Here is a 121,896-nt window from a genome sequence, read left to right as displayed (position 1 = left end):
TTGTTTGTACGACTAATGTTCCATTGCAGTCACAGTACAGTTTAAAATATTAACACTTCATTATTTATTAATCAATATTCTTCTAATACTCATTAACTATAATGTTAAACAAACCTCTACTTTATTAAAGAGAAAAACCTTGTATTATTGGTATATATGGCCCCGTCTTCCACATATAATATATATTAGGAATCATATAATTCGTTCTTTTATTTTATGTGAGAAATGTTGTCATTGGCAATACGTAAAGGAAACGGATAAAAAACGCAAGAAAATATAGAAATAAATGGTCTATATGAGAAGCTTGGCGTCAACTAACTAGCTAGGGGTTAGAAATAACTAATAAATGAGAATAAAAAGTTGTATCTCGACTACAATTTATTATGTGATATAAACTTTTATCTCTAATTTTTACTAATTTTATTGTGAATAAATATATTATGAGCTTTTGGAATAATAACTCATACTATCCTCTTGTAGTTCTCTTGGATTTGTTTAATTAATGACATGATCTTATTTTTAGCATTTTTACTATGAAAAAAATGGACCGGAAACATTTGGAATAAATTAAGGATGACTAAATGAAACCCAAATAGAAGAGGCAACATCAAATTGTGAGTATTTAATCCTTCATATTCAAATAAATAAAAAAAATAATGCATATTTTAAGGTATATTGATTTCTTTGACAATAGGTGAAAGTCAGTTCATTAAATTAAATTGCATATTGAATTTATTGAATAGCACAAATAATATTTTTTATTTTTTTTTGTCACATTTTTACTACAAAATCAATCACAATTTTCATGTTAAATGTAATTAAAATCATTTTCATTTTTTATATTTAAAATTTATTTAAAGTTATTGTAATTGCCACAGTAATATTTATAAAAAAACAGTATTTTTAATAATAAAAGGGAAAATGATGATATATATTGTCTAAAAAAGTATTGTGGTCAAAACATTACAGATATTGCATTAATAGCCCATATTAAATATTTTAATTTTACAATTTAATATAATAATTATAGAAATTTTCTTATATAACATTAAATGTAGTTAATTAATGTTTGCATATTTGGTATGCAATTTTTTTAATTGGTCAAAAATTAAAATAAAACATATTAGGTAAAAAAACATTCTTTTCTAGAAATTAATCAAAAAAGTTATTATTTCAATTCACTTTTTACTTAATTTAAAAAAATAATTAGTTCACTTTTTTTTTTTTTTTTTTGATATATTTTAAAAAAATAATGATAAAAAAATATATCATGAATTATTGTTGTAATTTTAGTAAAAAAAGAAAAGAAAAGAAATAATAATGTTGTGAATTGACTTTATGAGAGATTCTGTAAATCCTAATCCTGAATTATCAACTTTTTATTAAAGAAAAGATAAACTTCTCCTTTCCCTTTCCTTTCTCTTTCTCTTTTCTTTCTCGTTAGATTATAACTAACAAACCAGACCGGACCCTCTCTTTCTTGTCCATCTTCTCTATCTCTCTCTCTCTCTCTCTGCAACAACAGTGAAAATACTCGCTCTCTCTCTCTCTGAAGAACAGCAGCAGAAAAGACTGAAAATCATCATTCTGCAATCTCCACCACCCTTCAACAGAAAAAGCAAACTAACCCAGATTCCTACACAGTCTCTCTCTCTCTGTTCTATCTTAAACAAGATAGTAAATGCAGACGACTTTAATCTATGAAAGCCTGACAACTGATATATAGCAGCTAGGTACTTTAATCTTAAAGAAGAAGGAAGAATTGCTGTGATAAAATGTTTGAAACCATCCGATATCTCTTCGGCTCCATCGGTCCAAGTGGTTACGGCTCCAAATCCACGGCGGAGCAAGTCACGGAAGCCTGCCCTGATCTCCGGTCCATCACTGCCATTATCACAGGTTAATTAATTAACTAAATCTGGAAAACAGATATATATATAGAATTAATTAATTACTAATCACGTGATGAATTGGAACTGATTCAGGTGCCACATCAGGGATCGGAACCGAGACAGCTCGGGTGCTGGCCATGCGAGGTGCCAGGCTCATCCTTCCGGCTCGGAGCCTCAAGAACGCCGAGGAAACCAAATCTCGCATCTTATCGGAATTCCCTGATTCTGAAATCATCGTTATGAAACTTGATCTTAGCTCTATTTCTTCCGTCCAGGACTTTGTTGCAGAGTTCATTTCTCTTGATTTGCCCCTTAACCTTCTCGTGTATGTAATACGTACAGTCGACATATCAATTCATCGATCAAAATATAATAATTGATTTTTTTTGGTTGGACTTGGACAGAAACAACGCTGGAAAATTCTGTTACAATTATGCCGTATCAGAAGATGCAATCGAGATGACTTTTGCAACAAACCATTTAGGTGATCCTATACCTTGTTCTTCCTCGATTAATAATATTAAGTCCAGCTGCATGCTTTATGGAAAATTGTTTTTCCGAATTTCAGGTCACTTTCTATTGACGAAACTTTTATTGAAGAAGATGGTTGAGACAGCGGAGGCCACAGGAACACAAGGACGTATAGTGAACCTCACATCGGGCATTCACAGTTGGTTTTCGGGCGATATGATTCATTATCTCACTTTGATAACCAAAAACAGAAGGTCAAATCTATATTAACTGCATTCAGATTTCAGACTCACCAAATTTCTCTCCATCTTTGCAGCCATTACGATCCAACTCGTGCATACGCTCTCTCGAAGCTAGCAAACGTCCTGCACACCAAGGAGCTTGCAAAGAGGCTTAAGGTAAAATAAAATAAAATGTGAAAACAGATTGAAAAGCAATATTATGATTTATCAAAACATCTTTGTTTCCATTAGGAAATGAAGGCCAACGTGACGGCAAATTGCGTCCATCCAGGCGTCGTGAAAACCAGGCTTAACAGAGAACGCGAAGGCAGCATCACAGATCTCGTATTCTTACTTGGTTCCAAGCTTTTCAAGACAATTCCACAGGTAAATCTAATGCATTTCGAATTAATTAGATATATAGAATCAATTAATAAATAATAATCTATTTATCATATCAGGGGGCGGCAACAACCTGCTACGTCGCGACTCACCCTAGGCTCGAAAGAGTGAGCGGCAAATATTTTATGGATTGCAACGAAGCTTCGCCGTCGACAAAACCTGCAACCAGAACGCCGGCGGAGTCCACGAGATTATGGTGCGTCTCTGAGGCCATGCTTGCCATGGACTCCAGCTGGATGGATGGATCCCATTAATGCCACCTCGGATTAATTAGTGTTAATTAAGAAATCGAGCGGGAAGATAAAATAATTCTAGATATATTACCAACAATTATCTATATAAACTTTTTTTTTTTTAATAAGCTAAATATCTATTAAGCTGGAATATATATAGTCATTGAATTATATTATTCCTTTGGAAATATCGATATATGGAGTAATTTTATGTCTTCTTTATTATATATAGTATGATTATTATTATTATTGCACTAAATGACTAGCTAGGAATATTTCAAATTTATTGGTGAAATTATTAATGGTCAGCTTTTAATAGGACCCGGCCTATTTTAACCAGACAAATTAAAAGGGGCACATTTAAACCTTTCTTTTGCATGTATGCCAAGTAGTAGCAAGCTATTAAAACCCAAGCCAATATATAATTCACTTTGTACTCGTATGACAGTACTATCAATTTTTAACACATTATTCATATTATCCGTCATTTTTCAATTCTCAATAATAAAATAAAAACTTTTGAAGGATATATTATTTTATTTGTACGGAAATCCTAAATAATTTGAGTGTTATGAATAACTATGCAATTAATTACTCATCTTGCATTATTGTATTATTTGATTTATGTAAAAGGAAACATATAATAGAGTTTGAAGAGCTAGCTTTTGTTACATCCATCGATCGATCTATCCTCTGAAATATGGGACTAAATAAGTCATTAATTAGCAAACAAAGTATTTTTCATTTGTAAGCAAACATATATGTAATGAATATATTAATTTAAAAGTTGTTAGTAAAAAAGTAATTGGAATGTGAATTACCCTAATGTTGTGTTTGGTATACAGGGTTGTCAGGTTAGAATTTTTATCAGAATTGGATTTAGATTAGAAATAGGTAGATTTGGTATTTTAATTATAATATTATGTTTGGTAAGAAATTAGAAATAAACCCAGTAATAATTTTCCAGTGTTTGGTACATATAAAAAATGGACTTGGACTTGTTGTTAGATTACCAAAATACCCTCCTTTTACTTTATCACTCCACCTTGTTCCAGCCTTAGTAAACATCCCGCCCAAAATATTGTGCCAGATTCACCGATTCACGGTGTGTTCCTTTCGCTCAGCTCAAGAAGGTCGTTCCTCTCCACGGTAAGTATTCGCTCAGGTGTGTTCCATTCACTCAGCTCAAAGAGGTCGTTCCTCTCCACGGTAAGTATTCGCTCAGCTCAGTTGTGGTTCTCTATACTTAATTTTTTCTCAGTTGTATGTTGGAACTGTTTAGGGTTTGTGAAAGCGATATCTACATGATGTATTATCAATTTTTCTTATAATTTTACAATTAGGGTTTAGGGAAAATCATGAGTTCACATGTGGAAAGTGTGAATGGGAAGGTTTCAACTAGAACAAAAAGATGTTGGTCCGATGAAGAGGACGCATTGCTTATCCAGATTCTTCTTGAATTACATAGCACTGGGAAGTACAAAGCAGATCGTGGATTCAAGCCTGGGCTATTTCAGGCAACCGAAAGAGAATTTGAACAAAGGATGCCCGGTTGTGGAATTCGAGCTGATCCCCATATTTACTCACGAATTAAAACATTGAAAACACATTTCGGCACAGTTTACGACATGTTGTACGGGTCAACAAGCGGATTTGGTTGGGATCCCATCCGAAAATGTGTTGTTGCTGATAAACATGTTTGGGACTCTTATCTGCAGGTACTCAAACACTTGTAATGTTGTTATGTTCTTCATTGATAACATTATACCTTTTATATGTTTAATGTGTAATTTGGAAATTGTGTAGAGTCATAAGAATGCCGCTCCATTTAAGGACAAATCATTTCGCTATTTCGATGAACTTGCAATCATTTTTGGAGTGGATCGTGCCAATGGGAATGGCGCTGTCGATTATGTCCGAGCTGAGGATGATGTCAATCGAGGGGATGAGCAGTTGGGCTGTAATCTTGAAGATGACTTTACTGACCATATTTCAACACCTGTTTCCCAGCCTACTACTGAAAGAAGCTCGCCAGAGGGAAGAAAACCTAGCCGCAAGCGAAAAGCTTCCAAAGATGTCGACTTGGTTGAGGTACTAAGGGACAACACAGCAACAATAGTGGCTGGCTTTGAGAATGCAACTGACAAGATTTGTAATGCAATTACCGACATTGAAGTGCGTAGGAAAAGGGGTTTGCTGAATGGTGAGCTTCTAAAGCTAGTTGGGTTGATATGTAGAGATCGCATGAAGGCATATCGTGTGATAGGTTGCAGCAAAGATCTAATTGAGCTCTTCTTTGGTCTACCTGAAGAGCATAGAGAGGAATGGGTTCACTCGCTCATCCATGATAGCATATGAAGCATCACTAATCACGTTTTTTTGTTATAAGCTTCACCTTTTGATTAATGCAAGAACACTAATGATATCTTACTAATCACATTATTTTGTTATAAGCTTAACCTTTTTGATTAATGCAAAAACACTAATGATATCTTTATATTTGTATTTTGACAATTGTAATACTACTGAAAGCTGAAAGATTTTTGCATGTTTATTGTTGTTTCTTGCATTAGCAAAGGTTCTATACAGTTGTTATTGTTGTTAGCAGAGAACATTTGGTTCTTTTAACCATTTATGACTGCCTTTCATATTAATATGCAGATTCAGATATTTCAGAGAGTGTTTCCAAATATATAACTATTTCTTACATGATCTAAGAGACTAAGACAATTTATAAACTTTGTCTATAACTTATACAGATGCATTGCACTGAAGATAACTTATACAGATGCATCTTTGTCTATAATTTACCAATCCAATGCATCTTTACTACAAACCTATAACTTATACAGATGCATTGCACTGAAGATAAAAAATATTACAAACCTGAACATTGTGTCAATAATAGAACTATATGAATTATATGAATTTGTCATATATTTGAAAACAAATATATAAAAAAGAAACATGGATAAGTGATAAAAAAACAGTAATATATACTTATAGAAACATTAACATATTGTTCTTCAAAATATTTTCCCGTCATAAGTGATATGAGAATTCTTAACTTCACTACACTATAATTACTCCGAAAATACCAACAAGAACTGGAGATTTACAAGTAGAATTGAGAATCACAATAGCCTAAAGGACTCTAGAAACAGAACCTCGTCTAGAAAGGCTTCTACTTTCCAATTTCAAACATTATCCATAGTGTGAACTTGCCCACTCATTATACATGTTATGCGCTAGGTGTTCTCGAAAGGAGGTCCATGCATCAGATGTTTCAACCCCGGTTATGCTTTCAGAAAACTCTACATTGGGTTGACTTCCGCTCGAATGAATGTCATCTCCCAACGGATCAACCAGCATGGTTTTCTTTATATGATTATGTAACAAACAACAAGCCAACACTATTTGTGTTTGGATTCCAATAGGATAGAAAGAAGGACTTCTAAGAATAGCCCATCGAGCTTTAAGCTGACCAAAACACCTTTCTATCACGTTTCTAGCTGATGAATGCTTCATATTGAAATATTCTTCGGCAGTAGTAGGCCGATGTCCATCCCTCCAATCATTCAAATGATATCTTTGTCCTCTATATGGTGCAAGAAAGCCCTCACCATTAGTGTATCCGGCATCAACAAGATAATACTGACCTAAAAGTATAATAATTCATCATTTTAGATAATGCAATTGCAATCACAATCACAAAAAAATTAATTACCTATAGAAACCTTTAGCCCATTTGGTCTCGAAATTGCATCACGCAAAACTCTACTATCAGCCGCAGATCCTTCCCAACCAGCCAGAACATAAATAAATTGCTCATCCGGTGAGCATGCTGCTAAAACATTTTGAGCAATCTCCCCCTTTCTGTTCCTGTATCTAAGTTTGTCTGTTGAGGATACCCTAACATTTATGTATGTCCCATCTATGGCTCCTAAACAATTCTATCAGATCACACACAAAAATCAAATTAGATTTATATAACTATTGACTGTATAAAGATAATGTAAGACTAAAATCTTTTAATTATACCTTAAACCATTTCCACCTTTCATCTGTGGAGTCAATGGGAATTGGTTCTGGTATCTTCAACAAATCCTTGTGCAGTCGCATAATAGAATTTAAAACACCTCGAAAATGTCTACTAATTGTTTCACCTGATCGTCGAAATCTAAACTTTATCACCCGATTTTTGACATGATGGGCTAGAATGTGTAGAAACATTGCAACTTGTTCATCAATCAACATGTGCTTTGTATCTCGCAACCTTCCTTTAACCTCAAGCATGGTGCATAATGTCTTAAAAGTATATCTATCCATTCTCAATTGCTCAATACAAGTTTCATCACTTTGGTATACTAATATATCCAAATGAGCCCGCCTAATGAGAAAATCATGAAAGTATCTTCTCTCTAGTGATAGATTACGAGTGTTCATGATGACAATCACATATTGATGTTCAAGAAATAGTAACAGCAAACGCAACATACGCAGCCAATGTTGTATTAACAGAACAGTTTCATTAGTTTCGTCGACTTCCATCTCAGTTACGTCTAATTGATTCATGCTTGCAACCAAAAAGTTTGAAGTAAAAAATCAATTGCAATTTCTTTGATATAGAAAGAGCTATCAATAATACCTCGTAGAAACTCTAGGGTTCGACGATTTGGTGGATTCAGCGGCTAGGGTTGAAGAACAAGTCGAACAAGTCTTCAGCGTTGTCTAAACTTGGGAGAAAATGAGGTCTGAAGGAGGGGCAACAATGGAAGACAATCTGGACGAACAAATTTTTTGAGATAGAAAGAGCTATCAATAATACCTTGCAACAACGCTAGGGTTCAACGATTTGTTGGATTCGGCGGCTAGGGTTAAAGAACAAATCGAACAAGTCTTCATCATTGTCTAAATTTGGGAGAAAATGAGATCTGGAGGAGGAGGGGCAACATTGTTCCTTATTCGTCACGAGAGAACTGACAAAGATTAGAAATAGAAATCCTTGGATTTGAAATAGGAAATGTATTTCAGGAAGAATAAGGAATTATTTTTCCAATAGGAAAACAACTCCAACTCTATGTTTAAACCAAACATGGAAAACTGTCAAATCAAATGAAAAATATTACCAACTCTATCAACTCAATGAAACCAAACACAACATAAAAGAATGGAAAATCCGGAGGTGATGGGCTGGCTGGCTGGCCGGCTAGCTGTTTGTGCATGGCGCCATGGAATGGAAGAGACACGCTTTTTTAAATCTTGACAGGCTTTAAATTAAATGTATAGCCAAACAACACTATTGTACTGCCACCATCAACTGTCTCAAGTCCAATCACCCACTTTTATTTTTCAGGCATCCTCCTCCTCCTTTTTATTTATTTGTCTATTAATCCTACAGTAGTGGTCCTCTATACATGTTCACATCCCTTTTCGCAATTCTCGTCTATAAGAAAAACAAAAATAATTTTATAAGACGTTACACTGATTAGTAATTAGTTACAATAAAAAAAAACCCTCTAATAATCTTCTTGATGGTGTTTGCAAAAACTAGACTGCATTATCTAAGTCCGAATGTGTATTTAATCATGGAGATTAATTGCACTTCAACCAAAAAAATAAAAATATTCAGTGGTAGAAAAAAACAATAATAATAAAAATTGATAAAATGTGGCCTGTCACCCGTGGGTTGTTGCTAATTAAACAAATGTTGATTTAAAAATAAAATAATATATATTAATGAACAAAGAACACACAATTTTGTAATTCATTAGGCCCATTTGATGGCACAAATTCAGTTAATGGGTTCGCATGTTACGGTCCAGCTAAACAGTTTATTTAACCCGACTTTTCTGACCGACCACAAGCGTAACTACCCGACCCGAGTCTCCAAGATGGATAACCGAGTCCGACCTAAGGTTGAGGAGGGTGGGTCTCTTCTCTGCAGCCAAACAACAAATAGGTACTGAATTTCGTCGCCTACTACTACTACTACTACTACATGTATGCCGGCGGCCCCTTCCGACGGTACAATAGAAACCCTAGGCAGAAATTAGGGTTCTCGAAGATGAAAAGAATGTCTTCTCGGATGGAAATGATGACTACAGAATGAATTTACTCTTCATTCTTGCAAAACCCCTCCCACAACATATCTCTAACGAAGTATCAACTAATGGCTTCTTCCATATCCGAATCACTTCCAAGATTCACTGCCGATGCCCTTCGCTACGCCGCTAAACAGTCGGAGAAATGCATCGTCATCCCCGTTCCCCTTCGTCGTGCTATCAAAAGATTCCTCCGCGGTCTGTTCTCTCTCTCTCTCTCTCTTTCCCTAATCTACATCTCTTTTCTCTTTGTTTTTATATGTGATTGAATGTTAATTTGCAGAACAAGAACAGCCTTACATGAAGAGAAAGGTATTGAGCTTGTCTCAGTCCTTTAACGATATCAAGGACGTTAACCTCCTGCTAACCACCTCCACTTCCAAAGAGCTCGTTGAAGACCCTTTAAAGTACTCAGGACAATCAAAGCGATGGAAGATTGAGAGCAACTATGGAGACATAGGTTTCAAGTACAGCGATGACCAGACTGCAGCTTATGTTGCCTCTCGTATGCCTGCCGTCTTCTCCGCTTGCTTCCGAGTTCTTATTGAGGTAAAACGTTTACACACAAGGAAATTGTGTGCATAATGGTTCCACTTGACGTTTATATTGAATTTGATACAGGTTTGTAGAAGATTACCTGATTTTACTCCAAAATCAGTATTGGATTTTGGTGGCGGTTCTGGTTCAGCTTTGTGGTAAGTTGCAGTTTCTATGTTTAGGGTTTTAGCTAGTAGAAAGATGCCATCTTTTTTCGCCTTATTTTGGCCTGCATATATTCCGAGATAGGGCAATGAGAGAAGTTTGGCCTCAATCTATAGAGAGATTTAATTTGATAGAACCTTCACAATCCATGCAACGTGCCGGTCAGAGCCTTCTAAAACGTGAGTATACATCGAAAACCCTTTTTTCATTTGTTTGAACCGTGTCCAGGAGAAGGCTTACGATTACTATATTTTTTTCTGTCCAAATAGATATGAAGAATTTGCCACACATTCAAAGCTATGCTACCCTTCAGGCGCTAAACATGAACGTTAGCAAGAGCGAAAGAGAGCATGATCTCGTGATCGCTGTAAGTTTCGTGATGTCCAATAATTTTGATATATTCAATTGAATCTTGTTTAGGCTAACTCCTGTTTATTTGCTCAAGTCCTATGTCCTTGGAGAGATACCCTCACTCAAAGACAGAATTACGATTGTTCGTCAGCTTTGGGATCATACTCGAGATGTTCTGGTAAAGTCTTGGACCCGAATGATTTTTCACTTTTCAAACTAGCAACTAACATTATTAGCAATGACTACGATCCTCAATTTTAAAATGATGTGAAGTGTGTAGACAATTTCATATTCTATTACACTTTTCCTTCGAATATGGGAGATTAAATTTACTAATTTGAATAACAGGTTCTGGTTGAACCTGGGACCCCCCAAGGATCCAGCATTATAGCTCAAATGAGATCTCATATTTTATGGATGGAGAAAAGAGTAAGTTTTGTGTGATCTTTTCTTTTTAGATTTTGAGATGCTTCTTAATTGAGGTTTAGTAATAATATTGAATTCTTTTTTGATGATTCAAATAGAAAAGTCGAAAATTACGAAAAGTATCTGATAAAGCTGGAAAGGACGATACAGATGCTTTGAATGGAGATTTAACTAAGACGATTGCGATTGAAAGTGGTGTTTGTTCTAAGGACTTGATGGCGACTCATGAAGGTTTAAAGAGTTTAATTGTGCCTCGAAAAAATGGAGCGTTTATTGTTGCACCCGTGAGTTCAATATTTTTTTGCGATGTTTGTTTGGTTTTGTATGTGATTTTGATGATGATTTTATCACAAAAATACTTTTCTGTGTTTTTAGTGTGGTCACGATGGGCAATGTCCTTTGCAAAAGAGTGGAAAATACTGTCATTTTGTTCAACGGTTGCAGAGAACAACTTCACAACGCGCTTATAAGGTTGCAATTTTCTCATTCTTAGACATTATTATTCATTGATCTTTACTTTGTTCTTATTTGTGATTTCTTTCTTGTAGAGGTCCAAAGGAGTTCCTTTACGTGGATTTGAGGATGAGAAATTTTCATTTGTTGTTTTCAGACGAGGACAAAGACCAACAAAGTAAGTGTTCCACGCCATCAAATTACATTTTTTTAATGAAAAATACTGTAAGGAGAAAACTATGTTTGTTTGTGTTATCTGGTCCATATGGATAGAAAGAAAACACATTTTTCTTTCCAAAGGGAATACGTTTCCAGATCTTATTTGGTTCAAAACCTAGCGGATTAAAGATGCTCTTGACGAAGGTTCTCATATCCCAACATGAATCACTTTATCATCATTCAAATCATAATACCAAATTATCAAAACACAAATATATTTTAGTCATTATCAACCCAAATAATCTACTTTTCAATTAAAAAGAATCCCTCTTAACCATTGTCTTAATCTCAGGGTATCTCTTTAACTCGTTGCTTCACATGTCATGACCTTTGTATTTTATTATGGTTTTAATGAAACATTTCTTTTCGCATTGGAAAACAGAGATCCTTGGCCACTGGATGGGATGAAGTTCGATACATTAAAAGAGCAACACGCCAAGAGAAATCCAGAGGATCTTGAAATTGACTATGGTGAGTGTTGTCATGATTTGATGATTGTTTGGTTGATTTTTCTTCTGTTTACTGAAATTTGTTTTTGCAGAGGATCAATTTGCCTCGGAAGATGAGGTTACAGAAGAAGGGAATCTAGTTCGGTACGAGTCAGATATGGCTGAGAAAGATGCGATTGTTGAGATTGGGTATAAGGATGGTTGTGGCGGTGAGGATGTGGAAGGAGAAAGAAAAGAGGAGGCTGATCTTGGGAGTGGTTGGGGGAGAATTATATTCTCCCCTCTCAGGAGGGGTAAAAGAGTCGAACTAGATATCTGCAGATCGACTAACAGGGAAGGTTCGGAGGGCTCGTTTGATCGGATCGTTCTAACCAAAAGCAAGAATCCGGCCCTTCATCATCAGGCTCGAAGATCCCTTTGGGGTGATTTGTGGCCTTTCTAATTTTTTTAACTTTATAGAAAATAAGTTATCAGTTTAATTGTCCTTCATGATACAAGTAAAGATACTCTTTTCTTCACAATTTAAGATGTTTTGTTATCACAAATATAATTCGTGTTTTCTTTAATTGAAACTGTTTTTTATGGGGATCAAATATTAAAAATCGCTTGAGTTATCAACCAAAGAAGAAACATACAGCAGGAGTGTTCTCATATGATAGTTTAATGGGGAGTCTGAATTTGAAAGCTGAAAATTTATCAAATTTTAGTGAAAATATTGTAAAGTTGATAACAAATAATTATATAACATTCGAAAGTTTTTTGCTAAATGTAGATTTTTTTTATTTTATAACTTACGGCATTGTGACAAATTCACCCTATCAACTAATGGAATGATAATTAGAGAGAGATCGTTTTGATTTTAATAATAATAATTCATAAGATTCCTTCCTTACATTGTGGTGTGAAAGCTTCTTCTACAATAGCTAAATTAAAACATTTCATCATGTACTTATTAACTGTTGTTAATTATTATTCATTATTTATGTACTCAAAATTGTTAATCAAGCCCATACTTACATTTAGAGAGGATCAGTCAGTTTTTTAAATACAATTTTACTCTCTTTAATCAGGGGATTGAATTTCTAAGATATTTTATTCGTATTTTAGATAAATAAATTCAGCCATATTAATTGTGGTTATATATTAAAAAAAATTAGATGGACTGAATAGGGTGGGTTACTTTATTGTTTTATCCTACTTTATAACTTACCAAAAATTTTAGTAAGCAAAAAATGCATACCTTTACATTTCGGTATACCTTAATTTCGGTATACAAAAAATTCATACATTTATTTTACCTTAATTTCGATATACCTTAATTTCGGTGTATTATAATTTGATATATAAAAAAAACATATTAATTTAAAAAAAAATCAATCTTATTGATAAAGTAAAGTTGACATATATTAAATAATATTTTAGTATAATTATATTTTGATATTATTTAAAAACTATATTTATTTTAATTTATAAATACTATTTTGATATTTTGGTATATCTCGATATAATAAATTTTTATAAATCTCGTAACTTTACCGTACGAATAATTTCGGTATCGGTAATCCTACCTTACATTTTTTTTTAGTATACTTTAAAAATTGATATTTTTGATATATTGCGGTACGATATTTTCGATATACTTTTAATAAAGATAAATTTTTTTTTTATCCGGAATGAACTATCGGTTTAATAATTTTGTAATATTTAATTGTGTACCTTTCAATAATTTATATTGAAGGTATTTATAAATTAATTAATTAATTAGAAAATAAAAAGCCTATTTCTATGTGAAGACTACGGCTGAAGAAACTTTATTTGGCAGTCGGCAACACCAACCAATGAACAATCAATAAATATTAATGATCTAATTTAAAATAAATATTTATTTTGTTTTTGTATAAACATATTTGAAATTATAATTTTTTGTGTGTGTGTGTGTGTGTTAGAAATGAGTTTAGAACTAGTTCGTTGGTTAATGATTTTTCTATCTAAAAACATAAACAGGTTCTCTCTTTGTCTTTTGAGTTTTGTCTACATTACTTTATCAGAAACAAACAAATCTCAACTAAGCTAGTTTGATATTAATAGATTATTTAATCATTTCAATATAATTTATTATAAAATAATTTATTTTATTAATTAAAATAATTTGATTTATCTTATATGAAATTTAAATAAATTTATTTGAAATAATTAAAGCAAGATTTAACAAACGGGTCTAAAGAAGAGAAGGGACCTACCTACTCACTCACTCATCCACTCACCCAAGAGAGAGAAACAAACTAACGTTAATTAATTAATTCTCTCTCCCACGCTTTTCTCGGAAACCTCGACGCTTGGATGGATGTTGGATTGTGGGACCCACGCTGGTGGATATCTGAGTAGCCATTACCGGCTTTTAAGCGGAAGGCGGGTCCCACCGTTCTCACGCCACCCTCTCTTTTTTAAGTCATTGTTTGACTTATAAACTTCAGTGCTTCAGAGGTCGGCACATTTATGCGCTCTCTATATATAGCCGCTTAACCTATAATCAAACTATCTCTTATTATTTAATAACATTACCTAATAATTCATGTACATTAAAAATAATAAAATATAAACATAATAATAACATTATATTATAAATGATACATATTATTATTTTAAACAGATTATCAAACTTATATTTCTCATCAACTTTTCAAAAATGAAAAAAAAAAACTTATAATAATAATATTATAAATTATACTAATAAAACGATTAAAATTGTTTAAGATTCAACTATTAAAAATAATAACCACATATATCTGTATACTTCAAATTTAGGTCTTCCAATAAACATATTTTAATATTTAAATTTAGAACAAGAAATCCGAGTGGTTAGTGGGCGTCGTAAAAGGACAAATCCACCACCACCGCATGAAAACATAGACCCAAAATTATTAAACTTGGGGGAGAGACATTTATTCTCTTTCTCTCTCTAGGAATGAATAGCTACTAGTGATTGATTACACATGATACGAGATAAGACTACTCATCCCAAACATTCCTCCCATTAATTAATTAATTAATTAAACCCACCCACTCACCAATCAATTATACACATTCTTCTTCTTCATTCTTCATTCTTCCTCCTTCTTCTTCATTTGTGTTTCTCTTCTTTGTCTTCTTCCATGAATACTCTTCAATGGCCACAGGTATAGATCATCTCTTTCTATCTACCAATATATTTTTTTTAATTTTATTTTTAATGATTTATATACAAAGCTTATATATATATACGATCAAGATCTGCACCACCCATTTCCTTATATCACTTGTACTAATTAAATGTTTCATCATATATATATATACTTTGTTTGTTCCATCTTCAAATACAAATCTGAACCCATTTTCAAAATAATAATAATAATAATAATAATTATGGCATACAGGAAAGGGTTGTTGAGGCTGCTGCAGCAGCGAGGACAATGGATGAAGAATTAGGTGAAAACACAAGAATTAATAATACTACATGTGGAAAGCCATCAATATCATCGTCTTTTAATGTAGTAGAAAAAGAAAGCAACAAATTGGTTGACGTTCAAGAATATCAGAAACAACAGGATATGAAGCATGGAATCAACTGTCGGAGGTGCAGCTCGACCAACACTAAATTCTGTTACTACAACAATTACAGCCTTTCTCAACCTAGATATTTCTGCAAAACCTGTAAGAGATACTGGACTGAAGGTGGATCCTTGAGAAATATTCCAGTTGGTGGAGTTTCCAGAAAGAACATGAAGAGATCTTCCCCCTCAAATTCAGACGTCTCCTCTAATTCTGATCATTCCTCTAATAATAATAATTCAATATCAACCTCCTGCAAGAAAATGCTTCTAATTGATCAATATCATCATCATGATACTTCTAATTACAATCATCATCATCATCAGCCTCCTCCTCCTCCTCCTGCTCATCATCATCATCATCATCAAAACCCTAATATTCTAATTAAGGAAGAAGAATTTATCAGGCATGACCTAAACCTGGGATTAATCCCATCTGAACAGAATAACGTGTTCAAGACTTTCACTGAGCTCATTCAAGTTCCTGATTTTGATAAGAACAACACTCTTTTTCAACAATATCCACCTCTCTTCATGCCAAACATTTCATCAAATAATTATCATCAACTTGGAAACTTTCATGATCAAGATCAGGAGGCGGAGGAGGAGGAGGAGGAGGAGGATGATAACAGGAGGAGGAGATCAGGTCCGGCGTTGTTGTTTCCATTCCAGGAGATCAAACAGCAGGTTGAAAGAAAAACTTCAGATTCAGGTGGGTATAATAGGATTAATAATGGAAGTGTTTTAGGTAGTGGATTATGGTGAATTTAGAAATGAAGAACCAACATGATCAAGTTCATTTTATTTACAAGGTTTTGTTTAATTTGTGATTTCATTTTCAACTTTTTATTTAATTGGTGTTTTGTTTTCCATGGGTGTATGCATGATGAATTGATTTTATGATTAATTAATTAATATTGTCTTAATTACAAGAGACCCATCATGATTTAATTTGTATAAGTATATATCCTGTCTCTTTTTAATTGTGTTAATTTGTAACACTTAGTAGTATATATAGATAGGTTCATTTCAATATCGATCCATTCAATTAAGCCATTTGCATGCAAACAATGTTATTTAATAATATCACTCTTTTTTGTCCTATAAATTAAAACCCAATGCAAACATCATCTAACCCATGATCAATATCTCCCCAAGGTTCCTCATGCTTTTACCAACCAAGCCCTATTAAGAAGTTCTATATATAGTTCATACTTCATATAGATCAAAACCAAACTTATTAGTGTTCTTCATACCAATCAAGTTACTTCAACTAACCTTTATTCATATATAGACTCTTTATCAAACAAAGTTACATGAGTTCCACCCACCAAAATTGCTCCACAACCAGAGTTTTTAAACATTATATTTATCAAAAAAAAAAAATCATGAAAGATTTTTTTAAATAACAAAAAATGACAAAGTGGGGAAATGTTAATATTGAATCTCTATACAAAGTTTATATGCAAATATTTTGGTGAAAAGAATTAGAAGCAAGAGTAAGAAAACTACCAATGTGATGATCCAGTAAAAAAAAGTCGATTTAAAAGAGACCAAAATGTCACAGACGTTTTAAATAGAAGCAGAGATGCATGAAATTCTCTTTAATTAAAAATAAATAAAAATAAGAAACTAATTAGCTATAAACCGAATTACTTATAGATAAATGGGGAATTGGAGAGGTTAGTATAAATAAATTTATGTTAGGACTTGGTATAGAGTAAGTTTGATTCAGCTTATTCAATTTATTCTCAAATATGATTAATAGGGTTCAGCTTATACTTAATTTATTCGTTACAATTTTTTCAGTTTGAGAAGAAATTAAGTATTATTACGTAAACGTTAAACACTCATCAAACACGCCCCTCTAAGTCCCGTAAATAAAAATAATAATTATTACTTATTAAACTTTGTTTGTATCCAAATATTTTAAAATTTATAATATACCGATAGTTAATTAGTGATTTTAATATATAATCGTGGACTTAATTTGGTGTTGTCAACAATTTTTATTTAATTTTGAAATGCGTTACATTTTGTTGACGAGTCTATTAATTGTAGATAAGAATTTGAAGAGAAATGTCTAAATTTACATGAAAGAAAATCATAATCATATTATCACATGCCTCCTCAGATAGCAATGACTGGTTTTGATATATATAGAATGGTGATGGAATTAAAACATTCTCACATACTAGCTAAGAGGAAATATATATATATACATCACTCCCATCGATCCCATGGATGACCGACCATTCTAAATTCCAATTAATTAAGCTACGATTCATGATTTGCTTTCTCATCTAAATTCCAACATTTTTTAGTTGTTCTCATAATCTCTACCTACCTACCTACTACTAACTAGGTCTACTACCCCCAATTAATACATTTTCTAATACACTAAAATTCCATACCTAGGGAGGGTCCTGTTTTAAATATTTGACATAATTGGACCCTTTTAAATTCAAAAAATCCAACCTAATTAATTAAAGACTCAATGATACATTGACATTGATAGAACGATTAAAAGACTTGATCATATGTAGTGTAATATTACTTCTTCTTCTTCTTGTTGGTATTTTAATTTTAATCAAAGTAAGATAATAATGTAAGTGAGGAGTCACGCGTAGAATCTGCAAGACCCTACACTTATATTAGTTGTTTGAAAATATAAAGAAAAAATGACAAAAATATGAAAGTCGATTTGACTTATAATTACAAATAATTAATTAATTAATTAATTAAATCCTCACCTTCTTCTTCTTCTTCTTCTTCATCAATGTGTTTTTTAGACAGTCTACCATCTCATCTCTATTTTCTTTCTTCCATGGATAATATTGAAAATCTATCTATCATCTTTTATGGAGAGGGAAAGACAAATTTCAGATCAAGACAAGATTAAGAATCATGGCCTCATCATCTTCAACTGTCCCATGTGCAGCAATTCAACCAACACAAAGTTTTTTTACTACAAAAACTACAGCCTCCTATATATTAATTATGCAACAACTGTCTGTCGACAAAAATACAAGGATCCTCCTCCTCCTTCTCCTTCACCAATAATAATCCCAAACAGCAGAAGAAGAAGAAGAAGAAGAAGATTCAAAACAGACACTACCTCCTCATCTCCTTCTCCATATCATCAACATCTTGAAGAGGTCAAGATCTTTAACCAAAATTATACCTGTACAACATTTTTCTTATTTTGGTTTAATGTCATTTGTTGTTCAAGCTTATAATGTTTTATATCTCAATTAGCTACTGCTGCTGCTTGTCTATTTTATTAATACCCGTAATCATTCTTATTATACAAAATTGAATACCATGATAGCGTATAAACAAACAGGTCTGGAATTTGACATGTTTGATACCAAAAAGAAAAATAGTGCAAATCAGCCAAACTAGTTTTTCATTGTCTAATTTACATAATATGATGAGAGGACAGAAAATTAGAGTTTTGGAACCTTCCAGAATTTAGTAACAAAACATCGCTGTAAAGAAACAAACAAACTGGTGAAGACGCCTTAGAGGATTTCTCTATATTAATCGTCGGTTGTCTCCATATTAGCTCCCTTGAGATGCAGGTGTTTTTCTCTCCTCTGAAAATCAGTCAAACCTTTACCACTTCCTGTCACACCTACCTTCCCGAAAGGATCTTCTGGTGACTTGAATATGCTATCCTTCTTCCTCCCCGAAAAGAAACCAATCTAAAAATAGATATATCACAACATTATTCATACAATTTTGCAATTTCAAACTTAACCACAAACTACTGACCTTCTTAGCCTGGCCCTTTGTTGTTTGGAATTGTTGCCATGCATTTTGTCTCTTGTTCTGAGAAACTTCAAGTTGTTCCTTCCGCACCTTTGATTTGAATGAATGAATCTTCTTACGCTTTGCAGCTTTCTGCAAATTCACTCTTTTTTATCACTCATCAACTCCATTATCAAAGACCATGTTTGAGATGATGATTAATTTCAATGATCCAATCAAGAATCTACTAATCAACCAAAATTACCCCTAACTACTTGGCTATTCAAGTAACCCTAGATCAAACAAGGCCTAAATGTGACTTAATAAAAATAACAATAATTTGTACTCACAACATCCTCAGGGTCATTAGGATCTATCTGAAGTTTTGCTGGTAAGCTTCGGGACTGGAATTCTACAGCATCACCAGCTTGGGCAATCTTACGCTTGAGAGCTTGTTTAGTTGCCTCAGCTTGCTTCTCAGCTTCCACTAATGCATCCACAATTCCTTCTTGAACCGCTCTTACATTGTCTGGATCAACCTGGAAGAATAATCAATTTAAGCAACATATCAAGCTTCAGCAGGAAAGGAAAAAACAACAAAGAAGCCACGTTGCATCATCTGACAGTATCCATAAATTATGTTTGTAATAAGCACATAGAGAGAATAGTTCATTAACTTTGGCATCTCCGCAAAAATAAATTAAATTTGAATTCCTCTTAGTCAAACTCAAAACTATACCTCTTCCTCATTGCCCCATCCATCATAGCGAACACGATAGCCATTCATAGTATGTTCCTCAACTGTTCCTTCGTACCTGAATGTTTAACTAGTCAAACACAGAAAAAGGGAAAAAAAAAACAAGGTGATGCCAAAGAAGATTTAAAATTGAAACTATAAGTACTGAAAGATCTTGAAGATTGAGCTGATATATGTACAATCATTTTAGCTGCATAAACATACCATTCACCATCTTCACTCCACACAGCTTGAACTTTTGTACCCACCGGAAACTTGTCTAGATGATGATCAAATGCGTTTGATGGTACCTGATTGGAGGAAATGATAGTGAGAGAACAATAAGCAATCAATCAATCTACAAGTGAATTGGTCTAGTACTTAAACCTTGAGTTTAAACAAAACAAATAGGTAGGGGAAAAAATGTGCAAGGCTGGGGAGAAGGGATAGACACATGGATTTAAATATTGCATATGTCACTTAGGGAATGTAAATACCGCTATTTTATTTTCAACATAATTGGAAGAGAAGAAGGTGAACATGGATTAAGACCTGGTTTGATGGAGATTACTTGGATTAACACCCAATAAATCAACATTCCATCATCAATGGACAATTAAATTACAAAAATACCCTAATTTATCCACATTTTTGTCAAATGAGATTTATTCCACGAAAGAGAAACAGATTATTTCAAAATAACCCCTGATGAAACAAGCCTAAATATGAAGATGAGTTTCAGTGAAATGAAAAGGTAAACATAATTAAGTATGAAATATAAGCAAACAACAAGAACAATTTCCAAAATAGAGAAATATAGCTAATAGCAGTATTTCATATATGATACACTTGAGCAGCATGTGCACAGAATATAGACCATGAGTGTTTTCAATGATAAAGTTAAATCTTGGCCATGTAAAATGTTGTGTTTAGCCAAGGTCAGTTCTTCAAGCAAGTAAAGGCATATCATTCTTTTATGAAAATATAGTATAACTCAACAAAAGAAAGCAATGGAGAAAATAGTGAGTATAAAAATGAAATGAGGGTTCACATTATCACTCGGTGCAGAACTGGAATCATCATAAGGAAAAGCAGCTCTACCACCCAATCCGGCACCTTCATTCTGCCTAGCAGTATCAAGAAGTTCTTCTGTCAAAGTTATCACCTACAAAACGAAGCATCAGACAAGCCCAAATAAGTACAACTGCAACATACCAATCAAAAACTAGTATACTCTGAATAACTTTTCAAATGCAGGATCTCATCATCGATTCAAATCAGAGAACAATGGAAGGTTGACCACCAAAAGACAAATGAAACCTGCACAGAAACCAAGATACGAGTGATGGACACCTTTGCATAATTTCCACCCTTGTAAGGTTTGTAAATTTCTCTAAGAAATTCCATTTCAGGTATATGTATTCTATCTCAACAACAAACCTCACCTTCTGAATCCGGATGACAGAAGCAATCCGCTCTAGTCATGGGCACTTATTTGATGTTGCTTGTTTTGAGAAAAAGAAAATTACTAGTGAGCAAAAGGAAAACCAGGGATGGGCAAAAATACTTGTATATGTTTCAAGGTCTAGATAATCACCTAAACAAGATATCAGATTCCTTTTAAGCATGAAGTGACTTCATCTTGGTAAAAGAAATCAATAAAAATCCATAGGGAAACCGCTAGAAGCTCAACCCTATAATCATCGTAAAATAGGAACTAAATGAAACTAAATAAGGGGCGGCATACAGAGAAGGAACCAATGAAGATGAATAAAAAAGGCTGCAGCAGAATTTCAAGTCACCTCAATAAGTTCCTTCTTCATGTCTTCATACTCAGAATTTCCAGGATCATCCTCCAACAGTGATTTTATCTGGTAAAAAACAAAGAATACACTGTTATTTAAAATGTAAAGGCCATGGAAGAAAGCTCTACAGAATACAGAGACTAATTACAAAAGGTAAAAGCACAAAAAGTGTGAACAATCAATCAATCAATCAATCATCCAAATGCGTAATACATTAATAAACCTTGTGAAAGACATACATTGAAGAGTATTATACAGTCTGCCTGAGCAAACTCTCAACTTCAGCTTGAAATATACAGGAAAATTAAGCAAAAGGATAAGTTACGTATGAAGCATTAACTGGGAACATCAAGGATTATCGTTTCACTAACTGCTTACAAGTCCTTACCTCAGTTGTATGAATTTGATTACGCCATTACGCTCGATGAAAGGGTGATACTATATGTTTACAGGACAAAGCTATTTTTTATCATTGGTACTCAGAAACCCTAGACGATGGTAAGTCAAATTGATGAGTGCAGACTAAATTAAGACAAAAACAGATCTAGGGTTCGTTCCACATGTTATATATGTGAATCTATTTGATCTAAGAACGTATGCATACATATATATATATATGTAATAGAGAGAGAGAGAGAGAGAGAAAGAGAGATTGCCTGCTGAAGTTGCTCCTTGTAAGTGGAGAGACTTGAAGCGAGTTCCTCTATACTTGGTTCTTCGCCTCCTTGCATGGTCGTGCTTACGAAATACTACAAATTCTTGAAACCAAGGGTTTTCGATTCAATTCGAATATCGCAAGCCCTAAAACGATGACGAGCGGTAATGAAGCAACCTTTCAGCAAGACTGCAACGAAGGAAGGAGGTGATCTTGTTTAAGTCTTGTTTGGCGTGGATTCTACACATAACTTATGGGTCCGGATCTAGTTTTATTGCATTATCGGATCCTGTCCTCACCGGAAAATTTCACGAATAATAACTCTTTTTAAAAATAACTTAAGTTCGATAAAGTTTGCAAAAATAACTCTTTTAACTAAAAAAAATAATAATACAAAAGTTTATAAATTTAATTATATTTTATCCATACAAAATATTTTGTGATGATTTAACATGAGAAAACAATAATATAAATTCGTTTGATATTTTACTAAACGAACATGATGCATAAATATAAATAAATAATAAAATTAATTATAGTGGTGGTGGGATGGGCCATGGCCCATGGCTATGTTGGCGAAGTGATCCACTATTTTTAACAATCAAATGTATACATAATACATTATTATATTAAATCATTACAAAATTAACCATATTTTATTTTATAAATACATTTTTTATTTAAACTGAAACGCTAATATGGATTTTATAATTATTTAAATTTATAAAAAATATACATTTTCTTTTCTTAAACAACTCACTTTCATGGCTATCTTTTCGTTTCATTTTTATTAATATATTATTAATTGTTGGCTGGAAATTCTCTTCTCATCTATCCATTTGCTTCTGAGCTGGATATGATCGACTTCAGGCCCACCAATACTAGACCTTTTAGAGGTAAAGCCTTGTTTGGTTTATGGTTATTTACATTATAGAGGTAATAAATATTTTATCTTTTTTACATTATCTATTTTTTTAAATATCTTCCTGTACACTCATTTATGATAAAAAAAAAAAATATTATGATATATTTTGTTTGAAATATCTCTTTGAAAACACTAATAGTGTTTAAGAAACTAATAGGTAATTACAAATTAAAAAATGAATGGAATTGTTACATGTCATTACAATTTTGTTAATTACAAAGAAAATATTATTAAAACCTTGTTTTTCTTTTTCAAAATTTCTTTACTTTTTATATAATTTTACTTAATCATTAATTAATTAAACTAAATAAAAATCTAATTATCCTACCATTTAATTTTATTAGGCAAAGTCTAAAAAAAACTCCTACAAAAACCAAGATCAAACAAGCTCTTAGATGTATTTTTGTTTTCAAATTATTAAATATTTATATGAAACTAAATTAAAAAATGATATAAACTATGCATTATTAGATATACTTTTGTTAATATGGATATTTTTTCTTAGTTTTATATTTTAGTTAATCTTGTAAAAACTAATCAATTTGTATAATTTATTTTAAAATATATTATTTTTTTATTTATTAACATTTTAAATTAAATTAAAAAATTAAAGATTGTAATTAATAATAATAAGGAAATAAAAATAAATTGTAATAATATTCTGTTTGTAATAATAACAATATTGTAACAATAACATTGTGTAGTTATAAAAAAATTAAATTAAACAAAAATAAATATATAAAGATATTTATAAAAAAAAAGTTAGTATAAAAATAAATATTTCAAATAAACTAGTGTAATAAAAAAACATAGGGAGATATTTGAAATAAAATATAATGTAAAATGAGAAATAAAAAAATATATATTATTTTTCTAATTATAATGATTTTTTATTTTATAAAAATAAAGAACATATCACATCAAATATGATTCGTAAGGCTATTAAGAATCTTAACAACCAAGTGAAAATAAAAAATAAAAAATTGGCCTTTATAGCTTTACTTTTAGAAACCACATTACTTTGAATGATTAAAAACTAGTATTAGTATTTAGTACACAAACTTTGAATGGGCTGTGAATTACATGGTCTTAAAATACTTTTTTTTTTTTTTAGGATTTAATTTTGACGTGATTATATCTTTTGGGGGAATAACTTCATTTATAAAATTGATTATTAATATTTTTCATTTTATTAATAAAATAATATTTATATGATAAATAGAAATACTTAATTTATGAACAGACATTATATATCCTTTTATTTAGGTGTTAGAAGTTAGCAAGTGTATTTGGGTGTTTTATTGAATGGCAGGCAGGCGCCTAATTGTACCTAACGAACTGTAATTTCGGCAACCCTTTTATTACATAGTAGGTATTAATTATATTTAGTTGTTTATCTAACTTTGAACATTTTTTATTTTTATTTTTTTACTAAATAAACTCGTCATCCATCTTATATATATATATAGAGAGAGAGAAGCGAGTGTATATATAAATCTGTGTTTATCTTTTTATTTATTTGTAGATTCCACCTCTTAAGCTCCGTTGAGACTTGAGCCACCACACCCCAATGTATCTATCTGTCGTCAATACCTAGGGAATCGATTTCTCTTTAAAATCTAATCTAATCTAATCTACTCTGGCTATTGTATCGCGGATTCATGGCGCCAATGAAGCTCAAGCAGGCATCCAACACCACTACTCAAACGCTTACCGGCACCGCCTCGCAGGATGCTAGGCTTCTCGTCCGTGAGACGCTGCGGATCAGCGCTAATCTCGCGTCAGCGGCTCCTTCATCTTCATCCGCTATGGTTGCGGCGGAGAGTATTGGATTGAGACCCGAGGCAGTGAATTTTGGTTTACTGGACGAACAATTTGTCGATTCCACCATGAGATTGATTTGCTACGAAGAGGTGGATGGACGCCGGTGGAAATACCTCGCCGATAACGGCGAGACAAAGAAACTGAGAAATGGATCATCAATTCGTACTGTCAGTTTGCAAACTCCCAAGGCCCCTGTTGATGTCAGTTAACGCTCGCTCACGTTTGTTTGCTAAATAAGTATCTAGTTTCTTTATGCATTGCTCTGATTCTTTCGCTTCCTGTCAACTGTGATTGCTTTTAGATCTAATGTCTTTGATCACGGAAACGAGTTTTTGCTCAATTAGACAATGAAATACATGTACCAGGAACTGCTGTCATTTGTAAGATCATACGTGGTACCAGAAGGTTTTCCAGAAAGCGTTACCTCGTCTTACGTGCCTTACATGACATGGAGGGCTCTCAAGGTACTCAAATTGGATGGATTATTATTCTCCTACTAAAATTTAGCATCTCTAATTTTATGCACCTGACGATGATTGTATCTGTTTGTGTTTCATATAGCATTTTTGTGGTGGTGCAATGGGTGTCTTCACAACACAAACCCTTCTGAGTTCACTTGGAGTCTCCAGAAACACTGCAGCTCCTGGGGCCGTTGCAATAAATTGGATTCTCAAGGTCTCAAATTACTATTTCTTTATTAAACTACTTGTTTGACTTTCTTGATTCTTTCTCCAGCCTTTCTTTAAGTTAAACTAAAAGGAGTGCTTTTATAGAACATGACTTGCAACTTAAATGCAGGGCTAGATTTGGTTATTGTTTTTGTTTATACCCAAATTACAACCACATTAGAACCATCCACCATTTAGGACTAATTGTGGACTTTGAATTGTTTAATTATATTTTTTTTATTTCTCAGTCTGTTTGTTTCATTGTTCTGCAAAGACATTGAACTTATGACTTGTTGCGAAATAGCACAAATGCTCATATAAAATGCTTCAGAATATGGTAAAGTGGTCTAAAACAAGATTTAATGAGGTCTGGCCGCCCATTTTGTAGATTTCAAGGGAACAATGGTCAAAGTAACCCTAGCACATCAACTCACAAAACTAAAATACCCTTGTCCCCATCCCCAATAAACCCTAGCTTCTCTCTATATATCAGACATATCTTCCATGCTCAGAAGGTAGTTTGATTTGATGATATTATTTTCTTCTCTTTCTGGTCTTGTTTGGTGATTAATGCAAAATGCTACATTCTTGCTTCCATGACAAGGACATGAAGTTTATGTATCTGCTACTAATCAACATTACCTGTGTATTGTGAAAATTCATCAATCTCTTCAGTCACTACATTCTTTCTGCAATAAATCCTAATAAGTTGAAATGAATAGTATGTTTATTGAATATCTCATAAAATGGAAAAGTTATTTCTCGTTCAAGTTTTATACAGTACCAACAGGAAGTATATTATGTACTTGGTCATTTTAATGAACTGTGACTTTTCTCTTAGGACGGTTCTGGTCGGGTTGGAAAAATGTTATTTGCTCGACAAGGGAAGAAATTTGATTGTGATCTTAAACAGGTCAGCTTGGTCTTGTATTCCTATTTTCTTCAATTGAATTATGTATGTTAATGCAAGTGTTTTACATGATTTTCAGCTTCGTTTTGCTGGAGATCTCCTAATGGAGTTGGGTGCCGGTGTAGAATTAGCAACTTCAGCTTTTCCACATCTTTTTTTGCCTTTAGCTTGTGCTGCTAATGTCGTGAAGGTTTAAATTCTCTCCACTTATTCATTCAGACTTGTTCACTCATTTTGTCAAGTTTCTTCATATAATAACTCATGTTGTACAATTGTATATTGGCATTCAATTGACATGCAGAATGTTGCTGCTGTGACTTCAACATCAACTAGGACTCCCATATACAAGGCATTTGCTAAAGGAGAAAACATTGGAGACGTCACTGCTAAGGGGGAGTGTGTAGGAAATATTGCTGACCTGGTATGTAAAAAGCACATGTATCAATAAATCTTATTTCCAGATGATAACCGTGTAAATTTGCTGTATGTTGGGTTGTTTAAAGAATTCCCTTAATAATTGAGTTATCTCTTAACACAAGTAGCTTTACAAGGTTGTAAAATACACTTAAGACATTTTGACCATGTAAACTATGAGAAAGACTCACATGCCTTGAATAGTAACTAGAATTTTAATTAAAAATTCAGTTCTAATTCAAATACTATTATGTTTGAAGGAATTTTTAAAATAGGAATACTTAATAAAAAAAATTATATTTATTCTTCCATTTTTCTAATTCCAATTCCCATCATCTAACTGCAACATTATATTTTTACCAAGTAAATATACTTCCAGTTCTTGAAGTATTACTATCATGAGATATCAATTGGTAGAATTGCTAACAATCTGAACCTCTTCTATTGAAGCTTGGCACAGGATTGAGCATTATGCTTTCAAGAAGAAATCCGTCTCTAGCAACCACTTTCACTCTCCTTTCCTGTGGATACATCTTCAGTTCATACCAAGAGGTTAGGTGAAAATATAATTCTTTCGCCCCATGTGGAAACACTTATTGTTTAAGTATCAGGAAGATACAACAACAAAAGTAAATTTATGAATCTATCAATAACTAAATTTATTAACATAAAAAATAAGTGATTCCAAATGGGGCCTTTATGTCCTGGAATTTGTTCTTCACTTTGTCAAGTCTCTCTTCTATGTTTCTAATTACTGTGCCTTGTGTTTTCCAGGTAAAATCAGTTGTATTACATACACTAAATGGTGCAAGATTAACCGTGGCAATAGATTCCTTTCTCAAGACAGGTTTGGACAAGTGTTGTGTATTTGTACCATAGAATGTTGTCATTTTCTTGTATTGTACATTTATCATGTTTTTTTACTGAGAATAGATTCATTCCTTATGTTTCAGGAAAGGTACCAACTTTGCAAGAGGGGAATACGATGGAAAACATATTCAGTTTCCCATGGTCAAGAGAAAGACCAATAGTCCTTGGTACAGTTTCATTTATGCAAAAAAACACTATATTCATTGATAGAATTGAATTTCAAGTTCCCTTAACTGTTTGTCAGGGCCAAGATTTAAAGAGGCATTCCAAGATCCAAGCTCATACATTGCAGTGAAACCTATATTTGAAGTAATGTTCTTGAAACTCTTTTTTCGGTCATATAAATTTGAACTCGGAGATATTTTCTCAAATTGGGCCTTGTTTGACCTAGGGTTATTTATAAAAAAAAATGCTTGGTGCGAAAGTAGATTATTTGTGTAAAATGATCAAAATAACCTTAGTATTTAATATTATAAAAAATAAAGTACATCAATGAAGGCCTTGACATTTTTATTTTTTCCTGCCATTTCGCAAAAGGAGGTATATTTCTTGTATTTTTCTGATTTTGGTTTAAATTGTGGGCCTCTTATCAGAAGGAAAGATACATAGTGACTTATAATCAATCAAAAGGTAACATCTATGCTTTGCTGAAGGATCAAGCAAAATCAGATGACGTCTTGAAGGCTGCATTTCATGTGAGACCTTCAATTTCTCGATCACATTGTTTGTCAAGCCATTTTAAAAAAAATTGTATTTTTCTCCAATTTGCAGGCTCATGTACTTCATTACATCATTCGTTCAGCAAGACAACTTAAATCTTCTTCGATAGTTGATCAAGAAAATAACAAGATATTTGCACCTTGTGCTGCTGATATTGAAGCCCATATTGCTGAATCTCATAAGTTGGTTACAGCTTTATACGGGCCTTTTAAGAGCAAAGCTACAGAACAGGTATGCAATATGATAAGATTTCCATCCTTCCAATTTATGTGAACACTTTTAGTGAAAAAATGCACATGACAGAATAAAATGAAATGGACTTCTGGACTGAACTAGACCTGATTAAAAATTTATAACTAGCAGCCAGCAGAGTTAGGCCTTCACTCACTTGATCAACGAATAATCAACTAAAATATCCTTTTATTTTTTTATAATTTTCAATTGATAGACTTGTCTTTCACCTGCAACTGAAAGGGCATATTGGGAACAAAAAACCCGATTACCTCATATCCCATATTAAACCTTTTTTTTTCTTTCTTTCCCTCAAACATCTTAGCTTACATAGATGATTGATTTATGTATGTATGTTATATCTTCTTCAGGGGTGGGTGATGTCTGAATCACTTCTTAATCCAGGACGAGCACGGATTATAGATGTGGTTAACTGAGGAGTTGGTCTTATTATCCCATTCTTCCCTTTATATATAAGATATGGGTTGTGCTTTTTGTAGCGACGGAATTTTCAAAATGGTTTGATTTTTATTTATCAAAAAGAAGTTGTATGTATTTATTTATCTCGAGTTTATTGAAAAGTTAAGGCGACTTGCAATTAGTATAGTATAATGAGCTTATCTGAAAACACATATGTATCTAGCTAGATATGTACCAGAAAATACATTTCTTCGGGTAAAAGGAGTTGTGGTCTGCTAGACACTTAAAATCACAAACGTTTCCCTTGAGGCTCTTGTATGAGGAGGAGGGGGGTTTGCTATTATATATTTTGCAAAGTGAGTCTAATTTCAAGTTTTCTATTTTATTTTAAAGGAAGACATTTCATTAAATATTTGTCCCTAAGATCATGAATGTTAACCTTAGTGAACAGTACAATAAACCAGAAGAATTAAGGATGAAACCATAAAAAAAGGAACAAATGTAAAATCAATAAGAAGCGTGATTCTATTTTAGTAGCTTCATGTATATACTTTTGTCATGCTACTGCTTTATTTGGTGCTATTTCAATATTTCTAATATCATGTACACACTGCCATATTTTTGTAAATTGACATTCTTGATGCATGTATTCAGGGTATTTTCACCTTGATTTGTTACATGTGGCTGATTATGACGTCGATTGCATTATTGGAATGTGGGGACCGAGCTTGATTCATATATTGGGGAAATAAAAGAATTCACTGCATATTGAGTTGATTCATATGTCTCAACTAAATCATATCATTGACTAAATCATATCATTGACCCGTGCCCCTAATAGACCCGGCCCTGCACACTATGACACAAAAATAATATAAGGAAAAATAAAAATGTCACAAAACATAAAGCAAAAACAAAAATAATTACCAATAAAAAAAAATCATAATACAAAACTAAATAAAGACGATACATCTTCCAACTCGAGTTTCGAAGAATCAAAATCTGATAAATAAATAAATAAATATATATATATATATATATATATTATTTTATTTTATTAAAAAGGAAGTAATTAAAAATTGAAAACTGGAATATATGGGGACACATGTTTATCACCATATTTATCAAGAAACTATGTTATCAATGGTGGTCCTTAACCATATCACTTAGACGTATGTACTTGTACAACTAACTCACTTAGACGTATGTACTAATAAAAGGTCATTTAAACATATGTACTATCAAAAATTGACTCATTTAGCCTCTTTTAATAACCATGGTTAACTTTTATTTTTAAATTTATATATTTATTAATTAAATATTAATATATTTTCTCTCTCTTTTTTTTATTAATTAAACTAGGTAATTTATTTTATTCTTAAATTTTTTATTATTTTAATATTAATTTCTCTTTTATATTTAATCTTTTTTTTATTAATTTTTATTTCTCATATTTCTTAAATTGTCATTTTTTTATAAAAATTTAACAACTTATTTATGAATTTTATGTTTTACTGTAATATATTTTTGAAGGGTTTTTTCTTATTTAGTTTAATATAAATAAAAATGAAATTAATAATTTTTTATTTAATTTTTATTCACGACTTATATTAATAGTAAAGGAATTATTTTATCTAATATTTGATTATTACTCTTTTAGTGTTTGATGAATGAGTTTTTATTATTATTCCATTCTTAATTTTTAATTAATTTATTTTTGTGTTAAAGGATTTTTATTGTTGAAAGAATTTTTATTGTTATATTCAATTATTGGAATCAAACAATTTTAAAATAATTAATAATTAATGTGAATATAAAAAAAAATATATAAAAAATAAGAAGAAATATAGAGTTAAAATAATTAATGATGAATCCCCATATATATATATATATATATAATATTAAAATTATTAATCAAAATACTCATATAAAAATTATAAAAAGATAAAAATAGAGGGTTCATTTATTAGTAATAAATGAAATAATAAATGAAAAGGAAAGAGAGAGAAAATATATTAATATTTAATTAATAAATATATAAATTTAAAAATAAAAGTTAACCCTAGTTATTAAAAGAGGTTAAATGAGTCAATTTTTGATAGTACGTACGTTTAAATGACATTTTATTAGTACATACGTTTAAGTGAGCTAGTTGAGCTAGTTGTACAAGTACATACGTCTAAGTGAACTTTTTTTCCTAAACTATTTGTTAATAGTATTAATTTTTTTTACTAGCTAGGATCCGATTCAGAGAGAATACAGAAACTGTAAATAAATTATGGAATTTCATATGACATGATTTAATTTGTTTCCTCTATTTACATGCCCACAATTTAATATAAAAAACACTTCTTTTTAAATAAAAAATGATTTGACACATTTATGTACATTAAAAAAAAGTATTAGAAAAAATATTCACGTCTTAATAAAAGTTAATATTTTTTAAAAGAATATATATATATATATATATATATTATTTTTCTTTATAATAAGTAATAACTGTCATTAGCTAAGCTTAATTAATTTTTATGGCCTCAAACTTAAAAGTAGTTGACAAAAGAGACCTAGGTTTTGATTATTTAGGTAACTAGCATTACAACTATAATTCAACATTTCAATATAGCATAGAACGAACATATATAGACTTTATATATATATATATATATAATTAATTAGATATGAACAATGGTGGAATATAATTTTTTGATTTTATTGACATTTAAATTTTTATGTTGTTTTATTTATTTATTTATTTATTTATTTTTTTATTTTTTTATTTTTTTATTTTTTTTTTAATGTTTGAACTCATCTTACTCTTTCTAATAAGAGTTCATTTTTTTTTTTAAAAATATTTAAAAATAAAATAAGTTTTACTAATTAGGAACCTACAAGATATTTATCATCAACATATATAATAGACCCGTAACCCGTTTAGCCTCCCTAGCAGTAGCCAACAAACTTGTTTGGGATTGGAAAAGAGTGGTTTTTTCTTTTATAAAAAGATATAAATTAATAATATTAATATATAATAATGATCCTAAACCCCTATAAAGATAAGGATTTATGTGCCCAATATTGTCTTTTTAAGTAGAAAGTGATAGTCCTAATTTCAGATGTAATCGAATTCGCGGTCACTTGGTCTCTTAAGTTGACTCTTACCACTGACTACAAATTTTCAAGTTATTAATTGACTATCCATCAAATTTCTAAATTATCTCCAACGATATCCTATTAGTTCGATTTCATGTTATTGAGGTCAGTTAGTTTTCTACATTCTACCAGCTCTATAATAATAGTACTACGTTGTTTGGCATGTATATTTATATTATGCTTGTTCATTACATGCAAAAAAGGCATTTACAATACTCTATTAGTAGAATATAGTTTCACATAAATTAGGATTAATAATTAATTGATAATAAAAAAGATAATATAGGAATAATTATCAGTTGCTAATTAATGAATAGAGGTAGGTTTGGGGTTAGTTTACAGCTATCAGCTTAGATGTGGTTTGGTTATAAAATAAGCTTACTTCCATATATATGTCCCTGAAAGAATTAAATTCTTATATAATTTTTAATTTGTTAACAAAATACAACTGTTAAAAGTCTTGAGATCAATTTAATTTGTTATAACAATATAATAATTAATTCAGATGATGTTAATTATAAATAATTCCAAATTAATGGATATTTGGGAATTCGGATGAATTAATAGATCGTGATATCATATGATCAACAAATTGTTCAGTTCTTTTATTTTATATTTATTATGCTCTCGTTTAATTCATATATAATATATAATAAGTCGATGTTTTTATATGTCTCTTATAAATTGGTCGTCTTCCCCCTGTGGGCGTCAATCATGGATTGACTTCTGCATGCTCATGACTAACAGTGTAGTGCCCATCTTTCTTTAGGCCCCATATATATAAATATATATATATATATATATATATATATATGCTCCAAATTTGTTTTTTTTTTATAAACTTTCCAGTTGTAACATTTTTTTATTTATTTCCAGTCTCAGTCTCGTGAAGATCATAAGAAATATCAGAAATAATGATTCACAAAACAAACCAATTAGTCAAGACACGATTTGTCACAAACTAGGTTAAAAAAAAAAAACATCAAATTCGTGTTCTTAATTGTACTCTCTTTTCATGTCACAGGAATAAACCTTGTAATTTTAAAATTATAAAATATATACATTAGCATAATTTAGGGAGATAGAAAAAGATACGTCTATATATATATTCTTATAATTTTTGTTCTTTTACAAACAATCCTTGGAAGTTGGAACACGACTCCATTAATGGATTAAGAAGAAATTAAAACCATTGTGAGCAAGTGTCACCAACAACTTATAATTAATATCCCACCTTTAACCTACACAATGAAGCTCGTCTAGTTTCTTACTTAACAATACATATCCTATATATTTCAACAATATAATTTAGAACGTACGTACCTCAATTATAATATATTTGAGTATATCATGACTATATATATATATATAGATGATTACAACATCTTAAATGGTAAGATATATAATTCTTTTGTATATCTTGATCGAATTCATAATAATCCATACATTTACTTGAAAGGGTATGCGTTGTAAACTTTGCTTTCATCGCCCCCCGCGACTGAATTCCATTCCCAAGTTTGCCTCTCGTGTGGCTTTAACAACATGTTTTGCTCCATTAATGATTGTGAATGAAGCTGCAACTCGTTGAATTGATGAGGAACCAAAGAGCTATAATCACGGTTTTGATTATTATATTGAAGTAGTACTGGATTAATGGAAGTTTGTTGTTGATTGGTAACAAGCCCTTGAAGATCGTCAAATGAATTGGATTGATGATGAGAGGATGACGTCATTGGAAAGTTATCGTTAGGCCTTGAGAAGATAGAAGGGGGGCAATATTGTTTTTTGAATGAATCGGTGGTTATCGGTGATGGCGCCCCGGTTGGGAGAGTTTGTTGCGGGACAATGATATTGAATAATTCGATGTTGTTCGTCTTTGTTGTCTTTTCATGTTGGGAACATGGCGATCTTTCAAAATCATGATCATAATTAGGTCTTGATGTCGACAATATTGTTGAGAGTTGGGTAGTAAGATTGTGTGGCATTAGTTTCTTCTCCAAATGAGTGGTTTTTGAAGAGGATGCCCTAGTAGGGAATGAGCGCGGAAGAGACGGGTGGTGGTCTTCTACTCCGGCTCTTTTATACACACGACAAAGTGAAATCTCAGTCTGCAAATTAATATGATAATTTTTTTATTTTTTTTCTTAATCAAGTCAAGTCAAGTGATCATATATATAGGCTTTAATGAATGAATGAATGAATGAAGATAAAAAGAAAGAAAAGGTAGGTAGGTAGGTAGGGGTACCTTTTGTAACTTTAGAGTCTCGTGGTGAGGTAAGCGGTATTCATTCATGATCCAACTTGATCGGATCCCTTTAGGAGCTTTGCCGGAGTAGAAAACTAGGGTTTTCTTCAAACCAATGGACCTAAAATTGTCAGTCTTGATAATTCTATCAGCTCCGGTTGCCTTCCAATAGCCAGATGTTGTGACTCGATTAGGCCTGTCCCCGTTTCTGTATTTTTTATCCCTTGGCACGTAAAAGTACCATTCTTTCTCCCCAATTGCGGCCAATCCTATTTATTATATATATATATATATATATAGAGGAAGATATATAGGTTCATTTTTTATGAATAAAATTAGAAAAAGAGAAGAAATTATAATTAGGTACGTACATACCAGGAAGCTCCCAAGGGTCATAGCGATAGAGATCGATGAAAGTGATAAGATCGAGATTGAAACGTTTGCCCTCCACCTTACGGCGAAGGTAAAACTCCACCAGTTCTTCCTCTGTCGGATGGAATCTGAATCCCGGCATCACTACCGACGACGACGACGTCGTTTCGACGTCCTCAATAATCCCACTCTCTATCTGCTGCCGCTTCGTCTCTTCATCTTCTTCTAATTCTCTACTCATCGGACGTACGTACCTAGCATCAACTGCCATGAATTCAAACTCGTCTTCTTCTCTCTCTAGAACTTAATTAATTTGAAGATTAAGAAGAAGCAAAGCCTTCCGTTCTTTATATATATGAGACTTCATGTGATGAAACAAATTAAGAAAATTTAACCGTGTTGTTGTAGCTACTGCAAGTGGTTAACAGTAAATTAAACAGACCGTACTACTACTAGTCTACTATTCCTACAGTTTTGTCTCTACTAGATGCTTGGGCCCTTTTTCTAACCCTAGTTTCTTTGTCCTTTCAATTCTCTTCTCAAAGCCTTGTTTGGTTCTATTATCTGAAAACTGAAAACGCATTCTTTCAACTGTATACATATATAACACCGTCCACAAATTTAGAGAGCTTCTTCCGTGAGAGTTAAAAAAAATGTTAGATTGATGGGTGATGAGCTGATTATTTTTTTATAGAAAATTTTTAATAAAATGTATTAATATATAATAATAAAATTAATAAAATGATAATTGAATTTAAAATATATAAAAAAAAAAAAACTCAACCAAACAAGACTATTGGTTAGTATCTAACCAAACAAAGTGTTCAGATAAATTTTTATTAGTGTATTTACAACTTATGAACGTTAGAAAATAAGTAATAAAGGGTATGTTTTCTAATTAAAATGTAATTCCAAGTATTTTAGGGTTTAGGGATCTACTGTACATTACATTAGGGTTAGAGGAGACAGAGAAGGGGAGATATTTATGCGCATGAGGTGAGAAAAGGACAGCTCTAAACTAGAGAGAGAGAGAGAGAACGGGGACAGGCCAAACGGCCCACACACCCTTGGCCCATTATTAAGTCTTAATGGTGGATTTGGAGCTTTCCTTATTTATTTTTTTCATTTATTTTACTAAAAATTGATCATTTTATTTTAATTTTAAATACTATTGCAATTATACGGGACTTACAACCTTTTTGTTAGACCTGTTAACGGAAGAGTGATAGAGAAAGGAAATTTGGTGAGGGAATGACTTGACATCACCTTCATTGGTTGGAAAATGTAAAAGTGGGAGGAAAGAGAGAAAATAGAGAATTCTCTCAACAAATTCCCTCACCAAATTCTCTCATCTAATCATTTCTCCCTGATAACGTCCCTATTTACAATAATATATTTCTCTTTAATTCAAGTTATTAATTATATAGGTCCTTATTTGTATGGGCCTTAAATTTCCCAAAAATTAGTTAATTATTAAATAAATAAATATTATGAATCAGTTAATATTTTTTTCTTTTAATTATATTATATTTATATATTATAATTTTATTAAAAATAAAAAAAGATAACATGGCCACAATTTTTTTAATTGTGCAACTAATTTAATAAAAAATTGAAATTAAATCTTTGGTCTTTAAAGTAATATTAATTTTATTGAGATGTTTGTAGCCATTCCATCTCAATATTGAGTTTGTTTGGTTTTGGTATATATATATATTTTAATATAAAAAAATAAGGTAAGTTATTTTGATTTCAATTATTAAAAAAATATATTTAAATTTAATAAAAATAAAATAATACTATTTTAGTTAATGAAATCAAGTTAGAATTATAATAATGTGATAGAATTTTTTTTTTAAAGAATTAGATAAAATTTTAAATAATTCCTAAAAACTAATATCAAACAAGCTCTAAAAAAATAATTGTCTTATAATTTAAAATAAAAATACATAATAAAAAACTAAGTAATATAATTATAATAGAACTAAACCCAATAATATTAAAATAATATCAAACAACTTTTTTATTAAAAAATATATAACTAAAATATTAAAGTACTTTATATTTTTAAAATTTTATTATTTTATATTAAAAAAATATTAATTAATTTTATTTTTATTTTATTATGAAAAAAAATTAATAAAAAAGAATTACAAAAATTAATATGATTGACTAAAAAAATCTATTTATTATTTTTCTTCCTCATAATTTTGTATTTTTAGACCATTAGTTCATGGCATGTTATTCTCTCCTCTTTTTGTTATTATTTATATTTGTAATGACATCTTGAGTCATGAAACCAAACAAGCCTTCCACACTTGAGTCATGAAATGGAGACACTTATGTGGTTAGAATCTGTTTAGCGGTCGTCAACTCTTTCCCTCTCTCGCATCTTCTGAAAGGTTTTTTTGACGTCATTAGCTCGGAGACCGTCAGTAACCGTATTTTACTATTGTCTGAAATTCATTACCATTTTAGTTGTAGTCGTTTGATTAGGTTATTTTGGATTTTTATTATTTTTCATAAAAGCATTTATTTGTTTGATAAAAAATATTGAATTTTTAATTAATTAAATTATTATAACCTTTTTATTTAAATGTTACAAAAAAAATTAAGAAATTTCAGTATTTTAATAAATAAACTTTTTATGATTTAATTAAAAATATAATAGGTAGGTTTTAACTTTAAATCTGGTTTAATTCATATTATATAAATAACTCTAAACAAATCAAACATTATTATATTTTATTTTATTTATATATTAATATCTTTTAAGTATTTTTATTAAAAAAATAAAAAATTATTACCTATTCAAAATCTCACCCATCATTAAATTTTTTTTTTTTTAATAATTCAATAACGTAATTAAAAAAGTAAGAATATAATAGGTGATTTGATAAAAAAAAAAAATCAACTTAAACCTTCTTTAATTTTAAGTTTATTAAGGGTTTTTAAAATTTTTAATAAAATAAATAAATTATTTAGAATTTATTGGAATAAATTATTTACATATTTTTTTATTATACTTATAATTTAAATTTAATAATAATAAAAAGCATTCTAATTAATAAATTAAATAATTTAATAGTTAAAATAATTATTACATAAAATCTACTTATTTCTTGATTTTTTTTCTATAATGAAATATCAACCTATCATTCCTATTATATTTAAATCACTTAATTAATTGATTAAAATGTTTTTATTTTTATAAAACTAAATTTAAAATTACAAAAATAATATTATTATAAATAAATTTAATAACTTACTTCTTATTGAACAAATTAAAATAATAATAATAATAATAATAATAAACCCTCATCATTAAACAAGCTCAAGGAATGTTTTATTTTTAACATAAAAAATATTAAAAAAAAAATCAAATGAATCGAACTCAAAATATTAGGACTTGTTTGGAATTAGTTATTATAAATGTTTTTAATTAGTTAAATTATTATAATTTTAAAAATTAAAATAATATAAATTACTTTAAAGGATTTGAATTAATAAATTAAAATAATATAGTAAATATATAAGTTGTGAAATGACCAAATAACTTATAAATAGTTAGGTATTATAATATTTTTGGAAAGAAAAAGGACAAGAAGGTCAGGGAGAGAGGACTATCAACGGCCCCTTAATAGACGTTACTGGGAGTGGGTCCCACTTTCTCACCGCCGATCATTAATTTGCATGTCAACTGTTGTTTTGACCTCTCTGACCACTTGACTGTCAGATTAATTTCTCTCCTCACATCATAATTACAAATTTTGTTTCACTAAAAAATACTTTTTTTTTTTTTTTTCGTTTAACTGTTAAATGACTATTTTAATATATATATATATATTTTTTATTGTGTCAAGCCTATACATATAAGATCTTTGATTTTTTTGAATTTTTTTTTTTGTATAAAAACTTTGTTTAATAAAAAAAAATATTATTTGAGTTTTTAATTAGTTTATTTATAAAATATTATATTTTATTTGAAATTTAAATTTAAATTTAATGAAACTAAAATAAAAATATTTGAGTATTTATGAGAAATTTGATAGTTAAATTGAAAGTGAGATGATATAAAATAATTATTCAAAATCCAAAAGAAAAAAAAACCTCAAATCAACATGAGGCTTAAGAGATGTCTAACAAGTTTATTTATTTTTTTTGAAATTTACTGATCACATGTATCTAATTAGTTAATTAATTTAAACCCTAAAATACTTATATTTTATTTTTTATAAAATTTAAAATATATAATAATTTAATTTATTAAACTTTCAAATTATAATTTTTATTTTATTTTATTAAAATTATCTAACAAAAAGTTCCAAAAATAACCAGCATCAAATAAGCTCGTACATATTTATGATTTTAATTAGTGAACATAATTAATTAGTGAACATAATTAAATTCGCCTAGGAACATTGAAGTAGTGAATTCAATGTAAAAATAATGTGTCAAAATTGTATTTATTTATTTTGGGTTTGGGCTAGTTTGATTTAGCTTATTCTCATCATATTGACGCCAACTTATTTTTAGGTATGTTTGATATGATCTCATTTTATTTAATCGTTAAGCTTGGGTATGTTTGATACAGCTTATACGCTCAATTTATTTATTTTTAATATTTATAATATATTATTTAATAATTAATATTATATATAGATATAATGTTATATATATTTATTAATTTAATTTTAAATATTAATAAATGATTTAAATTAAAAAATAATATATATTTGAAAATAAATTATATTAATATATTATTTTTTATAAATTTTTGTTAATATATAATTTAATTATTAATAAATGACTTAAATTAAAAAATAATCTATTTTAAAATAAATGATATGAATATATTGATTTTTATAAATATATAATTTTAAATATATTTAATATAAATATGATATAAAAAATATATAGATAGATATATATAAAAGTATTTAATAATATATTTTTTTATATTTTCACACTCCCCTCCTGCGTAATCTTTCAATTGTCAATTTTTTTCGTGCACTCTCACACTCTTAATATTATCATTCATTTTGGGATTTATCTCAACTGTAATCAGTATTTTAGATAATTAATTAAGGCTAGTTTGATTTCTAAAATTATAATTATAAATAAAAAATATTAAAGTGTATTTATATTTTATATTTTATTTCATTATTTTATATATCTTAAGAGAAAAAAAATAAAATGATTAGAAATAGATTAAATAAATGAGAGATAATGAATAAAATGATTAGAAATAAATGAAATAGATGAAAAATAATGAATAAAAAAATATTTAAAAATGTTGAGAGGGAGAAACGCTGAGATTATAATTTTAAACGCTGAAGAAGGAGGTAAAAAGAAAATTAAGTTTAAACGTAAAAATGTGTTTGATTGTAATTTTTTGCGTGAGTTTATTACGCAAAGTTACTGTAGCAGCTTATTACGCATACCTCTTACGCGGCTTATAAACGAGCCCTTTATTCTCAATGTAATATAACTTATGGTAGACTAAAGTTTATTTTACATTCTTCCATCACCAATTCACCGTGAGCTTATTAATGTTAATTAGTTTATTTTGGAGGTTTTACTTAATTTTAAAAATAAATATATATTTGATAAAAAAAATAAGTTAATTGAATTTTAATTGAATGAATTATTTTAATATTATTTTTGTATTTAAATTAAGTGAATAAAAAATAAGAATTAAATAACTAATAAATTAAAACATTAACGCAGTTATAAAATCCAAATAAAAAATGTTGAAATATATTATTATAATTTTTTAGTAGAGACAACATATAAATAGTAATGTATTTGTATTTTATATATATATATATAATAAGGAGAAATTTTATACGAAAGAAATATATTTTTTAATAAAAACATGTCATTTTAAGAGATATTGACATTGGAGTACAAAAATTGGCAGAGATAATGAAGAGTCAATAACATAAAATGATAGACTCTTCAAAACAAATTTATGGTTTGAGAGTGGGTTTAAAATAAAATTAATTAATTTAAAAAATAATCAGAAAATTTTGGAAAAAAAATAGACAAAGGTAAATTTTACTATTTTTTAATAATTAAATTAAAAACAATGAATTATAATAATTTCTTTAAAAAAAAATAATAATAAGTATTGTCAAATTTGAATATTAAAATAAAATAAAAAAAATCCGGATAGGCTTAGTCCACCCAACCCTACATAAATCAATATGGATGACATGAGCTGAAAAAAAATGTAAGGAGAGAACAATTTTTTTTAGAACAATTTTTTTTTTTTTAACAAATTAAATTTAACAAGTAATTCTCTTTTCCCAGTTATTCTTTCAAATTTCTATTCTAATTATTTTTTATTTTAAAATTATATATATTGGGTTGGACATAGGCCCATAAGCCTTGATTTGATTTAGATTATTTAAATAATCAATTGATATATTTAAATAATCTTGTTAAATTAAAATAGTTAATTAATTGATGAAAATTATTAAAAAAATATTAACATATAATAATAATTTTTTTTATTTAAGATGTTTTAGTATTTTTAACAATACAATAAGAAAACATGAGAAAGATGTGAGTTATTTATATAACTAAAATTCAATTGGGCCTAATCCAATTATTATTTTTGAATTGTGAACCTGAGACTATAATTTGAAGGTATACAATAATTGAATAAATAAAAAAAATGTTAATAAAAATAAATTTATTATTGTAGATTAATGAATTATATATCATTTATCACGATAAAAAGTACACAGCAATGCTGCTATTTATTTAATTATCAATTTTTTGCTTAAACATTTAAACATTTATTTTATTTTTTTAAAATCTATAACTAGTAAAAAAAAATTATATTTAAAATGTACAATTGTTTAAAACAAAATATAAAATAAAATTGCTAGCTATAATAAAAAAATTTATATGTAAGTAGTATATATTACATATTTGATGTTTTAAAAATTAGTTTTGAACTTTTTATATCAGAATTTTTTTTGTTTGAACAACTCTCTTAATTTTTGGTGTATTATTTACTGTTTGTATGGTTTGTATTCTTGTTTGTGTTAATTTCTCAAGTTAATATTCATCACTTTTTTAGTAACAAAGAAAATGAAGTTATCAGATTTTTTCATTTTTCTAATAAAGAGTCACTACATAAGATTTTTTTAGGCATAGGCCCTATACAAGTATTCTCTTATTATTTATACGAGTTACTCACTTTTTGACATAATATGTAGATAATAATTTATCACTTGACCTCCAACAACTTACCAACCCCTTGGTCAACGATAAAGTTAAATCAACTTATAATATTTGAACACCGTTTGATTGGCTTATTCGCTTTGCTCTACCATCACTCATCGTTACAAATCATTGAAGTCACCTTAAAAAAATTACAAGGTTGTTCGATCTTCCTAATTAGAATCTAATTATTGCAAATATGTCATATTATTCGGTATTATATCGTTCATAACGAAATAATATTATATTTTGATTTGATTTTGAAAAATGAAATTTATATAATTGAATTAACATTAAATTTGTTTGAAGATGCAAATAAACATATTTAAGTTAAAAAGATAAAATATATACTTTAAGAGTCGAAAGAAAATGAAAATGAAATAAATTTACTAACATTATTTGATTCAATATTAACTGTTTGATATTGTTCAAATTTTGTAATGACGGAATTAATTTAATTCTTAAAATAAAAATTAAAACTTAATTATTTATAATTTTATTAGTAATTATTTATTTAGTTATAAGTATTATATTTATATATATATATATATATATATATATATATTAATTTATAAATATTATTTCAGTATTTTAATATATACTAAAATACCGAAATTTTGAAAATCTTATCCCGCATAAAAAAAATATATATATATACATTGTAGTACAGTCCACATTACAAATATTGTTTGACTTAGATTTAATACATCAATTATATTTATTTTTGTTATATTTAAAAAATATAGCTAGTTAATAATAATTTATTAATAACATATTTTTTCTATATATTACTTAAAAAAAAAAAAACTTAGAGTCATAAGTAAGCCTTCTTAACTTTCTAAAGAAAATAAAAATAAAAATTATCATATATCAATATATATAATTAATAATAATTAAAATTTTAGATGAAAGTAATACTTTATACACATAGCAATTGACATTTTGTTTAAACGATCAATTTAATGAAAAATTGTTTGAGCACAACGATAAAAACATAATATAATAAAAATTAAGTATAAATTGAATAAAATATTAGAATAATTAATTGACTCAAATATTTTAATAAAGAACCATAAGAATTTTACACGAATTCATAAAATTTTCGAATCTAATATTCAATAAAATATTCACTTATTTTTATCTCTAATATGGTTGGTTCACGACCCATTTGAAAACATTTTTAAAATTAGTTTTTATATATGATTTCACATAAATACAAATACTAGATTAACAAAGACAATCATAATCATTTAATATATATATATTTAAACATAATCATGTATGTATATGTTAATAAATTGTTCATATTATTGCTAATTGATGGGAAATGAAATATTTAGACATTTCTTAATGTAATCTTAATTATTTGCATAATTCAACTTTATTTAAATTATTTAGAAAGACAATATTTAATAGGATAAGTGAGCTATTTTAGGAAATTGGTCATAATGATATTATTTATTATTTTAAAGTATTACAAATAATAAAGTAAATGTAATATAATATTTTATTTGAGTATTTGAATGAAATTATGATATATAATAATCGTCTCAAATAATATTTAAAATTGATTCTCAGAATCTATTTGATGAAGGTAATATTTAAAATTGATCATGGTATGTAATATACAGATAAATACTAATTTTTCATTTCACCACTATAATAAATAATACCTACCACTAAAAATTAAAAATCTACCTGGATTAAAATAATTTCTTTTAAAAACTCCCAACTCGAATTAAGTTTTTTTTTTCAATTTACTTATTTATTATTTAAAATATCTTATTAAACTATTAATTTAGATAAAATAATGTTTTAGAATATATTTTAATTATGAGTATATTAAAATTTTAATAATATTTGTTAATTCAAATTCAACTCCACGTCAACTTGTTTCTAAACAAATTAATATATTTTAATTTAGATATATGGATATTTAGAGAATTAATTTTATTTTCTAAAATGAAAATACCCTGTTAGTGTTAGAGTTCATGTATAAATTTAATCATTTTATTAGCTTAGTCGTAATAAGAGGTGAATACTCACTTTAAGGTCCTAAGTTTGGATTAGAGTCCTTCGGAGTTCGGACGATAAGTTCTGCGTCTGGTTAAATGGTTAAGTGTGTTTGCGGGTTGCATACTTAATTCGTTGTTTCATTTTTTTCCCCAAAAAAATATATAAATTTAAATTTTTATAATTACGTTTCTATTTAAATTAGAGTACTATAAATAATTTATATACTTTTGAATGGTGGGGATATAAGAAATTTTTATTATTATATAATAGTATATATCTTGTAGTGGTTATAATAAATTATATAACTGATTCCTTTCCTTATTCTCCCCTTTGCTCTCTCCCTAAAAAAATAATTATGTATGACTGCATTCGGGTTGAACTCTTTAATTTTAACCCAAAAAAATCTTTCAACATTGTCAATATTTTATTAATATATAATAAATTATATAAAAGCCCCCGGGCAGGTGGAGTTATACATGGCTCCGCCCCTGCACACAACAATCAAATAATAATAATACAATACAATGACTTCTTACCTCAAATTTCTCTATGCCCTTCCTCTTTTATTTGTATGCTCTCTGTTTATTCTTAACATTGTCTCCGGTGGAGGTGAAGATCTATTTGTTTTTCATCTTTACATTTGACTATATAAATATGATTAAACTTTGTATAACATAAATATAATCATTTTAACCCTGTTATTATGGAATTTTGATGGGAATTTTTAATTTAACTTGTATTTTCTACTTTTTTGTGATAAACACTTTCTTTTTCAAAATTCTTACAAATTGCTTTGTCAGGCTTCAACTTCCTTCTTTTAAGAACCTAACCGTCTACTATATATACTATTATAGTAAGTGGAAAATTTAGTTAAGATACCAATGTTTATTAAATTGTTATTCATCTCATAAAAGTTGCATGACAAGTATTTTCAATTCAATACACATCTAAATGTATTACATTGTGTATATACCAAGCAGGGGCGGACATAGCAAGGGGCTGAGGTGAGGTGGGCTTAAGCCCACCCTAACTCATTCATAATTTATATATATATATATATATATATATATATATATATATATATATATATATATATATATATATATATATATATATATATATATATATATATAGATAGATAGATAGATAGATAAGAGGAATGTGTATAAGAATGTAATTTGAAGTTCTTTTAAGCCTTGTTTGAGATAGAGAAAAAGAAAAGTTTAGATATATTTATTTTATTTTTGTTTGATTTGAATCATTATTTGAATTTTAATTATATTTTAGAAAAAAAGAGGTTAGATATATTAATTTTATTTTTGTTTGATTTGAATAATTATTTTGATTTTAATTATATTTTAGTATTTGTCAGATATATTTTTAATATTTTTATAATTTATGGTTACATTTTATCTTTCAATTTTTTTTTATTCAAATCATATTATATAATAAATAATTATTTTATTTAAATAATTAATATTAAAGTAGTATATTTCACTCTTTCAAAAATAATAATAATAATATTATTTATATAATACCTACTTTGATCTTTTTCTAAATTATATCTTATGAATTTTGTCAGTTATATATTATTTATTTATTAACTTATTTTTGTTCAATTATTTTATATTTTTTTATAAATTCGCCTTAATATTGACATTAATGAATTCGAGTTTCAATAAAAACATATATAATATATAATATATAAGAGAGTCTCTTAATAGAAATTAATTATTGTTGAAAATTTTATTATTATTATTTCCATGTTACAAATTGAATTTGAAATATTATATTATATTTAATTATATATAAATTTAATTAAAATTTTGTTTTATTAAATTTTTTTCAATATCATAATATATAATTTTTAATATTCTCTTATATATAAGAATTTTTCTCTTGGAGTGATCTATGCTATAATAAAAAGTAATATTTTGTTATAGTAGAAAATGGATATAGCTCATTCATCTTTTTTAATTTTTATTCATTATTTTCTTTTATAAATCTAATAAAAAGACTAAACTCATGTTTATTAAATCTGTAATTTTCTCATTATATTATTCAATCCCATTTTAAAAAAATTTTAACCCATTTTAATTTTTCTTCAAGCCCACCCTAACGATAATTCCTGGTCCATCTCTGGGACCAAGAAACATAACACTTTAAAAAAAATAAAATTAAAAAGGTAAACTTCAATATGTAAGATAATATTTTTTATGTTTGGGAGTTTAAATATATTTGATGCATATATTTAATGAAGCAATATTAAACATGAATTGATTTTATTTACTTGTATACATTATATATATACTCACTTTTTATTTATTTGATTTTATCACAAAAATGAACCAGCAAGTACAATGAATGGAGAAAATAAATCTACATTTATGCCAACCAGATTATACTAGTAAGTTCACCGTGTTACATGACAGAAGCAAATTGTTTATCATCATGCCCAAAAACATAATCCATCCATAACCATGTGCTACACTATATTAAGTACTATATTAAACAAAATAAGTATGTTTATTGTCAAACCATGATATAAAATGACAAACTTCACTTAATCCTGTTTTTTTTGACAAAATATTATATTGGTTAATTATATTATTTTTTCTAATTTCAGTGTCAAATGGTAATTTTAATTAACAAGACAAATTAATTTAAAATTAAATATATATGTTTGGATAGAATCTTGATAGAGTTATAATTTAATTCAGTATAAAAGAGAGAATAATTTAATTTGTAGATGTATGTATTTTATCATCCATCTACATTTACATATATTCTGTTAATAGGCTAAACATTAGGTATAGACAATCTCGACTTTTTATAGATGATAGTGGGAGATACTCTATTACAATACAAACAAATAATAAATACCACACTATTATCAAGGTTGTCAAGATAGATAAATTTTAAGTTTTCACATCCAATTTTAAACACCTCATCTAACCCATCAACACTTTAAAAGAAACGTTGAGCATACAATATTCAAAATTCATTTGTCAATAATGTAAGAATCCATTTGTGAATAATGCAAGAATCTATTATCCATCCAAACCAAATATTATCTCTAAACATAATGAGAGGATTGTTGCATTCACTTACCACATTATTTCTAAGATAATATATATATATATATATATATATAATTTTTTTTATCACTAATATTTTTTAATTTTCTCTCTTTATATTTATATATATATATATATAATATTATATTTTATCATTCATATATATTACACTTCATCATTATTTTTATATAAATTGTCTTATAAAAAATTGTTATATTTTTTTGATAAAATAAAAAGTTATATATAATTTATTTTAAAAATAAATATTTTAAAAACCGTTTATATCTGGTGCCACATTTTGGAAACTATATTATATAATATAATATAATATAATATAATATATTATTAAAATAAATTAAAAACATCTATAAAATGAAAAATCATCATATCAAAGAATGAAAATAAAACTTAGTTTTATTTTGTCTTTGGGTCAAACTGAGCATTATTATAAGTTGGGCTTCTTCTTGTCAGTAGTCGTGTTTAGGTCTCGGTGGCCCAGCTAGATAAATCAGAAAAGAAGCCCAAATACACTTACTTGTTCAATCAAACCCTTCATTTTGCTTCACGTCTCTCTGTCTGTCTGTTTAGACCAATGTTAGCCAGTAAAATCATCCGATCGCGTGGCGTCTATCGCTCAACGCATCTCTAACTCCTCCAAGCGGCGGCGGCGGCGGCGGATGATATGACTAATACCACCGTCTTCTTCTTCTTCTTCTTCTTCACACAGATTTAGCAGTCTAGTCGTGGATCGCGTCCTTCTCTGTATCATCAGAATATCTATCTCCGGAAATATGACACATCATCTTCAAATGCATATTCTTTTCCATTTATGATTTCTAGTTGCGATAACCTCGATTCATACAACCTGGTGGATAAAACCTGGAACCAACTCTCACCAGTATGAACAGAACCCACATCGCCGAACAATGATGAAGCGGGTGTGGTCTATATCAGAACTTGCACGACCAAAGCTCCTCCTCCGCCCTCAATGGTGGTGGAGGAGAAACCCCGAAACCCTAGACGACCCATTCTCCAAACTCCCAACTACAATCAATAATAAGACATCGACACGAGACCTCACAACTCCATCCATTTCGTGCTGGGATCAGTTTCCCGACATAATTCGCTTATTCTCTAACTCCAACAACACCGTTAGTGATGATCTCAACAACTCTATTACAGGATTAAGCCAGGATTTGATTGCCAAACACCTCCTTGAGGAAGAAGGCATTGAGAGGATACTGGAAGCACAAGGCCTCCCCTTGTTCAGTAAATACTCTCATCTATCTGCTTTCCTTGAACTACTAAAAAAGTTGAGTCCTCGTCCTCAAGTAGCCGTACAGGTATCATCCTCATCTCATATTGTCTCAATATTTATTCATAATTTTGATACTAAATAAACCTTTTTGTCAGGTTTTCAACTGGAGAAGAAAACAGGTAGACTGTAGCTTCCCAATGCTGGCAGAGGAGTATGCAAAAGCTATTGCATTCGCCGGTAAACTTAAAAACATTGATCTGGCACTTGAACTGTTCAATGAGGCTGGTAACAAGAACCTGAAGAGAATATCTACCTATAACGCTCTTATGGGTGTTTATATGCTAAACGGCTGTGCTGATAAATGTCACCAGGTTTTCCAAGATATAAAGAGAGACATTAATTGTTGCCCTTCAGTAGTCACATATAATATACTAATATCTGTATTTGGTCGTTCGTTGCTGGTAGATCACATGGAGGCAACTTTCGCTGAAATGCAGAGATTAAACATCTCTCCTACCTCGGTTACATACAATAATTTGATTGCCGGGTATCTTACTGCCTGGTTATGGGAAGACATGGAGAAAACCTACGAGTCTATGAAGGAAAGCTCAGTCAATCCAGATGACAACACATATTTGTTGCTTCTCCGGGGATATGCTCATTCGGGTAATTTGGAGAAGATGGAGAATATGTACGAGCTTGTAAGCAATGATGTCAACAAGCATTATCCTCAGTTAATAAGAGCTATGGTTTGTGCATACTGTAAGAGTTGTGATAAAAACAGAGTTCAAAAAGTTGAGGTCCTTTTGAGGTTCATTCCAGAAGGGGATTATAGACCTTGGTTGAATGTCTTATTGATTAGACTTTATGCACAAGAAGATATGTTTGAGGAAATGGAGAAGTCAATCAATGAGGCGTTTGATAATAACATTTCGGTTGGAACAGTTGATGTCATGCGATGTATAATCTCGAGTTATTTCAGAAGAGACAAGGTTGATAACCTTTCTTGTTTTGTAAAGCGAGCAGAGCGAGCCGGTTGGAGAATCTGCAGATCGCTTTATCATTGTAAGATGGTTATGTATGGCTCACAGAAGCGTCTAAAGGAGATGGAGAGAGTGTTGGATGAGTTAGAGGATTCTAATATTCATCTAACGAAAAAGACATTCTGGATATTGTATAATGCTTACAATTTCTCTGGTAAAACGCATAAACTTAAACAGGTTTTAGGATTGATGTGCAAGAATGGATATGATGTTCCTTTGGATGCATTTCCTTCTTAGACCATATTTGATTACTAAAAAATTTCTCTTGTATAGCCGCCATTCAGAAAACTGTTGACTGGTTTCGTTCATTCATTCACAGTAGGCTGAGAGAGCTCATCGACACTCTCGCTTATTTGGTAAGCTCTCCTCTCCTCTCCTCTCCTCTCCTCTTTCCTCGTATTCTAGGTTTTTGATTCTTTAATGTGTGAAACTACTTGCTGTTTTCCTATGAAAGTTGAAGATGGCTTAGAAGATTATGCACAATGATGTTGAATTAATTAAACACTGGATTGACCTATAAGAGCTTGTTTGATCTTAAATGTTATAAAAAATTAAGTAAGAGTATTTTAGTTAATGATATGATAAGGGGTTATTTAGATTAAATCCAAATAACTTTTCAACTCAAATAACATAATGTTTTGTCCTATAAGAGCTTATGATGTGTTTGTTGCTTGTGGATTTGTTTATGATTTGTCATTTGGTTTGTGTTTCCACTTCTGTTGTTGGGTGTTCCTTTTTCCTGTTGCTTCATTGTTACTTGCATTCATTTTCATGTATTGTAATTCACATGTCTTGAATATTTTAGTTTTTGATATGAATGTTTATGTTGTTGCAGAGAAATCGTGTTCCATTTTTCTAGTGAACCAAAGTAATAATGGTTAAGCTGTAAAATGGTATGATTTCTTAACTCTGAACAAGGAGGAGATTGAACAAGATAGGTCGTAAATACTTGGTTCAGCTCAAGAGATGTGGGTAGTTTATGTTATATATTGAGAAGTTCAAATGGTTCATCATCTTAAATTGTGAAGGAAGCCTGCTATTGATCGACAAAACCATAGTTCTCCATTGAAAATACTTTGTTGTACCATCATCATCATGCATGATCAAGACTTAACTACACAGTCGAAGCAGGCCCATTTGTGTTACATTTTGTAGAGTAACTACTTCATGCTTTAAATTGTTTCTTATTTGAATCCATCCCATTTTGTTGGATTCCTCCTTACCATCATCCAATAAAGGGGCAACCTGAGAAATTTTGCTACTTGTTTATCATTCCTTTCAATATTCGTTTTGGGAATTCTGATAAATTTTAGTTAATGGTTTGAATGAATGACTTTATAGAATCCACATAACACTTCATCTAGCAATTCCCCAATTCAAGATGTAGTTTTATTTGTGTTCGTCAAATATGCTAGTCTTCATTTTGTATTGCATGTATACTGAACATGTGCTCACTAACCCTAATCAAATCTAAGGGGTAAGAAAATCGACTAAACTGGACTGACTGTTTAAACCGAGTATCTCCCCAAACTGGTAAAATCAATCTGGTTTGCTGAACTGAGCTCTGTACTATTCGGTTAGTCTGTTTGGGCTATTTGGAACCATTGATTTACAATACCAAACACAATCTATCCATTTTATTACAAAACTTTCTAAACCCTAAAAAATCTTGGGTTTTGTTCTCGGAATTCATCTCAAGTTCACTGCTTTATTCTATTAGATTTTGGTTTGTGTCTGCTTCCCTACTACGGAGCTTTATTTTATGGTAGTGTGTGATTTCAGTATTTGTTTATGTTTGTTAGTTAGTAATGTAATAATTTGTTTGTTTGTTTATTTATTTATTTATTTATATACTGTGGCTATGGTTCAAAGAATTTGTACAAAAATTAGGTCTATGTTAATTAAAATTATATATTTTTAAAGTTAAATATAGAAAGAAAATAATAATAATAATAATAATAATTATATATATATATATATAAGAATAGTAAACCCATGAGCTCTCAAAGCAGGACCAGCAACAGCAGAGGTAGTGGATTCCTAGTTTTTGTCGTTATTTATGAAATGAGCATCATATAAGTATTATTAATTGAAGAATATTATAGAGGAATGCTGCCACTGTTCTTGACAGACATTTGACAGCTCTTAATACATACATTGCAATAATAAAGTTAATTTTAAATGCATTGCAATAATAATTAAGTGGAACCCTGAAATGGGTTTTATCCTTAAAAAAATAAACAATTAAGTGGCCCTCAAACTTTTGTTTGGATTAATCATTAATGCTAAGGTTATCAGTGGGGTTCAATGAAAGCATCTACTTTACATATAGTTTTAGTTATTTATATCAAAATTAATTATACAACATTAAAAGAGAATTGAGGACTCAAAATAAGATGTTAAAATAGATAAATTAACTATAAAATAAATAAATAAATCTATCCAAAAGATGAAAAAGAGATTATGGTCCACAAAATAGATGTTAGAAAGTACACATTTTATTTTCTTTATTCATTAGAAAACATTTAAGTACAATAATATTTTTATGAGGGGTATATGAATATGTTTGTATTCAATTTAGGGTCTCCCCGAAATTTAGGTGTCCTATGCGAAAAAAAATATATATATTTTTTATTATTTAACTTTTATGTTATATTGAACATATGATAATTTTATATTTAAATTAACAAAGATCATATAATTTAATTAGAATAAGTTTTTTATAAGGATAGTATTAAAATTATTATTATTATTATTTTTATGAAAAATAAGAGTTAAGAAAACGTTGAAAAAATAAATGAAAAGCAATAGTTGAGAACAAGGAACAAAATCCAAGAAAATACAAAAGAGTAAAATATTATTATTTAAACATTTATCAATAAATTGAAAATAAGTTAGAGATCTTAATTGAACAATGAAATAAATAGAAATGTAAAATTAACAAGAATAAGCAAGTATAGGGATTTGTTTATAAATAAATATATAACTTTTAGCAAATATAAAATATAAGATCTGAACATTGAATATTGCGAGTTGATTGCTGTCGAGGAGAAATAAGTCAAAAAAGCGGGCCCCACTCACTCACTCACTGCCGACACTCTCACTCTAGAAATTAATTTTGGTTTAAAAAACATTCTATTTGGTTGCATGTAAGAAGTTTTGAGCATTATTTGATCACATTAATAGTTCAGAAGCCAATTTGAAAAATTCCTACAAATTATTTAAGCCTTACAATTTTCCACTGTCGGTGGCTATCTTATCTAGCTACTAATTTTTCTTTCTCGAAACACGTGGAACAAATTATTAATAATTTTTGGGTGGAGTAAATAGTGGGCTTTCGAATCGAATATATATAGATAGCGGTTTTCTACTTTTTCTTAAATGACAGTAAATTAAATAAAAATGACTACTGTAAACCACCGACAAAACCAACCGTTACGTTAGGTGAGTGATGAGCTAGCTGGTTAGGTTATGAGCCGTTTTCAGTCTTGCTTAAATATTGAAGCAACACTAATTATTCATACAATTTCATCTTCTTTTTTTTTTAATTAAAATTTAAAACATTAAAAAAAAAAAATAGAGCATTAAGATTTTTTTTAATAATTAAATTACGCGGTGAATTGAATTTACAACTGTATATTTTATTAAAAGGAAATTTGAGAAATAATTTAGGATATATTTAATTAATTTAGTTAAGCTGTCAAAAGTAAATGATATATGATATTACTATATGTGGTTACAAAAAAATGGAAATTAATCCATCCATGAATAAGTCATAAAAGTTAAGTATTCTTCTATTCTTTTCATTTTATAGTTATTTACTATAAATTTTAACATTTTTTTTTTAAAAATAAACAAATAAATTAGTCTAATAAATCTATAAAAAGTAATAATAGAATTAAAAGTTGATTTTTGAAATTATAACAAATAAAATTAAGACCGAAACAAATCAGCAGTAAATTTAGGTAATTATTTATGAATATTGTAAGAACGATTCTCTCTCTCTCTATCCCTTTCTTTATTGGAATGAAATCCAGACCATACCAAACCAAACAATGCCGAAACAGATGAGTAATCAGCGTCGGCCACCAAATTGAATAAAAATAAAATATTGAGAAACAATAATAAACATATAAATAAAAGAAATAAATATAAAACTACCTATGCTGGGTGTTTTTGTTTGGAGCAATTGATCGATCAGTTGTTGCTTGACACAGTGTGCTCTCTCTCTCTCTCTCTCTCTCTCTCTCTTTCCAAGCAAAGCAAATTGAATTGAGAGAGAAAACAGGGCTCAATCCAATTCCAAGCAGCAGGAAGACGACTGAATCTCTTTCATCTTCAATTTCATTATTATTCGATCAAATCAAATCAAATCTATAACAGTGTCGGTGCTGCTTCTAGCTGTTGATTCCGATAAGATAAAAAAACATGTATGCCAGAGATCCATGGGGAGGATCGATGGAAATAAACACCGCCGATTCGGCCACGGACGATGATCGGAGCAGAAATCTGCAGGACTTCGATAGGGCGGCGTTATCGCGGCCTTTGGACGAGACGCAGCAGAGCTGGCTATTGGGTCCCGGTGAACAAAAGAAGAAGAAGAAGTACGTCGATCTTGGTTGCGTTATTGTCAGCCGTAAGATCTTCATCTGGACTCTCGGTTCCATCCTCGCCGCTGGCTTACTCGCCGGATTAATTATTCTCATTGTCAAGACTGTCCCTCGACATCACCCTGCCGCACCGCCTGAGGATAATTACACCATTGCTTTGCACAGGGCTCTTATGTTCTTCAACGCACAGAGATGTAAGGAATCTCAAATCTCTCTATCTCTTTATCTACTAATGCATATTCATTCGTTGATTCATTCATTCAGTTTTAATTTAATGTTTGTTGTTGTTTGTTGTTAGCTGGAAAATTGCCTAAACATAACAATGTCTCGTGGAGAGGAAACTCTTGCACCGATGATGGAGAGCCTGGATCCATGTTTAAAGATCTGGTTGGTGGCTACTACGATGCTGGAGATGCAATCAAGTTCAATTTCCCACAATCTTTTGCCATGACCATGTTGAGTTGGAGTGTAATCGAATACCGTTCTAAATATGAATCTGTCGGAGAAATCAACCACGTTAAGGACGTAATTAAATGGGGAACTGATTACCTTCTCAAGACATTTAATTCCTCAGCAGATACCATTACTCGTTTAGTTGCACAGGTAATAATTAAACTACTATCTTAACTTGTCCTTTTACTTTTAGAACTACTATCTTAACTTGTCCTTTTACAACCAAGCAAGCATTACTAAATTTGATTTGATCTGTGTGTTACGAGACAGGTTGGAGTTGGAGACACTTCAGAAGGTGCATCAAACCCTAACGATCACTATTGCTGGATGCGTCCAGAAGACATTGACTACGATCGACCTGTAACAGAATGCAGCACTTGCTCGGATCTAGCTGCAGAGATGGCGGCTGCTCTGGCCTCTGCTTCTATTGTATTCAAAGATAACAAGGCTTACTCTCAGAAACTGGTTCACGGTGCTAGGACCCTGTTCAAGTTTGCGAGGGATCAACGCGGTCGGTATAGTGCTGGCAGTGCCGAAGCTGCAGTCTTTTATAACTCTTCCAGCTATTGGGATGAGTATGTTTGGGGTGCCACATGGCTCTATTATGCAACTGGCAACACTACCTATCTTCAGCTTGCAACCGCTCCTGGTTTGGCTAAACATGCTGGTGCCTTCTGGGGTGGTCCATTTTATGGTGTTTTTAGCTGGGATAATAAGCTTGCCGGTTCTCAAGTAAAATACATTTCTTTTTTACTCGCAATTCATGTTATTGGTTCAAATTAATATTCATTTCTGAATTATTTGGTTAGGTGCTTTTGAGTCGATTGAGGCTGTTCCTGAGCCCGGGGTATCCATACGAAGAAATATTGAGCACGTTCCACAATCAAACGAGTATCGTCATGTGCTCTTATCTTCCATACTTCACAAGTTTTAATAGAACAAAAGGTTTGTCATCTTCTTCTTCTTCTTTTCATTGATTAGTTTATTATGTGTGGAGTATTGATTGATTGATTATAAAATTATTTGTGTGTGTGGAAATAATCATGTGCAGGTGGTTTGATACAATTAAACCATGGAGCACCTCAACCTCTTCAGTATGTGGTTAATGCAGCATTCTTGGCTACACTTTTCAGCGATTATCTGGATGCTGCCGATACCCCTGGATGGTACTGCGGTCCCAATTTCTATTCGACAGACGTCCTCCGTCAATTTGCTAAGACTCAGGTAAATTCGGTTATATTTGGTTTTACAATTACCACCGACGAAATCATGCATCTTGCTGTGTTAGATTTTATACCTACCCATATGATTGTTTTTTGGCAGATTGACTACATCCTAGGGAAGAATCCGAAAGGAATGAGTTATTTGGTCGGTTTTGGAAATCATTACCCTAGACATGTACACCACAGAGGGGCATCAATCCCTAAGAACAAGGTAAAGTACAACTGTAAAGGAGGATGGAAATGGAGGGACTCGTCCAAACCGAATCCAAACACGATCATTGGAGCCATGGTTGCAGGACCCGACAAACACGACGGTTTCCATGATGTCAGGACTAACTACAACTACACCGAGCCAACCCTGGCCGGAAATGCTGGTTTGGTTGCTTCTTTAGTGGCTCTTTCCGGTGAAAAAAGCGGCGGCATTGATAAGAACACAATATTCTCGGCTATACCACCCATGTTCCCCACTCCGCCTCCTCCTCCTGCTCCATGGAAACCATAGTTGTTGATTTTTTCATGGATTTTGATTTTTCTTATTGGTGGTGGCTTGATCATTTTGAGCAGGGAGGAGGAGAAGAAGAAGAAGAAGAAAAGAAAGAAGGGATGGCTAATGATCATTTCAATCAGTCTTTTGTCAAAGTGATCAAAATTTGATTTGGGGATTTGAATTCATCCTATATATTTTTTTTATAACCCCCCACCGAATCTGAATTGTAACAGAATGTGATATATATATATATAATAATAGTGTGTGAAAAACATGAAATGTGCTACTTAATTACTGTTTCATTTCTTCTTTAGGAGGTGTATAATGTCATTATTTGAAAACAACTTATTTTTGTTATTTAATCTGAGTTTATATGAGAAAATTATCATTTTCAAATAAAACCCATCATCATCTGACTTTGTGACTTGTAAATTTGAAGGTAAAACCAAGCTGAAGGTATCAAATCATTAATGTTTATAATTTTAAAATGCAGAAATTAAAAACAATATTTTAACCAAATGTCCTAATGAAATTTGAAGGTTGCGTAGGAGAGAAAACACTTATTACTTGATAGCGAGGAGCGCTTTGAGAAATAGCAAAAGCTGAGAATTGTTTAAAGACGAGGATTTGCTGAAATCTCATCGGGGAATGAGTGTTGGAAACAGAACTGAAGAAGAACGTGTTCTCTCGGAGAACAACTTAGCGGAAGTGTATCAATCCACGGTCGGTCGGTCGGTCGGTCGGTCGGTGTAAGTTTCTTTCTCAACTTTTTTATTTGCGATCCTTCTGCTGGCGGCTCTAACGTATATCTAGATTAGGTCTAGCATTTTACAGTTATTATAAAACTACATCAACCAGTCATACTCCCTTAGTCATTGGGTTCAATTTCAATTTTCAGTTATAATAGATTTCTTGCAAAACATCTAGCGTTTACTTAGTTACTTTCAGATAAGATCCTAACACTTGAATGAGACACACTTCAATCTCAAGAAGAAAGTAGTTTACACACGACAAACAAACTTGTGGGTTTGATACTTGAAGAATGTTGCTACTTAATTACGACAATTTTAAATCTCTCAAACCCTACTTAATTAATATTCTATAAATCACTAAGAATCAGTCATCAAATCACTGAAAATTACTGATTTTAACATCAAGCCTCATAATTATTATGCAATTCATGATCAATTGTGTTACTTCATTCATATTACAACTGAATTTCAAGTGAATCATGAACACATGTTGCTTCTACCTTCTAATTTGGATGGATGGGATGAAGTAAACACAATTGAACAGGTCAATTGCATAATTATGAAATGGATTCCATAATTATGAACTATATAGCACTAGAGTCACCTCATCCAAAGGGGATTCTTCAAGTATCCTTAAACTTATATCTCCATCTTTCATCTATAATCAAGCAACAAACATGCTTACTTACTTCCTTCTCCAATTCTTCCAGATCATATTGTGTGCATTGATAGGAAATAGTAATTGTTTGATAAAAGTAGCTTCGCATATTCTAGTCTGCACATAAAACTGAAACTGAGCTTTTTATATCAGATCCTGGTGTCTTGTGAAAGATGCCAGATCAAGCTAAGGAGTTGGGAAAAGACAATTTAAATGGCAGGAGTCTAGTGAAGGAAGGCAGTGAATACATCAGATTGGTTATACCAAATGACCCTAGGCTACCTCAGCCTGATTTGTTGCAACAGGAGACTGAAACAAGAAATGGGAAATTCATCTGGTGGTTGAAGGCTTTCTTCTGGTCCGTCTTTATTGTTATAGTTCTTCTTGCTTTTGTGAGGTGGGGAGTGCCATTTCTTTTTGAGAAGGTAATCTAAACAATTCGCTCTTATATTAGTTGATTTATGTTGTAGGTATCAGCCCATCAGAGTAGATGTGCGTTTTGGGGGTTGTGAAATGGCTCTCTCCTTAGTGGGGCTTGTTTGTTCTTTTTCTTGGAAAAAACTACTCTCGGATAAAAAAAAAAGAAAGTGGATTATTTGGGTCAAATCCACAAAATATCCTTAGTATTTTAAATATCATAGAGTATAAAATAAGGGTATTTTAGTTGATAATTTACATTATTTGATGGAGGGAGTGATTGATTGATTATGCAATCAACATCATTTGTTTACTTTATGAATTTCCCTTTATTTACTACTTGTTTGCAGGTCCTCCTTCCAATCATGCAATGGGAATCAACTGCGTTTGGTCATCCGGTTCTAGGCATTGTACTTGTAGCATCTTTGGCATTATTCCCTGTATTGTTAATTCCTTCCGGCCCTTCCATGTGGTTGGCTGGCATGATCTTCGGCTATGGTCTTGGTTTTGCCATAATCATGGCCGGAACAACCGTGGGGATGATCCTACCATATTGGATAGGATTAATTTTCAGAGACCGAATCCATGTAAGACAAGACAATATAGCTGCAACAGGATACCCATTTGGAAGCAGTTTTTGGATTTGGGTCTGGATTCGGTTCTACATGAGAAACTGTATCAATTTCAGAATGTGTGGCTAACTAACCTTATCTGGAACGCATTGAAATGAAATTATTCACAGAGTATGTGCGTCGTCTAGATTTGGATACATGCCAGACCAGATGATCCAGAAACTCTTTCCAAATGGGAATATTCAGTGAGTATAGTCAACTGATATTTTCTCATCTCTAACTGGTCTGTCCTACCTACAGCAATGGTTAAAAAGGTGGCCGGATAAAGCTGAAATGATCAGACTAGCTGCCGAAGGGAACTGGTCGCATCAATTCCAAGTGGTGGCGCTCTTTAGGATTTCGCCTTTTCCTTACACGATTTTCAACTACGCGATAGTGGTGACGACAATGAGATTCTGGCCTTATTTGTGTGGGTCTATAGCTGGAATGGTACCAGAGGCTTTCATTTACATCTACAGGTCACAGTTTCTTCTCTCTTGATTTTCATATATTTATGAATGAATGCTTTGCTTTGAGAGTGAAGAAGATGATTTTTAGTTTGATGTTTTCCTTCAGTGGCAGGCTAATAAGGACACTGGCAGATGTTCAATACGGTAAGCATAGGTTGACGCCAATTGAGATTACATATAATGTTATCTCGTTGATTGTTGCGGTTGTTTCCACCGCTGCGTTTACAGTGTACGCTAAAAAGACTCTAAACGGCCTTAAGAAAGGAGGAGAGTCATCATGCTGTTTAGAGAAGGAGAGCAACTGTGAGTTAGAGAAGCTTTCTGTTGAAAGACGACCTAAGCATCTCAGTTGCTCTCCATCTTACAAGGGTAGATGAAGAAGCTGAGTTAAACGATATTATCTCACATAGCTAGCTAGCTAGCTAACTGACTACGATGAATCCAACAAAGCATATGTATTATATTATATAATGATGTCTTACTTACACCAAGGAAGAAATAGAACATGTAGTGTCTTTCACTTTGAGTTTGTTTGTTAACTGGAAGAAGATTGTAGGAGCTGCATGTTTGTTGTTGTACGTAGTTGATCATAAAACTTTTATCTGGTTTATTATGATTCTACTTTGTTTGTTTGATGGATTCATTTATGTTGTAATTGACCATAAACTTTTATTTGGTTTATTATTATCTCCAAATTTGACAACAGAACTGCAAAGAAAAAGAAGGACATGTACTTAGAAAAATGATCAAAAAAAAAAAAAGTAATAGGAGAAATATGAAAAATATAACTTGAGCTCACTCACTGTTTTTAATAGAATACAAGTTAATTAATTATAAGAGAATAAATAAATAGAATATCTTTCAAGTTGTAATAATTAAACAATATTAGTCAAGATTAAAGCAAGCAAGCAAGCGTACACATATCTATTTACTATTTGAAGTACGCGGCCGCCGCTTGACGCCATTCCAATAGCTTCAAAAGGGCCCAACCAACCGCCGACAGCGTCCGGATTCCAGTCATCGTTTGACGTCGTCGCCGCCGCCGCCGCCGGAGCATTCTTCTCCTCCTCCTCCTCCTCCTCCTGTTGTTTCAATTTGCTAGGTATGCTATGGTATGGTATGGGAACTTCTCCCTCTTTCCTCCTTGTGTATGTAAACCTAATTAAGAATCGGTCCATCATTTGTTTCCGCTCAAAATCAACAGATATGAATCATAGGCCGCCGATAGTTCTACAACAACAACAACAACAACAACAAAAGTTAATTAAGTTCATTTGAGGTTCACAGAGATGAGATATATGATGATGATGATTTCACAGATTAATTAATTAGTAACTCTCTCTCAATAATAAGTAAGTAAGTAAGTAAGTAAACCCTAGCTAGTTCTATTTTTTGGATGAATCTGGAATTCAGGTGTAGCTAGCTACTTCTTATTTCATATAATTGTTGTTACTTTTCAAATTATTTGCTTATCTCTCGCTGATTCTAGGGTTTCTTTGGTGAACATTGCAAATTGAAGCATCTTAATTCATCATCAATCATCATCGTCATCAATGGCAGGAGCAGTATTTGCTCGATGTTTTCTTCTCTCCCAAAGATCCTCCTCCTCCTCATTCTACATCCTTCGCCAATTCTGTTTCTCTGCTTCACCACCTTCTTCTCTCAGAGCTGAGAATCAATTTAACATGTTAAGAAGAGCATTTAGCAGCAGCAGCAGCAGCAGCAGCAACCGCAACTCTAAACTAGTTAACTTCTCACCTTCAGATTCAGATTCAGATTCAGACTCAGATTCCGAAGACAACAAAAGCCCAACCACAAGAAGATCAAATAAAGAGATTGACAACAACACCAAACTGCCTCCACCTTACGACCCATTCAACAAGAAGAAGCCAGCATTCGTTGAGCCAGACGACCCAAAGAACTTGCCGGAAGTGTTCCACAAAATGAGCTCAGATGGACTATTCAACAACGCAGTCAAGATGTTCGACGCACTCTCAAAAGACGGATTAACCCACGAGGCACTAGAATTATTCTCGCAAATCAAAGACAAAGGCCACATGCCTGACGTCGTTTCCCACACTGCTGTTCTAGAGGCTTACGCCAACGCCGGCCAAGCCAAGGAAGCCAACCGTACGTACCTCAGAATGTTGGCTTCCGGCGTCTCGCCAAACGCTTACACTTACTCTGTTCTGATCAAAAGCTTAGCCGGTTCAGGTGAAACAAAGCTAATTAAAGAGGCAAAAAAATATGTGAAGGAAATGATTGAAAAGGGGATGAAGCCCAATGCTGGAACTTGCGTGGCTATGTTTGAGACGTTTTTGGAAGAGGAGAAGGTTGAGGAAGGAAGAGAGTTTTTGGAAGAGATCAAGGCTCAGGGATTCGAGCCCGATGAGAAGGCGGTTAGGGAAGTCTTGAGGGGAAAAAGGGGTCCGGTTCCGAAGAAAGTCATTGAGATCTTGTTCGCACGATAACAACCCTTTAAGGAGGAGAATTTGCAAAGTTGTTAAAATTTCAAATTCAAGTTTAAAAGACAGAAATTTTGAATAGTTGAACTTTACAACATATTAAATTGCTTAGAAGTTATATCCATATTATGATTTAAGTTGAGAAAAATTATATTTAAAACATTCATACATAATAAGTTATCCCTTGATCAGAGTATATGATGACACAATTTTAGTATACTTTTTTTTTCAATATGGAAACTTCAATGTGTTGAAGCAGCAACTTAACAGTGATGAGAATTACAATAATGTTACAAAAAAATTACAAATACAGAAACTTCATCTTTCAGTCAATGTTTACAAAGATACATATTTTTTAAAATTGTTACTATTATGTTAGTTTTTTTTAGTGTTAATTTTGTTTGATTAATATATTAAAATTAGTTTAAAATATGTAATTATTGGAGGTATAAAGTTGAATATTAAAAAAATATATTTATATATAGTAAATCCAATTCCCGGATAAGATCTTATATTATATATCCGAAGTGGGACTAAATTTAATTTATCTAAAAAAATCTATATAATCCAATCCGCGATCACATATAACAATAGTTTCTAAAATCTTGGATTTTAATTATAGGAATTCAAAGAATTGTGATTTTATAAATAAAATGAAGAAGGATAAGGAAGGAAAAGTAAGAAGCCGAAAAGGGAAGATGTGTCGATCCCAATCCTAATAAAAAAAATATTAAACAAATTGTAGAAAGAATAATCTAAAAAGAGTAGTCTTAGTTCCAACTAGCATTTATTCCGTCATTCTCGTTCGAGTAATAATATAAAAAATCGTGAAAAAAATATTACGGTAAAATTGTGATAGTATTTTTAATTTTATTTTTAATCGTTTTAAATTTATGAGCGGGTTAACCCACAATCCGACTCAAATATCCATTTACTCTCACGTTGCAGAACGATCTCTAAAACAATTGATACAGTTTGATTTCTGAACTCATTTCACCATACTACGAGTGAAAGGGAAAATGTAAGCACTACCATTAAAGTAGCTTAAACGAGACTTACTATATTCATATGAATTATGTCCCATTTCTCTATCGGAATTCTTCCATTATTGCTCACTAATAATAGTGAAATCTATAGCGCAGAGTCAAAAAAGAATTATGACCGATTAAAAAACTATTAATGAACCAATGGGTTCATCAAATTTGGTATTGATTTTAAAATGTAAAGCGTTATTAGCTTAGTTGGTTAAAGGCTTGTACTTGTTTTGTTAGGTTGCAAATTTGAACCATACTTATAGCATTTTTAATTTTATTTTTAACCGTTGTAAGTTTATGGGTGGGTCAACCCACAATCCAACTCAAATATCTATTTACTCTCACATATACATCCAAATTAACCACAACTTTTAACCCGACAATTCATACACTTTAAAAATTAAACATCATTATATATATATATTCCAAGTCATCACATGTTCTCATTCTAATGGCAAGAAACCACGAAGAGGCTGACTAAATAATAATTAAATTAATTAACAAATAGAACAAACTAAGTTATTAAGAATTCAGATCAGATATTCTAGTATAAGTATTTATAACTTTTTAAATAAAAATAAATGAAAAATTAACACTAACATCAAAATATCTTTTACAATTGAAAGAGAAGGGGTTTATTCATGATCCATCTGTACAACTTTTATATATATAAAAGGACAAATGTTGTGATTTATGTGGTGTTCCATTCCCTCCACAATAATAATTGCCCCAATTATGCAACCAAACCGATCTTTAACCCTTTTAATTTATGCTAGTTGACTGATGAAAATACTCTGGACTTTTGTTTCTTTCCAATTTATTATTTTGGTTAGAGTATATTTTAAGCATCTAACCATGATTACATATTAAGTTTTTAATATTATATTCTCCATTTTATTTTATTTTATTTTTTATTATCTCCATCTTTCAAGATAATCTTAAAACCCACTTTTTTAATTTTATTTACGAAATAGTCATCTATATAGCCATGGTAATTATAAATTGTTGAGATCCAGTCCAAATTGTTATATGCTACATATATAATATTTGATTGAGATAAACAAATTCATAATTTATTCTTAAAACACATAAATATGTAATTTTGTTGACTGTAATTCATTTACTTGAGAAAAGAAACATGAGTGAGTTTATATGAGCTTACTACTACATACAAAATTAAAATAAACGGTGACTGGAAAACCTAATTATAAAAACATTTTTGTCGAGTTCATACTAATTTGTAGTTTTAATAAGTCAAGATTTAAAAAGAAAAAGAAAAAGAAAAAGAAAAAGAAAAAGAAAAAGGATATAGAAGTAAAAAAAACAATTTAATGAAATCCTTATAAATAAATAGACATGAGGACACAATTAGTGTGTATAATTGTGATGCTCTTCTTCTTCTTCTTCCATCTGTTAATACTAATCCTAATTGAATTAAATCCCCATATGTCCATGGCGGCGGCGGCTGCTGCTGCTGCTGCAAATGGAGTTTCGATTCCTGTATTCAGACCAATAAGTAATACTACTAGTTCAGGAGGCGATTACGGGTGGCAGTGCGGAGGCGGCGGGGGAGGCGGTGGGGGGGTTTACAACCAATATCTGATGGAATTGGAAAAGCGGCGAGTATTCTTAAGGAGTTACAGGTTCTGCAGGAAGAAGAAGACAATGAAGGAGAGGATCCGAGGGTGGATGATTCGGGTGAAAAGAGTGATCTGGGTCGGCCTCCGATACGCTAGGAAGCTACTAAGGCGGCTGCTCTGTTTGAATCTCCGGCGCCGGTTTTCTCTAATTTGCAAAACCCAAACATGGAGGAGTCTGTAGAACATATTGTTGTTGTTTCATCATCAACAACAGCCATCCCATTTCTTTAATTCATCTTTATTTTGTGTATTATGTTATTATTAGTTTAATATCCAAATGCTACATGATGTGGGTTCTTTCGTTTAGTTATTTTTTCTGGGTCTCCCTCCCTTATGAACTATGGTATAATTTACAATTTTTTATTTATTTAATGGGGGGCTAAATAACTAATTAAAAAAAAAAACTCAATATCCAGTTATAAAAGTGAATATTGATAAATTGACTTTTCAAAATTTGAGTTAAGTTTATGAAAACTCTAACTACAACAAGAGTGAGTGATCAGCATTTTAGCCCCGAACGGGTCGGGTACGTCGGGTACCCGAAAGAACCGATCGGTTCGGATAATTTGTTTGCTTTTCGGTTTCGTGTAATTTCGGGTTGGAACCGATCGAGTTCCGGTGCTCGAAAAATAATTTTGTTTAGGTTTTCACTGTTCGGTTCTGCTATAACTTGTTTCGTTTCCATTGGACCATTTCTACCGGCGAGTTTCGGTTAACAATCAATACTCATTTAGCTAAAGCACCATTTATAAATTAAAGGAAAGAGAAATAGTATTACCGGACGAGAAAATAATGCAGGCAAAAACCGAAAATGTGAGAGAATAGGAGATGAGGAAGAAAGGTCGGTAGGGGAGAGAAAATGATATTTTTTTTAAATAATATTTTTTAAAATATTATATAATATATTACTGTTTGTTTTATTTGATTTAATGTAATATTTATAATTGTTTTTATTAAATTATTTTTTGAATTAATTTTTTAAATATATTATCGAATAATTTAAAATATTAAAATTTGGTTCAATTTCATCCAAATTACGTTTAAAACCTATTTTTTAAAATTTAAAAATATATTAAGGGTTAAAATTAGTTAAATAAGTAAAAAATAAATTGTTTTAAAAAATCGGGTCGGTTCGAGTCGAATATCCATATCCGAACTGATATTTCGAATAATTTAAATACCCATTTTTTTAGGTAGCATCGTCGTATGAATCAAATTATTTGCCCTAGTTTATCCTAGGGCCGATCTGCGAAACCCAAAAATTTACCATGACTAGATCAGCTAGTGGAAAATAAATTACCCCTAGTATTTATTAATCGTGAACATCGTAAACAACATAAATTAGTTGGAGAAATTTGACGAAATAACCCTCGTAATAGGGTTATTTCCAAATTTAGCATAGGCCAAATAATTTTTTCAAATTTAACCTTTTGCCCATGGGAAAAGACTCTTTTGCCCCTCAATTAAAAAATAACATTTTCTTTTTCCTTCCCTTTCCGTTTTCCCTCTCTCTCCTCTTTTCATATTTCCGAAACAAAGCAACCATCATCATCTTCTTCTTCTCCTCTCCCCCGACGACGAAGCTGAAGGAACCAACGAAACCACCATCATCATCTTCTTTTTCTTCTCCTCTCCCCCGACGACGAAGCCGAAAGAACCAACGAAGCAACTCAGAACGAAGCCACCACCATCATCTTCTTCTTCTCCTCTCCCCCGACGATGAAGCCGAAGTAACCAACGAAGCAACGAACGATCGAAGCCACATTGAAGGTGAGTTTTTCCCTTTTTCTATCGTTTACCTTCCATGCATGCTGAAATGTAAGAATGGTTTAGGGTTTATTGTTTAGGTTTAGGTTTATTGGCTGACTGAATCGTTTTGGTTTAAAATGCATATGTCGAAGGTTGTTGCAGGCTGTCGCAGGCGAATGCGCATCTGTCGCCTGTGACAGATGTCTTATTTGTTTTAAAGAAGTGATATTTGTTTTCATTAGTCTGACATAAGTTTTTTTTGCAGATGACACCAACCAAAAGCAAAACCAAATCTGTTATTGAGAACTTTTCTGGCTGTGTTTCATGGAAATCCACTTGTACTTGCTTGTTAACGACGAAAGAAAAGTTGGTTTGATTTTGTTGTCATTAAAACCTGACCAAATGATGCCAAATCCTCAGTTTAGCATAAACAATAACAATTTTATTTCCATTTTCTTAATGTCACCGCCACATTTTCAATTATGCTTGGATTGCATGTTCTTGAAACTTTTTTTTTTTTTTTTTTTGCTAGAACACGTCCTTTAAACTAGTACAGTAAATGCTTATGTTTATTTCAATCCAAAATTATATACCAAAACAATAACTTGCATTACAAATCCCTTTTCTTGATGAGACTATTGTTGGTTGCTCCTAATCATAGGAAAACGACTTGAATCCGGAGTTTAATCTAGATTTGGACTAAAACCTTGATAAATTTTATTATGAAACACTTATCTCCGTTCACTCATAAATAGAATATTTATGATGCTAGTAGAGCGATAATGCTACCAAGTCTTTGAAGTAAAAAAACACTGGAAAAAAAAAGATACAAGTGAAAGAAAAGTGACATTTTTCCATCCACAAACTAAAAGTACAAAATGTCACTACTTACATTCATTTCCCTAGCAGCCTATACCATCTCCCTCCAAATTACTATGGTGTCTTTCTTTTCCTCTTATCAAAATTCATTCTAAGACAGGTCATTTTCTGTACAAAACTCATAAACAGCTACCATAACTACCTACTAGATACAATCTCCTTTCACCCACAAAGCTTGCTTGATCCACATTCTGGAACAAACTGAATCCCAGTTTTTCTCACATATTGAGATGCCTACTAATTAGCATTATAGCATCCCAAACAACTATAAGAAGTCAAGTAATGAGCAGTTTCTCTATGATGGATCTCTAGATCAGTATCCTTCAACTGAGAAAGTATTTTAAGTGATCGGTATTGCAACCGAACATTCTCTCCACTATCTACAATCTTCAGCAAGTACCTGCAGTACAGAGAAAGAAGGTTTACAAACAATTTTCATGAAGACTCAGCCCAGGCTAGAATCAATAATTAAAGAGCAAATCTAAACATTTTCAACAAATGCCACAGAATGGATGACGATGGATATTAGTCCCGATTGTCGGAAACTGTTCACTAACAGAAAATTTGAAAATGATACATAATTGTCTACTCATTTATCATTTCCAGCAGAACTGCATTTTACATTAGAAAATACAGGTTAAATGATCTTCTTTGTACTACTACAAGCATGAGAATAAAAAGTTATTTTGCAAGCTACATAATTGCATCACGCATTTAAATTTACTCGCATCAAAACTCAACAACTACGCATCTGTCGCATTTGCCTGCGAGCGCATTCGCCTGCGACAGCCGCCTGCAACAACCTTCGACATATGCATTTTAAACCCAAAACGATTCAGTCAGCCAAAAAACCTAAACCTAAACCTAAACAATAAACCCTAAATCATTCTTACATTTCAGCATGCATGGAAGGTAAACGACAGAAAAAGGGAAAAACTCACCTTCAATGTTGCTTCGTTCGTTCGTTGCTTCGTTGGTTACTTCAGCTTCATCGTCGGGGGAGAGGAGAAGAAGAAGATGATGATGGCTTCGTTCTGAGTTGCTTCGTTGGTTCTTTTGACTTCGTCGTCGGGGGAGAGGAGAAGAAGAAGATGATGGTGGCTTCGTTTGTTCCTTCAGCTTCGTCGTCGGGGGAGAGGAGAAGAAGAAGATGATGATGGTTGTTTTGTTTCGGAAATATGAAAAGAGGAGAGAGAGGAAAAACGAAAAGAAAAGGAAAAAGAAAATGTTAGAGGGGCCAAAATGGTCTTTTCTCATGGGCAAAATGTTAAATTTAAAAAAATTATCCGGCTTACGCTAAATTTGGAAATAACCTGTTACGAGGTTATTTCGTCAAATTTCCCAATTAGTTGATATAATTATTATGTTTGTTTGTTTTTACAGCTGGACAAACGACGCTTATGTGGCGATTACGTGTCAGTTATAATTAAAAGTTTTATTTGTAATTCCCAAGTAATTATATATCAAAACCCTAACAATACCAAAAAAAAAATCATCAGCCTTCAGTCCTTCACTCCTCCTCCCGCTCTGCCTGCCGGCCGCCCTGCCGACCGACCGATCGATCGACGGCGTTGTTTCTCTCTGACCAGGTTGCTTTTCTTTTGAGTGTTATCATGAATAAACACTAATTAATCCTCTTCATCTTGATTTCGAATCCCCGAACCTGAATAAACAACCCTAGTCCTCCTCAGCGTTCAGACTGAAGAGTGTTTGTTACTGCTTCTGATTTCGCGATGAACTTGTCTTCCCTCTCTCGTATGCTGTTTCTGCGTTCTCAGCGTGCTGCTCATCAGAAGCTCTTCAGTTACCGCTCCTTTAGCTCGGCTCAAGTCAACAGGACAGACTCAACACCTTATCAAGACAGAAACGAGTCTTTGTACCGGAGAATCTCTCCAATTGGAGACTCTTCCGCTTCCATCACTCCCGTTCTTGAGCAATGGGTCCAAGAAGGAAGGGACGTCGACGAACATGCTCTTCGACGCATTATCAAAGAGCTAACCAGATACGGACGTTATAAGCACGCCCTTGAGGTATATTACAGAACAAGAATCACTTATTTTAGGGGTTTTACATGCATATATATATTTTAGAGATTTCGTTGCTGTTTTGTTCCAGCTATCTCACTGGATGAGCGACAGAAGATACTTCCCCCTCTCACATGTTGATATTGGCGGACGATTGAAACTAATCTACAGGGTTTCCGGCCTAGAACAAGCCGAAACTTATTTCAATAACATTCCAATCCAACTTAGAGGCTGGGTCGTTCTCATGGACATGCTCTACTGCTATTCCGAGGCTAAACAAATCACCAAGGCTGAGCTCCTCATGCCACTCCTACATCAAAATAACAAATTTCATAAACCTTCACCCTACAATATAATCATGGATCTCTATTCCAAGATGGCCAGTTGGGACAAACTCAAAGCTTGCCTCTTAAAAATGGAACAAGATGGCATCAAGTGGGACAAGTATACAGCAGGGATCCAGTTGGGTGCATATATCCAGGCATCCGATGTTGATGGGATCGAACATCTCATGAACAAGATAGAGTCCCATCCAGATATTGTTCCTGATTTCGCCACTTATTCCTTGGCAGCTCGAGGATTCATAAAACTAGGGCGTCTGGAGAAGGGTTTGGAATTAACAAAAAGAATCGAGGGTCTGGTGCGAAAAACTAAAAAAAGAACCGAAGCGTTTCATGAACTCCTCGGTCTATATTCTTCTGCAGGGGAAAGAGATCACGTGTACAGAATATGGAACTGGTATAAGACCTCGGAGACAGTTTACAATCGAGGATATATCCGCATGATGGATTCATTAATGAAGATGGATGACGTTGAAGGTGCTGAGAAAATTTTCGAGGAATGGGAATCTTCCAAGGAATTGACTTATGATTTCAGGATTCCTAACATTTTAATTCGTAGTTATTGCAAGAAAGGTCTTTTTGACAAGGCCGAATCTTTAATAGCAAAAGGAATTGAAAGTCAGGGTAATCCAACTTTTACCACATGGTATTCTCTGGCGGATGCATATCTTCAAGTTGATAGAGTTTCAAAAGCAGCGGATGCATTGAAGGAAGCGATTGCGCTTCATAACAGCTCTCATCTGAGCAAGGATACGCTGTCGACGTGTCTAGAGTATTTGGAAGGACGGGGAGATATGAGCAAAGCAGATTCGTTCATGGAAACTCTGAAAAATGAGGAAATTTTTTCCACAGTTGTCCGTGAAAGGATGCTTGATTATATTGGTCGCAAATTTTCAAATGAAGCCTGACATTATTGTTATAGTGTACGTAGATGTTTTTTTGGCTTAATTTGATTAAAAAAATTCAGGTGAATGTTCGAGCAGTCTCAATTAAGAAGGGGTTTCAAGTGAATTAAGCATTTGAGTTTTTGAATGAAAGAAAGCTGAAGGGGAAGCATCATTGAAGACAGATTTCCAGACATTAGGTCAAGAAGGCAAGTGACTACTACTAAGTGGAGCCTGAAATCCTTTTAACTAATTGAGAAAGGAATAGTTTTGGACTAATCCAACTGTTTTGTAGTTTTCCCTTAAAAGTATTGTTATTTGATAATCATCACTTTTGATATTTTTGTAGTAATAAATAAAGCAACAGTCATGAGAATTATTTAAAAGTGTCACAGCTCAGCATATTCCTATTTCTCCATGTGCAAACTACAAGTTAAATCTTCTCCCTGCACCTGCAGGCATTGAACTCTAGCCATACTCTACATGTATTTATTCATTTGGTGGAAGCTAGCTCATTTTTTATTTTTATTTTATTCTCGATCTAAAAGGCAGTGATGGTTCATATAAGATAGACAGGAGCACAATATCGAACAACTATGATTCATAACAAAAGTTGATTTTTTTTCTTGTTTTGTGTTCCTGCAAACATCTGAATAACCTTAATACTTTATAATTGTTTGGTTGTTCAAATTAATATTAAGAAGTGATAACTTCCAATCATGATTAGGTTAGATATATAATTAGAACAATAATAATGAGACACTTATAAAAAAAAATGAGAAGAAGTGCATGCATCCAATCCAATGATATGTTGATAAAAAAGATTGGGAAGTCATGTGATCTCTTCTTAATTTAGATTATAAGTAATTAATCAGCTGTTAATAGAGGACAAATTGGACCAATGATTACAATATCGATCCTTGACTACTCTATTGGATTTTCAAACTAATCTCTGTCAAAACCCACATTATTTAATAAATAACAATATTAATTAATTACTTGTATATATATATGACAAACATTCTCCAGCTTATTTATATATTAATTTAATCATAGTATATATAGCTAGACTTACTCAGAGCTTCGATTTCCCATCATTGCATTGCACATGCCAGACTGCAAATATTCCTTTTATTATTTATTCATCACTTGATTACAAGTGCAATGGACATTCATTCAAATCACACACTATTATCTTAAGCTGAAATTTAATCTACACTTATAAATGCTGTTAAAAGAGTAGGACAAATGCAACTAATTAATAGAGAAACAAGATGATCGATCCATTGGAAGACTGTGGAAATGGAGTTCTTCAAGATCTAGATTGGTCTAGTACTCTTGTTCTTAAAGTTAAGAAGACCCTCTATTATTCCTTTCCAATCAAATGTGTATGTGACGTATCAATTAGAATATTACAGATCAAATCATTGTTTGGGAAGAATTAATTATATACTAAATATAAAAATGACAATTTCCAAAAGGTAATATGGATTGTAGTAAAATTTCAAATATAGATAGATCCATTTATATATATATATATATATATATATATATATATATATATATATATATTTATAAAGGGTAGTAGTAGCCATGTGTTAAAAAGGAATCTAACTACAAGTGGCAAGTTATTTAACCCCCATTTCCCATGTACTATATATATAGATAGATAGATAGATATTCCATTTGAAGGAGTATTCCAAGTTCATAATTAATTCCTACTTACAATGTTGATGCAAATGAGTTCATTGGTGGGGCAAAGTGGGAATCGATACTCGAGGCTGATGAAATGCATTGATGATGATAAGGAGGAGGAGATGAAGTTGAAGCCAAGAAGAAGTAGTAGAAGAATTGTATATTGGACGTCGGGTAGGAGGAGGAGGAAGCAGCAGCAGGTGACGAAAGGGGTGCGGTTGGGTGGAACAAGGAAGAAGAAGAGGGTTCAAGTGCAATATTGGAGGAAGAGTTTCTCATTGCCTAAAAGGATTGCCCAGATTGTGAAGAGAATCATGATGATCAATTATAATAAGATTAATATGGAACAAATCATATCTCCTTCCAATATTGTCTTCTCTTGCCAATGGGGACTTCCAGTTCTTTCTCATAGATCATTCTGATTCATATCATTCTATATTGTAGTAATCTTCTTAAATTTATTGCTTCAAATTTCATTTTCAACACACCCCATACATGCCCAGTTACAAAAAGACATTTGGAAAAGAAAAAATTAAAAAGACGTCGCCTGAGAGATTCGAACTCTCGCGGGGAAACCCCATGTACTTAGCAGGCACACGCCTTAACCACTCGGCCAAAGCGACGATTTGATTGTTCTTTAACTTTTTATATTAATTACCTATAAAATCACGAAATGTATTTATTTTATTAATTATGATTTATGTTTATCTCATTAATTAATTAATTAATTAATTAGTTTCAATATGAGAATTATAATCGTACTTACACCTTATTATTATTAAATAATATAAATGTTTTTGTTTATTGTACATGCCATGGTTGAATTGGTTGAGAAAATTAGATTAGATTAATTAATTAATTTAATATTTTTATTATGAATTTGAGTCGGGGAGTAAAATTGTAATGTTAATTTAGAATATTCTTTATGTGTGAAATAATAAATAATTATTTATATTATCCTTGCTATAGAATAGAAGGATTATATGAATCTGTCTGTTACTTTTGGCACGAATATAATAAATGCAATAATAATAATAATAATAATATAATGTTTTTAATTGGGGGAAGTTTTAGAGAATAATAAATAAATAAATGTTTGTTGTATATTTTCCACGCTTGAAATTGAACACGCAAAATAAATCCTCCTCCGCCTTCGCACGAGCACGACAAATGACGCGTCTCCATCATTCAGAAATTGAGTTTAAAATCTACAACAATAGTTCTGAATTCATCCATTAGATCTTCGCCACGTGTCAATACTAATACGCTGTAATACACCTGTCGCTACACTCGATCATAGCCTCTCTCTTTCCTCTTCACACATCTCGCCAACCTCCGGCCCCGCCATTAACTGTGTGAGTGCCTAAATTCAGTTCTTCTCTTTCTCTTTCTCTCTCTCTCTCTATCTATCTATCTATCTATATTTCAGTCAAAGAGATCTCTTTTGTTATAAATTCGATAGAATAAATATATATATATATATATGAACAGTTTATGTCTTCTGATCCTCGAGTGGAAGGATTGGGACATGATGATGATAACAACGGAGGAAGCAGTGAGAAGAAGAAGAATAAGAATAAGAAGAACATTCGAAACATTAACTTTCCCAAACGAAGAAACAGCAAGTCCGATGATAGTGGAAATTCTTCTTCTTTTTCTTCGAAATCTGGTGGCCGCGGCGAAAGAAGAATAAGCAGGGATGTCGATGTCGTGGTGGGGTGTTTCTCGTGCCTCAAACCTAGGAAGAGTTCGGAATCCAACATTAAAATCGAGCGACAAACCAGCGATCCCAACAGCTCCGAGTTCACCAAGGAGATGCTTAGGGATTTGATCGAGAAAAACGACTTTTATTCAAAGGAATGCAATCCATATGCGCTTGATCATCAAATGTACCACTAGAATGAATTAAAGGTATAAATTACAGTAACTTGTCAAATTATTGGGGGATTCTCAATTCAATTTTTTATTGAAAATGCAAAATTAATATATATATACCAATTTTATTGATTCTATTTCTTTCTTTCTTATTATACCCTATCATCTTCTATCTTTCTTTCTGTTTTCGTTAATATGTTTGCCTTCATTTCTCATTATTAATCTTTAAGTTTGGTGGATTGTGTTCTTCTTTTATATATATATATATATATATATATATATATATATATGATGATGATGATGGCTGAAGATCGATCTTCTTTGCATCAACACTTCCCACAAAGTTATTGATTGACTCTTCAAACTGCAGGTTTTTGTTAGATTATGATTCAGTGTTTTTGGTTATATTGAAATCCATTTTGAATTTTATCTGGTGGTGGGAGCTCATCTCAGATCACAATTCACAACCATATATATGTATGCATTATGATAAGAATGAGAAATTAATTTTTGAATAAAAACAAATTAGGGATTAGTAAGATAATAGTTAAAAATCACACCCACACACATACACAAAACAATTAAATAAATCCCTTAATTAAATAATGTTTAGATCACCTGACTTATCTAGATAAAACTCCAAGAGAACATGTCAACCATTTAGATTTGAAAATAAATGGTGGATCAAAAAAAACTTTATACCGCGTGCACAATCATAGTGGGTGATTCAGTCATCGGTTAGTTTTTCGTCGAGTAATCTCTTTGTGAATTTAAGGAATCTGCGTAAACTTCTCAAAAGTTAATTGGAGGATCATGTTTTATTTTGTGCTAAAATCAATGATTTATGTAATAAAATTAATGTTATTGACGAGAATGAGGAGATCCGCTGAGGATGTTAGTTTTTGGATTCACATTGTTAGCAAGTTACTTGAAATCTCTATGAGTATTAACAAATTTTATAAGGGTTTGTTTAAAGAGTCATTTAATGTCATACATAAATTGAATGGTATAACTTGTGTTTCAATTAGTATAATGCAAAAAAAAATATTGGAGGCTCGTTTTACATTGGAAGAGGTTGAGGAGACCATTAAAGGGTGTGGAAATGATAAAACGTCAAGATGCGATGAGCTTACTTTTGTTTTATTAAGAAGGCGTGACATTTCCTATTAACTGGAATTATGGAATCAATTGATCATTTTGATCGATTTTCATAATTTGATAAGATGGAACTCTACTTTGATATTTCTCGTCCGTAAAATTCAAGAACTATTGATGTAAAAATTTTTAGGCCTATCAGTCTCGTTTTGTCATTCTATAAGATTGTTGCAAAATGTTTGGCCAACAGATTACGGTGTGTTAGAGACAGTCATATCTAGTAATCAGATGACATTTATCAAATATCATCAAATCGATCTATGATGTCGTATTAATAGCCAATGAGTGCATTGACTCAACTAATTCAAAAGGTGAAAAATGTGCTTTTGTCAAATTAGACATCAAAAAACTTATGATCGTGTCAATTGAGAGTTTTTATTTGATGCAATAAACAAAATGAGAATGGGTGCGAAATAGATTAATTGAATTAAATTTTTTCGTCTCTCGACGGTTAAGTTTTATGTCAATGTTAATGGAATTTCTTAGGGATTTTTCGAGAGCTCTAGAAGGATTAAACATGGTGATCCATTCTCTCTTTTTTTGTTCATCATTGTTATGGAAGCTCTCTTAAAAATGATGGTTTTCGTAGAAAACTCGGGACTTATCCGTGGAATGAGTTGTGGGTCAAGAAGATATTCTTTTGCCATATCACATTTGATTTTTGTCGATGACATACTTTGCATGGTTCATGATACTTATATGAATTGTAAACACATTCGATATATTTTATGGTTATTTTGTGCATGTTCCGGTCTTCGAGTTAATCTTAATAAGCCAAACACTTTTTTTTCAAATTCGATTTCGAATAGAAGATGAATAAGGTTGACAAATGTGTTGGGGTTCAGAATTAGTGATCTTCCGTCAACATATTTTGATATGCAATTAAGTGCCAAATTATGATTCAAGGTCTTTTGGGACCCGATTATCACTAAAATGAAAAATAAATTGTCTAAATAGAAAAGTAAAATAATATCGAAGGGTGTCGGTTAATCCTCATTAAGAGTGTGTTGTCATCTATGCTCACATATATGATGTCGTTATTCATTCAACTAAGAGTGTAGCGGTAAAAATGGAAAAAATAATGTGTAAATTTCTATGAGGATCTTCTAACTCATCGTTTTGTTATCTAGTTAGTTGGTATAAATTAAATATTTTAAAGATCAAGGAGGTCTAGATATTCGAAATCTTAATTTTTTAATAAAACTCTTATATCAAAATGGTGTAGTAGACTTGTAATGGAGCCGAATAGTCTTTGAGCGTCGATAATCAGATGTAATCATGTAAGTATGGTAATGATTGGTCTGGTTGGTTCACTAAGATGTCTAATTATCCAGCAGTATATTCATTGTGGGGAATAGTTCTTCGATTATATTTTGGGACGACATTGAGTGTAGTGTCAAAAATCTAACTACGACGTATCATGAACTTGCTTCCATTGTTATATGTATAAATGTCACAATTTATGATATGTTTCATCCTCGGTTTAGTGGTTTCTCTAGCCGAACTAGATATAGAAAAAGATTAAATATTATGGAGAATTCGTCACATAATAAATTTTATTTTGGTAGGACGCAAACAAGTGTCACCATCTGAACAACACATTACGCGTTGATAAAATATTGATAGTTTTCATGCGGGGGCATTGCTACAAATGTTCTCTAAGATGATTTCATATAATTTTTATTGAAAAAGACTTTAGGAGTCAATGATTTTATTCAAAATCTCGTTTTTTGGATGAAGCGTTATTAATGGTGAAATTATAACAGATAATATGTGCATGAAAAAATGTTGTATTATGACTAGTCGTATGTGTCAAGAAGAGGTTGAATCGGTAACTCGTTTACTTTTACATTGTCGAGGGTGACTAGTATTTAAAGTATTTTGTGAAGTATTACTTGGATTCATTAGGTGATGCCCGAGTCTTTACGTAATTGCTGAGAAGTTTGAATTGATGCATTGATATGACAAACATACCTACATATTTGAGTTATCATTCCAATTATTTTTGGTAGACTATCTAGTTGAAGAAAAATCGTCGAACTTTCAATGATCGTAGTCGTCCGATGCGTATCATTTATAATACTATTATTATGATGCTTTCTGAGTTTCGTTTAAAAAGCTAGTAAAGTCTGTCGGAGATTTAATCGTTTTTCTTAAAATATACGAGCTCGATAACTTATTAAGTATTATTTTTATTAATTTTTTATTTATTATTTTTATGTCATGTTTTTCATTTTTTTTTTCACCTGCACTACAAAGACCTTTAACAAAATTCATCTTTTTAAATTTATATTAATTTTTCTAAAAGTATACATTTATTGAAAATACAAACATAAAGAATGAGAGTAATTAAAAAAGAAAAGAAATATAATTTGATGTTTCCTCCTCCGGTCCCGCAAGTAGAACTTGAAATGCGGAAGCCCTCGACCTTAAAATTTCTTTATTTCTTTCTCTGAAGAACGACTGACGGCGTTGGCGTTGGCGTTGGCGGCGGCGGCTACTACTTCTGTGAGGTCTCTGTGCTTCGTGGACATCGTTTCTTTCTTATTAAGTTGACTTTGATATCTATTGCAATCCTGTGTGTCTCTATCGAGATAGACAACTGAATTAAGGAGCTTCGTGGACATGGCTGATATCGAGATGATTAAGTTATCCTACCCGGCCGACACACCGCCGCTTGCAATCATTTCTGCTGCCAAGATTGCGGGCATTCATTTATCCCAAGACCCAACTCTACCCGCTGGCTCTCCTCCCACCTTTCTCTTACAAAATGGGTGAGAATCACATACACTTTTCCTTTACATACATTAATGCATGCCTGTCTTACAGATCTGCTCTCTACCATTTCTATTACACGATTAATTCTCATAAATGACCAGTCATTTGCAGAAGTTCACATCTTTGCTAATCTTGATGTTTGGATAAAAAGGATTACTTATGTAGATTCAAGATGGTCTTCACTAGTAAACCTTCATTGAATTTATTGTTTTCTCAAGAATAAAACTTTGTTTTTTTCTTTCTAAAATGAGGGCTAGATGATCTATGAATGTACAAATTATGAGTGTAGATAGAGCTTTCTGCTGACTTTTGAGCTTTTATTGATACCTTCTCCAGTGCATTCTCTCTTGGAAATAATAGCTTTCAACATCTAGAATTAATGAATGATAATTGGATGTTAATCTGTTTTTTCACTGTAATTGATGGATCTTGTGCAGTCAAAACTTGCATGGGACCAATGTGCTTCTCCGATGTGTTGGTCGAGCAGCAAACTTTCCCAATTTCTATGACCGCGACATATATGAATCTTGCCAGGTATTTTTCATACTCTTTGTGTTGCTTACAGGCCGAATCTCCCACCGCCTGATGGTGAAAGGATGTCAAAGAATTAACAAAAACGAAAAATCAAGTACTGGAAGTTCTGGTTCGTCCAAGTAATGCTTTTGTATCTTCCTTTTCTTTGTTCTAGATTGACGAATGGCTCGACTACGCCCCTATTCTGGCATCAGGGTCTGAGTTTGAGGGGGCGTGCAGTTACATAGATGCTTACTTGTTCAAGCGTACTTTCATTGTTGGGCATAGTTTGTCAATTGCAGATATCTTAGTTTGGTCATACCTTGCAGGTAAATCATCAAAACATTGTACGACTGCTACTTGTTTCTTATGCTTGTTCATTTAGTGCCTACATAAACACTAAAATATTGATAGGTCTTGCTCGATGTAGGTTAAATGAGATTATTTTCAAATAACTCACTATCCAATGAACCAGCAACAATCTACTCATTGTTCAAATCATCAACCAAAATACCCTCTATTTTTTTTAAAGAATATTTCTTCACTACATATTTATACCCTTAATGTCTATTTACCAAAATAACGTGATTGCCAATAACCTACATCAAGCAAGGTTATTTGAAAAATAACCACATAGTTATTCAAATAACCCTAGATCAAACCAGGCCTTAAAAATGTTTGCGGGTGTATTTGCCCCTTTTAAAAAAGTTTATGCATAAATATGACCTTATTTTCCCATTGAATAGTTATTATCACATTTATAGCATCTAATCCCTTCAATATTTCGATCATGGTGTCATATTCTTTTCTCTGCAGGAACTGGGCTCAGATGGGAAAGCCTTAGAAAGTCAAAAAAGTTCCAAAATCTTGTCAGATGGTTCAACTCACTATCTGTGGAACATGGTGCCATCTTCAATGAAGTTACATCAGCTTATGCTGGTAAAAAAGGAGCAGGAAAATCCCTAGTGAAAGCGAAGGAACAATCTGAGGCTAATGACAAGATCAAAGCAGTTAGTCGGCCTACCTTTGAAGTGGACCTTCCAGGCGCCGAAGTTGGAAAAGTTCGTTTGCGTTTTGCACCTGAACCGAGTGGTTACCTTCATATTGGTCATTCAAAAGCGGCTTTGTTGAACCAGTATTTTGCTCAAAGGTATCAAGGGCAGGTGATTATACGGTTTGATGATACAAATCCTGCCAAAGAAAGCAATGAATTCGTGGAGAATCTTCTGATAGATATAGAAACCTTGGGAATCAAGTATGAAACTGTCACATACACATCTGATTACTTCCCACAGTTAATGGCCTTGGCTGAAAAGTTGATTCAAGAGGGTAAAGCTTATGTTGATGACACCCCACGTGAACAAATGCAAAAAGAAAGGATGGATGGCATTGACTCGAAATGCAGGAATAGTACTCCCGAAGAAAGTATGAAGTTGTGGAAAGAGATGATAGCGGCAACTGAAAGGGGTTTGCAGTGTTGTGTCCGGGGGAAGTTGGATATGCAAGATCCTAACAAGTCGCTTCGGGATCCTGTATATTATCGATGCAATCCTATTCCACACCACAGAATTGGTTCTAAATACAAGATATACCCTACATATGATTTTGCATGTCCATTTGTGGATGCTTTAGAAGGAATTACTCATGCTCTAAGATCTAGCGAGTATCATGATCGTAATGCACAGTATTACAGGATTCAAGGGGATATGGGTGTTCGGAAGGTTCAGATATATGAATTTAGCCGGCTTAATTTGGTCTATACCCTCCTTAGTAAGCGCAAACTCTTATGGTTTGTCCAAAATGGGAAGGTTGATTCTTGGGATGATCCTCGCTTTCCAACTGTTCAAGGAATTGTGCGTAGAGGCCTGAAAATTGAGGCATTGATTCAATTCATACTTGAACAAGTAAGAAATTTTAACTGTTTAATTCCTACAAGAATTACATGCTAAACCAAGAAAAATCATAATATTAGTTTTTGTTTTTCTGAAGTATTAATTATTATGACTGCGACTATTACTTGCTTTTATTTTATTTCCTTTGTTTTTTAAGAATTTGTTCTTTACCTTTGCATGCTTGTCGGATTTCTTTGTGGTTGAGAAACTTATAGTTTATGGTGATCCTTTTGTGGATTTTGGAGCTTTTTTATTTATGAAAGAGTGGATTATTTGAGTTATTTTGGTTAAATGACTAAGATATTCTTTGTATTTAATATTTTAAAATGTTATAAAAGTAAAACAAGTTTATTTTAGTTTATGATTTGATTGATGACCTTATTGATAAGGTGACAAAGGGGTTATTTGCTATGTACTTACACACCAACTTGAATATTTCGGGTTTATTGAGTTAGAGATGTAGATGAGAAGAAGAATGACCTAAGTCTTGAGATGAGAAAGCTAGATTCCAATATATTCATAGTCCATTTCATTCCTAACTTACTGCATGATACACCATCTCTATTATTTATACCTATTTTCCCTCCTGTACAAATTACATCATTACCCTTATAACTATTTACTACTATATCCTTAGAACATAACATATTTTCTTAAACACGGATTAATTTTTTTCAGGGAGCGTCAAAAAATCTGAATCTAATGGAATGGGATAAACTTTGGTCAATTAATAAGAGGATAATTGATCCTGTATGTCCCCGACACACTGCTGTAATTGACGAAGGACGGGTGTTGCTGACGCTATCTGACGGTCCAGAGAAACCCTTTGTCAGGATCATACCAAAGCATAAAAAATACGAAGGTGCAGGCGAGAAGGCTACCACTTACAGTAGGAGAATATGGCTGGACTATGCAGATGCAGAGTCCATTTCAGTCAATGAGGAAATCACCTTAATGGATTGGGGCAATGCAATTGTTAAGGAAATTAAGAAGGATGAGAGTGGGAAGGTTACAGAATTATTTGGCTCTTTGCACCTGGAAGGATCTGTCAAGACCACAAAATTGAAGCTCACCTGGCTCCCCGAAATTGACGATCTTGTAAATCTATCCTTGATGGACTTCGACTATCTAATTACCAAAAAGAAGGTATGTACTCTGTAACTCCATTTTCAATTGAGTAAACACAGAAATAATGTCTTTTTTTGTACATACTTTTGTCCAAAAAATATGCTACAAAAACAAAACAAAACAAAAAAATTGGTCAACTTTTTTCATCCACTTTCCACCTTAAAAACAAGTTTTATCTAATTTCATCATACTTTTCATACCAAATAAAATCACTTTCACTTTTTACTTAGTCAATCTTCAAAAGTGATTGTGACAAATTACCACTTCCTAGAAAGACTTGGTTGAAGTTAGGTTGCCATATTTACAGGTATGTTTACACAGAATTTTGCAGCAAATTTGTTGACTATAATTCCCTTTCCCTTATGTTGGAAAATAAAGCCTTGAGAGTATTTTGATAAATGTAACGAAAAAAGTTGTTGACTGGTAGGACATATTATACCTATATTAAAAAAAAAGGTATATTTTTGCTCTTGTTTTATTTTGTTAATAATCGTGTTTGCAGTTGGAAGAAGGAGAGGATTTCCTGGACGTTCTGAACCCTTGTACGAAGAAGGAAACTTTGGCTATTGGGGATTCAAACATGCGGAATTTGAAACGCGGAGATGTGCTGCAACTGGAGAGGAAAGGTTACTTTCGATGCGATGTGCCCTTCATCAGGCCATCAAAGCCAATTGTCCTATTTTCAATCCCCGATGGTAGACAGCAGACAGTGGTCAAACAGTAAGCAAGACATGCGTATGCATTCAATGTGAACTCTCCCACCTTTCCCATTTGACATAAAACAACTTGGAGAAAAAAGAAAAAAAAAGAAAAATCCTTGAATTTCTCTGTGGAAAACTAATGACATATTGGGTAGTTTGTTTGACCTGTGAATTGTTTTATGTTAAATCCTTGTTGTTTTGCTTTACATGTCCAACTATGACATAATAGTGTTTGTTTTTACACATTTGTAACCTTTTTGGCTGGAGGAGGAGACTGTTCTTTACTAATAATGCCTTCTTTCTACAATATGTTTGTTTAATCTCTTTTTAAGAAAAGACTTGTGTTTTAGTCATTTTCTACAATAAAAACATATATATATATATCAGATTGTCTTAATAATAATTACACAATAATTTATCTGCATGATTAGACAGACTCCAACCTTGACATTCATGATTCCCCTTCTTATAATAATAATTATTGCAACAAGAGTTGACTAGAGTTTTCTCGTAACGGTTAGTGTTTATATTTATTTAAACAATGTAATTAGGTGAAAATATGTATATGTATATACATTTAAGTTTTCTCAGTTATAAAACTATCCACAGCTGTATACATAAAATGTGTTTTTTTATTAAAGTATATCTGTTATATTTTTTTTTTTTATCTAGGACAGTACATAAAATATTTTCATTATGATTATAAGTCCAACTGCTAGCTCATTCTTGGCAATAAACCTATTAATTTCATGAGACAAGGATTCGGATATAAATAAACAAGAGTCTAGTTACAAATAAAATCTAAGTAGGGATGGGGGGGGTTTGAAATGATTTGTATATTATTATACAAAAGAAAAGGGGTGTTCTTATCTAGATTCTCTCTCTCTATATATATATAGTCCAATAAAAAGAGACTAAACAAATAAAACCCACAAACTAATACATGATTTTATATCCAGGGTTTGCTCAACCTACTGGTTGAATTTTGTCCTTTTTTTGGTTGTTAAAAGGTTCAGATGTACTTAAATAATGCATGCTGACCCCTAAACTAGTAAATGAGGCTCAATTTTATCCCTACTTCTAAATTAAATAATAATAATAAAAAAACTAACATCCGTTGACTAGCTAGTTTAATGTCACAAAAGACGCGGTTGAAATAATAGTCAAGAAAGAAAGGGAGTCATTCGGTCGTCATTAGGATGCTACACTAATTACTTTATCTAAATTCAAAGATTAGATGAATTTTTATTATTATTGAAACCGTTAAATTTCATTAGATAGATAAATAGATAGATCGGTCATACACGTTCACGTAGTTCCAAAATGAAAACAAGTACAAAATCAAAGTTTTCAAAAGAAAAAGAAAAAGAGACGGTACAAAATCATTCAATCAATCAATAATTTAATTATATGAATTATGAATACGATTAAACACAAAATTATCAAAGAAAGAAAGAATCATTCAATATATATATATATATATATGATGAACCCACCATACCATGAAATTTGTTTGATGATATTCTTAATTGTGTGTTTCAAAACAAGAATCAAACACTTGTATATATCATCGAAAATTCGGTTGCATATATACTCCCGATATTAAGATAGATTATTAAAAAGCACTGTCCTAACCTAATTCCAGTACTAGACTCAAAATGTTCCAATTTCAAACATGGCCAATTTGGTCCAATATTTAGAAAATGAGGGTCAATTTGTTATAATTAGTTTGATGTTTAGGGACCAAAATGATGAGATACTTAATTAGTCAGCCCCACATAGAATAAATAATAATAAAATAATGAAAAGCTCATAATCATATATTCATATAAAAACCCCCTCTCTCGGCCATAATTTCATTTCATTGATTGCAGTCTCTCTCTCTCTCTCAAGTCAAGTGACAGACAATTGAAGGTCCTCCTACTATATAGAAGAAGCATATATAATTAATGGAGACGACGAAGGTACGTAATCTCTCTCTCTCTCTTTCTGGGTATTTTTATTCATGATCGATCATCAGTTTATTAATTAATAATTAATGAATGAATGAATGAATGCAGAAAAAGACCGAATTGAGTGTAAAATATGTCGACAAGAAAACAAAAACACAAGTGTTCAAGGCAGTTGCAGCAATAGCAGGTATTATATTAATATAATTTGTTGGGTAATGGGTATAAATAAATAATTAAATGATCAAGTGCACTAGGGGTTGATGAAGTAAAGATAGAGCAACAAAAGGTGATCGTAATAGGAGAAGTTGATCCTGCAAAGTTATCAAGCGAGATCAAGAAAGTGGGTTTAAAAGAATCGTGCTTCGGCTACATCAAGGGCGGCAAGGAGCTTTACGTCGAGATTTTGACGGTGGGGAAGGCGCCGGATGAGAAGAAAGACGAAAAGCCGAAATGCAAAACTTGCTCTGAATTATGCTGCGAAAAATGTAAGAAATGTCACAACTCAAAGTGTAAAGACTGCATAAGATGCTGCTGCCCACAGTGTCAAAAATGTACTCCGGCGCCGGCCCCTTCTTGCTGCGGCGATCCTCCTCCTCCTCCGCCGCCGCCGCTAAATCCTTATTGTAACTACAAAGGTGGCGGCTACTACCCTCAACTCATTGAAGTTCCTCCTTATTATGATTATGGCGGCGGCGGCAATGGATGTTCTATTCTCTGAATTAATATATATTAAGCTGTTTGTTTGTTTTAATTCATTTCAGTTTCTTGCAAATTCAGCTGGTTATGTCATAATATCATTGAAGATTGCTCATTTTTAATTATCAATAATAATAATAATAATAATAAAGAATCGGACTTTACACTACTTAATTACTACTTACTACCCAAGACTAATTAATTTAATTAAGAGTTTATCATCATCGATCTATTTTAATATTGGTTTATCAATCTCACAACGACCACATTTACTAATAATCCCCCTACTCCTTTTTTCTTTTAACAAAATAACTAGCTAGAAATATCCTTGATTCACAAACTTATAAATGTTTCTAACTACCCACAACATGTTTTAATTTAATTTTGTTTTTGTTTTTCTTGACTCGTTTTTCTTTTCTTTTAGTTTCATTTTTTTTTATGAACTTAATTGTGACAGGTTAATTATATTTTGTATTGGTGAATAATATTAACCCATAATTTATATGTGATCAGAGAAAATTATGGAGCGCACAATTAATTGTACAACATTAATGTAAAAAGTCACAACTTATATCTTAATTTGTTCTTAGCTAGTCCAACAGTAGCATCGACTATGGATTATCGAAAAGTCACTTCCTTTTTCTTTTTTTATAAAGTAAAAAATAAAAAATAAAAATAAAAACTTTTGAATATAAATAGACAATTAAGATCTTGTAAAAGGACGTAATTAGGTTGATAGTTGATTGGTCTAAAGAACTCCTAATGGGCGCCGGCTAGCAACACTATATATATAATAATAATAATAATAATATATTGAGTTGATATTTTATAAGTCTAAAACAATTAATTCCACATCACCCTTTTTTTATGTATGACATAGAATATATAGGTACTGTTAAAACAGTAGAAAAGTTAATCATTGTCATTAAAATAAAGTAGTTAATTAAGTCCTCCTAATTGAGGTATTATGTTACGTACCTCATATATATACATATCTGGTTGGGTGAAAATTTGGTAACTAGATACTAGAGTAACATGAGTACACAATAACGTCTCAACTCAGACAGATACCTCTCTTCATCGATTTATTTTATTGTCAATAATTAAAAATTAAGGTTGACTTGGGTCGAGTCGGATTGAAAGTGTTCTTCTGTTGTGTAATCTTGTCGGATTGGTTTTAATTAAGTTGTTCTTAATAAATTAATTTGTAGGCCACTATTTGGGCATCCATGCATGAGTTTGTGCCCCTTAATTTGTAGGTTGGGTAGTTGTCTCAAATTAAGCTGACAGATCAAATATATAGGTCGATCTGTTTGTTCATCTGATGCACCAACTTTGCCTAGCAATTTCCCCTGCAGGTCTAATTACAAATGGATTACCTAATTACATTAATAAGGATAATTTAATTGTACTCTTTTTCTTTCTTACATTACTATTAGATAATATAATAATAATAATAATAAAAACAAATGAAAAGAAACACACAAATTTTAAATTAGGAACGCACACAAAATATATAAGACATATATCTTAATATCACATGTAGAGTTAATTGTCTATTTTTTCTGCCTTGTTGGGTTTTTGTTTTTTTGTCTTTTTTTTTTATTAATAATATTGAAAACGTTATAGTTTTTCTATATTAACCCACCTTATTTGCGATCTTCACATAACTTTGACTTATATATTAAAAAGAGTCTCACTTTTATAAATTATATATATATATATATTTATTGAATTATTATGGGCCATTTTATTATTAATTTGAAATGTCTATTAAAAGGCCCAGCTTGGAGAAAAAGGAAGAATTAAGGTGTTTTAATATATACTAACATCAGGCAATAGGTTTCAGTTCATTTACACTTAAAGTTTAACAAAATGCACAAGCAAGAGATACAAAAATATGTATACACATCATCATACATACATAAAAAAGCAAAGCAAAAGGGATCAAATTCAAAAAATCCAAGGCCAAACACGCTAATCAGCCATAATTTCTATGTTATTTTTTTATTTAATTTTTAAATGGTCTATATATTAAAAATGATAAAAAAAAATGGTTTAACCACAATAACAAAATATGACATGAAAAAAAAAAAACATTGTCCAATATGTTTCGGGAAAAAAAAATAACTTTCCAATTGATTTTACCGATTTTATCTAAGATAATCCTGCTGATGTTGGAACAAAAGTGTTAACTTTAAACAAGTTTAAACATTGTTTAAAACTGCTTAGAGTTGAAGTAACTTGAACTGTGGGTGGCTTCAAGCAATGATGCAAATCTGAGTTTTTTGATTCCACTAGAAGTTGAAGAATGATCAAACAACCCAAGGTGGAGATTGTTGATTTTGGGTTGAACCGGTGTGTGAGCTGTTTTTGGTCCGGTTTAATTAATTATAAAAACTGGGTCATTCATTTTATGTTGTGATATAAGAGGATAGGTGGTTAAATCTTTGGGTATTCTGTTTTTTCTTTTATTTAGTGAGATTACTTTTCTTGAGAGATTTTGGTGAAGAATTCTTGCAAAGAAAGGTATGTAAGAAAATGAAAGATAGTGTGTGAGTGATTGTAATCTGATACTTTTTCTCTATAGTGGAATCAAGTTCCAAGCTGAGCTTGACGGAGACGTAGGTCCGAAATGGGCTGAACTCCGATATCAAATCTTGTGTCTTCTTATTATTGGTCTTATTTTATGTTTGGACTTCTAGTTTAGATTGGAATATTATGTTGATCTTGGAAAGTATTTCTCAACAATTTTATATATTCTTTATTAATTAATTAATTAATTAATTAATTAATTAATTAATTAAATGATTGAACCTTCCTACCAAGTACGTACGTGTTTCTTATTACATTGAAACTTTCTATTTTTACAAACGTCATACATAATATATATATATAAGTAATATTTATAAAGCCACAATAACTAAAAGACAATTATCATCTTGCATCATATATAAATCACTAGTAGCTAGGCCCAAAGATAACCTCACCTGCAATATGTCACCAAATTCAAAATCTTCCGTTTTAACTGTATTATTACATATATATAGATAATATTTTTTTTACTATTAAACACACTCGTCGACGTTAACTATTCGAAAAAAGAGAATGTTTTAATATAAAATTATACGAGTTTACAATTAAAGAATAGTCAGAGATGAAAAGTTGCGTCAACATGATGTGCATTTTATCTTATATATATATATATATATATATATATATATATATATATATATATATATATATATATATATATATATATATATATATATATATATATATATATATATATATGATGATTGCAGGCTATTAATTCAGATTATCATTCTTAATGTAAGGGTCAGAGTCATATATTAATTGATTCTATTGATCATTTTGGTGGAAGGCCAAGGGGGCCGGAGCAATTAAGGAACAATTTACAGCTAGCCTTTAATTTTTTTATGTGACTTTTGAACAATTAATATATATCATTTCGATTTTTATGCTGGTTTGTATATATTTTTAAAAAATTGATTTATTTTTTTTAAACTATTAACTGAGTAATATTATTAATAAAAGAAAAGTGAAATAATGTTTGATTATATTTTAATTATTTATAAAATCAAACATCATAAACCATATTGTAAAAGAAAAACATTTTACTTAAGAAATGAAAAAGACATTCTAACTAGAAACTATTTGATTTGTTACAGTTTTTGCAAGTAAAAAAACGAAAAGAAAAAGAAAGTGGCTAATTAAGTTCTATATATATAAATGATGAACGTGAGAACATTTCCTGAAAATTAAATCATATATATATATATAGATAGATAGATAGGAAAAACCACAAACTAATGCAAATCCCATAAATTAATTAAAGAGAAGACTTTATCTTATAGTCAATTTCTTAATATATATATATAAATACAACTAGCTAGGCCTGCTTTAGACTCCATTGGTTGAGGATTAAGACGACCAGGTCTTATTTAAGTTCAGCCCTAATACATATATTTTTATTTTTATTTTCGAGGAAATTAATTAATATATGTTTAATCATAGCAAGAGTTGACCATTGATTAAGGTTTGGTATTAATTTATACAAGTGGGACAATATTCTAAAATATATACCACAAACCAATTCATGACTTTTCATATCTATAGCTATAGGCTTATTATAGCTATATATAGCTTGGTTTAATTAGCTTCTCTAATTATAAATTTATGATTTCTTGTATTAAATGTAATAAAGCACAAAAACAGTGAATTTTTTTCAAATCAACTACTACACAAATGCACTCAAATATTAAATGAGAAATATAAAAATAGACATATTTTAAAGAAAATACTACTTCTTAAGACCTAAGTCTCATAACCCCCAATTACCTGCAACTATATATGTAAATAAATAGAGCATATTCTTTCTCCATCCAAAAATCCAAATCCAAATCAAAATGCCTCATTAGAAGGGTGCTTTTTCCTTTTCATTTATTTTTATTTTTGGAAAGGATGCAAAAATTTCAAAAACAAATTTTTATTGAAGTAGAATTTTTCATAAACAATAAATCAAGAAGTATATCGGGAATAAGAAAAATAACATTACATAAAAGTTCATTGGAAAAGATGACTATCATTTTGAATCAAAAGTAGTAGTAAAAAACAATTAAAGACCAATAGAATAAATTTCATGAATTCAACACAAACCAAACATTGACACAACAAAACATTCTACTTATAATTAGTTTTTTTTTATATATATATAGTATTGATTAAACATGTTCCTAGATATAACTTTTGTTATTTGAGCTATTCTAGCTATTGACTTATTTGTGTATGTATCATTAAACTAGTATTAAAAGTTACAACTTTCCCAGTAAATGAAAATATTAAATTTGTGAGTTTATTTTACAAACACATATAGAATGAGTCCAAGAAAAACGTACATAGGGCACGTCATAGAGATGTTACAAATGATCAACTTGATTTAACAGGAAATTAATATTTGTAAATTAAGTAGTTTACTAACCTGCTCTTTAATTTGATGGGGTTTTTTTCTTAAATTTTATATTCTAGACAAGAAGCAACTGATGATGAAACAGGTCATACTTGCCCAATTTCTTAAATTAAATGATCAAGTTGCTCTAATTATGAAGCTCGGGTGCTAATTTATAGATTTAGCCATTTAGATGCCGCCTACTTAAACCTCATTACAAGTACAAGAGAATCTGTGCGTGTGTTTGAGAGAGAGAGAGAGAGAAAGAGAGAGTTTTGATTTTCGTGTAGTGAAAAATATACAACAAACAAACAATGGTGGCAAAGGTAATTAATTAATTAATTAATTAATTAATCTTGGCACTGTATTTTACTTTACAAATATCATTTTTGATAACATTTGTTGTTATATATTATATATTTTGAAATGCAGAAAAAAATAGAACTTAATGTAATGTTTCCGGATCAAAAAACAAGAACAGCTGCCTTCAAGGCCATTGCAGCCCTAGCAGGTACGAACGAACGTAGGCGTGTGCTTTTTATATATTAATTTGGAAAAGTTATTCTAAATTATTAATTAATTAATTAATATATATGAAAAAGAACAGGTGTGGATGAAGTGAAGATGGAGGATGCAAAAGTGACAGTGATCGGACAAGTTGATCCAGGCAAGTTATCTAGTGAAATAAAGAAGGTGGGCCTAGATGAAGGGTGTTTTGGGTACAACAAAGGGGGTAAAAATATATTTGTGGAAATAGCCACGGTTGGGAAACCGCCGGAGAAAGCCAAATGTATAACTTGCAACCAAGACTTTTGTCAGCAATGCTGCAAATGTCACAACCCTATCTGTAAAGATTGTTTCAAGTCTTCTTCCTGCCAAAACAGTAAGACTTGTTGTTCTACGTGTAATAACAACAACAACAACAACGACTGTAACAATTCTTCTTGCTGTCAAAACAGCCAGACTTGTTGTTGTTCTTCGTGCTCGTCGTCGTCCACGTGCCACCACCAACAACAACAACCACCTCATTACAGATCATCATATTCGTCGTTTGCTCAAGTTGTTGATTATCCAACATGTTATCACGATGGTTATGGAGGCGGCGGATGTTCCATTCTTTGAACTGGTTTTCCAAGATGCTTCTCAACGGGCATCTTCTAAGTCAATGTGATTGTGATCAATTGTGATGGTTGGTAATTCTAAAGGTTATTGACTTCAAAAAATAATAATAAATCAATTTGGACTATTTCTCCTTACTCCATATTATTGTTTTTTATATTTTATTGGATTTTTTTTATGTTATAATAAATATATAAACATAAACCGAAAACACCATAAATTTCAAATATCCTTCATGAAAGGAAGAAGGAAAGTAGTTATGAAAACGTCAAAGTGGATTTACCTCAAGAAAACCTCAAACTTAAAGCATGAGACAATTTGAAATATGTTAATGGAAATAAGAATGAATATTATCTTCTTTTTTAATTTATGAAGCTAACAAAACACCTCACACAATCATAAGCACACATCATTTTAAAACGTTTTTAATAAAAATCGAAATAAAGACTTTTGATCTCTTAGACAATATACTTATCAATTGAGTTACTATATAAATGCATGTTATAAAAAAAAAGGACTCCTTGAGATTAATTTGTATGAAATGAGTAATAATGAAAATAGTTTCATCTTTTATAAGAATGAATGGAAAAAAAAAAAAAAAAAAAACAGGTATCTTGAAAGAGCTTTATTTTTTCATGCACCATGAAATAAAATTCTCCATTTTCTGGATACCAAGATGTGGATGATAAAACAGAGAAGGAAGAAGAGATTGATTGGGAGAGCAGTTTAACCAGGGATTTTAACAAGACAAATCTATAAAAAAAAAACACAACCCTCACAGTCTTACACACACTGATGAGAAACTCCCACAATGTTGAAACATAAAGCTCAATACATTTAACTTCTACTATGGAAAAGGATTATCCAGTTTCCTAATAAGCTAATAAGAAAGCCTAGACTAGACTGCTAACCAAAATGTAGATTGCCATACTTGTTCACGCCAAGTAAGTGTTTGATCAAACTGTGTGGAACTAGTTTGATAAAATCACAACTGCCAAGAATAATTTGAGATTTGTCACACATTTATATCTCTACAGAATCCACACATTACCTTACCACCAATGGAGAAAGGATTCAAACAATACCTGATAAGGATGGTGTTCAATCCTCAAAAGCTTTTTTGGCAAGAGAACCACTACTTCTTCTTCTTAACCCCAACTTTAGATTTTTTATTACTGGATTGTTTCTCAGGTTTTACAGGTGTCTCCTGTGATCAAGAAAATCTACAGATGTGAGTACAGAGCAGCAGCAAATGACTTGGAAATATGGGATCTACACTTTATGGCCTGAATATTATTATTTGGAAACACTTGTAATTATTGTTAGTATCCGGATCAAAATAGTAAACAAGCAATAAATTTCTGAATCAGTCTCTAACTAAGTTTAGTTTCCCAACATAATCTCATCCAAATACGCTTATAGATACTCAAGTTTAGTTGATGCATACAAGACACTGAATAATGAAGAGAATACATAAAACAAATGATAACATAGGAACATGCCTTCCGCTTAATGGGAACTGAAGCAGTTGCAGTTGGTTTGAAGAATGATTCCATTCTGTAACAAGGGCACAGGGAAGCACAGTAAGTAAATAAAGGTGATAGAACACATAAGCGCTATGCGGAAGCCCAATTATTTAAGCAATCCATACCGGCCCTGAGACGACTTATTCTTTGCTGCCTTTATCTTTTCTATTGCCTGATATCAGAAGAAAGATATAATAAGAATACAGAATATCAGCATCTCTAAAAACTAAATTGCAATTTCTTAAGCAGACTAACCTTTGTAATTCTATCATTGTTGAACCCATTTTCATTGACCAGAAAAGTTATCAATCCCTAGCAATAACAAAACAGGCACCATTAACAACAGTTGCACATTAAAATAAAATCAAGAACAAATGAATCTTCATTTCATGCTCAAGTTAATACTTCCTCATCTGGAGGACTCCATTTAATCTCAGGTTCCTCATCACCCTTGAAAACCAGTGGTTCTTTGAAAAGGCGGCGGGCTTCCTCATAAGGCCAGTCTTCAGGTATAGTATACCTACACAGAACAAGGTTGAGAACTTTAAAGTGGAAAGGACATGAACGAAGCAAGATGAATGAGAAGAGTCCCCATTTATTAACAAACATTAACTTTTATTTTTGGGACCAGGATGTTTATTCCCTGAGGTAGGATAGCATAAAATCTCACAGCCATTACCCTCACTTCAATCAATGTGCTCTCAATGGAAATTGAATTTGAAACATCATCCTCTTAATTCAACACTCTTACCATGTGAGCTACCATGGGTAGGTCCCAGTTATTAACAAACATTAACTAACATAAACCTGACACAAGATTTTTGAGGTATTTTAAATGCAATAGAATTTCGATTCAACTTTATATGACTAAAGGAACATTGTGATGGTTCGTCCAAATTGAAAATAGATGAGCAACCAGGTAACAAATGAAATTGTTTCAAAATGAAGCACGCAATATAGAGAGAGACATCTAAAATACATCTTGTCATATAGATTTTCACGTTTCTAATTAGCATTATTTAGATCTTGGAAGAGGCTTGCATCAATCAACGAGCACCAAATGATCTATACATCAAGTACATGCAAGAATTAAGAAGGTTTGAAAGAAGAAAAAGATTACAACAATATGCATAAAACTAAGAAGCAACAATAACCTTTCTTTGTTAATGTTCTCTAGAATACTTTCAATAGAACCATGCTGACGGATAAGCTTCAAGGCAGTCTGTCCTCCAATACCTGAATCATACAAGCAATGTTGTTCTTTTTAAAATTTATACATCTCCATAAAATAACGTGTTATGTAGAACCTTAAAGCAGGAAGCATTTGAAATAGCAAGTGGAAAGAAACCCTACTCATAGTCGCTATTAATGATAGAGTAGTAGCTCTCATATATCAATAAGATGAAGAGTATCAGAGTTCATAAAGGTTTTAGTACATTCCATGACTATGAGTGCAGCTAAATCCGATATCTAAGATTAATGTTGAGGTAGTTAGTTTGGCAAAACATAACACAACAAAACCGTGAAAGTATTTATTCTAATTGTAGCAGGAGAAACAGAGTATATGCAAGTGCTTTTAAGAGCCTTTCTAATACCACCTTAGGAGGACAGAATTGAACAGCTTGCTTAGGAATAATACCACCTTGATACATCCTCTCTCTATCCCTGTTTTGTTCTTCTGGGCTTGCAAACATGCAAAAGTATTGTATTTTGACAGATACAATCATGCTCCACTAAATTCTTGTTTTTTCAATTTATCAACAGTCAATTACTAATATCCAAAAATTAAGCAAATAAATTTGGGCCTCTTATGAAAAAGGAAAAAAGGAAAAAAGGAAGAAGTTCAAATTTCAAACAGGGCACTAAATAAGCAAGCATGAAGAACACACTGCATCAGCTATCGCATCGAGAAATAAACAATATTGACTTTGTTCATATTACCACGAATGCTGTCACAGTAATCACAGCCACAAAGAATGCACAAGTCAATAAACTGGTCCATGGTTAAATTTAGCTCTTCCAGTACCTGAACAAAATATCATCAAACCATATACCACATCTTCTATAGAAACAAATACTATGTTCAATGTTATTAAGAACCTTTGCAACTTCAAATTCCATCACTGGGATTTTCTTAGAGCTAGGGTCCATTAAATGCCTGAGAAATATTGGAGCCCCAAAGGTTAATGAATCCATATCTTCTGAGGCCACAGCATATACCTAGTGCCCAAAAGCAAGGGTAAATAATAGGTTATTATGCCTCATTCATCACTATAATCATCAATTTTCAAGCTATGGAATTTCAATAAGAACTTCAAATTTTTCAAGGCTGCAAGTTCAGATCATACAAAAGGGTAGTGCGCATAATCATAATATCAGCATCGCTAAATTGGACTATTATTAACCTTTAAGAAGCAAACAATTACTATTACTTTGTAAAGAGATTACTACCTTTCCAGATTTGCAAAGTTCAGCACATTGTGCCTCTGCTTCTGATGGAGCCTAAAAATAGAATGAAGTATGTTATGTTAGCTTATTCTGTGAAATCTGCCTTTATTCATCATGTTTTTCACTAGAGAATTGACAAACAATTACTTGAACCTTTCAACTTATCACTCATGAATTATTACCTCAACAACAGGCACGCCCATAAGTTTCAGAAGTTTCTTACAGTCATCGTTGTGTTGCTTGGTTACCTGTAAAACCAAACAGCATCAAGTTCTGTATAATTAAACTTGCTCATGTGATACTTAAAGAATACAAGAGACATTTGTAGCCATAGTAAAAGCTTAAAAACATTTGGTACAAGAGCACTTTCGATTTGACCTTGTGGTTTGAACAGAGAGACAAAGAGTGAGAATAATTTAACAAAAGCACGGCATTGAAAATGTTCATCTATTGTGATGAAAAACCTAACTAAGAGTGTTCAATCAAACTGAAATTAAATATTAGATTAATCAAATTAAAGTACTGAATGAGTCAAGTATCTAAACAAAAATGTTGAATAAACCAAATGAAAATATCTGAATTTTAAGTATGTTGCATGTAAGTTAGATTTGATCAAATGTGGAACTAATATCGGAAAAATACTTAATGACTATTTTACCCTAACAAATGACATAAGTTGATTATTTTAAAGGTTAAAGTTGTCTTTTGGATGCTAAGTTAAGGCATTCACATCATACCAAGTTAAGCCAAATTTTATAGCATAATTTGTGTTGAATATAAATAACTAAGTGATTTTAAGTAACAGAACTTAATTAAATAATCATTTAGATTAAGCGATAAATTGTGTTATTGCTAAATTTAAGTGATAAGGCATCTATCTTATATGATTGGTACCTCATGCTTCCTTCTAAACTTGGTAGTAGAGATACAAATACTAGGTTATATGATGTTTAATATTCTGCCATAATGGAACCTTAAGTAGCATCCACATTTACTTGGGAGTTGAGAAAGAGGGCTTTGTTGTGCTATAGTATGTTCTAAATTTTTTTAGTGTGCCACATATATGGTATGAATTCCGAGCTTCCTGTTACTGATACGCATCAATCTGAATCGTTGAGTGACCTAACTTAAAGTTCTCCTCTGGACCTGTGAGAAGAGAAGGTTCGTGACTCGATCTCCTGTCTGTATAACCTTCTACAATACAGGCATTCAGCATAAGCCAGCATAGTACCTCACTTTTCTTGTGACTTATTTCCATTATATCACAAAAAGCAATAGAACGTGGAAGAGAATATACATGAAAATATGGGAAACAGTAAGTCGCAATAAGCTAATAAGAACAAATCTAGAAACTAAAAAAGAATATGATGGATCTCATGAAGTTTTATACTTGTGAAAGAGAACAAACAGTGAATCTATTGAATGAGTGTCTTGAAAGAATAGAAGAAAATATCAAAAGTAGGGAACCTACTTTAACTGTTCGTTTACTGAACTTCTCAACATCTTCCTTGTTGCCTGACTGTAAATCAACAAAAAATTAAAACAAATGAAAATATAATCAGCAGAAGTCCAAGAGAAAACCATGGAAGGAAGGAAGGAAGTTAAGATGGAAAATATTCTATAAGTGATGTTCTCGCTGCATGGCACTAAGCCGCTTACTTCTAAGGCCTCATTCAAGCCATCGGTAGCATCTGCTCTCTTTGAATAGCTGAATGAAAAAGCATAAGATTAAACTCATACCAGCAAACATTAAAGTACATATATATGCATTCAGTTACACCATTTGTGTTATCAAATTGTGGTATTAGACAATACCGTTTTGCAAGCTCTTGTTTTTTCATATCTGGTGGCTTCCCATCAAAAACATAGCTGTGACAGTCCAGGGAAAATTAGCAAGTGCTATATTTACAAACAAAATCAAAAAATATATTGAGTGCCCTCATGCATAAACATAGCAGAAGGCAGTGAAGAATTACACTGGCTTTAATCCAGATTCTAGAAGCCTAATTGTCCGATTGAACATTCCTTGCAGGTGACTAGAAATGAACAAAGAAAACATGATCAGCATAAATTTGGTTAAAACATTCTGGTTAGTTTGCGAGACTCAAGTCATATGTTGAGAAAAGATACGACTTGCCTGGTTACTTCGCCGGCCTCATTTGTAAGCATTTCAGCCCCGACTCGACCAACTACAATCTAAAGAAGCAAACACATTGCATGTAATATATCCGCATTTTAGAGATATATATATGACTATTAACATGTAAATGAGTAAAAAGTACCGACCAGAAACTGGTAAATACTCATACTGGCATCGATGGCAATTTTTCGGCCAAAATAGCTTTCAAATTTCTGCTCTTTCATGGACTTCGGGGCGTTATCCGCCAGGAGCTTCGTTAACCCCTAAGCAAAGGGAGGACAAGATGAGAGTGCGTGTCGTGTCGTGTCGGCAAACACATTATGAACAAATTCGTTTAGACTTACAAACGGAAAGCGGAAAACCTACCTTGATGCCCATCTGGAGAGAGAGAGAGAGAGAGAGTACAGATAGAGATAGAGAGAGAAAGAGAGATCAAAAAAATTGAAGCTTTCCGCGGGTAGGGTTCCAAAACCTTGCTCTGCTCATTCCCGCCTCTTCACTCAATGGAACTCATGTGCTGGGTCATGATCGTCTGTTTGCCAGTTTTCACTAATTTTCCTATGCTCATCAGATCAAGTGCCCACGTCACCATCATCAACGCTGGACCGGCTTAGTAACATTATTAATAAGAACCAAACAAATTAGTCCAAACCCTAATATTCAAATAAACTTTCGGGCCAAGACAAATCAACTGTGAACAAATAAATTATTCGATGATACATCTATCCAAAACAAGTCAATATAAGTATGTATTTTTTAATATTATTATTTTATTTTTTCAAAAATCAAAATAAAACATGTTATGGTAAAAAAAAAAAAATGCATAACCAAAATAAAACGTGTGTAGATAATAAGACATGTAATTTTTTACTTTATTAATTTTTAAAACGAGTGATCATAATAAAATATTAATTTTTATTTTCAGATTTTAAATTTTCTTTATAGTTATCTTGGAGGAATTGAGTACAACTTTTTTTAATTTATTTAGAAATTATTTTTTTTAAATATTTTATTGAGTTGTCGATTTAGATGTATACTTCAATTATGAATATATTAATAAACTTAATAATATTTGTTCCTTCAAACTCAACTCAACTCAACTCAACTCAACTCAAGTGTTTACAAATAGAAAGAATGAACAAGTTGATTTTTATCACCTTAAATGACACACTTACTTGCCATTAAAATACACTAGTATTAAACTACTTCTAGTGAGTAAAATAAAAATATCACTCCAACCAAATGAATGAATAAATAAATAAATAAAGTGTATTAATCCATGCGCACATTAGCCATGATGGGTGCATGTGAGGGGTGGATTGGTTTGTCATCTTTCGTGGTTGGCTTTTCAATCCATATATCATATATATATGCATGCTTTTCCAAGCTAAGCAATAAACGGGTTTAGGGCCCTTCATCGATCGCAAATAAATTATTAGTCTAACATTAATTAAATTAATTAACTATCAGTAGACCAAATCCTAGCCTAATTAATATTGGAAGACACCTAATTAATTAGCTACCATCAACAAGCTGATTAGCCCACATATTTATTCAGTTTGTCATCTTTTCATGACTTTCAAATAAACTAGCTAGTTATATTTATATAATTAGCTAGCTAGCTTGTCCATATTTATTTATTAATTTATTTATTGCTGCTCTCGATCTTTTTCAAATGAAAAATAAATATATTGCTGCAGCAGATTGCATTAATTAAGCACTCGAATGAATGATGCCGCATCTACAAACAGAGAAAGCAGTTAAAATGTACGTATATATAGACCATATAATAATATCCCCACATTGACATAGATGAAGATTGAAGACACCTAATTAGGGACTGACTATCACATAAACAATAACCCACAACCATGGTCTGTCAATTTATTTCACATTGGAAAAAGCAGTATTTATCAAGATATTAAATTGTTATGATATATATATATATATATATATATATATATATATATATATATATATATATATATATATATATATATATGGGTAAAAGCTATAAATAAATAAATAAATAAATAAAAGGTATTCTTTTTGGGCCTGCTATTGCATTGCAATTTGTTTAGAAGATTGAGGTAGGGCCTAAACATCCAATAATTTGAATCACATTCACATGCACACCCATTAATTAATAAACTCTTTATTATAACATGAATTTATTAAAACACAAATATTTATTCTATTGAAAGAAAGGGTAGTTTGTATTCTATTGCGCCTGCCTGCCTGCCTGCCTGCCTGCACGTGGGCACCTCCAAATTCATTTCAAAATCACATCCTCATGCATCAAATCCAATTTTAATTGAAGAGTATCATCCCCTTATGCCTTTCTAATGAATGGGACGAATGGACTAATAATCCTCATGAGAAATAGAGAAGATGACAGCCTATTAAGGAGTGCATATATATAAGCTAAATAAGAACATGAGTTGTTGTTAAAAATTGCTAGTGGAGCTGGCTTATTGAATAGCAAGATGCTCTCTGTACTATGAAATGAAAATGAAAACCAACCCAAAAGATCAGGCCTTTTTTCACATCCCCATTTTGGGGAAAGAAAAAAAATTCAAAAATAATATTTATTCCACACCATACCATTAATTAAAAAAGGGCGGCCCCCCATTCATCCTAGCTTCTTCCCCTGTTGTTGCTGGAAATGGTAAATTTTGGATTTGGATTTGGATTTGGATTAGCCGTCGTCGTCGTCGAGTCGTCGGTGTAACTGAAACAAATTAAGGATTTTTATCCATTAAAGGGTCCGTTGAAGGCGGGTCCCGCCGAGTTCTATGATAGATTCTCGCCTAATCCTTCCTATGAAATAGACTTAACTGCTGAATTTAAAACCATCTTGAATTTCTGACTGAAAAGGATGGTAAGGAAAGTGATGGGGGTTACGGGGGTAGAATATATAAAAGAAATTCCAATAAATTAAAAAAAAAAAAAAAGAACATGCCATAAATATAATAGTCACCATCCATCGAATCGATCTTATGGGAATTTTGAAACAAACTTTACAAAGAATTATTAATTTACGGCCTTATTCTGTCCCAGAAAAATGATCCTCTTTAGCAGTTTAGTTTATGAAGAATAGATGACAACACAGTATTGACTAGGGGAGGAGGAGGAGGAGGAGGCCTATGTACAGAGAGAGAGAGAGAGAGAGAGAGAGTACGGAATAGACGTCTGTCTAATTGAATTGCCCATAATTAGCAGTTGCCGGAAGTCTCTGGAATTGCTGCTTGCTGCTGTATATGTCAATGGCTTGCAAGGGTGGTGGTGGTGGTGATAACTGATGATGATCATGATTCGAAATCCAGGCGTTGTTGTTGTTGTTTGAGGTTCCTCCTGTCATGAATTGCACTTGTGCTTGATCAGAATCTTGGGTTTGAAGGGCTTGAATGTATTCAGACCATGATTTGATATCTTCGTTTGCTTGAATCTGATGATCAGCTTCTTTTATCTCCGGTTTAATATTGCAATGATCAATTGTGGAGTGCCATGAGAATGGGTTAATTTGCTGATCAAAGAAAGTAGAAGAAGAAGAAGAAGAAGAGGTAATTATTTGAGAAGGATGGGGAGGGTTATCGAAAGGAAGATGATCAGTACTCTTTTCCCTGATTGTTGAAAGAATGGTGGTGCTCGGATTGGAATTGAAAATGGAATTAGGATTGAATTGATCTGGGTATAAGGGATGATGATGGGTTTCGTAGTTAATTAGTTGATGGAAAGAGAAGTAGCCTGCTGCTGCTGCTGCTTCTGTTGATGTAGTGGCGGCCGCGGCGGAGGAGGAGGTGGTGGTGGTTTCATGTACTGTGGAAACAAATCTGTCAATGAAGAACTCATGATGAGTTGGTTGAGGAGGAATGGCGCTGCTGTTAGTTTCCGTGAATCGGTAGGAGTTGGCGGCGGTTGAAGGAGGAAGAGGCTTGTTATTGTCGGTTGAGGTTGTTGTTGTTGTTGTTGTTGTTGGGGGATGATTATTCTGAAGCACCTCGGAGAGAGGTTTGTGAGTGCTTGGATCAATCCCTTTTTGCTTGAGCTTCTTCTTAATGGAGGAATTCCAGAGATTCTTGATCTCGTTATCTGTTCTTCCGGGTAACTGAGCTGCAATCTGAGACCACCTGTGAAAGAAGAAAAAGGATAATGATGCCATTGTATTGTATTGTTATGAGAAAAAAAAAGAAGGAATAAAAACCTGTTTCCGAGGACTGCATGGAGCTCAATGATGAGATTCTCTTCTTGAGAAGAGAATGTGCCTCTCTTCAGGTCCGGTCTCAAATAGTTAATCCATCTCAATCGGCAGCTCTTTCCACATCTTTGAAGACCTATATATATATAATTAATTAATTAATTAATTAAAACAAGTAATTTGAAATTGAAATTGAAATTGAAATGATGATGATGATGTGTACGTGTACCTGCAAGTTTAGGAACAGAGCTCCAGCAGCCATGGCCGTAACTGGTGATGTGTTTGATAAGCTTCTCGTCTTCTTCGGGAGACCATAATCCTTTTCTAAGCTTCTGCTTATAGCAGCATGAATGTCTCCCCATGTTATCAAATATTATTATTATTATTATGTATCTCTCTCTAAAACAAACAAACAGAGAAAGATTTGGGGGAAATGAAATGGCAGGATGAGTCTGCTCTGCTGCTGCTTCTTGTAGGGAATCAAATTAATAGGAGCATTAACAATAAATAAATAATAAGAGGAAGATGTCACGCTCAAGAGCTGATTTCAAGATTGCCATTTTTTCGGATTATTATTTTACAAAAACTGTAATTAATTAATTAATTAATTAATTAATTACTAAAGAGAAAATTGTTTTATTTATTTGTTTCTGAAATTAGATGGAGAGGCCCACCCTGCCCTGCCCTGCCCAGTCCAGGAGCCCATGTATATATCTTCAATTACATGGGGGGTTCTTCTTCTTCTTCTCATAAGTCTCATCAAACGGTTCAGAGGATTAATGACATTGACCACCGGTGGTGGGACTCCTAACATTTATAATCAATTGGACTTTTACAACTTATTTTATTATTCCATTTTAATTAACTGGATAAGATAGTATTTAATTATACATACATACATACATATATGTCAAATTAAATTAAATTAAATTAAATTTGCACTATTCCAATATATGTTAGTTTAAGGGCCTAGAGAGGCACAAAAATGTTGTTTTTTTTGTTAATATATGTCTCAGTCAAATTTTAATCAAAATATTTTAATAATTAAATATGAGATCTTAAGGAGCAATAAACTCTTAATTTCAAGTCTTTGAATAACATTTACAATAACTATTGAACATATGCTGTTCAATCAATTAAAGAGCTGTTGTCTGTTATTTAAAAGAATATATTAAAATTTGTTTAAAAGATAAAATGTTATTTATTTATATTCCTAATTTTCTAAACTAAAATAATAATAATAATAATAATAAAGTAGCTTTGTTGGATTTTAAAATTAGAAGGACATTATTTTTTTTTGGGGGGGAGGGGAGGCTTTAAAAGTAAAAAGTAAGTAAAGGAAATGAAAGAAAAGTAAAGTAAAGTAAAGTGATGCGAAGATTCCAAAACCAAAATGAAAGAGATGAGGAATTAGGACAAGTGTTCCTGTGCACAGAGAAGAAACACCCATATATGATTGGTTACAAATTAATTAATTAAATTATTAACTGCAAAGACTTCTTTAATTAATTTAATATTAATTACAACCCGAAACCCTCAAAATATTCTGTGACTCTCTGTCCTTGTTCATTTTAAATTTAATTTGTTTTCTTGTTGCTGTGCTGTGCTGTTTATATATATGTTCTGGGCAATAACAATGGCGGCAGCTTTAATTAGAGAGAACTAGCTTAGCAAGGTTTTTTCTTCTTCATCATCTTCTTCTACTACAAATTATACATACATACATACATACATATTTGTTTATATATAAATATTATATATATATATAGCTGTCTGGTTTATCTTCTTTATATATATCCCAATGATCAAGTACGTATGATTGATCTCATGATTGGCTTGAAAGACATTGTCAGAAGCATCTTTAATTATTTTCTTAATTTATTTATTTCCACTTAATAAATAAAATATTTATATACAAAAATTCTATCTACCAACTCCACAGATCATTTATCTTCTTCTAAGAAACAATATCATGTCGGAGGTTTTTTATTTTATTTTATTTTATTTTATTTTTGAAGAAATACCCTTTTATTTGTTTTTCCTTATATATTTTCTATATAGCACTACTACTTCTTACGGCTTCATTAAATTTAAATAATCACATCTCCATAAACTACAAGATAGAAAATCAATGGGAAAATATATGATAACATAATTGCTTAGGATTGTTTATAGAATTTTTTTTATTTTGTTTTGTGTTGTAAAATAGTGGAGGGTATATACTTGAGAGAAATATATATATATGATCATAGGCAATAATTTTATATCAAAATGCAACTTGAATATATATATATATTTTATTATAACTAAAGAAGCATGGAAGTAATTCAAAATAAGATATTCTTATAGAGATTTGATATCAATTAACAATAGATTTAGCATTATTGACAACAAAAAAAAAGGAGAGGTTTTTACATGTAATATGGCTTATTGTTGTCTAAATTCAATGGAATTAGGATTGAGGGATGATAAATAATCTAATGAAGTAGTTGTCAAAATTTCAAAGATGTATATTAATTAATATTTAAATTTGAGAATAAGGACAGATTAGGATGACATTAATAATTTGGATAGACTCTAAACTAATTGAGGCCCTTTTTAAGGACATAACTTGTTTAAACAGGATATTATTTATTAATATTTAATTTATGATCAAGTAGTTGCTAATTAATTATTATGATCGGTGGAAAAGTCATATCACTTATGGGAGAGACGTGCATGGTTTTCAGATTGATTAAGTTAATAATTAACTGTGTAATTAGGTGTGCATTACCATAATTATTACATTACTTTTTTTTTTCTCAAAGAATTATCAATTCTAGAATTAACTTATGTATAGTGTATATTAATATATATATTAATGTATTAATTAATTTGCTGACATTTATATATAGTATACATGATCACGTACAAACTTAAACTTGGTATGAAGAATTGACTCTGTAGGACTTTGGCATTTCTATAGGGCGTGCCACCCCACTTTGATTGGGTGATGAGACATATTATTTTGTGGTATATAAGTTAGACAAGTTATATTTGAACTCTCACGCTGAGAAATCAAAGTCAATATCATATAGGTTTGATTGTGGGCTCTAATTTGCACGAGATGTTTGTAATTTTATTTATTTTCAATAACTCACAATTAATTAAATTAAGAAAATAAGAAAAAAGTTTAATTAAATTTGAAATATAATTAAGAAAATAAGAAAAAGTTTAATTAAATTTGAAATACTATAATTAATCAGAGCAACTTAAAATGAAGAACCCTTAAATAATAAGGAAGAATGGGTCCAACGGGCGGGCAACGAGAGATTCCTGCAAATAATATCATGGCAACTCGTGAGCTTTATTTATCTTTCTTTATTAATTGGAGCTAAATGAGCTGGTGTTATATATTGGTTCAAGTCAACTCCATATAGATAGAGCAAAAATAATAATAGATAATATTTATACATATTATATATAAATTTATACTTGAGTATTATATATAGACAGTTTAGTTACGTCTCTTTCCCATTAATTCTTTTATGATCTAACTTATTATAATCCATCACTTTTGATATTGTTTTTTTTTCAGTAATTTTTATTTTGATCTAAAGCTATTTTGAGACATCTTACTCTCTCAATTGGAAATATATAATATTAATAATTTTATTTATTGAGATTTCATTCTTTGTAAATATGTTTGTAGATGATTTTATCCCGTTATATTTATTATTGTAATTTTTTTTATTGTTTAAATGGTTCTTATTTATATATTATTTAAAAAAAAAAATTATTTATTTATTTTGAGCAATATTTTAGATCCTTTTCATTTATACATTTGAGCTTTGTACAATTTGTTTAAATAATTTTATTTGGTTTTATGAGTTATTGATTAAAAATGTTAAAAGGATATTGATTCTTAATGAGAAAATATTTGTTATTAATATTATTTTTAAATATAGATAATATTTTAATTGATAATTAAATTGGTTGATGAATAAATAAATATAATAATATGTTGAGTCTTGTAGCAATTTATAGTTTAAATTTTATTGTATATTGTTTGGTTTTGTGGTATTTATTATTGATAACCTTAACTTATAAAAATAAATAAATAACTAATAATCCTATAATTTAATCATATGACTGGATGGACTTTAGAAAAAAAAAAAAAAAAAGGACAGAAGCTTTGTCTTGTATACTTTTGTCGGTTTTACATTGCATAATTAACATTTCATATTCAAATTAATTAGCCCACGCTTTTACAAGTCTGACAAGAAGATTCCCTCGACTCAAATTATTTAATCAACTTTAATTACTTGTGCGTTTTTTTTTGTTATATAAATAAAACGGGTTCATGCAATAATTAATATAATAAAAGATCTAATTCAAATTATGTAAGTTTTCATTAAAATTAAGAAAAATTAATATTTAATATTCTATTTAAAATTATGATCTCCGTTAGTACTTAAATATTGGGCTCAAACCCAACTCAATAAAATATATATTTTTACCATAAATGAAATTAGGTGATATATTATTTAATTTTACATATTTTTTATTTAAATTTAATTCACTATTTATTTATCTAATTTAAAAAATAAAAATAAAATTCACACTGGTCTACATATTTCATCAATATTTTTCGTTTTATTTTTAAGTCAACCCAAAAACGATGTATAATATTCTCTACTATTAGCCTACAACTATAATATTCAAACACAATTAATTATTACAAAATCAAATAGTTTACTTTTGCAATACCCATCAATAAATAAATTTAAATGATAAATGAAAAATTGAAACTCACATCCTTATAAGTTTTAGAAAAGTATTTAAATATTTGGACGAGTTGAGACATTAATATTTTTATGCATCTTTTGTCATTAACTTTGCTCTTCCTTTTTGTTCTGCACAGTAGTTAGTGGTTATCGGCTCCCATAATTTCACCAAAATTATGATTTCTCTTGTTTTCATTAATCGCATTTGATAAAAAAAAATATATATATATTATTTGGGTTTTAGTTAGTTTAATTGGTAAAATATTAATTTATATTTAAATTTAATAATAATAATAATAATAATAATAAAATAAAGGTATTTTAGTTAATAAAATAAGTGATTTAATAGTTAGAATGATAGTAATGTGATTGGAGATAATTTTTTTTTAAAAAAATTGACTTACATTTAAAAAAAAAAAGAAAATCTTAAAAAACTAATTATATAAAACGGGGTGTTAGAGAAATGTTGATTATAATGAAAAGGTGCTGGGCTGGATTATAATTGCATAAAATGAAAAGGTGGTGGGGGCTTTTTGACTAATTATATATATATATATATATATATATATTTGAATGTTTATAAGAAATTAAAGAAAAATTATGAAACCACTTTATGTCGGTTCATGATCAATATTAATATATTGATCATAGATTAGGGCCTAGCTATTCCTATCAAGTTCAAGGAACTGTCTTGACATTTGACAAGGAATATATATATAATGTAATCATCTAATACACAATAATCCCAACCCTAAGGGGTTTGCCGCCCCTTCCATTATTATTATTATTATTATTTAAAATATGATTCTATATAATTATAATCATTAAATAAATAAAGGCAAGGATATATGCATCCCCATGACTAAAAGAAACTTACTATAATTAATTAATTACTTCCAATTGTCTAGGATAAAATGTCTCAATGTTGGGTCTAACAAAGGGTGCGTAGTCATTTGTGCCACATGAAAGAAATTAAGAGGAACCAAATCCTGATCACATTATTCATTAATTTTCAAGCCTTCAAATCTTTTTATTAATTTGTGGAACTCATTGATCAATATATATAATTCATCAGGGAGCTAGTAATTATGTCTAACTCTTTGAGGGACTTTTTGGAATTAATTAAAACAGACCTCTCTACAATTACATGTATATATAGAAGAGAATTAAGTCATATATATATATATATATATTTATATATATATAACTAATATAATTAAGGCTTTTGCTTTATTTATTCAAACATGATAACATATATATATATATATATATATATATAGGTTTAGTGTATTAATTAATTTTCATGAGATATATTTGAGAGTGGAAATGATTTCAAGCATACACAGTTTTCACCAATATCCCTATAGCTAGCTAGCTATTTTAAACTCTAGAGCTCATGATTAAAGTCATGAGAAAATATATGAAACCATGTGCTTTTGCTTAATTAATAATAAGATTTTACATATATATAATCTATTATAAGCCTCTATAGCTGAGTACTGACATTAATTGATGTGATATTAGTGAAGCAAAACTCATGAAGATAAGGTTAATATTAATAGTTTCCTTAAAAATATTAAGCATGAGATAATATAATCAAATGGTCATTTGAAATCAATGGAGACATAATTTATATGTCCTTGATCGAACAAGTGAACAGGTCATTCACTAATGAAGTCTCTTTTAATTAAATTAAATTAAATGGGCAACTAATTAATTAATTGACAATAAATTACGGCACGCCTTTTTTTGGTAATTTTGTACTTGTGATTGAATCTTAATTAAAGATACTGTCAAATCCTTTTCATACACAAATTAATAAAAATAAAATTATACTCATATATTATATATTACGTTTGAAAAAATTGTATTGAAATCTTTAATTTGTTTAACAAAATATCCTTAAAAAAAAAAAAAAAAAGATATTTGTCGAGAACACATTATATATATTCAAAATCATCGTCGATCTATCCGGACGAGGATAAAGCGTCGACACATCTAATTCCTTGTGTTAACTTTCGATGAGTAGAATTATAAACTTTAATAAACACCTTATAGATATATCTATTCATATATACCGTATATTTACGGAAGATTAACGTGATACTAGATAAAAAAAAAAAAAGAAAGAAATATTTATAGGAACATTGCACATTGTTTGTGGGGAACACTGAAATTGATAAGTGTTCAATATTAAGGTGAGGGTCCATGAGATGACCTTAATACATGTCATTTAATTGGGCCATTAACACAAGTAGGAAACATAATCACATGGATATCTCATGAGAATTAGTTAAATCACAGAGCTAAATTGATTACTTATCTTTAGTCTTGTCAAGTTGATGACAGATTATGACACAAGCACCATACTTTCACTAATTAATTGCACTTAATTAATTTGTTACTCCATTTAGAAACTTAGAGATCTCTTAATCAATGATTAGCACTTGGAATTAATCAAAACACCTAATTATATATATTTAATTAATCACAAGGATAAATTAATAATATATATATATATTTAAACCATCAAAATCAACTCTTCTATCTTGCACCGAATTTTATTTTCAATTTTTGTTTTAAGTACATGTATAATAGAGCCAATATTTGCGAAATCTCAATATTGCATCCAAAATATATTCTATGGAAATAGCTAGTTCTTTAAACAAAGACATTTTAATGGATGAGAATTCAATTAATTAATGACTATTCTATTAGCTGACCGGCCTTTTCATAAATATTAGTTAATGCTTAGTCACTTTTGCACTTTAAGAACAAATATTGAATTGGTTTCAACTTATAAAAAAAAAAAGAATCTCAAGGAGGAATCTTTTTTACTATTCCTAAAGCCATGTCGACCCTCTCATTCTTCTAAGTTCTAACATAAATATTTTGAAAAAGTGAAAAACACTAACTAAAGGACCCATCTCGAGTACACGACATACACTTAGAGAATAAGTGATTGTATCATCGATCTTTAATTTTACACGTGGTCTCGATCGACATCCTAGCTATATAAAGAGAAAAAAAATCATACACGGAGATTAACTATGGATGGATAAGTTTAATGACATAATTATTATATATGTTTTAATTTTCATACCATAAACTCAAAAGTAATTAATGTGTAGTAAATAATTTTATTGAAAAAAACCCTAATTAATATTATGTATGCATGAGCCAGCTAGGTGTTAACCCATGCATTAATAAAAAATAAAGAATGGCTTAATTAATCAAGATTAATAAGGTGGTGTACGTAATCAATGTTTGAAAGGTTAATTAATTAATTAGTAGAGGTTTAGAGTAGGAAATTTCAGGTATGCCTGGATGAAATTCTTATAATGTTAATTTGTCCCCCCTATGTATAGTGAATAATAATAATAATGACATATTTCTTTATAGAAAGATATATAAATGATGAAAGGGGGTTTAATTGCATAATTAATTAATTAATTTGTAAGCATATATATATATATATGATCTGATTAGCTAGCTAGGCCGGGAGTTATATATATATATATATATATATATATATATATATATATATATATATATATATATATATATAGTTTTGCTTTGCTTATGAGTTATGATCGATCGATCGATCATCCAATATTTCCAATAGGTTACATTTTGATGGCTGTGGGGACTCTTTGTTTTCCTTTTTGTCATCTCAGTCACTGTTTCTACTATGCTATGTGTCGACTTCCCATTGGTCCCGAATATATATATATATATATATATATATATATATATATATATGGAGAGACAATTAATTAATTAATTAATTACTAATGGAGATGCGGAATTAGCTAGCTAGACCTTAATTAATTAAAGGGTTTCGGTCATCCCACATGAATTCATATTATTGATTTTTTAAGTATTTCATCTTTTGTTTAATTGACAAATTAATTAATATTATTTAAGCAAGCCCATGCACTCCTTATTTTTTTTATTTCAAATACCCATTTAATTTCATACATAGATGGACATTCGACCGCCATAGAAATTATGCATTAACTTCCTCCAGGAGACTTAATAAAATGTTTCAATCTCTATATTAATTGTGGCCGCATTCCTTGGGCTTTATTTCCTGTCAGGAATATATATAAATAAACGAGAAGGTAAAAAAAAGATATTAAACAGGTCAAGTGGTTAACCATGTATTAAATGTGTTAAATACGTAATAAAAAAAAACATTCAAATAAGTTAAAAACATGTTAATTAGGTTAACAAATATTAAAAGAGTTAAAAAAATGGTGAATAAAATTTAATAAGATGAAAAGTAAATTTTATTTAGGTTAAACTCATTCTAGAGTCAATCTATTTTAGTGAATAATACTAATTGAAAGAGGATAAATTTAAATTTGGTTGGATATAATGTTTTAGATTTGATTTAAAAAATAAATACTTTACAAAAATAAAATAAAAATATATTTTCATAAAATAATTAGTTGTAATAAACCATGATTTTTTTTTTCTTTCTAAAATAACTTTTTTTAACCAAGAAAATAAAGTAGTGTAATTAGTTAGGAATTCAAATTTGATTAATAAAGAATAATAATAATCAATAATATATTTTAAAAAAGATAAGTCTAAATTAAAAAAAAATGTAAGAAATATTTTTCAACATTTTTAAAGAAAAATATTTTTTAAATTATAAAATAAAATAAAAGTTTTAATAATTGGATTTGAGATAATATTATATAAATTTCTTTAAAAACGTTTATCATAAAATATTTTCATGTGTGTAGGTTTATTAGAACTTTGACTAATAAAGAATAATAGGCTAAAAAATATTTAAAATAATATGAATTTATATTAAATAAAAAATAAAAGTTTTAATATTTAAATATGATGGGTATATTTCATAATACTAATACGATATTTATGAGATTCTCAATAATTTATTAAGTGCTGTATTTTTTTTTATTTTTCATGTCAATGTTTTTTTATTATGCTTAAAACATTTTTTATTTTATTTTTAATATACACCTACCTTTTAAATAAAAACATAAATAATTGAATATGATATAATATAAATTTCTTTCAAATCAGTTTTTATAAAATATTTTCTACAGTTAATTAGGAATTTAGATTTGGTTAATAAAGAATAATAAATAAATAAAATAAGTAAATTTTGCAAAATTATTTTTTAAGATTTTAAAAGAAAAGTATTTTTAAAAGATAAAAATAAAATAAACACTTTAATAATTGATTTTGAGATAATATATAAATTTCTTCTTATAAAATATATTCAAGTGTTTATAGAACATATTACTAAAAAATATTATTTTTATTACATAATTTAATAAATAAAAAACAAAATCATGCATTTGCAAAATTGTCTTATAAGTACTTAAAAATAATTCAAATTAAGTTAATTAACCTATCCTTAGTTACTATATAACTTATTTGACGTTATTAACATTATTATGTATGTATCACTTCTTATAAAATCTTAGTGTTTATAGTTGTATAATTAATAAGCAAAAACATACTAAGAAATATATTAGTGTTGTAGTTGAGATATTTTTAAAAAGAAATAAATAAAAACTAATTTAACGTCTTAAGAAAATAAAAAAAATAATGTCATGTTTTTGATAATTATGAAGCAAAACCCAAATATATATATATATATATATATATATATATATATATATATATATATATATATATATATATATATATATATATATATATATATATATATATATATATATAATGATGCTTAATTTTTAAAGTGTCCGGATTGTCGGGTCGAGAGCCGTGGTTAATTTGAATATTTATGTGAGAGTAAATGGATACTTGGGTCGGATTGTGGGTTGACCCGCTCATAAACTTAAAACGGTTAAAAATAAATTTAAAAATGTTATTTGTGGGTTTTGAACTTCCAATATAACAAAACAAGTACAACCTTTAACCAAATGTGATTGAGATGTGGTTTGTCGATAGATAATAGACCGATATCATTTGAAAGTGGTTAAAGAAATATAAATCAAATATTTAATTGGCCAAAGTGTGAGGTCACGATGCTAATTATTAAAAAATATGAATCAAATATTTGATTGACAAAGTGAAAGTGTAAAGTCACGAAATGAGAGATTCATTCAGAAAAAATATGTGATGAAACATGTGAGAAAATAAGTTGTTTTATCGAAGTGAATAAAATGTGAAATGAGAGCGTTATATTTTTTATTTTAATAATTTTAAACATTGAATAAATATTATTATAATTTATTTTATTTTTATCTTTATCCGTGTGCAACCAAAATTTTCCTAGTTTATTATTATTACACTTTCCTGTGTAGAAATCTGGGGAGGTAATGAATAATCAATAGACGAAATTGTAGGTAGGCTAAGATTATTACACAAATACTAATCAACTTATGATTTGCATGGTACCCTAATTAATGATATTATATATGGGATTAATTAGTACAATACTACAATGTTATTTCCATTAATTACATAGATGAGATTTTGCTTAGTTGAATACCACTGCATCCTAAGCAATAAAAATGTTATAATTTAAAAATTACTATATCACTCCTTTTCTGGTCCTTCAATTAATTCATTGTCTAAAATACTAAAATAACTTTTATTTATTATTTATTATTTTATAATTATATTTTAATACTAATTAAATAATTTCATTATCTAAAATACTAAAATAACTTTTATTTATTATTTATTATTTTATAATTATATTTTAATACTAATTAAATAATTTTTTTAATAAAATCTCCAATCCGAACAAACACTTTAATCTCAAGACAACTGAATATCACTTCAATGTAGAAGAAATATGTGGTTACTTTTATAGTTGAGATCCTAAAAATCATTTAATTTATAAAAGTATAATTGGTAATATACTAATATCTAATTGAAACAAGATAGAGTTATTCAAGCAGCAGGACTGAAAGATTAGGAAAATAAGTATGGAGTTAAGTAAATGATAAGATAAATAATACCCGTTATTTGTTTCTCAATTAGATTCTTACAATCAAATTTATACAAAACAAATCACTCAATTATCACAAAAGAAATTAATGGTCTGATGGGAATAATTAAGTAGGAGGCAATACATATAGTTATAGAAGTATCTGCCAAGAACAGAAAAAATAGCTATTTTTTTATGTTACTTGTTCATATCCAAGTACTTAGGATTTAGATTTGAATATACATACGTTATTATGATTATTCAGTTTTCATTATAACATATATAACAGATTTAAAGATGTTGTGCACATCTGTGCTTCGGTTTTCGTCAGGTTGGCTCAATCTGCGGCTGCTGCTTCAAGCTCATTGTTGATGATCATGTCGACTTCCCACCCCAACATCGGCCGTTGGATCTTTCTTATGCGCCAAAGCTGATAGTTCCGAACCACCACCACCAACACCGTTAGTAATAATTACCTGATCATGATATTATTCAACCAAAACGTTAGTTACATATCATGATGACAATAGGGAACAATGAAAATACAAGACCTCAAAGGATTGAGAATCTAAACTATTATTTAACACTGAAAAAAAAACCTAAAAAGTATATATATAATCATTCTCAAACTCTCAAGGGCAACATGTGGCCAATCAAGGTCAAATTTGTTGTTCCAGATTTTGTTGGAAATTTTGTTTTCCAATATGTACCACCTTCACAAAAATGGCTCATTTTATAGTATGAGTCAAAATTAATAAAGAAAGAAAATGCAAAGTAAACTTATTTTTATAAAGTGGTACAAAGTAGAACACAAAATCATAAGACACTGCTTCGAAGAAGGGTAAGATGGTCATTTTGCATTATTTCTATCAGCAACTTATGAACTATAATCTCAAATAATCCCAAACTCAAACAACCCCCAAGGTTGCTAGATTAAGTAGGTTCCTGAATTTATTTATTTATAGAAGATTGTGTAAAAAACAATGAGGATCCAATTTCATAATGAAACAACTTGGAAGGACATAGGAAGTAAATATACAAAATTCAAGTTATTAACATTAAGTAATAGAATTTAAATATAAACATGATTACGGGTATTAGTAGTACAAATTACCTGATTAGACGAAGGAGAATTAGAAACATCCAGGGGAACCGTCAATGGGGTTGATGAACCAGGTCCTGCAACTGTAGGCATCCCTAGAGGTGGAGGACATGGTCCTGACATAGGGTGATGTCCTTGACTGGGCGGATGGCCAAACATTTGAAAACCGTTAGTAGCTGTTGAAAAGGACGATGGGCGTGCAAAGGGGAAATGTGCAGCTCCTTGCATGAAAGGGTATTGTTGGTGGTGGTGTTGTCCAAATCCCATTCCCATTCCCATTGGCGAGAAATGAGTACCATGGAAGGGTTGCATCCCTGCCGGAAACATCATTTGTGGCATGTATAACCCCGCTCCCATAGACATAATCTGCATGTAGAGAGGATTGAAATTTCTGTGTTTACATGAAATTCTCAAGAAGAGGGGTTCAAGTCTTCACACCCAAATCATTTACAAAAAGGAAGAATGTTAGAGACAAAACTAGTAGCCAGGTTTTGCACCTGAACTTGAAGTTGAAGAGTCTTTAGGTACTCGATTGCTTCGTCGAGCATAGAAGCTTTGTCCACCTTAAACAAAAACAAAACCATAGTTTATGCTCAGCTTAGTTGTTTAAGAGCTTGTTTCAGGTAGTAGTTTTTTTCTTAAGTAAAAACATTTTTGTAAATAAAAATAATTTACCCTTTTAATAAAAAAGTAGATTATTTGGATTAAAATGACTAAAAATATAGTCTTTAATGCTTCATATGTTATGAAAAAAAAGTATTTTAGTCAACAATTTGAATGATTTTAATTAATAAAGTGGTTGATGATGAGATAAGATGTTTAAATAACTTGTTAAGTTAAAGTTATGGAAAGTGAGTTATTGAAGTGTATGGAAGGAAAAATTATTGGTACAATCGTCTCAAACTCAAAGGATTAATGTTACACATGTTCACTTCAATCCAAAATAATAGAACTTGTACAGGATGAGAATTTTCCGATCTTATTTAAAATTCTTATGTTGTTTTCTTATTTCTTGTTATGTTTTTTCCTTTCACCCTTATAAGGCTTTAATGCATCTTGCGCTCTTTATTATAAAAGTTGACATTTAAAAAAAATGAGTGTATTTTTGTTTATAAGTTAATTGAAAGGAATGTGATTGAATAGTTAAAGTTTTTTTTATTATTAAAAATGATACATATATAATGAAAAATTATTAGAGTTCTTAGACATGCATAAAAGGAGAGAAAATTACAAAAAAAAACACAAAACATTGAAATATGAACAAAAACATAATCATGTCAACCCACAAAAATTATTGGATATCAAGGGTTATTTGGATTTAAATCATCAGGAAAATCAGTAACTAAAATATTAAAACACATTTACTTAATTTCTTTTTAATAGTTAAAATCATTTAACAAACCTTAAATGATCTAGTTTTTCATGAATCAAACAAGGTAAGATTCTAAATAACTGAAACAAATTTTGTTTTTGAAAATGAGAATTTCATAAAAACAAAATTGTAACCAATTGAACATCATATTCTTAAATTTGAGGAAAACAACTATCTTCAAAGATTGATTGAAAAATAATTCTTCTAATAAAAAAATGAAAGCAAATCACCTTATTACAATTAGGTATGAGTTCTTGCAAAGCACGCATCTTTTCGTTTATCCGATCTCTGCGTCTCTGTTCACAAAACAACCAATATAGGTGGTTCAAAAAATTGACAACAAAAAGAAAAAAGTGCATCATTTGTGCTCACCCTTTCGGATAAATTATGAACCTCGGCTGCTCGGCTTCGTTTGGAACCCATACATCCTCCTCCTCCTCTAGCAGGAGCTCCTTTTCGAACACCAACCGATTCTTCCTCCACATCCTGCACCAATCAACAATTAATGTATCAATCAAAGCTGCGTTTTAATTATCTAACATTAGGATTGCTTGCTAACATACATCACTTCGACCCTCCTCCGATTCATCAGTTTCGTGACGCTTTCTCTTCAAATTGGGCATTGAATTGTTAGAAGCTCGTTCTGCACTACTAACAGAACAAACAGAAGAAGCAGCAACTGTTGGCTCAACAGTTTTCTCAATATCTTGCACGCCTTTAGAAACGCCTGCTTCAAATGCTCGACCTGAATGCTTGTCGTTTTTAGCCACGACTTCCTGAAGAACCGCCTCAGACAGGTTAGTTTGGCCACCCAATATTACAGATTCTTTTCCCTTCCCAACGGAGTCTCCAACAATATTTTCGATATTGGCTCGGCCAACTGCTCCAGGTCTTGCAAAATGGGAGAAGTTAAAGAAACCAAAGTTATTCTGAACCTTCACATTACCGTTAGATAATCCCCCAACTGAATCTTGATCACGAAAGGAATCCCTGGAGGAGGTCTGGCCTTGATGAAACGAAATCCTAGGGGGGTCGTTACTCTTATTAACAGACACAAAACTATTATGGTTGAGGGCGAGTTCATTACCCGTTACACCAGATATCTCGGGCAATAAGTCATCGATAGGATAATTCAACCAAGGTACCATGTCTTCTTCTTCTTCTTCTTCTGTTTCGACCAGAACAGGAGGAGCAGACGTCTGGAAATCATTGAGAAATCCGAACTTCCCCAACTTTGATGTTCCTACTATACTAGAGCTGTTGGAATTGGGGATGTTCTTCCTGCCTCTACTGGATTGACCTTGAAATAAAACATGGCCATTGTCCCATACTATTTCTACTAACTCACTGTTAGGTCTGCATCATCATCATCATCATCATCCAAATCAACAAATCAAACAAACAAATTCATAACAATTAACTAAACAGAAGAAGATGAAAGAAACTTAACGCATAAGACAAATCAGCTTTGTGTTTGGAAGAAGACTCTAGATTCCCATTGGAGGCCATTCCATAAAACTCAGGCAAATGCATGATGAGAAACACTTCTTCTTCTTCTTCTTCTTCTTCTTTAATGTTCTACTTTTACGTACAGAGCTTCCTTCAAACTGACAAAAACATTGAAGATCAACAGCATAATAGTTAAAAAGAAAGAAAGAAAGAACCCACAACAAATTTTCAGACATCAAAGAATGAGCTTGAGCTCACGCGGACAAATAAATAATTGTGCTGACTGAGTGAGTGTGAAGATCAGTAGTAGTGTATTATTAAATTGCAATTTCAATGATTAGAGATAAAACCCAATTAATTGATTAATTAATTAGCTAGTCATCGAAACAAACCCTTAAATTGTTAATGAAACAAACTCTATCACTTTCTCCTCATAAAGGGAATAAAATAAAGAATACCCACCCAACCCAACACAACCATGTGATGAAACGCACATATGATTTGATTAATTAATCAGTAATCTGCTGCGACTACTTAAGTTTATTCTAATCAAATTGAAAAGAAGACAATTATATAAAGAAGATTGTATAAACCCACCAAAATTAAGATCAGCTCCACTTAAAAAGTCCACATCTAAAAACACAAGATTTCTCAAGCTTGAAAGAGTCCATGTTCTTGAGCAACCGACATTTTGCTAACCCATATACGTTTTCATAGCTCCCCGCTCGCCTCCTCACCGGGTGTCTTCAAAGAGAAAAAGGAAATACACCGCAGTCCCAGCCCAGCTCAGCTGGTAGTACAGCCTACAGAGAGAGAGAGAATCGAAGAAGACGACGTGTCACGTACAGAAGAAGAAGAAAGAAAACATCGTGATTCTCTCTTACTCTCTCTCTCTCTCTCTTAAGTCCCGCATCCATAAGAGACACGCTCAAAATCCTTGGGAACCATAGTTAATAGTTTCCTTAACTAGAGTTACCCTTCCTATTTTCTTTAGTGCTTCATTTTTTATTTTTAGCATTTTTTTCTTTTACTCCTTGCCCCATTTTTTTTTATATAAATTTAATTAAATATTTTTTCTAATTTTAGAAAGATAATTAACAACATGATACATTTAAATTTCTCCCACTTTAACTACTTTAATAAATTCTTAATTTAATTAATGATAAAAGCTTATTAAATCATTATAGATCAAAGATGCACAAATTAAAGTTTATGTATCCTTAATGATAAAACCATCTTCATAATTTATTAATATTTTCTTATAAATTCTTTTTATTTGTTCAAACCAAAACATATCATTATAAACAGTTTTGATGCATTATATTAAATTCAATCTCTTATTATTTGTGATGTTTAATATCAATTTCAAATTTTAATTTACTTGAGAAAAAATAATAGGTAATTTTTTAAATTTTATTATAAATTATATCATTGTTAATTAATTAATATAGTAAATACAAATAATTACAATAAAATTATTAAAAAAAAATACACAAAGAAATCAAAAGTAAAAAATGAAATTTATTTTAAAAAAATAAGAGAAAATTAATAAATTAGAGGCTAGAGGGATAAAAAAGTGTGAATGAAAAAAATAAACTATAAGAGATATTGAAATAAAATTTTATTTTAAATATAAAATATGTTTAATTAATTCTATTTATTATTATTATATATATATGTTTGACAGTTTACTTTAAAATATTTTTAATAAAATTTAAATTTGAGACATAATATTATCAAGGATTTGTTTGTTTGAGAAAAATGTTTTTTTGAGTTTTACTTGAGTTTTATCCTAAAAACTCTTGTTTGGTAAAAACTAGGAAAATATTGGTTTTTAAAATTTGAAAATTAATTTATTTTTTTAACTTTAGAGGATATAGTGTAGGTGAAAGAACGGTAATTTAGAGAGAGAATAAAATTAGAGAGTAATTTTGATATTTAAATGATTAAATTATTTGATTTGATGGTTGATAAGATTTTTGAATTTTAAGATAAAAACGAGATTTTATTTTAAAAACTCTTTCATTCTCATAGCTCTTTGTAAATATCAGCTAATTAGTATTGTAAGATGACTTCTCCTCTCATGATATTTATTTTACTCATTTTAGCAAGTTCTTAGTGCAAAGTAAAACATACGAAATACCCAGTTTTCATACACACATGTACGGATGTTACATGATAATAATTAGTTATAATTCTGTACCCTATCCAACAAATTTGTTTACAACTGATCTTTTCATCCAAATAATAATAAAAATAATATATTTATTTTGTAATTACCAACCATTTTGTCATCAAATATATTTTGTTACTTAATAGATTTATATATACGAAATTTTAATATAGGAAGCTAATAACAATATTATTAAAACGTTTTTTAATCATTAGAAAATAATAATAAAAAATATATATATACTAATTCTTATTACTTTGACAAAGAACATTTGAATAACTCAGTAAACCATTTAATTGCTAAATTGGGAGAATTTAGTAATATAAAAGTTTATATACACTTTTTTGTTTAATTTCTATGTAAGTTTTTGTTAGTAAATTTTTTTATTTCATTTAACTCTCATAACATTACATGTTTTAGTCTTTATGCTTGAATTACAATATTTTTTCTTCATTGTATGCATTATTTATTTTTTAGTTTATACAATTATGTGAGAATATATATAATATATATATTCTGTAATAAGAAATGAGAGTAGTTGATATGTAAGGATAATGTGCATATATATATATATATATTATATTAGCTTGACATTGTTTGTCCATGTTCCATGCACTTGGATATGAGCATATATATATATTGATATTATATATTCTTAATTAAACTATGTTATCCAATTCCATCGGTCGGATTACAACATTTATGGACATGATATTGATGTATACCTGTCTTTATATATGACCCCTCTCTCTTCGTGTATGCCTTTTCGGAGCATTACTACTAATTCCATCTCTTTATTTAGTTAACAATGAGAAAATCAATTTAAATTTAATAAAATTGACAAAAATATATATGTTTGCAATATTCAAGATATGATGATAATGATTGATGATATATAATATAGAAGCTAGCTAGCTAGCTAATCATGATTATGCACGGAGACTAAACAACCAACTAATTATGCTGTTCTTTCAAAATTAACTGTAATTAACTTTTTCTTAAACATTAAATAAATGAGGTGACTTCTAATACTTGTTACAATCTTTTTTTTTTTTTTTTTTTTAAGAACTTACAAACTTTATGACTTAATAGATAAACTTTTTTTCATTTGTTGTTTTGTCGTTTTTTCTTATACAATTTTTATCATTTTAAATACATAAATCTTTTTTAAAATAAAAATAAAAGCTAGTTATAACAGTTTATAAAATTATTATTACTTTACCTTTTATTTTCTTGTAGTTTAAATGAATTTTAAAATAAATATTATTTCTTGTTTGTTTCACAGTTTTATAGATTTGATCAGAATTTGCTAACTAATTTGATCGTAAATTTGAGGCCATGGAGAGCATAAATGAATTTGTTGGACTGAAAGGCATGTTATGTATAAGAGAGAGGAAACATGTAAAATTAATGATTTTTGTTTGATTGGTATTAAATTCAAACTAAATTTATCTTATCTTTAATCCAAATCATTTTACTAATTAATACGGATCAAATATGGTTTGGACCATAATTTTTTTTTTTTTTATATATATTTATAGGTGTCTTGAAAATTTTCAATAATTTTAAATAAATAAATTATTCAAATTCAATCCAAATTAAACTCGGTCCGAATTTAATCTAAACCGAAATAGTTAATCAAATTTTGTAATTCAATTCGGTTCGGATTAGTCCGTAAAATGCTCGGTTTAAAAAAATATAATTACTTAATTTATTTTATTATTTAATGTTTAATTATAAAAATAAAATAGTATGAAATTATTAATGTTATAATTAACTTTGTTTATATATTTTCAATCTAAAATAAAAAAAAAAAATCTTATTTACTAAATAATGCATAAATAAATAAAATAATATATTATATTGATGTGAAATGTAATTCAAAGAAAAACGAATTAAAAAATATATTTTTATTTAGATAGTTTAGATAATCTTAATTCAATTCGAGAATATCTAATTCAAATTAATATTTTAAATTCGAATTGGATTGGATTTCGAATTAATCTATATATTCTTATTCGAGCTTCATCTTAGGGATATGATAACGGTTTTGTGTATAAGATAAGATTTTTTTAAAATGTTTTCTTATGATTTTTGTTTTCTCATGAACACTCTTTTTCTTTGGACTCAAAATAAGGTTCATTATTTTATTTCGGACTTATTATTATTACAAATTTGTTAAATTTCTCTAAATATTTTAAACTCTTTGCGTTTCGAGGTGACTTGAACTCTTGACCCTGAAGATAAGAGTTCTGATTTTGGTTACTATAAATGTTTTTATATTTAGAGTTTAACTATTCTATAAATACATAATTATCGCTATGTTTTTTTTATTATAATTTATTAGTCTTAGTTTTGGTGTTTTTTAAGACTATAGACTTAAAAAATATTAATTTGTTATATAATACTTTTTGTTTTAAATATTTTGATCATTATACTTATCCAGTTTATTATTTGTTTTTCTTACCAAGTAATCAAATTTATATAGAAGTATCAAATAATTTGTTGGTCCAACAAAATATTGTTAATTTGTTAGGTTCCTAATGAATTTGATCATTTTGGTGTAATTTTTTTTTTTTATTTTAATTTATAAACCGTTGAGACAAATTGATATCATATTATAGTTTAGTTTTATTAACTCACTCTTATATATTATTTATTGAATAAATGCATGATATATTTGTATAAATATAATTTTAAAATATTTAATGTGTATTTTGAAACTAAAACAAAGAGAGAACTCCATACTATATTAATATTAACACAAATAA

General features: G+C 30.6%; 15 protein-coding genes and 1 non-coding gene across 23 annotated transcripts; 10 read left to right on the top strand and 6 right to left on the bottom strand.

Annotated features, from left to right (window-relative positions):
* Positions 1-1,537: 1,537 nt before the first annotated feature.
* LOC124931732 (short-chain dehydrogenase TIC 32 B, chloroplastic-like) lies at positions 1,538-3,289 on the top strand. The gene is made up of 7 exons (XM_047472279.1): positions 1,538-1,899; positions 1,986-2,217; positions 2,297-2,376; positions 2,461-2,617; positions 2,680-2,761; positions 2,837-2,971; positions 3,046-3,289. Exons 1-7 carry the CDS (start codon positions 1,776-1,778, stop codon positions 3,238-3,240), a joined length of 1,005 nt encoding a protein of 334 aa, XP_047328235.1. The 5' UTR covers positions 1,538-1,775; the 3' UTR covers positions 3,241-3,289.
* Positions 3,290-9,164: 5,875 nt separating this feature from the next.
* On the top strand, positions 9,165-12,408 carry LOC124928961 (probable S-adenosyl-L-methionine-dependent RNA methyltransferase RSM22, mitochondrial). The gene is made up of 12 exons (XM_047469216.1): positions 9,165-9,521; positions 9,607-9,872; positions 9,945-10,018; positions 10,110-10,204; positions 10,295-10,392; positions 10,471-10,554; positions 10,725-10,805; positions 10,901-11,086; positions 11,178-11,273; positions 11,351-11,433; positions 11,857-11,945; positions 12,016-12,408. The coding sequence occupies exons 1-12, from the start codon at positions 9,392-9,394 to the stop codon at positions 12,363-12,365; spliced, it is 1,632 nt and encodes a 543-aa protein (XP_047325172.1). The 5' UTR covers positions 9,165-9,391; the 3' UTR covers positions 12,366-12,408.
* A 2,435-nt stretch (positions 12,409-14,843) lies between these two features.
* Positions 14,844-16,461, top strand: LOC124928962 (dof zinc finger protein DOF3.7-like). The gene is made up of 2 exons (XM_047469217.1): positions 14,844-15,099; positions 15,337-16,461. Exons 1-2 carry the CDS (start codon positions 15,076-15,078, stop codon positions 16,273-16,275), a joined length of 963 nt encoding a protein of 320 aa, XP_047325173.1. The 5' UTR covers positions 14,844-15,075; the 3' UTR covers positions 16,276-16,461.
* Positions 16,462-18,757: 2,296 nt separating this feature from the next.
* LOC124928963 (survival of motor neuron-related-splicing factor 30) lies at positions 18,758-22,672 on the bottom strand. Its single transcript, XM_047469218.1, has 8 exons — positions 22,461-22,672; positions 21,802-21,870; positions 21,051-21,164; positions 20,225-20,310; positions 20,003-20,078; positions 19,614-19,802; positions 19,288-19,416; positions 18,758-19,217 (listed from the first exon to the last, which is right to left on the bottom strand). The coding sequence occupies exons 1-8, from the start codon at positions 22,533-22,535 to the stop codon at positions 19,053-19,055; spliced, it is 903 nt and encodes a 300-aa protein (XP_047325174.1). The 5' UTR covers positions 22,536-22,672; the 3' UTR covers positions 18,758-19,052.
* Positions 22,673-24,911: 2,239 nt separating this feature from the next.
* Positions 24,912-29,807, top strand: LOC124932336 (protein root UVB sensitive 6-like). The gene is made up of 13 exons (XM_047472957.1): positions 24,912-25,408; positions 25,574-25,672; positions 25,770-25,883; positions 26,718-26,789; positions 26,866-26,976; positions 27,088-27,207; positions 27,651-27,752; positions 27,975-28,047; positions 28,154-28,237; positions 28,315-28,379; positions 28,664-28,765; positions 28,842-29,021; positions 29,393-29,807. Exons 1-13 carry the CDS (start codon positions 25,046-25,048, stop codon positions 29,456-29,458), a joined length of 1,551 nt encoding a protein of 516 aa, XP_047328913.1. The 5' UTR covers positions 24,912-25,045; the 3' UTR covers positions 29,459-29,807.
* Positions 29,808-33,679: 3,872 nt separating this feature from the next.
* On the bottom strand, positions 33,680-35,532 carry LOC124932243 (NAC domain-containing protein 35-like). The gene is made up of 3 exons (XM_047472861.1): positions 35,212-35,532; positions 34,837-35,105; positions 33,680-34,699 (listed from the first exon to the last, which is right to left on the bottom strand). Exons 1-3 carry the CDS (start codon positions 35,477-35,479, stop codon positions 34,040-34,042), a joined length of 1,197 nt encoding a protein of 398 aa, XP_047328817.1. The 5' UTR covers positions 35,480-35,532; the 3' UTR covers positions 33,680-34,039.
* A 12,578-nt stretch (positions 35,533-48,110) lies between these two features.
* LOC124932058 (pentatricopeptide repeat-containing protein At2g30780-like) lies at positions 48,111-51,099 on the top strand. Its single transcript, XM_047472661.1, has 3 exons — positions 48,111-48,880; positions 48,951-50,194; positions 50,674-51,099. The coding sequence occupies exons 1-2, from the start codon at positions 48,464-48,466 to the stop codon at positions 50,073-50,075; spliced, it is 1,542 nt and encodes a 513-aa protein (XP_047328617.1). The 5' UTR covers positions 48,111-48,463; the 3' UTR covers positions 50,076-50,194; positions 50,674-51,099.
* Positions 51,100-54,015: 2,916 nt separating this feature from the next.
* LOC124928926 (endoglucanase 25-like) lies at positions 54,016-56,955 on the top strand. Its single transcript, XM_047469180.1, has 6 exons — positions 54,016-54,642; positions 54,747-55,051; positions 55,172-55,633; positions 55,711-55,846; positions 55,953-56,125; positions 56,225-56,955. The coding sequence occupies exons 1-6, from the start codon at positions 54,267-54,269 to the stop codon at positions 56,624-56,626; spliced, it is 1,854 nt and encodes a 617-aa protein (XP_047325136.1). The 5' UTR covers positions 54,016-54,266; the 3' UTR covers positions 56,627-56,955.
* Positions 56,956-57,163: 208 nt separating this feature from the next.
* LOC124932500 (TVP38/TMEM64 family membrane protein YdjX-like) lies at positions 57,164-60,198 on the top strand. 5 transcript variants are annotated; one of them, XM_047473146.1, is made up of 6 exons: positions 57,164-57,356; positions 58,175-58,446; positions 58,789-59,025; positions 59,311-59,528; positions 59,632-59,663; positions 59,748-60,198. In XM_047473146.1, the coding sequence occupies exons 2-6, from the start codon at positions 58,195-58,197 to the stop codon at positions 59,894-59,896; spliced, it is 888 nt and encodes a 295-aa protein (XP_047329102.1). In that variant the 5' UTR covers positions 57,164-57,356; positions 58,175-58,194; the 3' UTR covers positions 59,897-60,198. The 5 variants fall into 5 exon arrangements, with proteins under 5 accessions (XP_047329102.1, XP_047329101.1, XP_047329100.1 ...); XM_047473145.1 differs by having other exon boundaries at positions 59,626-59,663; XM_047473144.1 differs by having other exon boundaries at positions 59,632-60,198.
* Positions 60,199-60,674: 476 nt separating this feature from the next.
* On the top strand, positions 60,675-62,173 carry LOC124931090 (pentatricopeptide repeat-containing protein At4g38150-like). 3 transcript variants are annotated; one of them, XM_047471481.1, is made up of 2 exons: positions 60,675-60,871; positions 61,039-62,173. In XM_047471481.1, exon 2 carries the CDS (start codon positions 61,073-61,075, stop codon positions 61,988-61,990), a length of 918 nt encoding a protein of 305 aa, XP_047327437.1. In that variant the 5' UTR covers positions 60,675-60,871; positions 61,039-61,072; the 3' UTR covers positions 61,991-62,173. The 3 variants fall into 3 exon arrangements, with proteins under 3 accessions (XP_047327437.1, XP_047327435.1, XP_047327436.1); XM_047471479.1 differs by having other exon boundaries at positions 60,676-60,871; positions 61,009-62,173; XM_047471480.1 differs by having other exon boundaries at positions 60,676-60,875; positions 61,009-62,173.
* A 6,635-nt stretch (positions 62,174-68,808) lies between these two features.
* LOC124929514 (pentatricopeptide repeat-containing protein At2g20710, mitochondrial-like) lies at positions 68,809-70,947 on the top strand. The gene is made up of 2 exons (XM_047469894.1): positions 68,809-69,316; positions 69,402-70,947. The coding sequence occupies exons 1-2, from the start codon at positions 69,020-69,022 to the stop codon at positions 70,557-70,559; spliced, it is 1,455 nt and encodes a 484-aa protein (XP_047325850.1). The 5' UTR covers positions 68,809-69,019; the 3' UTR covers positions 70,560-70,947.
* Positions 70,948-72,771: 1,824 nt separating this feature from the next.
* On the bottom strand, positions 72,772-72,853 carry TRNAS-GCU. Its single transcript has one exon. It is a non-coding gene; the product is annotated as a tRNA-Ser (tRNA).
* Positions 72,854-77,666: 4,813 nt separating this feature from the next.
* LOC124929113 (glutamate--tRNA ligase, cytoplasmic-like) lies at positions 77,667-82,606 on the top strand. The gene is made up of 6 exons (XM_047469388.1): positions 77,667-78,034; positions 78,476-78,572; positions 78,727-78,880; positions 79,368-80,455; positions 81,122-81,589; positions 82,074-82,606. Exons 1-6 carry the CDS (start codon positions 77,886-77,888, stop codon positions 82,293-82,295), a joined length of 2,178 nt encoding a protein of 725 aa, XP_047325344.1. The 5' UTR covers positions 77,667-77,885; the 3' UTR covers positions 82,296-82,606.
* A 9,164-nt stretch (positions 82,607-91,770) lies between these two features.
* Positions 91,771-97,696, bottom strand: LOC124932126 (flap endonuclease 1). The gene is made up of 18 exons (XM_047472731.1): positions 97,489-97,696; positions 97,269-97,385; positions 97,120-97,178; positions 96,959-97,018; positions 96,798-96,851; positions 96,642-96,690; positions 96,454-96,501; positions 95,165-95,230; positions 94,986-95,036; positions 94,635-94,754; positions 94,476-94,560; positions 93,689-93,770; positions 92,940-93,054; positions 92,790-92,846; positions 92,660-92,706; positions 92,511-92,565; positions 92,094-92,215; positions 91,771-91,999 (listed from the first exon to the last, which is right to left on the bottom strand). Exons 1-17 carry the CDS (start codon positions 97,498-97,500, stop codon positions 92,144-92,146), a joined length of 1,149 nt encoding a protein of 382 aa, XP_047328687.1. The 5' UTR covers positions 97,501-97,696; the 3' UTR covers positions 91,771-91,999; positions 92,094-92,143.
* Positions 97,697-100,318: 2,622 nt separating this feature from the next.
* On the bottom strand, positions 100,319-101,682 carry LOC124928743 (transcription factor MYB61-like). Its single transcript, XM_047468991.1, has 3 exons — positions 101,550-101,682; positions 101,327-101,456; positions 100,319-101,252 (listed from the first exon to the last, which is right to left on the bottom strand). The coding sequence occupies exons 1-3, from the start codon at positions 101,680-101,682 to the stop codon at positions 100,319-100,321; spliced, it is 1,197 nt and encodes a 398-aa protein (XP_047324947.1).
* An 11,507-nt stretch (positions 101,683-113,189) lies between these two features.
* On the bottom strand, positions 113,190-117,877 carry LOC124932721 (transcription factor PIF3-like). 2 transcript variants are annotated; one of them, XM_047473389.1, is made up of 8 exons: positions 117,550-117,877; positions 116,954-117,110; positions 116,067-116,850; positions 115,876-115,989; positions 115,734-115,799; positions 114,629-114,694; positions 114,144-114,497; positions 113,190-113,505 (listed from the first exon to the last, which is right to left on the bottom strand). In XM_047473389.1, exons 2-8 carry the CDS (start codon positions 117,034-117,036, stop codon positions 113,392-113,394), a joined length of 1,581 nt encoding a protein of 526 aa, XP_047329345.1. In that variant the 5' UTR covers positions 117,037-117,110; positions 117,550-117,877; the 3' UTR covers positions 113,190-113,391. The 2 variants fall into 2 exon arrangements, with proteins under 2 accessions (XP_047329345.1, XP_047329344.1); XM_047473388.1 differs by having other exon boundaries at positions 116,067-116,859; positions 117,550-117,876.
* Positions 117,878-121,896: the final 4,019 nt, after the last annotated feature.

Source organism: Impatiens glandulifera, chromosome 3 (assembly GCF_907164915.1).
Source record: "Impatiens glandulifera chromosome 3, dImpGla2.1, whole genome shotgun sequence".
Taxonomy (NCBI): Eukaryota; Viridiplantae; Streptophyta; class Magnoliopsida; order Ericales; family Balsaminaceae; genus Impatiens; species Impatiens glandulifera.
The sequence above is the reverse complement of the archived record's forward strand: the minus strand, read 5'-3'. Positions and strand labels throughout refer to the sequence as shown.

Excerpts from the sequence above, each read along its gene's own strand:
- LOC124932058 (XM_047472661.1), top strand. The coding sequence starts at position 48,464 with ATGATGAAGCGGGTGTGGTCTATATCAGAACTTGCACGACCAAAGCTC. Across the intron at positions 48,881-48,950 it reads GTCCTCAAGTAGCCGTACAG|GTTTTCAACTGGAGAAGAAA; the intron begins GTATCATCCTCA and ends CCTTTTTGTCAG.
- LOC124929113 (XM_047469388.1), top strand. The coding sequence starts at position 77,886 with ATGGCTGATATCGAGATGATTAAGTTATCCTACCCGGCCGACACACCG. Across the intron at positions 78,573-78,726 it reads ACATATATGAATCTTGCCAG|ATTGACGAATGGCTCGACTA; the intron begins GTATTTTTCATA and ends TCTTTGTTCTAG. Across the intron at positions 81,590-82,073 it reads ATCTAATTACCAAAAAGAAG|TTGGAAGAAGGAGAGGATTT; the intron begins GTATGTACTCTG and ends TCGTGTTTGCAG.
- LOC124931090 (XM_047471481.1), top strand. The coding sequence starts at position 61,073 with ATGGCAGGAGCAGTATTTGCTCGATGTTTTCTTCTCTCCCAAAGATCC.
- LOC124929514 (XM_047469894.1), top strand. The coding sequence starts at position 69,020 with ATGAACTTGTCTTCCCTCTCTCGTATGCTGTTTCTGCGTTCTCAGCGT. Across the intron at positions 69,317-69,401 it reads GTTATAAGCACGCCCTTGAG|CTATCTCACTGGATGAGCGA; the intron begins GTATATTACAGA and ends GTTTTGTTCCAG.
- LOC124932243 (XM_047472861.1), bottom strand. The coding sequence starts at position 35,479 with ATGGCAGTTGATGCTAGGTACGTACGTCCGATGAGTAGAGAATTAGAA. Across the intron at positions 35,106-35,211 it reads TGACCCTTGGGAGCTTCCTG|GATTGGCCGCAATTGGGGAG; the intron begins GTATGTACGTAC and ends TATAATAAATAG. Across the intron at positions 34,700-34,836 it reads AGACTCTAAAGTTACAAAAG|ACTGAGATTTCACTTTGTCG; the intron begins GTACCCCTACCT and ends ATTAATTTGCAG.
- LOC124932126 (XM_047472731.1), bottom strand. Across the intron at positions 92,566-92,659 it reads AATAAGTCGTCTCAGGGCCG|AATGGAATCATTCTTCAAAC; the intron begins GTATGGATTGCT and ends CCCTTGTTACAG. Across the intron at positions 92,216-92,510 it reads CAGTTCCCATTAAGCGGAAG|GAGACACCTGTAAAACCTGA; the intron begins GCATGTTCCTAT and ends TCTTGATCACAG.
- LOC124928962 (XM_047469217.1), top strand. The coding sequence starts at position 15,076 with ATGAATACTCTTCAATGGCCACAG. Across the intron at positions 15,100-15,336 it reads ATACTCTTCAATGGCCACAG|GAAAGGGTTGTTGAGGCTGC; the intron begins GTATAGATCATC and ends TATGGCATACAG.
- LOC124928963 (XM_047469218.1), bottom strand. The coding sequence starts at position 22,535 with ATGCAAGGAGGCGAAGAACCAAGTATAGAGGAACTCGCTTCAAGTCTC. Across the intron at positions 21,871-22,460 it reads ACAAGGAGCAACTTCAGCAG|ATAAAATCACTGTTGGAGGA; the intron begins GCAATCTCTCTT and ends GTTTTTTACCAG. Across the intron at positions 20,311-21,050 it reads GTTCTGCACCGAGTGATAAT|GTACCATCAAACGCATTTGA; the intron begins GTGAACCCTCAT and ends TCCTCCAATCAG.
- LOC124928926 (XM_047469180.1), top strand. The coding sequence starts at position 54,267 with ATGTATGCCAGAGATCCATGGGGAGGATCGATGGAAATAAACACCGCC. Across the intron at positions 54,643-54,746 it reads GTTCTTCAACGCACAGAGAT|CTGGAAAATTGCCTAAACAT; the intron begins GTAAGGAATCTC and ends GTTTGTTGTTAG. Across the intron at positions 55,634-55,710 it reads ATAAGCTTGCCGGTTCTCAA|GTGCTTTTGAGTCGATTGAG; the intron begins GTAAAATACATT and ends TTATTTGGTTAG.
- LOC124928961 (XM_047469216.1), top strand. The coding sequence starts at position 9,392 with ATGGCTTCTTCCATATCCGAATCACTTCCAAGATTCACTGCCGATGCC. Across the intron at positions 10,019-10,109 it reads GGTTCTGGTTCAGCTTTGTG|GGCAATGAGAGAAGTTTGGC; the intron begins GTAAGTTGCAGT and ends ATTCCGAGATAG. Across the intron at positions 10,555-10,724 it reads ATCATACTCGAGATGTTCTG|GTTCTGGTTGAACCTGGGAC; the intron begins GTAAAGTCTTGG and ends TTTGAATAACAG.
- LOC124932500 (XM_047473142.1), top strand. The coding sequence starts at position 58,195 with ATGCCAGATCAAGCTAAGGAGTTGGGAAAAGACAATTTAAATGGCAGG. Across the intron at positions 59,026-59,310 it reads TTTTCAGAGACCGAATCCAT|CAATGGTTAAAAAGGTGGCC; the intron begins GTAAGACAAGAC and ends TCCTACCTACAG. Across the intron at positions 59,529-59,625 it reads GCTTTCATTTACATCTACAG|TGGCAGGCTAATAAGGACAC; the intron begins GTCACAGTTTCT and ends GTTTTCCTTCAG.
- LOC124932721 (XM_047473388.1), bottom strand. The coding sequence starts at position 117,036 with ATGCATTTGCCTGAGTTTTATGGAATGGCCTCCAATGGGAATCTAGAG. Across the intron at positions 116,860-116,953 it reads AAAGCTGATTTGTCTTATGC|ACCTAACAGTGAGTTAGTAG; the intron begins GTTAAGTTTCTT and ends ATGATGATGCAG. Across the intron at positions 114,498-114,628 it reads CTCTTCAACTTCAAGTTCAG|ATTATGTCTATGGGAGCGGG; the intron begins GTGCAAAACCTG and ends CTCTACATGCAG.
- LOC124928743 (XM_047468991.1), bottom strand. The coding sequence starts at position 101,682 with ATGGGGAGACATTCATGCTGCTATAAGCAGAAGCTTAGAAAAGGATTA. Across the intron at positions 101,457-101,549 it reads CTCTGTTCCTAAACTTGCAG|GTCTTCAAAGATGTGGAAAG; the intron begins GTACACGTACAC and ends ATATATATATAG. Across the intron at positions 101,253-101,326 it reads CATGCAGTCCTCGGAAACAG|GTGGTCTCAGATTGCAGCTC; the intron begins GTTTTTATTCCT and ends CTTCTTTCACAG.
- LOC124931732 (XM_047472279.1), top strand. The coding sequence starts at position 1,776 with ATGTTTGAAACCATCCGATATCTCTTCGGCTCCATCGGTCCAAGTGGT. Across the intron at positions 2,218-2,296 it reads TTGCCCCTTAACCTTCTCGT|AAACAACGCTGGAAAATTCT; the intron begins GTATGTAATACG and ends GGACTTGGACAG. Across the intron at positions 2,762-2,836 it reads AGCTTGCAAAGAGGCTTAAG|GAAATGAAGGCCAACGTGAC; the intron begins GTAAAATAAAAT and ends TGTTTCCATTAG.
- LOC124932336 (XM_047472957.1), top strand. The coding sequence starts at position 25,046 with ATGGCGCCAATGAAGCTCAAGCAGGCATCCAACACCACTACTCAAACG. Across the intron at positions 25,673-25,769 it reads TGACATGGAGGGCTCTCAAG|CATTTTTGTGGTGGTGCAAT; the intron begins GTACTCAAATTG and ends TGTTTCATATAG. Across the intron at positions 27,753-27,974 it reads TCTTCAGTTCATACCAAGAG|GTAAAATCAGTTGTATTACA; the intron begins GTTAGGTGAAAA and ends TGTGTTTTCCAG.